The 144179-nt window shown below is 36.8% G+C and overlaps 1 protein-coding gene and 1 long non-coding RNA gene across 7 annotated transcripts; both read left to right on the forward strand.

Moving 5' to 3' along the window:
• Positions 1-281: 281 nt before the first annotated feature.
• Positions 282-68847, forward strand: ZDHHC21 (zinc finger DHHC-type palmitoyltransferase 21). Of its 6 annotated transcripts, none has more exons than XR_009051405.1 (10): positions 418-623; positions 7181-7314; positions 14147-14345; positions 15612-15710; positions 22219-22330; positions 25320-25458; positions 49327-49443; positions 57360-57483; positions 60374-60417; positions 60968-61032. XR_009051405.1 is itself a non-coding variant. In XM_057722624.1 (10 exons), the coding sequence occupies exons 4-10, from the start codon at positions 14192-14194 to the stop codon at positions 61098-61100; spliced, it is 798 nt and encodes a 265-aa protein (XP_057578607.1). In that variant the 5' UTR covers positions 419-623; positions 7181-7314; positions 10512-10538; positions 14147-14191; the 3' UTR covers positions 61101-68847. The 6 variants fall into 6 exon arrangements, 5 of the variants coding, with proteins under 5 accessions (XP_057578606.1, XP_057578607.1, XP_057578608.1 ...); XM_057722624.1 differs by lacking the exon at positions 57360-57483 and adding an exon at positions 10512-10538 and having other exon boundaries at positions 419-623; positions 60968-68847; XM_057722623.1 differs by lacking the exons at positions 418-623; positions 57360-57483 and adding an exon at positions 282-368 and having other exon boundaries at positions 60968-68847.
• A 2721-nt stretch (positions 68848-71568) lies between these two features.
• LOC130846552 (uncharacterized) lies at positions 71569-73821 on the forward strand. The gene is made up of 3 exons (XR_009051586.1): positions 71569-71800; positions 72467-72526; positions 73529-73821. It is a non-coding gene; the product is annotated as an uncharacterized LOC130846552 (long non-coding RNA).
• The last annotated feature ends 70358 nt before the right edge of the window (positions 73822-144179 follow it).

Genomic DNA, 144179 nt, shown 5'->3' on the forward strand with positions numbered 1-144179 from the left:
CGGGGAGGGCGACGGCGCCGAGGTGCGTCAGGTACGAGTGTTCGCGTGATGGCGGTCCGGCGGGGCACGGGGTCGTGGCGCGCCGTCCCCCGCTCGGAGCGCGATTTCTGGTCTTCAGGTCCTCGGCGGCTCCCATCGCGGCTCCCGGGCGCGCAGCGGGGACCGCGGCGGCGGCCGGTCCCTCCACCGCGCGGGCAGGCGTGCGCTTCACCCGCCGGCACCGGCTCCCTGGCTCCCGGAAGCGGAAGGGGAGCGCAGCCCGGCCTGGGCGGCGGCGGCGGCGGGACCAGAGGAGGCGGAGGCGGAGGCGGGAAGAGCCGCCGGCGGCCGCGAGAGCAGCGGCGGGTTGAGGCGAGCCCCCGGCGCCGGTGAGTGTGTGCAGGCGCGCGAACGCCACGGCCGCCCCCGGCCCCCGGCCGCCCGGCCGCCCCCGGCTGCGCCCCGGCCCCGCGCCCTGTCCCCTGGCCGCACCTGCCCTCGCTGCCGCGCAGAACCCCGGCTCTTCTCCGCGCCCTGCCAGCCTGGGGCCTGGCCTTCCTCCCAGCATCTTCAGCCGGGGCTTCAGCCGCCCGCCAGCTGCCCCTCCCATTACTGGTGGTGGGTGGGTTCCTGCTCTAGGCAAGGTGATTTGGGGTAGTTTTGTGTGTGTGTATGTGTGTGTGTTGTTTTTGTTTTTAATTAAAAAAATCTGTGCCCTGAGTTTCGCGCGTGTGAACTGGAGTTCCGCTCTCTACCCACGCCCGGAGACGTGCGTAGGGATCTGGGATCTCTCCTTGCCATCACAGCCTGTCATTCATTTCCAGATCTTTGGGGTGAGGCTTCAGGGGACTGGCAGGAGGAGAAATGGTTTGCACCTTTACTGACCTTCTGCCTCCCTCCCCCAGATCCAAGAGTGGGTTTGGGGGAATGGCTTATGGATGCAGCAGTTTGCACTTGTTACCGCTCGCTGTAATAGGCCGCTGGATTTTAACTGGAGAGTCCATTTAAAGTTGTGGTCCTTCTCAAGCTGTATTTGGGTCATCTTTTAAGATCCCTTGTGAGTCAGTGGAGGATGGCTGTACCTTTAGGGCTAAGAGAACCTGACTGGTTATTACTTGAAAATATTGCAATATTGCAGTCTATAAAAGTACCGGAGGAAGAAAAATCAAGGTCCTTGCGAGCGTAGTGTAAAGTTATAGTGTACAATAAAGACGACTGAGGATAATTAAGCACGCAGGTTAAAAATAGTTGTCAAATGGGTCCAAGGCCTAGTATGCTGATATGTGTACTTTAAAAATTCACTACTTTCCTTGTAGTAAAGAATAATAATAATTACTATCATTTGATGACTGCTTAGCATATGCCATTCCTGGACTAAAAGGCTTTTGGTGTAATATCTTGTTTAATCCTTCCAACTCACTTGATTTTACATATTTTAAAGATAAAATCTAGAGAGATGCTTTATTTTGCCTTAGGTGTGCTATGTTGTCATGGCAAAAAAGATTTTGAAGAGTTAAGATGAGTAATCAATTGGAGAGAAAGAACCAAATGACTTGGTGTTGTAAAAAGAAAAACTAGATTTTAGTTCCATTGCTGTCACTATCTAGCTGTGGAGTCATGGGTAGGTCAGTGCTTACTTGGCTTATGCTGAGTTTGTAAATAATTTAAGACCCTTTAACGTGTTAAAGGTACTTTGAAAACACTTACCTGAAGAAGTAATTAGCAAAGTTATATAAAAAATAATGAAAAATGTATAATTCCATACTTTTAGAATAATATTTGGTGTAGTATTATTCCAGAATTCCTCATTTTAGAGTTAAAACAATAGGATTATATTAAGTCCCTTCAAACTGTTGTGATTTCTGTTTAACATACTTTCAAAGCCATAGTTGGAATAAATGAACTAGCGCATATTTTAAATAAAATGATGATAACTGTGTCACATTGCCTATCTCTGAGGTGTTTTACTTAATAAAGGAAATTTAAGTATTTAAAAATGTAAACACGTAACCATTAGCTTAATAGGTAACTTCTAAAGAAGAAGAAATCAGTGAATCATAAATTTTTTTTAGTTCTTATTTACTCATTGCCTGATTTCTCTAATTCATAGAGACTGATTCAGAATCTGTAGAAAAGCACGTGGATAAAATAATGTCGTGTATTAGTGAAGAAATGAATTGAGAAGTCTAGTAATGTCTCCATGGAGCTTTTTTTCAGGAACTGTAATTGAGTGTGAGTCAAAATCTTTTTCAATGTAGAAGGCTACATAGTGTCATTATCAGTACTACCAGGCATCACAAGGAAGGCAGAGGAAGAACTATTTTAATTACCAGGAAGTTGTTCCCTAAGCTCAGTTTTACTTTTATGTTAAGGAATGAAGAGGTTTTGTACTACTTTAGTAAAACACTAGGGCTCAGTTTCAACTTTTCAAATGCACTAAATATAAACAGCATTTTAGAATCTAGTACAATAACCAGTGAATCAATCTCTTATTAAAATTGAAAATGTTTTGATTTGAATCAATAAAAAAATGTAGATGAATGACGTGAAAAAAATGGAAAACATCAGCCTTGCTTATTATCAGAATAGTGATTTTTTTTTTGGTTAAGAATCTTTGGTAAATTGAGTTAGCTTCGTTTAAAAAGCATATCTTAATAGACATGAAATAGCACTGCTCTCTTTGGTAGCTGCCTTCCCCAAAATATCTTAATCAGATGGTAGGTTATTTCCCTCTTTTGATGTACCCTGGGAAAAAATGTGATATTTTCCAAGATTGTCTTCTGTCTTTTAGGCCTCCTCTTTCCCTGTGCTTTTCCTCTCAGGTATATTAACTTTATCCATTTAAGAGACTGAGTAGGTTTCTGCTCTCTTGATCTATCTGTTGCTGCCACTTCCACAAAAGGGCAGGTTAGGTGAAATTAGTATTTTACTACTCACTGATTCATTCAATTTTAATTTTAACTTAATGTACTCCACTGTGATCTCAACCAGGCTTCTGATTTTAAGGCTTTTTTCTGTAGTTATGGAATGAATAACTTTTTTTACCTGCTGCAGGATTTTCAGCTTCAGCAAGCAAGGAGAGATTTTTCTTTCTTTTAGTGTTATTGTTTTTAAATCATGTCTACTTTGGTAAAGCCTGGTGTGAAGGAAATCTAATTTAGCCTTTTGGGGTTGGGTTTTTTTTTTCTTTTTTCTTTTTGTTTATTTTTTTGTTTGTTTTTTTCAAACCTCTTCTTGGTGTAACTGGATAGAGGTAAGTAGCTGGCTTGCCTTTCTTTATGGAAGAACATGCCTGATTCATGCCTAGGAAATGCCAGAGCCTCATTTCTGGCTTTTACTGTAGCTGAAGGTTTTTCCTTGTTCTGTTTTTGGAGCAAAGGTTGTCCTGTCCCTTTTCCCACACCTGTACCTTCCTAATTGAAGAGTCCCACAGAGACATTTTGTACTGACTGAAACAATACTTGGTAATCTTTAATTCAAGTTTTTTTTTTTTTTTTTTTTTTGCTTTGAAGTTATTTTTGCTTTTTGTTAGGAGATTCTGAAGAAGTGTGTCATTGTAGTGCAATACTTTTAATAAGGGTATTAATTTACATTTTTTTCACTCATGAGGCAGGTACAGAGAAGAGCAACAGCTTATGTTTGGTTCTGCCCAGAATATAGTGATTTAAAGACTTGTTCTAGGAAGTGGTACAGGTTTGCTGTGCTTTGGCACTTTGCCTGCCCACATTTTCACAGGGTCTTCCTGGAGAACTCAGCAATTGGGTCAGGATTCCCTACTTTAATTCTGCATTCTTCCTTAGCTTTTGAAATCAGGTCCTGATTTTCTGCCATGCTTCATTCCTTAACTCACCAGTCCTTCTGCTTTTACCTGAAAGAGATTTAGTTTACAGGCTTCAGCTCAGTCACTCTGTTTTAGATCAGATCTCTGTGTTTGGTTTTCTGCTTGAAGAGACCTGATGCCAGCCTTGTGGAAATACAACCCCTGGACATGCTTACAGTATGATGTGAGCAAAAAGGCTGTGTACTATCTGAGGTTTGTTATCTCTGACAAATAGTTCTCAGACTTCAGTGTGAAGTAGATAGCTTGGTATCACTGCTTTAATGATGGTGACCCAGAAGCATTGTTTCATCCTGGAATTTGTAAGACTAGATGTAAAACTCATCTTTAAGTCCCCCCTACCACCCACCCCCAAACTCCTCTTTAAAGTTACCATTATTGGAGGTGTTTCTCATCTGCCAGGCAATTTCTCTTTTACGTATGACAATCACCTTGTGTGTTGATATTTTTATCACCATTTTAGAGATGGTTAAACTGAAGCTTGAAAAGAAACTGAAGCTTGGAGAGTTATTAAGAGGCTGTGTCATAATTCGAGTGTGGCTCTCTTAATCCTGCTCTATTGAAATAAACTGAATACCTCTGTGATATTTTAAAAATTGAATTACCTCTTTGGCTAATTATCAAAAATAGCTGTATCCTGATATTTTAGGTAGAATCACTTGACTAATTTTTCAGAGTTGATAAAATCAGAAGTTTAAATAGCTATATGAATATGTTTAAAAGCATATAGTTGTAAATTTATGTTTTTAAGATTCATTTTAAGCTGCAGTTATAAGGTTTAAATTTTATATGTTTGTATAATATATTAACCATTTAATTTTGACCCTGTGGGGGGATGTTTGTTTGTTTGTTATGCCCTGTAAATTGTCGATTGCAATCTTTCAGATGTAGCATCGTTAAAAAATACTTAACATTTTGTCATTATAGAACTTTGAGATATTTTTTGTTATCACAGAATTCCTTGGGTTTTTAAGACCAGATTGCTTTTATATCACATGGGTGAGATTTGATTCCACACTGATGGCGATGCTGAACTAGATAAAATGTTTATCTTATTTTGGGCACTATGGCTGTGATGTAGTTCTAATAACTGTAAATGTAAAGTAGGATTTTTTCCTTGATTTTAAGCCAGTAAGCGGCTAGGGTTTGACTTATGGATGGTTGACTTGTGCTATTACCTAATGTTACTGACGGAAGCTACTGTTTTGCTGCAAAATTAAGAAGCCACCCTAGAGTCATAGCCTTAGTAGAATTACTGACTTTGGCTGTGTTTCAGGGCACTTCGTTGTACCACACTTAATTCTGCCTGAGATATTTTCTAGAAGATGAATTCATCCATTGCTATTAGAGTAGCAGCTCCTTTAGTAAGTCATTCTGTATTTTGTCTCTAAGAAGCAAATGTGCAGCCAAGGAGACTACTTTAAATTACTTTAGAAAGTTAGAGTAGAAACAAGTTACATCTCACAGTCTAACAGTCATGAACCATAGAAAAAGTGACCCTGAGAGAAAATATAGTTTAAAAAAATGGTCTGTAAGGGCAATGGAAATGTAATGCTAATGCTTTAGATGCTTTCCCCACATCTTCAGTATGTAATAGGTTCCTACTGCTGTGGTAAGCAGTATGTATAACAAACTCGCAACTTGTCCTTTATTTCCTTTCTTGGAGAAGGGTACCACCATTCTCCTAGACCCTAAGCCAAAACCTAGGGAGTCATCCTAGAATCTGCCCTTTGCGTGATCGATTACTTCACCCCATCAGTTTTACTCATTAAGTTCTTATTCCGCCCCCCTTTCCAGCGTACCTCCTACCTTAAGTGTTCCTTCCTCACCGCCTCCCCTTCCCACTTACTTTAGAAGTTACCGCTTTTGGGGTATTTACCATGTGCCCTGATTTCTCACCTGAGTGACCAGTAAGCCTAGCTTATTTCATATAGTCAGTCTTAGAGCTTTACCCATCCACCCAAGTTCATTTTTCAAAGTGTTGCTGTTTACAAAATACACATTTTATCATGGCATTCTTCTGCCTATAATCCTTCATTGCTTTCCAAACCACTGTGTTCAGGTTGAAGTCCAAACGCATTGGCATGGTTTAACAGTGTTTTTTATTCTTAGATCACTTTCTGTTTGTAGGTCATGAAATCAGTCTAGTAGGCTGTGACCAGCATTATATATTTTTATTGAAGTGAAATATAATAAAATAGTACAGTATCAGAATACGTCACATATAGTCAGGGTAAATATCACTTCATTCAACTTTTTCAGTTCTGTATTTTATGTATGTGAAATACATACTCATATATCTCATATTTCTGTATATATGTTACCAGATGTTCTGAACTGTATTTCTTAAAGATGCTTGTGGTCGGAAGGTAAAAAATGTTTTATCCCATTCTTCCATATGCAGTGACTCTAGTCATTTCAGTTTACCTAGATTTTCTTTGCCTGCCCTTATACCTTTGCATACTCTGCCCTCTTGTTCAGAAGAGCCTCCATTCTTCATCTAGCTAACTCACAGGTTTTGCTGTCTCCAGAAATCTTTTCCTGATGGTAACTTACCAAAATAAATAAATTTTTTACTGCAGCCTAATTCACATATAAATATTCACATAACTGAAAAAAGTTCCAGGAACCAATATGCTTCCTATATGAGATGCATTATTGCTCTATCTTACTTTGTCATACTTGGTATTGATCATGACTGTTTACTAGTCTGTCTCTATTGAGACTAGGGCTGGTCTCTTTTTTATCTATACCCAGTGCCAAGATGTAGTAATATAATTAATAGATAGTGATTGAATTAGTGAAATACCGAATCAGTATATGTTTTTTAGAACTCTTTATAGTATTATTGTTTAAGCCTGAACTTGTAGAAACTAACTTTAATGTTTGATTCTCTTAATGGTTTCATTATAGGAGAGTAACCTTTTTCCTTAAAACGTTTAAACTAACATGTGCTTTTATTTTAAACTCTTTATTTTATGTTTATCAATTGTGATTAGATAGTCCTGGCCTAACATCTTGATAGATATTACATGGCATTTTGTCACATCAGTGACCTCAGAATTTATTGACATTTTGTGATTTGTGGTCAGGAAGTTTGGTGAAGCCCAAATGTTGGACACGTAATACTAATTTGATTTTATGGGATGTTTCAAAAGAGAGAACTTTCATGTATAAAGGTAATCAAATAAAGATTTTGGGGGGCTGGCTGGATTAGCTATGAAAGCACAGAATTAAGTGGAGTTGAATCATTTTATTTCTAAATTTAAAGTTTTTTGTAGTTGACAGTTTTATGGTTAGAGTATTTAGTTGCTTACAGTTTTTGTCTTTGTTGTGAGTTCTTATTTCTTAAACCATTACTAGATTCTCATGGAAAGCTGCTGTTGAGGAGAGATCCATTGGTTGAGATGTAATAAAAAAAAAAGAATGAATCAAGATAGAACCTCTAAATGCAAGTACCAGAAAAATTACAACACATCTCAGTGAATTTGCAAGTGGTAAGTGCATTTAATTTTATGTAGCATAGTATCCTTAAAGTGTTATGTTTAGATGAATTTAACAGTCTTTAACTTACAAAAAAAATGATAGTTACTTTATGTTTATGTAAAAGTTTTCATATTAAATTTTAACTACACATTTTCTTAAATAAGGTTTTTTTCCATAGGAAAAAAAATTCTGTAAATAATATGTTTCAGAAACATCTTCCTGAATTATAAGTCTTATAAGGCTTTACAGCTGATGCTTCTGTGCTGCATTTTGAAGATACTAATTTTAAAAGCATTTCATATAAGGATAATACATAGTGATAAAGAGAGGCTAAAATTAAAAATTTTGTTTGTAAGATTGTAACGTCACATCACACCTCATTGGCTATCTTTATTTTTCAATTGGTTGAGAAGAATTTAGAAGTACATATGTTTATTAATAAACTTAGATGAACACATAAATATATATATATAAAATGTGACAGCATTTCTTCTCACTACTCTTTCCTTCCTCAGCCCAGTCATACCACTGTTAACAGTTTGGTAGATGTGTTTTCTTCCACACATACAGAAATTACTTATACGTATTTTTTTCTAACAAAAAAAGTCATGTTATACAACTTTTTCTATAACTTATTTTCCCCTCCAGCATTTAATTATGAATAATTTTAAACAGAAGAGTTGTAAGAATTTTATAGTATAACATCTGAATACCCATCACCTAGATTCTACAGCTAATATTTTACTGAACTACATCACATACCCATCCGTCTGTCCACCATCAGTCCCCCCCCCCCCCTTTTTTTGGATCCATTTGAAAATAAATTGCAGACATCAGTACACTTCCTTCCCCTTCTGTCCAATACTTCAGCATCCATATCATTAACTAGAGTTCAAAATTGGTTTAAAGGACTTTTTAAAGGTGAATTTACGTACCTTGAAATGCACTAATCTTACATGTATTGCTGAGTTTCAGCAAATGTATAACCTGTGTAACTCAAACTCCTGTTAAGATAGAGATCTTTATCAGCACCCCAAAAAGTTCCCTTACACCTCTTTCTAGTTTATCTTCCCCTCCCTCCAGGAAGCTACTGTGAAGATATTTCCCACTGCCAACACAGATTTTGTTGTATAACTTGCCTCTTTTCACTCAGCACTGTGCATGGGTAGCCATATGCAAATCTATATCTATTTCCTTTTTTTCTTCCTTTTTTCTTTAAAAATTTCAATAGCTACAAATAGTCTATACCATGAATGTATTATAATTTACTGTACGACCATTCCTTCCCTCTACATGGGCATTTAGGTTGTGGCATATTTTTGTGATTGCCAAAAGTGTTGTATAGAACATCCTTGTATGTATATATACCGTACACTCTAATGAATACTTTTGTGGATATTACTAGAAATAAAACTTCTGGGTCAAAGAGTTTGACAGCGTAATAGATACTGCCAGATTGCCCTGCAAAGATGATTATATCAGTTTACATGCATGTCAGCAGTGGGTGAGAGTGTCCTTTTCTCTATGCCCTTTCAACATTGGGTGTCATCTGTCTTTCTAAAGTTTTGTCAGTACAAAGGATGAAAAATATACCTAGAGATTTCACATTTTCCTAATAAGTAATAAGTAATGACTAACCATTGGATTTTTTTTTCATTTGTGAATTGCCTCTCTATGTATTTACTTTGTATGACTCTTACTAGCCAAATGATATATTCTGTTTTCTAGGGATGCTTTGTCTTTTAATTTTGTTTCTGGTGTGTTTTGAACTTCAGAAATTTTACTCTTTATGTGGTCAAATGTGGCTTATGGGTCTTGTTGAAGATATTCCTCATTCTTATAAAGCCACTTGTTATATTCTTCTACTAGTTTTGCTTTCTATTTGGAATTTTGAAGAGAAGGAGAAATCACTGTGAACTAAGGTGCCAGGAAAAATTTCACATGGAGAGTGAGATTCAAGTTGACTTTGAAGTATGAGCTGAATTTAAATAGAGCAGACACAGTGGTAGAGACATTTCGGACAGAAGGAGTGAGGGAGGGAATATATTTTTCATGTTCATGGAGCAACAGTAAGATCACTGGCTGAGGTGACGAGCCACATAAAACATGTGCAAGTTGAGAGAGATGCACTTGGCTCGATTTCTTATAAATTATTTTGGCTCACTTTTATCATTTTCTAAAATCTGCATTCTGGTATTATAGTTTTCTGTCATATAATAGTTTTCTGTCACTTTCTTTTCATAGTGACTTCCATATTTTCCCTGAGGAAAATACATGGTGAAATTTAGTTGCCTGAAAAGGCAAAAAAGGAAAGATGGTTTCCTACCAGAGTAGTTCGAACATTGTAAATATTTACATAGTCTATTTTATTAGAGTTGAGTTATAATTCCTTCAAAAAAAGAAAAGTCGTGCTGTAGTAATTTACATTATTAATGAAGTTAGTCATAGTGCTCGTTTAGTTACCAGATATCAACCCTCAAAAATGTTGAAGTACCAGTGTGTCCACTAGTTACATCAAAGAGTTATGAGCTCATCATTTAACATACAAATTAATATGTTGGATTCTCTCGCTGATGAGAGTATTTGCAAATGCCACCCATAAGACCAGGTCGCAGCGTTCTGTTCAGTTTGGTTGCTGCTCAGGATGTGTAATAGTTTCTGTTCAGCCATGAGCCACACCTGGTAGATATTAACTGAGTGGAGCAATCCTGCAACCCTACCAGTTACACAGTTTTGGTTGTTATCTGACGTGGAGCTCTTGGAAGTTTAGTTTTCTTCTCTACAATCCAGCTGTAAGGATTATGTGGCACTAATTTTCACTAATCAGGTAGTTAAAAAATATTCAACATCTTATTCGTTAATTGTTTTGTTTTCCTATCCTTAGCTCACTTTTCCTTGGGGGTGCTTCTTCTTTTAGAGCTTGTTGTCTATGTATGTTTATATCCAGGAAAAACAGACACATTTTAAACTATACTTTTCATTTATAATTTCTGTTGTGAGAAATGTCTTGCAGTGATAAGAAAAATTTGTTATTCTCTGGTAGAGGAGAATAAAAATAGAGTTTTTTAAAAAACAATGAGTGATAATTTTGTTACTTGTTTTGCTGGCTTGTATGCTTTTCTGTTTCTAATACTAATACATTTAGAAATAAGTAATGAAATTACCCTGTTCTATATAATTATTGGAATTCATTGTCTGTTTTTTTCAGTCCTGAATGGAACTGAAACGAAAGAAGGTACATGAAATCAATGATATTGAACACGTTGAGAGACAGAGCCTTTTGTCATTCTTTTAGCACTTGATGGTTGGCAAGACTATAAAAATAAACATTCTTTTTCATGTTTCTCTTTTAGGCATGTTGATAGTTTATCATTTGTATTTGAGTTCATTTAGTTTTTTAAATAATGATACCTAAAAAATTAAATCCTCTGTGACTTTCCTCACGTTAATGATACTGATAGATCTTTTATTTTTTTAATTAAAACGTAATGAAGTTCACCTTTACTTTTTTAAGGGTCTAGGCATTATTTCTATTTCAAAATTCGTACATAAGTACTGTTTGAGACCATATGTGATTTAAAGAGTTGGGTGGTGTTACATTTGAGTTCTTGTCTTTTTTTCTGCTGTCCCAGTGTTTCCAGGTTCTAGGGATAATAGAATAGGGGTATCCTTTTAATATTAATCCTGATCTTTTTTTCTTTGTCCTGATAGTTTTGTAACTTTAAAGAACATTGGCAAGACCATTGAAGGATAGTACCCTGAGGCTCTTCAACTGATAAGTTATTCCTAGAATGAAGTAGTCTGGGATATAAGCTGGATATCTAGGAGTCATCCTCCAGAAGCCTCTGGTTTGATTCTATTTCTTCAGTTGATCTCTCCAAAACTAATTTTGGCTTTTGCCTTCTCTTAGCCTATATGATCTTTGTCTTTCATTTCATCTTCTACATCAGAGCTTTAATACTGTATTTAAAGTATAAACCTCATTATGTTAACTGTCTGCTTTAGTAGCTTTCCAGTGCCTAAGAATGGCATCTTTGTATCCATCATTATTTCTGCCACTTGCTCTCCAGTGAAAGCTTTATGATTTATCATGGCAGTTTGTGATACCTCCTACAATGTTTACTCTTGTATACCTCCTGCTCTTCCTTCTGTTTTCAGTATTGTCACTTTTCTTTGCTTGAATAACTTTTACTCTTCTTTTTTTTTTAATTTAAATTTTAATTTATTTATTGGCTGCAATGGGTCTTCCTTGCTGCGCATGGGCTTTCTCTGGTTGCGGTGAGGCAGGGCTGCTCTTTGTTGCAGCACACGGGCTTCTCAGTGCGGTGGCTTCTCTTTTTTCGTGGAGTACAGGCTCTAGGCAAGCAGGCTTCAGTAGCTGTAGCATGCAGGCTCGGTAGCTGTGGCTCACGGGCTCTAGAGCGCAGGCTCAGTAGTTGTGGCATACAGGCTTAGTTGCTTCATGACATGTGGGATCTGCCCGGACCTGTGTCCGGGCTCAAACCTGTGTCCCCTGCATTGGCAGGTGGAAGTCCCACTCTTCTTTTAAGATTGCACTCAGCTCACTCCCCTACAAGGAGTCTTGTCCTGATTTAATTAGTCCCCATCTTTCTGTGCCTATTATAAGATCTTGTCCACATTCCTGGAATGTATTATATTAAACACATTTTATGACTCTTTTCCCAATTAGACTGTTAGTTCCTTTAAGCAAAGACCATATCTTATACATCATTGTATCTACAGTGTCTAGCAAGTGACTAGTATATAGTGGAGGCTCAGTTAATATTTGTTGAACCAAGTTCAACTCATTGCTGTACATTGGAGCCTTAGTGAAGCTCTTGGATCAGTGGTTCTTGGATACCAGTCAGATGTATTGAGACACCGGGATAGCATTTTAGAAGGTTTTTGAGCATTACTCTGTAAAGAATTATGATTCAGTAGATCTGGAATGAGGCCTGGAAATAAGTATTTTTAAAAAACTCCTCAGCTGATTCCAGTTTGCTTACAATTTGAAAAACATTGTCCTAGTTTATTATTGTATTATTCCGTTGTATTTTATGTAAAAGAGTTGCCCCCTAGACCTTATATAGTAATTTATTATTTAAGGTTTATAAGTTATATCTACTAAAGAAAGGATATATTTTAAATCACTTTTTTCATACCATATGTAAAAGTATCTTTTTTTTTTTAGCTCTTTATTGGAATGTAATTGCTTTACACTATTGTGCCAGTTTTTGCTGTACAACAAACTGAATCAGCTGTATTTATACATATATCCCCATATCCCCTCCCTCCCGCAACTCCCTCCCAACTTCCCTATCCCAGCCCTCTAAGTCATCACTCATCATCGAGTTGATCTCCCTGTGTTATGCAGCAGCTTCCCACTAGCAATTTTACATTTGTTAGTGTATATATGGCGTTGTCACTCTCTCACTTCGTCCCAGCCTCCCCTTTGCCCCCCACCCCCGCCATGTTCTCAAGTTCATTCTCTACATCTGCATCTTTATTCTTGCCCTGTCACTAGGTTCATCAATACCATTTTTTTAGATTCCATATGTATGAGTTAGCATACAGTATTTGTTTTTCTCTTTCTGGCTTACTTCACTCTGTATGATAGACTCTAGGTCCATCCATCTCACTACAAATATTTCAGTTTCATTCCTTTTTGTAGCTGAGTAATATTCCATTGTATATATGTGCCACATCTGCTTTATCCATTCATCTGTTTATGGGCATTTAGGTTGCTTCCATGTCCTGGCTATTGTACATGCTTAACTTTAAGCATCTCATTGTGAGTCCTATTAGCATTTTGTTAACACTGAACTGAAAAAAGCCCCATTTAAGCTGGAGTCTTTTCGAATTGATAGTGATATTAATTGGGCCTCCTTCCATTAATTTAAGTATTTTTGGCAATTTTTAATTACTTTTCACTTTTTATTATAATTTTCCAAAATGACTTTTAAATATTTTATTGTGGTTTAAAATTAAATTAAATTGAACAAATCTTAAGTGTATAGCTCAGTGAGTTTTTACATGTGTATGTATCCGTAAGGCAACAGGTCAACATATAGAACATTTCTAGCTCCTCAGAGTTTCCCCCATTTCCCTTTCCAGTTAATAAACACCCCTTCCACCGCAAGATGAGCATTCTTTTGGCTTGTATGACCATCAGTTACTCTTTTATTTTTTTAAAATACTTATTTATTTATTTGTTTGTTTGTTTATTGAGGTAAGGAATACGACTTTATTCAGAAAGCCGGCAGACCAAAAAGGTGGCAGACTAGTGTCTCCTAAAAACCATCTTATCGGGGTCTGGATGCCAGTTTGTTTTATAGAATCAGAGAGGGAGAGGCTGTGAGGAAGTAAAGTTAAAGGGCCATCAGTCTTGCAAAAGATCTCGGGGAATGACCAGCCTCGGTGAGGGGATATGTTAATTTCTTCTTTTCTGTAGCCATTCACAGGTGGGCAGGGAGTTACTCTTATGTACAAAAGTTTTTAGTAGTTTTAATCATATCTTTTGGTGAATATGTGCCCTCATTTCTCTTGAGTTTATACATGGAATTGCTGAGTTAAGGGCAGACTTGTGTTTAACTTCAGAAGGTAATCCAGTTTATACTCTATGATTGCAGTTCATAATGAAAATTGAAATTAAATTATTTGAAGCTTATGGTGAAATTTGAATAGCCTGAAACTTCCCTTTGTTTTCCAAAGTGTTTTATTTTGTCAAAAATACATGTACCAAGAAAACTTATGTCATTTTTATCATTGCCAAAAAGGTAGTTTTGTTTTATTCAAATAATTTTTCCTATATAGGTAATTTTTTTCCTTTTTCCCTTTCCTTAGGTTCATCTTTCCTTGTGAGTTGGTAGGCAGTCATAGGACTGCAAAATGGGTCTCCGGATTCACTTTGTTGTTGACCCACATGGTTGGTGCTGCATGAGTTTGATTGTCTTTGTTTGGTTATACAACTTTGTTTTAATTCCCAAAATTGTCCTCTTTCCTCACTATGAAGAAGGACATATTCCAGGCATATTAATAATAAGTAAGTTTCTAACTCTTTATTTCTTCAGATAATTAAAGATTTTTTTCCCATTGTGAATGTTTTTGGAGTATAATACCACTATAATAACCTTCCTTTTAATATTATTCAGTGCTGTTAATATGAAGTTATTTACTAAATGATGGACATTTTTTAAAAGAATGGCCTTTATGTATTTTACAAGGTTAGATAAATGTGATATCTTCATATCTAACTCTATAAAAGATAAGACCATTTTGTTTAAAAACAGACTGGCACAATAGTGCTATTCCTGTAGGTCTGTGTGTATTTTTAATGTTTCTGTTATATACTTATTGCAAGTGTGGAAGGAGTTTTAAGAATGATTATAAATACATTACTGAGAAAAAGTTTCATGATATAAAATTATTGATTATGATTTTGATTGTGATAATACTTTGAATTTCTGGATAATTATTTTCTCCTGTAATTCACTGGTAATGACTTGCTTTTGATTAAAAGAATAAGACTGAAGTGATATGTTTTACATGTACATGGCTTTTATAGTTTCCGTGTACATTATGTCATTTTGACCTCATAAGGGCTTTGGGAAGTATAATCTGTTTTACAAATGATAAAACTGACCAATACCGTGCAGGCAGCCGTGGAGTTAGCACTTGAACAAAGTTTCCTGTTACAGGTGCAGTCCCTTTATTTCCCCCAACAAAATGCCTATTTCTTTTTCATCTAGAAGATAGAATTATGTTGAATGGATGTATTTTCCCTTACTGTTATTTTTTTCTTGTTATGCATTTTAAAACACAAAAGTTTCTAGATTCTCTATTTTCAAATTAAGCATCTTAAGATCTGTTGAAAAGAGCAATTGAACATCACTAACCCAATGTAATTTTGAAGCTAGCCAGTTAGAGTTAATGAAAAAGTTTAATTGTAGAATAGGATAAAATGCTGCTTTGATTCTGTCAAATATAGTACATGCAGTAATTAAAAGGGGTTCATTTATACCATAGTTGATAGAGAATTTCTGTTAATAAAGAATCTGGTTTATAACAAGTTTATTGGGTATTATTATGCAAAATAACTATTTAAAATTAGTACATTTTAGATAGTCCTCTTGGCAGTATTATTTGATGAATGAAATGAATTAATCATCTTTTCATCTTATCTTTGAAAATTATTTATCCTGATGGTATTAATTAAAATATACATTTAACCTTTAGATATGCTTGTTGAAAAAATGTTTTGAAGGGTAAATACTAATCTTACTTATTTATTTGTTTGTTTATTTCCAAGTATTCTATGGCATTGCCATATTTTGTCTGGTTGCCTTAGTGAGGGCCTCAATAACTGATCCAGGAAGACTCCCTGAGAACCCAAAGATCCCACATGGAGGTATGGTATGGTACTCTTCAGATTCATCAGTTTTACAATACCAGAATTATCATCTTTTTTAATGTATTATTTGCCTTTAGTATATTAATTATATATGTCATCTAACGCCACTTTCAAGTCTTTCCTCAAACGTTTTCTTTCCAGACGTCTCAATTTAAAACCACAAATCCCAGCGGATTCCTCCTATCTCCCACTCTCTGGCTCTCCTTTGCAGTTTACTTGTTTATTTATTTGTATCTCCCTCCTCCCACTCTAGATCTATATAACCTCTGTGAAGGGTGTAGTTTTTTGTTTTGTTTCCTTCATTTGTTTGGTACTGTATATCCTTAGTGCCTAAACAGTCTCTGTCACTTAGTAATAGGTAAACATTTGTTGAGTGATATATAATTATCTGAGAAATTATATTTTTATTTAGCAAAGGAATTTTTTGATGGTGCCACTTAAACCTCATGATATTATTGATATAGTATTGCTTAGAGTAAATATTTGTAGTATTATAATACTATTGCCTATACTTCTTCAAGTTCAAACGATTCAGTGAAAAATTTGAAAGCTTTTTCATTCTGGTGTCAATGAAGGTAATTTTTGGTTACTTTATTGCATAGTAACCATTCAGGCAACACACAAAAAAATACAAATGTATTGCATGTTTTATTACATGCCAGATATCGTAAACCTCCTTTACCTTCTTTCCCGAGTTTCTCTTTTTGATCATTTGCTATGTAAGCTTTGAGAACTCTCTCTATTTTCTTTTAGGAAGAAATTTATGACTTTGTTATACATATAAACCAGGAAATTTTTTATAGTAATTCAGTAGTTTCCAAACTTGCTGTACGTAAGAACCCCCAGGGAGCTTTAAAAAATCTCAATGTCCAGATCACATCCCATATTAATTAAATCAGAATGTCTGGGGGTGAGAGCCAGGTATGTATATTTTTGAAAGATCCCAGGTGATTCTAATGTGTAGCAAAGTTTGAGAAGCAATGTACTAATTCTTTCCAAAATTAGATTAAGTGGCAAATCACTTAGTGAGCCTCCCTTGAGGTTTGTTTTTTTTTTTAAATTTATTTATTTTATTGGCTGTGTTGGGTCTTTTTTTCGCAGGCTTTCTTTTAGTTGCCGTGAATGGGGGCTGCTCTTCATTGTGGTGCACGGGCTCCTCATTGCCATGGCTTCTCTTGTTGTGGAGCATGGGCTCTAGGCGCGTGGGCTTCAGTAGTTGTAGCACATGGGCCCAATAGTTGTGGCTCACGGGCTCTAAAGCGCAGGCTCAATAGTTGTGGCGCACGGGCTTAGTTGCTCTGAGGCATGTGGGATCTTCCTGGAGCAGGGATCAAACCCGTGTCCCCTGCATTTGCAGGCGGATTCTTAACCACTGCACCATCTAGGAAGCCCCTCCCTTGAGTTTTTGATTGTTTTTTGAGATCCATCATTTGGGGCTTACTTGGCCTTACAAGTTTAATGATTAAATGGGAATGATATGACACTGATATTTATGTAGCTGTAGAAGTTTCTGAAAATTATCTTGAATATTTAGTTTTTATTAATTTTTAGAAACAGTATCACTGTCACTTAGTGGTTATTGTATGTGTGTGTGCGTGCACCTGTGTTTGGGCAGGGAGGATGGCACTCTGTAATTTGTATAGAATCCCTCTTCTCAACGAGCCTAAACCAAAGGCTCTCTAAAATATCAATACATATATTTTCTACTTCAACTCTAAAACCCAATGTTCTCAGAAAATCAGTGAAGCAAGCTTTTCCTAACTTGGGTCTCATTTCTGATGAGATCTTTAGTTTGCTGTGATCAAACATTCAAACACTTGTTAGATACTGCCAATCAGTGACAGGGGCCAGGGAGGAACTATTTTTTCTTGAAAATCTCATACCTTGTCTAAAGGTAGTGGCACTAGTCAGCTACAGTGAAATTGTCATGCAGGCCTGGTATTCTTAGACCTTGCACTTTTTGAAGAGAAAACATGGAATCTCAATTTTTATGAGATTTCATGATTTTAAAAAATATTGGCAACTAATTCAAAATTTTAAAAGCAGTGTTTTAAAATAAATACCAGATTGAATCCACCTGAAACTGCTGTGTTACCTTTAGCTTATACGCTCCAGTGATGGAGGACACCAGGGCATCCTGCCAGCTATTTGGATATCTGCATTATATCTGGTCTCATTGACATTTGGCCTGTTTTTCTTCAGTGAAGAGTTCCCATTTGCCCAACTGAAAAAACATGCATTCATTTATCACATTTTAATGGTTCCAGAGTCTTTTGGTATCTTGTAATATGATCCTCATGGTAATTGTATGAGGTGGGTAGAAGGGGTAATGAGAAGCATAGATTGTCTTTCATAGGTCACACAGCAGGTTGTTACAGAGCTGCTGTGAGGCCCAGATCCTTGTCTCCATCATCTGTTTTACCGTGGATCTTTATACAGATTAATTATCTTACCTCTTTATTCACCTTTGCTTTGGTTTGAAGCAAACTAATTGAAGTTATCCTGTGCTTTTTGGTGCTGGTTACCTGATTATTGTGTAGATATAGTTTTAACTTAGTAAAAAAAAGTTAACGTTGGAAACTAATATAGCATGACTAAAGAGCTGGGGCTACAAAATAGTGACATTTATTCAGCATTGTTTTAAGGTTGAGCAGCTTTATATTTTTATATATTTTTATTGAACTCTTTAGAAAAGGAAACTTAAATCCTAATACTTTTATTATTTTAACTATTTTTTAAAATTGAATTACTCTGAAATATTTTACATGCCTTTCTGTTTTTTAAACAGAATAACTTTAGTCTCTATGTGACCCTCCAAACATGAGGCATTTTGAATCTAAGAGAATGTTCCAATGTGTAGATCCCCAGAATTCAATTTTATAAACTTTGGGACATGTAGATGAAATAGTCAAGTGAAATCATTAAATGTCTATTTAAATTACTCACATGCATGTTTAAACTATAGAAATAGTACTTTTTATCATCTTTGAATTTTATGAAATGATATTATTCAATCTCTTAACTTTTTAAAAACAACTTTGAGTATAATTCACGTCATGTAATTCACTCATTTAAAGTGTACAATTTGATGGCTTTTGTATATACACAGAGTCATACAACCATCCCCACAATCAGTCTTAGAACGTTTTCATCATCAAGCTCTTAACTTGCATGTTAAGACTTCCATGTTTTTGTCATCACTAGTGCCACTTTCTTCTTATTTTTATTTTTTTATTGATGTATATTCCCCTTGCTGTACATTGCATCCTTATGACTTGTTTATTTTATAGCTGGAAGTTTGTACTTCTTACTCCTCTTCGCTTACTTTGCCCCACTCCCTCTCCTCTCCCTTCTGGCAACCACCAGTTTGTTCTTTGTTTCTTGAGTTTTGTTTGTTTCTGTTTTGTTTTGTTTGTTCATTTATTTCCTACATCGGCAACCAATTCTGTCAGAAAACCCCTATTAAGATCCAATCTTTGTATTGATTTTTGTAGTTTCAAGCTGTATTATTGTCCCCAAAATATTACTTTGAGATTTGAATTATAGTAATTGAGTAAAGGCCCCCAATATGCGAGTCTTTTAAAAGACTCAAATCTCAAATAGAACGTGATTCCTTTTTTTGAGGGATAAACCAAACCAAATCAAATCTTGCTTTGTAGTCATTCATGCATTTATAGCATTAATAAAGTTCCCTGTTAAACAATGCGATGCTGTTTACCTTACATTAAGGAGCATCTATCATTTATAGAGTTTACCTTTTTTTTTCTTTTATTTGTTTTATGTTTTGATTTTTCTTTCCTTTAAAAACTGTATCTGTTAATTTTTAATCTTCTATAGCTACCGTAAATTAGCAGTTGGATTCTGTCTCCCCTAGGCTTTCTTTTTTAAGAACTTTTATTGAGATACAATTGACATACAATAAACTGCATATATTTAAAGTGTACAAATTGGTATTTCCCATAGGCTTTTATTTTATTTTGTTAGATGGGTAGTACAAAAGTCTTATAGGTAATCATCAGACACCAGAATGTATCAGTCACCAAGATCCTATCTGGACATGAATAAACCCTGAAGAAGAAAAAAGGGAGAAAACTAAGAAATGGTTTATAGATACATAGGGTAGGTTAAAATGGATGGCTTTTCTTCTTGCTCTGCAAAGCAATAACAGATGATACTTTAATTAAATTTCTGGATTTTAAAAATAGTGATTTTTTTCTTTGTTTTCTAAAAACATAAATGTGTGTGCTTGTGTGTGAAAATGTACATTTTCATTGGTATTTTTCATTTTAGATTTTTATATCTTAAATTGAGCCTTCAATGGCTCAGATTCTTTCTTTGAACAAATTTATGTTCCAGACCATAGGTCAGCACAATCTTCTATACTGTTAAGGGCCAGATAGCAAGTATTTTTAGCTTTATGGACCATATGGTTTCTCTCACAACTCCTCAGCTCTGTCATTGTTGCCCAAAAGCAGCCATAGACAGTATGTAAATGAATGGGCATGGCTATGTTCAGATAAAGCTTTGTTTACGGGCACTGAAATTTAAATTCCAAGATTTTTACATGCCACAAATTATTGTTAATATCATTATTATTTTCAATCATTTAAATTTGTAAAAAACATTCTTAGCTCATGGGTCATACAAAATCAGATGGTGGCCTGGATTTACCTGTGGACTGTAGTTTGCCAACCACAGTCTACACTACAGAATGAATTACAGTCTTTCTCTGACTATAGCCAAACATTTCTTTTCTGAGGACACAAGATTTTGAGTATGAAACAATAATATATTCTTTGGAATATTATATGCTGAAAATGCCGGTAGAGAATACCCAGTATTTATCCTTTAAGGGGCTGGTTTAAGAACATAAAGTTTTCATGTTGTCTTTTAATGAAAATTGGCTCATTGAAGAGAGTCTTCTTCCTGACCATAATCCTTGTAGTATGTGAATTCAGAGTTTTAACATTGGGATGTTTGGGAACATCTAGCTAAGTGGAAAAAAAAAAAGCATATGCTTGTGACACTGCATTATGCTACATATGACATGTCTATTTCACTAACAGTTAAATTATAATAGTTTAATTGTACCTAAATTAAGCTGTAATATTGTTGCTCTCTCATGTAATATGTTTTCATTAAAATAAGAACTGTAAGTAAGAAATGGAAGAGAATTTTATTTTAAAATGAAGTATTTTAAATGTAAAAGATAATTTCTCAACTTTTGTATTATTGGAACAAATGATTAATTTGGTATAGCTTTTATTCATGCTTTATTGATTTCTTCAGAGACATTTGTAGCAGAATGTTTTTCTAACACTTTACTATAAAATTCCAGTATATTGATTTTACTTCTGGCTATTAAACTAGAAATAATTTAATTAAAGTAGGTTATCTTTTTAGAAAATTGAAAACTACCCACTATTCTCTTCTGTTACTTATGTTTAGTATCTTTCATTTAAAAAATTTTAAAATTTTTATGCTTTATTTAGCAAGGATTTAGTGACTACCTACTGTGTGCTAGGTCATACTTTGCATATACTAATATTCACTCTGAGTATTGGAGTTAGGTTAATATACTGTGCTCATACTTTTAGTGAGGTTAGGCTGTAGTTTTCCATAAGTGATACAAGGTTTAAGAATTTTTATGAAAGTAAAATTCCATTTCAAGAAATATTAAAGTGATATGTTCTGTATAACAGTTATCTTGTCTTCATAGATGACTGTCCCATAGAGTTTTTATGTATCTAATTAGAGCAATTCTTAATGAAAACAAATGACTTTTCCCTTTATTCCTGTAAACTTCATGTTTTTAGCACAAAGCTTAATTGTGTGCTATTTCACAACAGACTAGAGGAAATTGCTACTTGGTGGTAGGATAGAGTTTTGTAAAGAACTCCTTTATTTCCGTTAAATAGTAATTTTCTTGTAATCGTCTTCACTTCTGAAACTATTCTAGTACCTCTTAAACCCATCTGAAATCTTTTTTCAACCCTCTTTCGTAAATTTTCCCAAATGAATCCATTACTATTTTTAAAAAAATGGTTTCATTTGGGGAGTTTGGGAGGATGCCATCTCTGTTTTTATGATATTATACAACTGATTTTGGCTTATTAATGTATGAAACCAGTACTCAGCATTATTTCTTCTTTAGAAAAGCCTTTAGATAATACATTTCTAGAAATTAATTTGTTTACATAAAATTCTGTTTTAATATAGTAATTTGGTTGTACTTCAGGGTTTTGTCATTAAATTTTACTTATAGCAATATGCTTAAACCCAAATATGTTGTTTTCTATCTCTTAATTTGACTGTTAATAGTGTATTATCTTTATAGTGTTTAAAATTAGAAATGTACAAAATAAAACATGCATGGAATAGAGCAGCAGTGTTTATGGCAAACATTTACACTGCAGAATTCCTATAAACTCTTCTAAACACTTGTTGCTGAATTTCAGCATTACTCATGTACCTTTATTAAATGGATTTTAATCTCCTTCTCTAGAAAGGGAGTTCTGGGAATTGTGTAACAAGTGTAATTTGATGAGACCGAAGCGTTCCCATCACTGCAGCCGCTGCGGCCACTGTGTTAGGAGAATGGATCATCACTGTCCATGGTAAGAAATGAATAATTCACTTTTTGGAAAAAAAAAAAAACTAGTAAAAAATAAATCTTAGTACTTAACAGATTTAAACAAAGGTTATATTAGAGTTACATAGTTTAAGAAGACCTGTTATTAAGGATATCTTTGTTTGATCATATGGTTCTGTCAACTCCCAAAGTCATTTTTCCAGAGATCCTGTATTTTCTCACAGGGAGATGTTTGAGCAGAAAACTAAGAATTAACATGCACCCAAATATACAAAAGAAATAAGATGGTTTTATTAAATGAGGCAATATATGTAAAGCATTCAGTATAGTATCTGACATATAGAAAATACTTAAATATAAATATAGTAGCTGTTTGTTTCTAATTGTAATAAACTGTATACATCTCATTGTTTGTATTTCCCTTCCAATTTGTTGAATTAAAGAGTAACACATTTCAGATACCCTTATACCTCATTTTCACCCCCTTTCAGCCTTTTTCAGTGTTATGTATTGGATATAGGTATTAACATTACATGCTGGCTAGGTGTGTAAAAAGTGGTAGTTAGCTGACTCTGCTGAACTGCCAACATTTTTGGTCAATAGGGGGCTCTCTTGTAATATTTAAAGAAAATGTTCAGTCGAGAAATAGAATTTTTGAAAACAAATGCTGTGAGAGTTCTGCATTGTATCTCATTTCAAAGCTGTCACAAAAATCTGTGAAAAGATATTGTATTTAATTCTGTTTTCCTAGCCTGGGATCTCTGTATAAATATTTAAACTGGTATGGTATAGCACTTTATAAATATATCTATATACATGTATTTATGTTTGTACACACATACATGCATATATACAAAGTTAGCTACATAATAATCTTCTTAAATTTATAATTGTATTTATCTAAAGTTGACTCAGGGTAGAGTTTAGCTTTGCCTAATAATGCTAATCAATTTAGGGTTTTCCTTATTTTTGATAGCACAAGTTATTATTAGTAAGTATTTGGTTTTCACTATAAAATTTAAATAGAAGGTAATTTCCTGAGATTAAGAAAAAATAAAAGCACTTTGTTACTATGTAAAAAAAAATTAAAATTCCATCAACAGGACAGTTTAGTGCATAACATACAGTTGGTGTTTAAAAAATGTACCTTGAATTTAAACATTAACTCTCAAGTGATTTTACAAACCTCAGTGCTTTGTTTACAATTATAATAGTAATAGATTTTTTTAAAGCGGTGTGAAACATGTATTATCGGGTAAGTGATAATCACACTGAAACACTCAATTTTACATACTTTTTTGAGTAATATTTCTGTTTAAAATGTAATTAATGTTCATGATGGTTGGATATTGGAACTTCCTTTTAAGTGAATGCAATAGCTTAAGCTTAAAAAAAAAATCAACTAGGAACATTTTTGGTACCATGTAGATTAGTGATTTTATTTATTTTCAAGGAATAAAGACTGGCTTGGTGACAAAATAAAGTGCTGTTTAACCAAAATTCTAAGATTGGAGTGAGCTCTCTGTTCCTAGGCCTTGTGCTTCCACAGTTTTAGTCATCTTCTCAGAGCACCAGTGGGAAGAAGAGTGGAAGTAGAAAGAGTTGAAGAATAGGAAAGGAGGGTAGACCAAAGGCCTGAATAGATCTAGGGATTTATGTGATTGAATTCCCTAATAGAGTATTGCTGAGATATTCAGAGAGTGTGGGAAATGTATAGTGTAAACTGAAAGCAAGGAGAATTTTTGATATTTTCAGAAACTGCGTTAACAGCTTTAGATTTGGAGGTCAGTTCTCTGATGACCTCAAGATTTACTCTATTTTTGGCTCTGATCACTCTTTCCAAGAAATTTGTTACCAAAAGAACTCTTACATGTAGATTATCTTAGTGTTTCTTAAAGTTCTGTGCTTAAGAAGAATGCCATGATCATAGCAGTTATTTCTCAAATTTTGGGGGCACAGGAAGGATGGGACAAGGAGAAGTCATCTTTCAAGCAACAGCTATTGAAGAGTATTTTTGAGTGCATATAGAAGCACCCTTCTGTGGTAGCCCTGCTTGCAGATAAAAAAACACAGAAAGTTTTCTTATTTATGAAGCATGAACTCTTCAGTCTAAGAAATGCCTCTTCCACGTTTTCTGTTCAGTTATATATCTGATTTTAAAAAATAGTTAGACAACACTCCTTTAAAATAACTATTTAAGTTAGGAATTTGACCCTATTTATTTTTTTTTCAAACAGTGGCAGTATAACAGTACGTTGAAATGAAAACATTAGTGAAAGGTAATTTGTAGTTTTAAACTAGAGTTTTTTACTGGCATTGTAAAATATTTTGAAAATTTAGGTACAATAAATAACTTTGGAATAATACAATATTCAGGTTGCATTACTCTTGATTATTTGGGGGTTATAACAATCTTTTTTCCTGGTTGTGGTTCACTGTTGTATTGGTGGAAATGTAGCTCTAAGAATTTATAAACACTTTTGAATATGTTTATTTTCAGCAACCAAGGTTAGATTTTTAGAAGTAAGAAAAACTGTGAATGCTTAGCAGTATGTCAGAGTGGCAGGTTTAAGTTATTTTACTTCATATTCAAATTGGTCTCCACAGCCAGCATGCCCCGATGGAAGAGCAGTATACAGAAGAGGGTTCTTGTTCTCTTGACCACTGTCTCTCCTAACTGTACATCCTCTGGCAAGTGTCCTAACTCCTTTGTTCCTTTTTTTGTATCAGTGAAGCATCTGTTCTTCCTGCCTCGCTGGGTTGTTGTTGAGTTGAAGGGGAGTCATATACGGGACTTCTTTGAAAAGTAGAATGTGCTTTACAAATGTGAGGTGGCATATTTATGTCATATCTTTTCTTATGTATTCTTTGCTTTTAGGTTTGAGTGACTTTAGCTTATCTTCATGAAGTAAAACACATATGAAGTTGTGTTTATCTCTAGTTTTACTATCCTAAAGTTAACATCTTATTAAAGTTTGAAATATTTTTTCTTTTTCCTTTTTTGTTTTCTTCAGGATTAACAATTGTGTTGGTGAAGATAATCATTGGCTTTTTCTGCAGTTGTGTTTCTACACTGAACTTCTTACTTGCTACGCACTGATGTTTTCTTTCTGCCACTATTATTACTTTCTTCCACTAAAAAAGCGTAACTTGGTAAGAAATGTTTATATCTACTAATGTTACAGCAACTATAGTATACAGTTATTAACATATGGTGCTTTTAAGTGTAGAAAATTGAAAACAAAAACAATGAACATAAACCCTCAAATTGGTGCATTTTAAAATATATTGAAATTGAGAAAGTGGACGCTATTCTGACATTGCCTTTTAACCAAATCTATTTATGATTATTTATTAGTATTGACTTCTTTAAAAAGCAACATATTAGATATTTCAATATATATATTTTGGTTTACAAATATCTACAATAATGAAAAAATAAATAAAAAAGATATCTACAATAATGAAAAGCAAAGTGAAAAATGTTAGCTTCTTGTTTCTTTTTAGGAATAAAAACAGACGTGTTTAATTCTTAAAGGTTCTCAAAGGAACATTAAGTTCTTGAGAGAAAGGATTTTTTTTCCCCTGACTTTTAACAGTAGTGATAAGATGAATTTGCAGGATGCCTTAAAAAGTTATTGTATATACCGTTTGAGGCAATGCTTTTCCTGTTTTTAGAGGAACTACAGCGGATGTCAGTAAGGTTTGCCCAGAATGGTGGTGGGGTTGGTAAGAGCATCAGGTAGGAGTTTTATGTCTTGACTATATATCAACACTGTGATGTGGGCATGTGATTTTAATTCTCACTTAAATGCTCACAACAGCCACATGAAGTGGCATGATTTCCCCCCGTTTTTATAGATGAGGAAACAGACTAATAGAAGTTAAATAAGTAGTTACTGAAGATGTGAAGCTAGGAAGTGATTATTCAACTGATTTTAGTTGTAGAGCTGGGATTCAAACCTGATTTTGTCTTTTCTGAATCGTATCTTGTGTGCTTTGTGTGTAGAACTGGTATTTGAGCCTGATCCTATGTGTCATTTAGACCTAGATTGTTTTTAAAATGCTTTCTGTGTGTGTGTGTGTGTGTGTGTGTGTGTGACAGAGAGAGAGAGAGAGAGAGGATGCGCAAGTGTGTGTGTGTGAGGAAACAAGGTAGAGAAGGGGAGAGGGAAGAAGGAATAGAATCCTTGATGGAGAAGGGTGTGTTTCTTTCCTATTTGTATCATTTTATACTGTTTAAATCTTTTTTATTAAAAACAGCAAGTTCAGTGGTGGTACATACAATTAAATTTTGTAATAAGAGAGCAATTGAGAGATGGTCTTTAAGTTCTGTGTATTTAGATCTTTTTCGTACACGATAATTTTGTATAATTAAAAGAGGATATTTACCGTTGTTGCTTGGTGACATATATTAGTGGGGCCTTGTGGTAATTCTGCTTATTAAATACGGAGTGAGCAATTAAAGTTAGATACTAATAACTGAAAAAAGTTCAAAAGAGAGAACTGTAAATATAGGTGTTTGACATTATCACACTGAGAATTTAGTGCATGCTAGTACTATAGTTTTAGAAATGTTTTATCTGATTTGTAGATTAATTTCCTTTTTTATGCTTTCTCATATTTTAATTTTACTTTCTAGTAAGACCAGGTATAAAAGAAGAGTCACCCAAAACATCCAGATCAAAAGCTCTAATGCAATAGCAGCTAGTATTTAAAGAGTCATTTAGGGTCGACAAGGCACTTTTTCTGCACGTGTCATTTCTTTTAATTCCCACAACAGCCGTGTAGGGTGGCCTAGTCATGAGTGTGACTTTAAAGCCAAACTCCTTGGGTTTGAATCTCAATTATAGATTAATTTCTGATATAATTGATATTGTAGTTAAAATATGTTATTGGTTATACATATTCTTCCAAGAGTAACTTGTTTAAATAGATTGAGCCTAATAAGAAAAGCATTAAAATAAAAATTTACCAATAAGATTAAGGCCAGAATGTTTTAAAAATTGAGAGAGAGGTGAAATTTAGTGGTGTTAATGAAAGGCTAATAGAGCTTCTCTAGGAGGGAATGCATTATAGTATAGTGGAGGGACTGGCAAACTATGGGTGTTGGGATAGATTTGACCCTCTACCTGTTTTTAATAATAAAGTTTTGCTTGAAACACAGCTACTCTCATTTGTTTACATATATTTACTATCGCTTTTGTGCTACAACAGCAGAGTTGAGTAGTTGTGACAGAGGCATATGGGCCCAAAAGCCTAAAATATTAAGTTTCTGGCTCTTTATGTTGCATTTGCCAACTTTTGGTAGTGGAAAGATCTTGATTTTATAAACAGACACACCTGGAATTAAGCCTCGCTTTTCTTATTTTGAATATAACCTTTGACACATCCTTTACCTTTTGCAATGTCCACTTCTGAAAAACATGAATAGTAATGAGATCAAATGAGATAACATGTAAAAGTACTCCATAGTTAATAGACTTTCAATTTATGTTGCATTTGATTTTAGTGAAAGCTCTCAGAAGGAGGGAACAGTTTTTCTTTTGCCTATTAATTTCTATGAAAATTTTACAGACTGTTTAACAGTATTACTGGGAGATCGGTGACAGATTAAAGAAATTGCAATACTTAAATAAGAATATAATGGTAATATTTAGCTGAAGGATTAAGACATTACAAATTACAAAGTGATTTGTCTCTCCAAATGAAAGGTAGAAACTCTGGAAAAATTACTATCATTTAGAGGGAAGATTGCTTTTTTTTTTAAATGGAAAAACTGATTACAGGTGGTACTAATATATGAATATTTAGAAATATGTACATAGACATGTATTTACGTGCATAATGAGTGTTGACAAAAGAATAACAGCATAGTAAAAGTTTATTAAGAGATTTAAAATCTAGGAAGAAAATATAAAAAGTCAGTACAAGCTGGGTTTTAAAAATTCAAACCTAATTTTCATAAGACCAATCACTTGTAGAAACAATATAGGTGATTTTTAGTTTTTAAAAAATCATAATTATTAGTCAGTAGGATTACCAAATGAAAAGAAAATAATTAGCTATATCATGTTGTTTGTAATAAAACTACTTTGATAATAGCAGTAAATTACAAATACTTCTGGGGACCTGACAGAGTTCTTTTAGCTACTAGTGCTGAGCAGGAATTGTTCAAGTCTTGTAGTATCCTTGTTGTATTAGAGATAATGAAATTGAAACCCAAAGGACATGTTACGACATTTCCAAGATCATTTGGTATCCTATTGAGGAGTGCAGTGTATTTTAATCCTGTTTATGGTATGTTTTCTGAATGAAGTGATTCGAGTATTTTTAAGTTAGGTATATGGAGAGGAGAACTTTACCAAAATGTTATCCAGTATAAGGAAGACTATTTTGTTTGACTAATACTGTTTTTATATAGTCTATTTATTATTGGTGTCTCTAACTTACTTAAACTTATTAGAGTAAAGCTAAATTCTAGGACCAGAGTTATAACTAAACCTGGAGAAAATATTTTATAATTTATATAACCCTAAGTATTCCAAGGATATGAAGCAAAACAAATGCTCAATAGTACTTAGTATTCATTGAAGTCAATTTTAATCATTTCAATAATTTAGATGTTGATAATTTAAATCTATGTTACCAGGTGCATACACTCTTAGAATTCTAATATTGTTCTAATGGATTGACTCTTGTATCATTTTAAATTATACCTTTTTATCTGTAGTAATTATTCTTGCCTTACAGTATTTTTCTTTATTATTAATTTAGCTATATCAGCTTTCTTTTGGTTAGTATTTTCATGGTATATTTTTTTCAGTCTTTTTACTTTCCATCTTTTTCAGTTATGTCTTGTCAGTGTGTCTTGTAAACACCAAATATTTCCTTTTTTTTTTGTGAGTCTAGTTTGATAATCTTTGTTTTCTAATTGAAATAGTCCATTTTTAATTACTGCGACTAATATTAATCTTGTCATCTTACTATTTATTTTCTACTTGACCCATCTGTTTTTTGTTTCCATTTTTCTCTTTTCCTTACTTGCTTTGAAATTTTCAATTAAAAAAGATTTCCAATTTATTCCTTCTGATGGTGTTTGTACCTTTACTCTTTTTAAAATGGCTTTCCCAGAGATCAAAAAATTCTTGGTTTTCTGAAGTTTAGTATAAATTGGTACTTTAAACATTGCCGAAATAATAAATATAGTGGCCTTAGAACCCCTCCTATCATCATCATTTTTGGTATTATGGGAGCATAAAATAGATGTAGAACTAAAACTCATAACAGCAAGACGTAATTGTTGTCATTTGTATATTGTGTTGTAATGCATATGTTGTATGAAGTCAGTATTTGTTTAGAGTTTTCCACATATTGATGCTTTTTCTAGTCCTTTGTGTCTTCATAAGTTTCTAAGCTTCTTTCTGGGAGTATTGTTTTCTGACTCTTGGAAATGTACTGGAACAAATTCTCCCAGTTTTGGTTCACCTGGAGATATCTTTATGTCTCTTTCATTTTTGAAGGATTTATTTGCTTGGCATAGAATTATAGGTTTGGAGTTATTTTCAGATTTTAAAAGATGTTATTTCCTTTCTCCTGGTTTCCATCATTTCTGTTGTAAAGTCAGTTGTTAGTTTTATTGTTCCTCCATTGAAGTAATGTATCTTTTCTCTGACTGCTTTTATGATTTAGTTTTTTATATTATTTGGGCTTTGTTGAGGAATAATTAACATATAAATTTATAAGATACTTGAATTGTGCATTATGATAACTTGATATATGTATACACTTTGCAAGAATTTCCCCATCTAGTTAATTAACACATCCATCACCTCACATATTAATCTTTCTTTTTTATGAGAACATTTAAGTTCATCTCTCAAATTTCAGTTGTACAATGAGGTGATAAAGCAATGGTCTCCCTGTTTTACATTAGGTCCTTGGACCTTATTCATCTTATAGCTAAAATTCGTACCCTTTTACCAACCTCTCCCTATTTCCCTCAACCCCAGCCTCTGGCAACTACTTTTCTACTCTCAGTTTCTGTGCATTGAACTTTTATCTTTTTTTTAACTCCACAGATAAGTGATAACATTTGGCTTATTTCAGTTGGTATAATGCCATCAAGGTGCATCCATGTTATCGCAAATAGCAGAGTTTCCTCCTTTCTCATGGCTGAGTAATATTCCATTGTGTATTTTCCATTCCATTGTGTACAGCATCTTTTTTACCATTCATCCATTGATAGATAATTAGGTTGCTTCCATATCTTGGCTGTTGTGAATAATACTGCAGTGAACATGAGAGTGCAGGTATCTCTTTGACATCCTGTTTTCATTTCCTTTGGATATATACCCAGAATTAAAATTGCTGGATCATATGGCAGTTCTATTTTTAAATTTTTGAGGGGCCTCCGTACTGCTTTCCATAGTGACTGCACCAATTTACATTCCCCCCAACAGTATAAAAGGGTTTCCTTTTCTTCACATCTTTGCCAACACTTACCTTTTATCTTTTTGATGATAGCCATTCTAATCTAACAGATGTGAGGTGATATCTCATTGTGGTTTTGATTTGCATTTCCCTGATGATTAGTGATGTTGAGTACCTTTTCACATACCTGTTGGCCATCAGTATATCTTCTTAGGAAAATGTCTGTTCAGGTCCTATGCCCATTTTTTAATCAAAAAAATTGTTTTTCTGTTGAGTTGTATGAGTTCTTTATATATTTTGGATATTAACCCCATGTTAGATATATGATTTGCAGATATTTTTTCCCATTACATAGGTTGTCTTTTCATTTTGTTGGTGATTTCCTGTGTTTTGCAGAAGGTTTTTAGTTTGATGTAGTCCCACTAGTTTATTTTGCTTTGGTGGCTTTGCTTTTAGTGTCAAATCCAAAAAATCATTGTCAAGACCAACCTCGAAGAGCTTACCCAATATGCTTTCTTCCACCAGTTTTATGGTTTCAGGTTCTACATTCAAGTCTTTGATTCATTTCGAGTTGATTTTTTGTATAGTATAAGATAGTAGTCCAGTTTCATTCTTTGCTTGTGGCTGTCCAGTTTTCCCAAGACCATTTATTGAAGGGACTATCCTTTCCCTACTGACTCTTCTTGGCTCCTTTGTCATAAGTTAATTGACTATATTAGAGTGGGTTTTTTTCTGGACTGTCTATTCTGTTCCATTGTTCTAAGTGTCTTTTTATGTCAGTATACTATTTTGATTACTATAGCTTTGTAATATATTTTGAAATCAGGAGATGAGATGCCTCCAGCTTGGTTCTTCTTTCTTAAGATTGCTTTGGTTATTTGAGATCTTTTGAGGTTCCATACAAATTTTAGGATTGTTTTTTCTATTTCTGTGAAAAAATGCGGTCAGAATTATGATAGGGATTGTGTTGAATCTGTGGATTGCTTGGGCAGTATGTCCATTTTAAGAATATTTATTTTTTCCCATCTATGAGCATGGAAGAGCTTTCCATTTATTGGTATTGTCTTCATTTTCTTTAATCAGTGCCTTCACTGTACAGATCTTTTACCTTGCTGGTTAAATTTATTCCTCGGTATTTTATTCTTTTTGATACAATTGTAAATGGGATTGTTTTCTTAATAACTTTCTGATAGTTTGTTATTAGTGTATAGAAATGCAACTATGCAACTGATATTTGTATATTAATTTTGTATCCTGCAACTTTATGAATTTATTTATTAGTTCTGACAGTTTTTTGGTAGAGTCTTTAGGTTTTAAATATGTAATATCATGTTACCTGAAAATAATGTCAGTTTTACTTCTTCCTTCTAATTGGATGTCTTTTGTTTCTTTTGCTTGCCCAATTGTTCTGATATCCAGTGTTGAATATTGGTGATGAGAGTGGGTGTCTTTGTCTCATTCCTGATCTTAGAGGAAAAGCTTTCAGCTTTTTACTGAGTATGATGTATCTGTGGACTTGTCGTAAATGGCCTTTATTATGTTGAAGTATGTTCCCTCCTATACCAAGTTTGTTGAGAGTTTTTATCGTGAATAGATGTTGAATTTTGTCAGGTGCTTTTCTGTGTCTATTGAAATGATCATATGATATCTGTCCTTCAGTTTGTTAATGTAGTGTATCACACTGATTGATTTGCAGATGTTGAAGCATCTTTGCATTCCTGGAATTAAATCCCACTTGATCATGGTGTATAATCCTTTTAATGTATTTTTGAATTTGGTTTGCAAATATTTTGTTGAGGATTTTTACATCTTTATTCATCAGGGATATGGGCCTATAATTTTCTTTTGTTTTAGTGTTGTCATCTGGTTTTGTATCAGGTTAAGGCTGGCCTTGTACAATATTTTTGGAAGTGTTCGCTCCTCTTCAATTTTTTTTGAAAAATTTGAGAAGGATTAGTGTTAATTCTTTGAATGTTTGGTTGAATTCATCCATGAAGCCATTTGGTCCTGGACTTTTCACTGTTGGAAGTTTTGATTACTGATTCAGTCTTCTTACAAGTAATTGGTCTGTTCATATTTTCTGTTTCTTCTTGATTTACTGTTGGTAGATTGTTTCTAGGAATTTATCAGTTTCTTCTAGGCTGTCTAGTTTGTTAGTATATAAGTTTTCGTAGTAGTCTCTTATGATCCTTTGTATTTGTGTGGTATCAGTTGCAATATCTTCTCTTTCATTTCTGATTTTATTCATTTGAGTTCTCTGTCTCTTTTTTTTTTTGTGAATATAGGTAAAGGCTTGTGTATTTTATTGTTTAAGAAAACCAGGTTTTAGTTTCCTTGATCTTTTCTATTGTCTTTTTAGTCGCTATTTCACTTATTTCTACTCTAATCTTTGTTTTTTTCCTTCCTTCTACTTTTTGGCTTATTTTGTTCCTCCTTTTCTAGATCCTTGAGATAAAAAGTTAGTTCAAGATCTTTCTTTTTTCTTAATGTAGGCATTTATAGCTATTAACTTCCCTTAGAACTGTCTTTGCCGTATCTCATAAATTATGGTATGTTGTATTTCCATTTTCATTTGCCTCAAGATATTTTTTAGTATCTGTTTTGATTTCTTCTTTGGCCCACTGTTTGTTCACTAGTATGTTGTTTAATCACATATTTTTGAATTTTCTAGTTTTCTTATAATTGATTTCCAGTTTCGTACCATTGTGGTTGGAAAAGATGCTTGATATGATTTCAGTCTTCTTAAAGTTATAAAGATTTGTTTTGCTGCCTAATATATGATTTACCCTGGAGAATGTTTCCTGTGCACTTGAGAAGAATGTGTATTCTACTGTTGCTCTTTAAATGTTAAGTCCATCCAGTCTAGCGTGTAGTTTAAGTCTGGTGATTCCTTATTGATTTTCTATCTAGATGATCTATCCATTGTTGAAACTGAGGTATTAAAGTCCCTTACTATTATTATAATGCTGTCAAGTTCTCCTTCAGGGTTGTTAATATTTGCTTTATATATTTAGGTGTTCTTGAGTTGCATGCATCATATTTACAATTATTACATCCTCTTGTTGGAGTGACCTCTTTATTGTTTTATATTTACCTTCTTTGTCTCTTATTACAGTTGTTGGCTTAAGTCTATTTTGTCTGATATAAGTATAACCACCTCTGCTTTCTTTTGGTTTTCATTTGCATGGAATATCTTTTTCCATCCCATTACTTTCAGTCTGTGTGTCCTTAAAGCTGAAGTGAATCTCTTGTAGGCCCTCTATAATTGGATCTTTTTTTTTTTTAACCCATTCAGCCATTCTTTTTGTTTTGACTGTAGAATTTAGTCCTTTTATATTTAAAGTAATTATTAATAGGTATGGACTTACTATTGCCATTTAAAAAATTGTTTTCTGGCTGTTCTGTAATTCCTGTGTTCCTTTCTTCTCCTCTTGCTTTCTTTGTTTGTTTTTTGGTGATTTTCTGTAGTGCTGTGTCTGATATATCAATATAAGATTTGCTCAGCTAGTTTCTGGATTTCATTCAAAGGGAATTGTTGCATACTTAATAGTAGATTCATTGTGTCTGTGGGAAGAGTTGAGTTCAGGAGCCTTCTCTGTTGCCATCTCGGGACTGGAACGCCTATGATTTCGTTTTTGTATTTAACAGTTACTCTATGATGTTCTTCATTGCTGTTTTCTTTGCATTTTTCCTGTTTGAGAGTTTATATACCTTCTTAAATCTGTGGCTTAATGACATTCCTAAGTTATGGGCATTTTTTGGCCTGTGTCACTTCAACTGTTACTTCTGCCCAAGTTTCTCTCTTACATTTGTGGGATTCTAATTATATGCACATGAGATCTCACTGTACTGCATAACTTTTGCAGTCTTTCCTGCATTTTTCCTTTTTTTTCCCCTCTGTCCTTCAGACTGGGTATTTTCTACTGACCCCTCTTCTGATTTACTGCTCAACTCTCCTGCTTTGTTTAATCTACTGTCAAGCCCTTCTGTTGAGTTTATTAATTCAGTTATTATATTTTTCACTGTTAGAATTTCTATTTGACTTTTTTCCCCATAGATCACTTCTCTGGTTAAACTCTTCATTTGTCATCTAAATTTTTGAATGTTTTAACGAAAGTTATTTTAATGTTTATGTCTGATAACTTCAGTGTTAAGATCTACTTGTGGGTCTGTTTCTGTTGTCTTTTTTTTTCTTCTCTCTTTTAGTTTCCAGATATTTTGTCCTTTCTTTTGATATCTCTGATAAGTTTTGTTAGATACTGGGCATTTTATGTGACAAATTGTAGAAGAGCTGATTGATACTTTCTTTTTGAAGATATGATTTACTTCTCTTTGTGGACGGTCAATAAGAGAAGGCTCATCTTGATCCAGACAAGAATTTGTATAATAAATATTTCTAAGGCTACATAACAGAACATTGGTCTTAATACAGCAGTTCTTTTGAAAATGACATTTACAGTGTTTATTGAGACTTTGTAAGGATTTATGATTTGGGGTTTTATGCCTTCTCCTTGTTGTTTCCCCAGCTCTGTAGAATTGCAGAAAGCTCCGAGCCTCCACTTCTACTTGACCTTTAATATGTACTGTTTTTGAGTTGGCAAGTACCTTTAGGTAAAAACCAGTGTGGAATGTAGGAATCACCTTAGTACATTTCTACCTTTTCTGGGATTTTGGTCCTTTAAGTCCTGGCTAGTTTGGCTACTTCCCAGTGTCTTCAGTCAGCTGTTTATTTATCAATTAATTGGATTTTATCTGGCTTTTAGTAATGTTCTTATTGATAGGGTTAGTTTCATACAATCTCTTCCCTCATAGGTGTCATTGGCAGTAATATTTTATTTAAAAATTTCTTCCTGGGCTTCCTAGGTGGCGCAGTGGTTGGGGGTCTGCCTGCCAATGCGGGGGACACGGGTTCGATCCCTGCTCTGGGAGGATCCCACATGCCGCGGAGCAACTAAGCCCATGTGCCAAAAAAACAAACAAACAAAAATAAATAAATAAAAATTTCTTCCCAAGTGATTTTAATCATTGCTTCCTAACTATACAACTCCAGGAGACAACACTCATGTCATAATCTATGTAAACAACATCCTGTGGAACTGTGCAGAACAATACTCTTATAGCCTTAAGGTTTGAGAACTGTTGTGCCGTAGAAAATGAAACTGGTGATGGACTTTATAGTATTGGTAGAGAGTAACCAGATAGAGAGATGAAGGAAGTCATTTCTGGACAAGAGAATAACAAAAGGCTTGAGGCAGTTAAGTGGAAATTGGTTTTAAGATCACATTTGTTCTAAGATACTAATAAACTCTATAGCAAATATTTTTAAAGCTAAATAATAGAAAATTGCCCTTACTTATGGCAGTTTTTTTTGTGTGTGATGACACTTATTATATATTTTTTTACAAGGTGGAAAATTGCCAGTAATTTCAGTACAAAAGTCACTATTGGCATTTTTAAAAAGTAATGTTTTGTAGTGGAATATTCTTCAAACAATCCTGCCCCATTAGTTTTTCCTGAGTCCTTGCCTGTTTCTCTTTCATTTTTCTCTAAAACAAACAGACCAGAAAACTATATCCAGCTCTTTATTTTGTGTGTAAAGTTGTTCATAAAACTTGTTATTCTTTCCATTATTGGGGCTTTGGTATAAAGATCCCCAATATCCCTAATTTTCTTTGGAGATTGTGTTACTGATTACTGTGCTTCTTTCTTATGGAGAAAAAAGTACAATTAAAGTATGCCATGGACTTTGACCCTATATTCTGTCAGCCAGAGGAAGTGAAAGATTTAGTCTGCATTTTTGTTTATACCCTTTCAGGTAGATAGATGGCAGCAAAGTATCTTTCCTTAAGTTCTAAAGCTGAGTGCTTAGTCTCTGGGTGGGAGAAGAAAGCGTTAACAACTCTTACTTAGGTTTTTGTTTCTTTTCTTTTTTAACGTGAAAGTGTTTACTCATTAAACAAAAGAAAAAATGGACTGACTTTTAAACTTTGTAGTGATGTCACTTAACCTGTATTTAGTAGAAAACTGGTACTTTAGTGGTTAAATACATGGGAAAGAAAGAGTTGAGAGAAAGCAGGCTGTTCACAAACTCTGGGAAATAAAGGGTTTGGGACCTGATTTTCTTCCCTTTCTCTCTTCTCTTGGCTTTCTCTTTTCAGGGGAGTACTTTCTCTGCTGAATCGTTTTAATTGCTTTGCAATAACCCCATCTTTTTTGAAAGTAACATAGCGCTTTTTAGATTTCTTCTTAATCTTTACTTTTAAAATAGCCACCTATCATGGACTTTAAAGAATTTATGTGTTTTTACTATGTGAAGTTTTGAGGAAATTCTTAAATGTATCTTTTAGTCAGAGAAAGAGTTAATAAGAGGTAAGGAAGATAAGGAATTTATTCATCATGAATCAATACCCAAAATAAGGATTTATTTTTATGCTGTAAATATTGATTTATATCCTAAGTCTTATAAAGAAGGCCTATAAACCTAAGAGGGATTAATATTACCATCGTCTTTGTAAATAGTAACTAAAAAAAAAAAAACCTCTAAATTCTCAGTTAATGTTGACAAAAATTCATATTTAGAAAATTGTGGAAACGTAAGTAATAGGTATCTTCCTAAATAAATAGGGATAAATAAAACATTTTTAGTTAGTCTCACAAAATCCAAAATTAATAAAGATTATAAGCTTGGAGATATTTGGAGAAGTTTTTCAAATGTTAATTGTCAAATCAGTTTGACCATCATTTGTATGCCACTATGATGTTAACTTTTATTTAAAATCCTCTTGAAACTAATGTCTTGCTTTAAGTAGTTGTTGGGATGAAAATCATTTTAAAGATTTCAAAAAGTGTAGAGTGGGGAGTGACTTGGCATTTTAAATGAATAAAGTGGATAGATACTAAAGAAAATAAATTTTCTTTTGCCAAAGTCTATATTTGACTATTTTTCACAGTTATTTTAAATGTTTATAAGCAAATGCCTGGTCATTTGGCATATTATTAAATTACAAAAATGTATTTCATCTTATTATATGCTAGTTGTTTACCAAAACCATTATTAGAAAATTATAGTATTTTAATTAAATATGAAGGAAGGTATCATTATAATTATGGAGTATACTTTCTAAAGTTTATTATTTATTGATCCATGAATATTTCATTAGTCATGTATTTCAGGATTTTTACTTTATATTCTTGATTTGTAAGGATTGGATTAATGGTAAATGTCAACTTATTTGAAATATCCTTGAGAGGATAAGTAGTATGGTTCCCATTGTACAGAAAAGGTACTGAGATTCAGAGAGGTCCAATATACTTGTCTAAGCAGAGAATTATCCCACTTTGGCAGAGGTGTGATTTGGGCCCATTTCTGTCTGTCTCTAAGTCAGTGTTCTTTCTGTAGTATCAGGCTATCATTTCACTTTTTACACTTTTCCCTGAGGAAATTTTTTAGCCGTTTAAAAAATAGTCAAGCATCACAAAATCTCCTCTTCAGGGAAGCTTAGTTAATCTCCTGATTGGTAAATTCATACTTTGCTATTTTCATTTCTCATTGAGGCAGTACATTTTTAGTAGTTAATCTCATGTAAAGACTGTCAAAATACATCTTTTAAAGGCATTTTAGTAGGTTAAAAATATTTTTAAAATTATGTACCTGCTGACAATCACATATTGTAGGCAATACTGTCTCTACTTTCTTTCTATGTGAGAAAATGAGGTGGTTTTCTTTCTTTAAAAATTTGTAGCTATTAGTGTAGAGCTTATGCAGCTAATCATTTGTGACATAGTTCTAAAGTTACATCGTTTAAATTGTTTTTAGATGAAGTAGATTCTGATAATTTCCAGTTGATTCTTTTGTATCTATTTTTATGTGAAGGGCGAAAACTAGTATACTAATTGCAGTTAAGGCTATGGGAGAGTGACAGAAGTAGGGAAGGAATGGAGGGAACCTCAGTAAAGGACATGCTGCCAATATTCAGAAAAGGAAAATAAATAATGTTTAGCAGTCCAGCCAACACTTCGGCTAGGAAGATACATTATTATTATTCCAATTAGCCCCTATCTAATAGTGTTGCTAGGGATTTGATGTCAGATAGAACCATGCCACAGAGTTATTTGCATAGCCTTTTGGCTAACAAAGAATAGAAGTAGCCAGAGGACTTGGTTGCAGGTAGCTTTGAATGTTAGTAAAGCTCTTTATAATTTAGTTTAATCTTCTTATATAGTCAATCTTAAAGTATCCTGAGTACTTCTGTTATTTATTGCTATTTGAAAAAATGATTTAGCTTTACTCAATATTTATATAGGGTCCTTTATTGCAGACACTTTAGAATGAGTAAAATTACTGGAATATGTATTTAGTTTATTTTTGGCAAGAATAGTCAAGAATAGCCAAGAGTAGTGTGGAATTAAGATAAATATGAAATGGAAATTATCTCATTAGCAAGTATAAAGGTAATTCAGTGTTTTTGTCTGTGTGTCCTGAAATGCTAGTGGAGTAGCATCCCTTGGTAAATTTTTCTTTCCCTTTTTCTTTCTTTCTTTCTTTTTTTCTTTTCTTTTCTTTTTTCTTTTTTGGCCTGGAAGATAGATATGGTGTCAGATATATAATTAGTTTATGTTTGATAAAAAAAAAAAACAACAAAAAACCCCAGTATAAGAATACCCTATTATTCTAACAGTTGTCAATTCTGTATGTCATATATCCCTGTGCTTTTTTCTGACAGATGAAACAAAGAAACCTTATGCTAAATCTTGATCTTGCCTTGCAGCACCAGGTCATTAAATTTTATATGGCTAATTATTTATAAATATTATAGCCCTTAGTGTAAAAATTTAGCAGTTTTATTTCTCTGTGAGAATGTTTCAGTCACTGTTGAGTTTAAGTGGTTAAACTCTGGCAGCAATTTTATTGTCTCACTCATCTTCTACTTTTATCAAATTCTGTAGCACTGTATTACATGGTTAATGTAGCAAGAAAATATGGTATCTTGTTTTTTTATTGAACTGCTTTAACTTTTCTAGAGTTTTTACTGCTAAAAGATGGGAAGGCGGATGAAGTGATTTTTCTGAAATATTTTATCCTCAGCCATGAACCTGGCAGTCAGGTGCCCGTGACATTTGTTCCCTAAGAAAGCATTTATATCTGTATCAAAATTTAATGCATAGTTCTGATCACTCAGCGACAGCCATGAGTCAGGTATGAATAGTGATTTTTTTCATTTACATATTAATTTCCGTTAGGATTTAATGAGACTGAAAAAAGTACTTTTTACTGGGGGTGCTGGAGGTAAGAGGGATATACAGAATAATCCTGTAACTTCTTTGCCTGCAGTTTTGAGTGTAATGATAAAACTTCAGCTTGAGGGCCCGTTTCAAAAAGTGCTGACAACCATATAGACATGGCAGGATTTTACTTTAAGCAAGAATAACTGCCATATGAACTTAACCTCAGCACGTCAAGTTGGTTATTTAGCCATTTTGAAAATTCACATCTGTATATTTTAGATATTTTAGTTGTGATCTAAGCTATTTTCATTTTTGAAAAACAAAGAAAAATCCCTTGCAGTAGCACAGCAGGGGAAGGAGGGGGGCTTTGACTGCTTTCCCCACCTCGCCCGCTGGAGACAATAGTGATGATGTCTGGAGACGTTTTTGGTTGTCACAGCTGGGAGAGTGCTGTGGGCATTTAGTGGGTAGAGGCCAGGGATGCCGCTCCATATCGTGCAATGCATAGAACCATCCTCTACAACAAAGGACGATCTGGGCCAAAGTGTAGTGATGTTGAGGTTGAGAAACCCCTTCAATTGGAGGATCACAAATACCTCACATGTTGATTTTCAGGCTAGTCTCATAAAAACACAGAAAATGACTTATAAATAATAATTTATAAATAAAATTGCTTCCTACTGATTAATATAAGACGGTTATCATTTTATATGTAAAGTTTTATTTGTAAAACAGTTGTTTATTTTCAAAAATTATGAAGAATACTCATTAAGTCATTTAACAAATATTTATTGAGTGCCTGCTATGTACACTGTGCCTTTTCTAGGCTCTGAGGATGCAGCAGTGAACAAAATGAAGTTCTTGCATTAAGGAGCTTACATTCTAATTGGGGGAGACAGGCAGTTAACAAATATATGGTATACAGGATTAGTATTATAAAGTATAATAAAGGTAAGTAAGGGATAGAAAGTAATGATTGGTGATGTAGTCGAGGAAGGCCTTTCTCATAGTGAGACTTGAGCAGAGACCTGGAACTCATGCATGTCACTGATATGGGGAGGAAGGGCATTCCAGCGAGAGGAAAGAACCAGTGCCAAGACTGTGAGGTGGCAGTGTGCTTGACATTTTTAAGGAAGAGTGAGGAAGCCAGTGTATCTTGAGTGGAATGAGTTAGGAAGAGAGTAGTAGGAGATGAATTGAGAGCAGTGAGAGCTGGGATTGGAGGTGAGACTTTGTTTCATCAGAAAGTTTAGTAGTTGGGACTTTGGAAGCTTTTGAAGGGTTTTTAGCAAAATTACACACTCATTTACATTTTAGGAAGAATAAATTTATGGACAGTGATGGCAGCAAGAAGACCAGTTACTAGACTATTAAAATATAGGCCAAACAACATGATTTGGGGAGTAGTGTGTTGAGAAGTGGTGCATTATAGTTTGAGAGCTAACAGGGTTTGGTGATGATTTGGATGTGGGGTATGAGATAGGAAGTGACAAGTCAAGGATGATTGCAAGGTTTTATGTCCTGAACAACTGGAAGGATAGAGTTATCATTCACTGAAATGAGAAGGTTGGAGGAAGAGTAAGTTTTAGGAAAAAGCTAAAGATTTTGGTTCTATTGAGGTGCCTATTCGATATCCAGGAAGAGATGTTAAGTAGACAAGTATAGGAACCTGGATTTAAGTAGAGTGGTCTGAGCTAGATATATAAATTTGGGACCCTTAGGCATAAAGATGGTATTTAAAGCCATGGGATCTGATAGATTTTCTAGGGAGTACGTATAGGTAGATAAGAAAAGAGGTTTTAAGACTAAGCTCTGAATACTCTTAAATTTTTGAAGTCAGAAAGATGAGGAGGAAACAGGTGACTAAGAAGGAGTACCCAGTGAAACCAGGAAACACTGGTGAAAGAGAGCATCAAGGAAGTTGATGGTATATATTGAGGGAGAAATTATAACAATGTACTGTGGAATGTAAACAAGTAGGCAGTCAAATGAAGGTATTGGGGGAAGACAGGGATGGACAGTGAAATGGCGGTTAGGTCAACAGATTGGAGATTCCATTGAGTTTGAGCATTTGTTGGCATTGATGGTCTGCAGGGAGTTAGACTGAAAGATACAAGGTGGTATTCAGAGGGTGATGTGTTTGAATTTGCAGTCATATCATGGGTACACTGATGAGAAATGATAAGGTAGGGGATATAATCATAGAATTTGAATTGAGATTAGATTAAGATTATTAGAAGAAATGAGTTCAAGGAATTCACAGACCAAGTATTGGAAGAATTGCTTGCTAGATCATAAATCCAAAAAGCCAGATCTGAGCCTTGGTTTATTTTCATTTAACTTGCATCAAGAGGTGATGACCCCACTGCTCCCTAGTTGTGTAACATTTTGAAATTTTAAATGATGTAATTCTGAAAGATTACCAGATAGGAATATACAAATATCATTTCATGTAAGCATCCTTCTCTGCCTCTGTTGGTTTGTGTGATGTGTGTCTGTGTACATGTTGCCTGTGTGTTTCTTTTTCTGTATTTATCTCTGCTATTTTATGTACGTAATAGTCTTTGTAGGTAGTACTCTCTGACTCTTCACGTGTTGGGTGAAACTATGCTTTTTTGGCTAGCTTTCTTACTAATTTTCATTCTTTGTATCTTTTATATTAATACACATACATAGGTGTGCATAAAAATAAAAAAGTACAACTCAGCGAATGATGGCAAAGCCTCTTTCAGCAGTATTTATAAGATTTATTCTTTTTGTTACACTAGATACAGTTTATTATCATTGCTGTGAACATTGCTACAAATATTCATAATATCTCATTTAATATAAAACAGTTTATATATCCATTCTATTGATGGACATTCACGTTGTTTCTAGTTTGGAGCTATTACAAATAATGCTGCCAGAAACAACCTTGTTCATGTCTCCTACAGTACAGGTGCATGTGTTTCGCTTGGATGTACAGCTAGAGGTGGCAGTGCTCAAAGGTTATATGTACATTCCTTTAAATACTGTTACAGTTTTCCAAAGTGGCGGTACCAATTCAAAACCCCACTAGTAGAGTGTATTAAGTTGAGGTTGCTTCATAGTCTTGCTAATACTTGTTCAGGTTTTCCTTTTTTTTTTTTTTTTTTACTGGCATAATATTAAAAGTATCTGCTTTATTTTTAATTGAAGTATAGTTCTGTACAATATTACATAAAGTTATAGGTGTACAATATAGTGATTCACAAGTTTTAAAGGTTATACTCCATGTAAAGTTATTATAAAATATTGGCTATATTCCCCCTGTTGTACAATCCTTGTAGCTTATTTTATACCTAATAGTTTGTACATCTTTTCCCCCACCTATTGCCCTTTTCTCTCCCTTCTTCCCACTGTAACCACTAGTTTGTTCTCTGTACCTGTGAGTCTGCTTCTATTTTGTTATATTCACTAGTCTGTCCTATTTTTTTAGATTCCACATATCAGTGACAGCATACAGTATTTGTCTTTCTCTGTCTGACTTATTTCACTTAGCATAATGCCCTCCAAGTCATCTTAAAGTTTGTCATTTCGGGGCGAATGAGCAGTACTTCATTGTGTTTTAGTTTGTATTTTTTGAACGACTGATGGCATTGAGCCCCTTTTCATTTGTTTGTTGACCATATGTATAGGCTGTTCGGTGCAGTGTGTCTGTTTATTTTGCATGTTTGGTAGGGGGGTTATTTGACTTTTTTTTTTTTTCCTGGTAATTATAGGATGTTTTAGATTTGTCTTTTTTTAATTATTATTATGTATGTTGTAAATATCTTCCCTGTAGCTAAATTTTTTACTCTCTTAAAGTTTTTTACTCTCTTAAAATTCCAATTTCCACCTGGAATTGATTTTTGTAATTCTTATGGGGTAGGAGTTAGGATTTCATTTTTTTCACAGATGGATATCCAATTGACTTAGTGCCATTTATTGAAAAGATAATTCCACTTTGTTCTGTAATACCATCTTTGCCATAAACCTAGAGCCATATATGTGTATATCTGTTTCAGGTTTTTTTCTAGTCCGTTAGTCTGTTTGTCTATCTTTGTGATTGTACCACGTTATTATAATTGTAGTTTTATCGTAAATCTTGTTATCCAGTGTAGGAGTGTTTCTCTGCCTTTTCTTTTTCTCTCATTATTATTGCTCTCCTCAGGAGCCTTTTAAACACTTTCTCCCCTTCTCTCTATGAAGTTAAATACTAAGGGATAAGATTTTGTCAGGTAGGATTGATTTGTGGACAGTCACAAATCACTGTAATAGCTAAGTTTTTTTTTTTTCCTCCAAGAATCAATTTTCTCCCTCCTGGGGTTGATACTGTGCCTACTGAGAGTGCATGCAGTAGAGCAGATCCTCCTCCTTGTTCTTTTTGTATAGGAGCAGTATGCTGTCCTTTGCTTCTGTTTTTTCCAGTGAAATTTAGAAGCAGCTTACTTAGCAACTTACAAATCAAAACAAAGTAAAAAACTCCTACCAGTATATACTCTACTGGTGGGGGAATTTTATTGGGATTGTATTAATTCTATACAACAGTTTGGATAGTTGACATCTGTACATTACTGACTTTCCTGATTGTAAGCATAGTACAGCAGTGAGAAGAAATTGGAAACATAGGTAGTCCTATGATAATGAGTTTGTAGTTAAAACGTTTCCTGAAAAGAATATTCACACATTTACCAGTGAGTTCTAGCTCTATCATATGTGAAAGGAAACAATAATTCCAGTCTTATGCAGACTCTTCAAAAGAATAGAAAAAAAGGAAACTCCCCAACTCATTTTATGTGTATAGCATATGTTGGATATATAACCTATTAAGGATAATAAGAGAAAGAAAGAAAATTAGACTAGTCTGATTAGGAACATAGATAAACAACCCCTAAACAAAATTTTAGCAAACTGAATCTGGTCATATATAACCAGCCGGATCAAGTTGAGTTTATGTTAGGAATGAAAGGTTGTTTTTACACTAGAAAATCAGTCAGTATACTTTATCACATTAACAGATTAGGGGAAAAAAAACCATATGTATGGAGACTGTATGTATCAGTGTATAAAGACAAAGATAAAATTCAGCTTCCATTCATGTTATATACTCTTAGCAAACTAGAACTAGAGAACATTTTTAGTGAGATAAAAGGTTCCAAAACAAACAAACAAAAATCACACACAGAACACAACACAACAACTGTAGCATGCTTAATGATGACGTGTTGACCTCTTTCCCTCCATGGTGAGGGACAAGGTATTGATGCCGGCTGTGCCCCCGTCGCCATTGTGATTAAACATAGTGCTAGGAATTCTAGTCCATGTGGTGACGCAAGAGGAAGGAAGACACGGTGTAACTGCTGAAATAAAACCGTCATTACTCTCAGATGTATGATTGTGTAAGTAATTTATCCATAGATTCTTTGGGATTTTTAAGAAAGTTTAAGAAGTGTGACTATAAAACACTATTTTTAAAAATCAGTTTTATTTCTATATGCTAGCAAACAATACTTTAGACAATGAAATTAATAGTAGAACCATTTATAATAGAATCGAGAAACAGGAAGTTCCTGAATTAACTCTGACGTTAAAAAGCACAAGATGTTTAGGGGAAAATTGTGACTCTTAGTGGAGAGAATGTGTCATTTGTGTGTGTGTGTCTGATGTGTTGTGACTTGAAATCTAATTTAAAAAATTCTGTGGGACTACAAATTACAGTTGACCTTTGAACACTACACAGTTGAACTGCGCAGGTCCACTTATATGCAGATGTTTTCAGTAGTAAACACTCCAGTACTACACGAGCGGTGGTTGGTTGAATCCGCTGATGCAGAGGAACCGTGGCTACTGAGGGCCTACTGTAAGTTACCTGCAGATTGACCTCCGCGTTGTTCAAGGGTCAGCTGTATCTAGAATAACCACTACATTCCTTTTTTTAAATTGAAGTATAGTTAATTTACAGTATTATTTTCAGGTGTAAAACATAGCGATTCAATGTTTTATAGATTATACTCCATTTAAATTTATTACAAAACAAAGGCTGAAGTTCCCTGTGCTGTACAATGTATCCTTGTTGCTTATCTGTTTTACACTTAGTAGTTTGTGTCTCTTAATTCCACACCAAGATATTCTTGAAAAGGAAGAAGTTGGGATGAGTTGGCCTACTGGGTATGGAGAGTTACTATAAAACCATAGTAACTAAGATGTGCTCACTAGTACAGAGATAAACAAATAAACCAAGAGAACAGAATAGAGAGCTCACATCAGACTCATGCGTGTATGAACACTTGACCTCTGATCACTGAGGAAAGGACAGCTTTTTAAGTAAACTGTCCCTGGACAATTGAGTATTTATATAGTAAAAGTAAATTCAGAACCTTATATTTTACTGTGTACAAACATCAATTCCAGGTGGATTAGTGACCTAAATGTGAAAGGCAAAGCTATAAAGCTTTTAAAGGCTTTAGAAGATAAAATAGGAGAATGTCATTATTACCTCAGGGTTGGGAAAGATTTCTTAAACAGGAAATAAAAAGCACTAAAAGAAAAGATTGATAAAGTGGACTACATTATAATTAAGAACTTGGGTTTATCAAAAGATGCTATAAAGAGGATGAAAAAGTAGACTCAGAGTAGGAGAAGATATTTTTAATCTGCAACTGAAATGTGGTATCAGAAATGTCTGGAGAACGAATCACTAACCTTTCCCTTTAATGCGGGGATGATGGAGAGGCTGTGATGGGGAAGAAATGCACTGAGGAGAGCCTCTGTGTTTGCATTCTTTTCTCTAAACTGAACTTATGTTTTATGCATTTATCTATATATAAGCACATTTCTTAACAAAAAAAAAATGGAAAGGTATGAAAATCATAAAGAAACACAGTTACTGTATTAGTTTTCTAGGGCGACTTGTGATTTAGATAAAATTTCCCAAGGCAACTTTTGGATTCAAAAAGTGCTATATCAAAAAAAAAAAAAAATCTAAGATAGACGTAAAGATGTTGTGCTCTGGAGAAGTATGTTAAATGACTCAAAATATGGATTTAGTACTGATGTTAATTGTGTGTAAAGTTGGAATACATTTTTTGAAAATGTGAAAGTGATAAAAAGCAATTTCTGAATTAATTTACTGTTTTACACAGGTACTGTCAAACATGAATGTATACCTATAAATGTAATTTTAAGTAGATCTTTTAGTCTCATCCTCATCCCTAACATGTATGAGTTCTAGTTGACCAAAAAAAATTTTTTTTAATCTTTTCACTGGGAGAAAAGAGGATGCATTTTATTTGCTCATGTATGGTACAGATTTTCCTTTACCTGCAATCTGGTACATCCTGATAAACCCATCCTAAATTAAAAGTATCCAAAGTTGCACCATCTTAAAAGTCAAAAAATCATAAGGGGAACCATTGTAAATTGGGGACCACGTTAATTTTTATTAGGGTAAGCTCTACTGTAATACAGTATGGGCATTCCTAAAAGTCGCCCCACTAGACAAAATCATGCAATGAAAACCATAGGGCTTATGGGAAAATGAAGACACAATGCTCAAAAACTTTGTCAGTGACACTTAAAAGAGTACCTGATAAAAACACCAGCACAGTTTTATACATGTTAGCTAGATAAGAAATACATAAATACTATAACAAACATTGCCCTTTACCTTAGGAGAGACCTGAAATTTTCTTGTGGAAGTAGGCCTCAGAAGGGTTGCATTATGTGAGTTATTACGAAGTAATGGAAGGAGAGTCATATGATATTGGAGGGAAAATTGTAATACCAGGTGCAGATGAGTATGGCTCATAACATGTATGACAAATTGAGGTAGCTGGTAGATGTTTGAGGGTGTGTGTTTTGTGTATTCCTGTATGGCTTGGTTTAGCTGGGTGAAGTTCTTATTGTTCATTTTGGGTTTCTTGCAGATAAAATCACTCATAATCAAACACAAGGGTCTTGCAATGCTCCAGTTGTTACTTAATGTATCAGTCATGTTGGAACATATTTGTGTTTTCAAACAGCATAATAGCAGAACTTACTGTACTGAATTGTTAATATCATTCATAGCTTCATCTTTTCCTCTGTACATAGTTGGTAAGGATTCTGCATTAGGCTCTTTTTACTGAAGTTTTGAAGTAGCCAAAACTAATACGTAACTGTTACATAACACCTTCCCATTCATTTGTTGCTTTTTATCCACCGTGGCTATTTTATTCCAAAGCTTAGCAGCTACAGGTTTCCAGAAGTCCTTGTTCTTCCACTTTCTCTGCCTCAACTGGACTGGTCTATCCAGACAAGGGGGAGAGAGTGAAAGAATAGTGAGGGCAAATGAAACGGCTTCTCCTTGTTTTCCTCTCCTCCCGCCATAGTTTCTTTGGATCACTTTCAAGACCCTGGGCTGGAAAATCAGTTTTCCCTCACAGCGTTTCTATTTCTCTCTCTTGTCTAGGCATTCCTTTATGTTTCTGCTGTCCTCTGTGCACACATTCCCGTTAAAGCATATATCACGTTGTTTTGGAGTTTTGCAAAGTTGGGCTCTCTCTGAATAAACTGCATACTTCTTGAGGGCATAGACCATATCTTTACTCTTTTTATTACATTTCTTCTACATAGCTCAGTGCTTCGCTGTGGTAGTTGAGTGAGCGGATGGAGGAATGAATGAGTTGGGCTTGAAGAGAGCTGTTCATGTGATCCTATTATTTGCGTTACTCCCCTCATTTTGACTAAAATACGTAACCTGTAGGTATCTTGGCGACTTGAACTTTAATATTATGAATCAGAGTTGTGCATTCAAGCTTTTTAGTGATACCATAATAAAATTTCCTTTTGTTGAACCAGAGATTGTACACTATCTGTTTTAGTTATGTTTTTTTGTTTTTTTTTTGGAGGGTTTTTTTGTTTTGTTTTTGCTCCAAATAGTAAATGAGCATGGCTGATTTGCAGCTTTAGAATTGAGGGTTTTTTTTTTTTTTTTTTTTTTTATTATTATTTTTATTTTTTGGCACACAGGCTTAGTTGCTCCGAGGCATGTGGGATCTTCCTGGAGCAGGGATCGAACCCGTGTCCCCCGCATTGGCAGGCGGATTCTTAACCACTGCACCACGTAGGAAGCCCAAGGGGGTTTTTTTGACAATAGAGCAGTAAAATCCTATTTTTCAGCTTGCTACTATGAATTAAAAACAATTATTTTTGAAATTTTCAAATATTTATATATTTATTAAGTGGAATAAACTCAAAAAAGGGGAGAGTAGCTCTTTTAAGATAATAAAGGAAAATGTTATGGCTCAATTCTTGATTATTATTGCAACTGTAAGTAATTTTTCAGTTGTTTTTCAGACTTTCTTTTTCTTCTTCGTATAGGACCTCTTTGTTGTCAGACATGAATTGGCCATAATGAGACTAGCAGCCTTTATGGGCATTACAATGTTAGTTGGAATAACTGGACTCTTTTATACTCAACTAATTGGCATCATCACAGTAAGTATCTTTTTAATGTAACATAATTATTTATGAACATATTCCCTAATTATGAACTTAATTCTAAAAAGTTACAGAAAGTTTAGAAATTAAAGAAGAAACTTACCCTAGTCATTTATATATTTCCATTTCCATATGCCTGTGTAATTTTAAAGTAGTTATAATCAGTGTACAGAGTGAACATATAATTTTGTATGCTGCTTTTAAAAATTAGCTTCAAGTATTTTTATATGGCTGCAGATTTCATGTTTATACTTTTTAATAGTTGGATATACTATTTAGTGAATATACCATATTTTGATTAATCATTTTTCTGTTGATCAGCATCTACTATGCAATCATTTTGTTTATATTACAAATAGCTCTTTGAACATCTCTTTTTCCTCTTTAAACTACTAACAAGGTAAATTATAAATAATAGAGTTGCTGGTAGAAACATTTTATTAGTAATTAAAAAAAATTTTTTTTGGCATGTATTAGTAGCCAAAGTGGATTTGTCACATCAGAAAAGATTTTAAAAATGAGAAAAATAACGTTGGTTAAGGATTTAAGTTTGAAAATACACATTGCAGAAGATACAGAGTAAATAGGCTTTTTTTGTACATAATTAGTGGGGTGTAAATTGGTATAAACTTTTTGAAGGGAAAATTGTCAATGTCTGTCAAAATTTAAAGTGTACAACCCTTTGACCAAACTCTAGATACTGTTTTTTCACATGTGTGTAAATAGGTGTATATTAAAAAAGATCCTCATTATTATATTGATATATAACATATATAGTGTATGGAAACTTAAGTGTTTACCAGAATATATTCAGTGAAAAAAATATAAGGAAAAAATGCATCAAAACTTACTATAAAGCAACAGTAATCAAGAAAGTGTTTACTGGGATAAGGATAGATGAAATAGAATTGAGAGTCCAGAAATATAACACATATACTTATGGTCAATCGATTTTCAACAAGAGTAGCAAGGCTATTTAGTAGGGGAAAAAAAGAGTCTTTTCAGCAAATGCTGCTGGGACAACTAGGTATCCACATGCAAAAGAATGAAGTTGGGCCCTTACCTCATACCATATATGTAAATTAACTCAAAGTGGATCATAGACCTAAATATAAGATCTAAAATTATAAAACTCTTGGAAGAAAGCATAGGATTAGGCAATAGTAAATCTTAGACTAGGAAATAATATCCTAGATATGACACCAAAAGTGTAAATAAACAAAGAAAAAAAAAGATAATTTGGACTTACTCAAAATATAAACTTTTGTGCTTCAAAGGCTGCTATCCAGAAAGTGAAAGGACAGCTCACAGAATGGGAGAAAATATTTGCAAATCATGTATCTGATAAGGGACTTGTATCTAGAATAGATAAAACACTCTTAATAATAAAAAGGCAACCTAATTAAAGCATGGGGAAAGGATCTGAATGGATATTTCTTCCAAGAAGATATAAATAGACAATAAATACTGCATGAAAAGATGCTTAACATCATTAGTCATCAGGGAAATGAAAATCAAAACTGTAATTAAGTACTACTTCTCACGCACTCTAGGAGGCTATAATAAAAAAAGATAATAACAAAGGTTGGTGAGGATGTAGGGGAATCAGAACCATCAAGCACTACTGGTAGGAATGTGAAATGGTGCAGATACTTTAGAAAATAGCCCAACCATTCTTTAAATAAACATGTTATCTTTTGAGTCAGCAATTCCACTCCTAGTTATATACCCAAGAGAAATGAAATGTATGTTCACACAAAAATTTGTACGTGAATGTTTATAGCAGCTTTAGTCATAATAGACCAAAACTGAAAGCAATCCAGATATCTATCAGCTGATGAATGAACATACAAAATGTGGTATATCCATAAAATGGAATATTATTTGGCCATAAAAAGAAGTGAAGTACTGATACCTGCAACAACATGGATGAACCTTGAGAGCATTATGCTAAGTGAAAGCAGCCAGTCACAAAAGGTCGCATATTTGTATGATTCCATTTGTATGATATGTCCAGAATAGGCAAGTCTACAGAGATAGAATAGATTTGTGGTTGTGTAGGGCTGGGGAGCTAGGTGGGGCTGAAGATGATGGCTAAAGGGCACAGCATTTCTTTTATGTGGTGAGGAACATGTTCTAAAATTAACTGTGGGGATGGTTGTATGACTCTGTGAACGTACTAAAAACCATTGAATTGTACACTTTCGATGGGTGAATTGTATGGTGTATGAATTTTAGGTCAATAAAGCTGTTATCAAAAAAAGAATATTTCTAGCATAAATTAAATGTTAATTTTATTCATTTGTTCATTTATTTATTCATTTTGTATGTGGTTTGTTGATGATGTCCTTTGTCTATTTTCTATTCAGGTGTCCTTTTCTCTTATGGTTTAGTAAGAAATGTTAATAAAAACATTAACTTTCAAAAAAAAATAATGCAGAGATAATTATCTCTCCATCTCTATCCCTCTATCAATATGCAAAGACTATTCTATGGAAAGATGTGAGATACTAGTAATGGTTCTGGCCTCTGAAGAAAACTTGAAGAATGCAGTCAAAAATGGAAGGAAAACATATTTATTGTGTAACCATTGTTTTAATATTTTGCGAGGTATTCATAATAAACTTTCCCCCCTAGATTTTATAGGAAGAATTTTAAACACACAGGAAATTTTAAAGAATTTTACAGTGACTACTCAACCACAATTAATATTTTAGAGTATTTGCTTTATCTCATTTCAAATTGTCCATCTATCAGTCCGTTATATGTTGTAATACATATCAAAGTAAACTGCAGCATCAGATAGTTCACCACAGAAATCAACAGCTAGAGCTCAATGCTTGTTTATGTTTTTTCCTTTGAGTTAAATTTTAAATACAATGAAAGACATAAATGCACACATATACAACCCAAATGCCTTTCAAAATAGACAATATTACTATCACCCTATAAAGTTCCCTCATGCCTCATAACAGTAAATCCATATCCTCTGCAGAGGCAGCATTGATCTTTCTTTTTTTTCCCCCATCATAGGTTAGTATTGGTTATAGAATTTCATATACAGCCATTTATATGTCTTCTTCCATTCAGTGTAATGTTTTTTGATTCATCCATGTTGTTGCATGTATAGATAGTTTCTTTTCATTGCTGAGTAGTAGTCCATTGTATGACTATACCACAATTTGTTTATCCATTCTGTTAAAAGACAACTGCTCTGGTTCCAGATTTTGGCAATTATGAATAAATGTGCTGTGAACATTCTAGTTCAAGTCTTTTTGTGGAAATGTTTTCATTTTCTTGGGTAAATATCTAGGAGAAGAATTGCTGGTCACTTAAGTTTATCTTTTATTTCATAAAACGTTCCTTTCTGATTCTATTCCATACTACCAATATGTTAACATTAATTTTCAAATTGTATGATTTTCTCTTTTACTATAATATTGAACAACATTTCACTGTCTTAAGATAGGGAGATTGGTGCTGATATTGTGATATTTCTAAAACTGAGTAGTAATCACATTTGTTAAATAATGTGCTCCCCCAAAGTCTCATCTCTTTCTGTACACATATAGTACCCTCTCAGAACACTGTGTACTAGACAGGTCTCATGTCTTTGGAAATTATGTATTTGTGAAAGATTTAAAAAAGAATGCAAGTATTAAGAGAGAGTATATATTCCATTTGTTAGTCCAGTCTTTAGTCATTGTACTTCCTCTTCCTCTAAGTACTTTAAAAAATTACAGTAAATTTCAATTCCATTTACCTGGGCTTTCATGGTGAATTTCAAGTACCACTCTTTTTGAATGAAAAAAACATTTTTTAAAGATTTCTAGAATGCACTCCTCCCCACACTGATTTAAGTTTCTTTAGGGCTTAATTATTTAAAGTTGTTATGCATTTAATTTTAAATCTAACGAATTATTAGTATTTAAAAATCATATGTAATATTAAAATTTAAATTTAAAATATAGATTTTGCTTCCTTTCTTTATAAAATATACTTGCTGCTTCATTTTTTGAAAAAAATTATTACTACCTACAGGATATTTCACATCTGGACCTGTTTTTGTCATAATCTGAATCCATGGATCTCTCTTTACAGCATGAAAGAAATGATGAATTTGTCAGGTTTCATAAGAAAGAAAAGGGGGGGCGAAGAATCACAATAAATTTAATCCTTCCATTGACGTCTTCCTCCTTCCCCTACTCCTGCACCCCAAAGACCAAGAGGCATTTTGGGAAAACACTGGTGGAAGGATCATTTCGTTATAGAAACCATGCAATTACATAGCTTGAATATAGGCCTGTTAGGACAACAAACAAGCAAAACAGGTGCTATCTCTATTTATGGGTAGATTGAGGTTTTGAGGAAGCAGTGTATTAAATTTCAGTATTTTTTTCTCATTATTCTTACTTGGAAAAATAAATCATTTCTCTGCATCTTATCGATAGTAGAAGGCAAAGGATAATCATAGTAAGGATAGTCTGATGTCACTGTAGACCTAGTAAAAGCAGATTACCTGTGACCCAGATAAAATAATTAGAAATTACTTAAATTTACAAACAGTGGATTTCTAATCCCATTTCCAAGCTTCAAAGATCTCAGCACAACCAGATGTTTCTATGGAATAAACTAATCTCAAACCCAATTTTAAAGGATTACCTTTGATTATTTTTAGATTTAATTTTAAACAAGATTTAAATATATATGCTTGTTCCTTTTTACTAAAATTAATATTGAAGTTAAAGAGTTTTCAAAGTCTGCTTTGAATCGTTCTTTAGGGAACAGATTATTCTAATTATTCCTTACTCAGACTGTTTAGCCTTTGTGTTTGTTTCTGAATGAAACTTACAGGAATGTTGTTATTATTGTAATTGATGTTGTCAGAATTTCTTATTTATTGAGCAGTCGTTCACACACAGCCGAGAACAACGTCCGTTCTGATGAGCACCAGTACTGATAGTGCTGGGTGATTGTGTTAGCCATGTTTTCAGTCACTGGGCTTGGAGAGAGTTAATCAAGAAGCGCAGTAACAGCTGGTACAGCGCCGTCTGGTGAGGGTCTGACAGTGAGCTATTGTATACCATGACACTGCTCTGACAGTTTATCTAAATTTTGTATACAAGCATTTTCATTTTCAGGGTACCATGGAGTTTGTGTAAAAGCCTAAGCTTTTGGTGGTGTCTCTGGAGCATAGTGCTTTTCTCAGTTGTGGTGAGATTGAGAGTAGGGTGGGAAAGTTATATTTAGCTGCAATTTTGTAAAAGGCTTTAAATTCTCAAAGAAAAAAAAATGAGCTTTTTGTTTTTGGTCTCACAGGTAACTATTGTTGGATGCTACTTGAATTATTAAAGATAGCTTAAAGGAAAGCTTTTCAAAATAAAAGGAGAAAATCTTTCCCCCCCTTAAATACTAGCTTATGATAACCTAAATAAATATAGATAGAATCACAGATGCAGGAGTGACTTAACTTTAACTTGATTATGTTATACAATGAAAAGAATCTTGTGTTCAAAATATTAAATTAGTTTAAATGAGATTATCTGTTAAATAGCATTCTTATTAATCAGGCAATTAGTGGACTTACCTGCCTTTTAACATGTACCTGAAATGTAGTCCTGAGATTATTAATCCTTATAATGAAATTTTGCTACGTATCCCCAGAATCAATGTGGTGAATTAACAGCATTTGGTATAGTCTGTGTACAAATTATGCTTGGTTTCCTCAACTACAAATCAGCATTGCAAATATGGAGATCATTGCTATTTGCGCTGATCCCAGCTCGCTTACATTTCTATAAAGGGAGCTCTGTACAGCATTTTGTTTTCCTTTCTGAATTATATTTTCATTTAATAAAAGCAATATATTTTAATACAGTATTTCTAATTATAATATCACAGGAAGTATCTTCTCTGTAGCTTAAAACCTAGAAAAATTATTAAAATTTAAAATGTTATTTCTTATATGCTTTTAATGTCATCTTCTAATGTTGGCTATAATATTTCTTTGAATTTTGGATACAGTAGAGAACTTTATAGAAACTAGGTTTCCCCCTCACCAAGGAATTAGTTTAAAAACATACTGTTACATTACGTAGTAGTAGAAAAACTTTCTTTGTAAAAATGCCTGCTAGCATCATCATTATTATGTGTGGAATTGGAACGCTTTTCAGCATAAACGTGTTCCTATGTGAAAATGTATTTATAGTGCATCCTTTCTCTTTACTCAATGTAATTAACTCCTTGGAATTATTTCTGATAAGATTAAAAGTAATTTAAAACAGCTTAAATCTATTTCTATACATTTTTTTCCAATAGGAACAGTGCATTTTAGTTTTATTAAAGCATGACTAATAACTTGAGTGATTAAACGGATGCTTTTTTTTTGTAAGGAAGCTAAGCATTTGAGTTTTCCTTTTACTTGCTATTTTTCCCATTTTATTGTTTCATGTTCTGAATCTACATGAATTTTTTTAAAATTTTATTTATTTATTATTTTTGGGTGGTACACCAAGTTCAATCATCTGTTTTTATACACATATGTCCGTATTCCCTCCCTCCCTCGACTCCCCCCCTACTCTCCCTTGATTTACATGAATTTTTAATCTGACTTTACAACTTGATAGGATTGGAGAAAACGGTGAATTTTATATTTATAGTTAACTTTTAGATCTTTTCCCACGGTGATTCATATGCTTCTCTCTGTTGCATTCTATAACTATAGATGTTATTGTATTAATCACTCCTTAAATCCCAGCCAAAGGGGCACATTAGCCCATTTTACTTCCACTGATAACCCAAAATCTTCTGAAAGTATAATTTTGTATTAAAAATGTAAGAGTAGTTGACCTTGATTTGGTTGTTGATTGCAAACATAAGTTTTCAGCTAATTCTAAATAGTGTATGGCTTATTTATATAGTATGTTATTGTATATAATCATCCTCTCTGACATCCTCTGCATAATTATTTCTTACATGTTTAACTACCTTCACTAGACTATAAGCTCTTTGCTGCTAAGGACTGTGTCATAATATGTATTATTAAATTTTTGATAGAGGGATAAATGAGTAAATGAATCATGTTTTATATACTTAGTACTTATTTTTTCAACTAGATTATAAGCCCCTTATGGGCATTGGATTTTATCTTTGTAGTCTCCTACAGTTCATGTCATTTTATCTTTGATTATAAAAACCGCTTTTTTGTTTAAACATAATTTTTGCTAATTACGTTCTAATGTAATTGAGATATCTCCAAGCCCTATAATGAAAACTTAGGCCTGCCATTTATTGAGGAGTTATTAAGGGCTCTAACATATGAACTCATTTAATTTCTGCAAGAACCTATGTGGTAAGTAGTAGTAGTTGAAAATTGAGATATAGTTTTAGTAACTTTCCTAAGGTTTTATACAGCCAGAAAATGGCTTGATGAAGAGGAGTATGGGAATTACGTTGGAAAGCAGTTTTTCAGTGGCTATAAATGTATACTGACTTCTCAGTTTGGTTTCAAACTGACTGACTTCAAGCAAAAGACTGTTTTAGAATTAGCAGAAATCAGTAGTAGACAAAACAGGTATATAATCTCTAGTTATGACAAACTTTCCTTAATAGTGTTTTTTACTCCAAGTTAAATAAGCAGAATCATTGAATCAGATATGTGCAGTAGAGTTAAAAGCATCAAAAGGTCACCAGTGCAGGCGATCCTTGAGGTTAGACTGAACTGTCTTCAAGGAGTCTTTCTGATAGAATGTCCTTACTTTCCTCAGCTCTTTGGTTTGATAGCTCTGGAAACTCCATTTTGAAAATGTTTCCAGGGTCAATCAGGCCCAGAAGCAGTGACTCTACCTCTAGACTCAAAAGTGATAGTCACGTAAACCAGGTTGACTCTTTATTCCCTTATGTACGGTTGTCAGGTACCAAAGGACTCTGCAGTACATTCTTTCTCCTTTACAACAACATACATGGCAAAGTGTTGCTTGAGTTAGTTGGATGGAATGTATCATCAAGCTGTCTCTTCCAAGAGGACTAGATTCTCAGGTGTGTGAACCAGGAAATGTCTGGTGATAAATTCTTGCTCTTTGCCTCCCTCCACCCCCAGTTTTTCCAATCAGCAATAAATACCTCCCTCCCTATTAGAAACTGTTTTTTCTATTCCAGAAATCTTATTAGTTGAGATACTTTCTTTTATAGTGAAACTTACTTCCCTAGACTGAACCTAAAAGATCATTTCTTAGAGTAAGATCAGCCATCAGGAGAAGATAAACAGCCATCAGATAGTTGATAAAATACACGAACCCTGTATTTCTGTAAGTCTTGCTTGTTTCTAGTTTATTCTTTTTTTTAGAAAATAAACTTCTGGTTTTTAAAATGGGAAAGCATTCTCATATATCTCAGCTATGCAGACTGATGGAAGTCAGATATTTTGATCGTTAGACTGTAATCAAGACAAATTTTTTTGGATATAAGGTATTTTGATTGTAGACAACACACAATAAAAATGTTTCTTATCATTCCTTGAAGAGTGAGTTTTTCTCGATAGCTGTTTTACATATAACTAAGAATTTATAAAATTATACTCCTTGAAGATAGCAATTATCTTTTTGCTCATTTTGTGATAGTCACTAAAGGTATTGAGTCTTTTATGTTGAATGGAATTGTCTGCACCAAAATCTGTTTTAATTATTTTTAGTTTTTGTGTGTGAAATATTCCACAATTCCCTGAATAATAAAACAAAGCAAAAATTATATTAAACCTAGTTCAGCACTTGGCGATAACTTATGGTTTTCAATATTCCTGCCAGTAGTAGCCTCTCTTCTCTTCTACTTTGCTGTTCCTATTGTGCATATGAATATGATAGCATGATAACTTGTGTTGCCCTGAGTGTGTTGTATAAATGCCAGTGCAAAAACTTTGTGACATGTTTGGCTGTTCGTTTTTCTTATAATAGTATTCTGGATCGCTGAGAGATAAGCATTTTCCATTTCTAGAGGGAAAAAAAATAGTCTTTTTTTGGCTAGCCTCTTAAATCCTGTACATAAAGTCATGGTAAACATCACATGCTTTGATCGAATATCTATTTATGATGATTTGAAAGGTAGTGTTCCTCTTATTTCTTGAACCAGATTCCAGAAAGATGTCAAAAGCACTTGAAAATAAGAGCTTTTCCCATATGAAGTCTAAATCCAAAGTTTTTAAAGTTGATTCTTTTATTGTCACAAATATATTCCTCAAAGTTATAATCAAGTTGTAAGTTTCTGCACAGTAAAACTTTCCTGTAACATTAGCTAGTTATAGTAGTCTAACCTTGTAATTGCCTTCCTTATCCTGAAATAGTTTCCAGTTTTAAATATTATTCACACCTGCAGTTGGGGGCCATTTAGAAACCTTTCCTGATAACACTTTTAAATTTCTTTCCTATCTTTTCCTCTGTATTTTTGCGCAAACTATCTTGATTGTTCTGGAATAACCTGTCACCATCAGTTCCAAGAAACCATTTAAATTACTTCATTCACTTCTTTTTCATATGTGACCCCAGAACCCCAGCTTTCCTCTAAGTCTCTAATCAATGTTTTTATGTATTTGCAGACTGTGTTTTCACAAAGTAAAACATTATTTTGAGGAAATTATGCAACAGAACTGGGAAAAGTTAATTACAAATAGAATTGTCATTGGAAACCATGAATTTCAGGAAATGCTAGGAAATTCGTATATATAAAGTAACTAATCTACAGCCTCCTAACAGATTCCTGGGAAATCTGGAAGTGAAACTGTTATTAGTTCCTAGTCATCTAAAAATGATAGATTTGTTTTCCTGTATGTGGGCCAACTGTAGTTAGATAATTGTTCATAGGTAAGAATTGAATATTATGAGCCATTTGTGTAACTTCTTTAAAGAATTTTTTGAAGTAAAGATGTTTTTTAGTAGTAGTATTGGAAGAGAGTTCTACAGCTAAAGAAGTTCTTGGGATTGGAGTTGCAGCCACAAATACTTGCATGAATAGCGCTGCTTCATAACAGTGCAGTCTCCCTGCTATATATGAGGCAGCTGATAAAGGAAAGGATAAAAGGAGGAAAACTAACTTTTTTGTATATTTAAAAGAATATGTTTTCTTTTGTACTACTTAAAAGTGTATTTAAAATGTAAATATAAATCTAAAATAAGGTTACGTAATTCATTTTTTGATCATTTGGATATTGCCTGTTATCACAGTTCCTCAGTCTAATGAGAGGTCCTCCATTAACAGGAATTAGACCAGCATGTCTAGACGCTTTCTTCTCTTGTTGAGTTGTTTTTCTTATATATTTGTGTTACAGCTTTATAGAAAACACATAATGAGAAATTGCATTATTATGAAGGAACTGATTTTTCTCTTGAAAAAAAAAAACAGCTTTTTACCAAAGAACCTTAATCAGTTAGCTTTACTTTTCACAGTAATAGATGTTATAGTATGGCAAATGCATACATTGCCTTGTTGAAGTTGCCTTTGTTTACAGAAATCCATAACCAGTAGCACTCTTGGGCTCCTGACCGTTTTCTGTTCAGTAGTGTCTTTCATTTATCATTTTGGTATTTATTTTTTAATGCATGTTTAATGACAGTTGAATTAAATATAGACTTTTAAAAGAATTATCAAGAAGGCACGTATAAAAGGTTATCTTTTAATGAAGTAAGATTTCTACAATTTGGAGGGGGGAGTTGTAATTGAATAAATTGGGTTTTTTTGGCACAACATGATGTTAATTCTGTTTTTCCAAGGGAATTTCCACAATGTACTTAGATAATGTAAAATTCTTAGTTCCCATATATAAACTGCTTATATCTTATGAATATTCTCAGAAATGATTAAAAACATCATAACACAGGTGTAGAATAAAGCCTTGATTACTTTGTCATATCTGAGTATAATTTTTTTTAATTTTTAATAGGATACAACATCTATTGAAAAGATGTCAAACTGTTGTGAAGAAATGTAAGTATAAAAGTGAAGTCTGTAGTGTTCTTATTTAAAAATGCAAACAACTGGTTACATTTGAAAAAGCATGTGTGCATGTAGTGGGAAGATAATATAATGATGGCTTTTTCTTGGTGCCTTGTCTAAGATCTGAGCTAGAAAAGCATAACCCAGCCTTACAGTAGGGGTCTCCTAGCCACGATATTTTTCAGACAAAATAAGTACTGATCATTCCTGTTCCTTGTCCTACTAAAGTAAGTGAAATTATTTGTCCTGAGAGTACATCAAAAGAGGTTTGCTACTGTGTTGTTGACACATACTCTGTTAATCCGGAGATTCTCCTCTGCTTCAGAAGTTGCGCTAGGTTGATTGACGACACAGATACAATATCTGCTCTCCAGAATGAAAACTCAGCTGCATGCCATAATGAAAGCAAAGCTGTATTTGTGATGCTGGGACACAATTCATCAGAGTCCCGTAATGGGTCCCCAGCTAACCTGTATTGTTTTAGCTGACTGAAGTGCACCATGGGAGTGCTGTCTTTCACTAATAATGCTGTCTTCTGTAGATCGAGGCCCCGAAAGCCATGGCAGCAGACCTTCTCAGAAGTTTTTGGCACTCGTTGGAAGATCCTGTGGTTTATTCCTTTCAGGCAGAGGCAACCACTGCGAGTTCCCTACCACTTTGCCAATCACGTCTAAACAGATGGATGGTGGGCACAGATGGGTCCTCCATGCTGGAAATGCGTTACAGGTTTTCTGATAATAGAACTATGACAGTCTTCAAGTCAATTAAAATCCACCCACCAATCTTAGGCATCATAATATGCCCCAGGCTTTATTTTAATAGTGATCTTGATCCTGTTGTGGGACTAATACATGATCTATATTTAAGTTTTAAAGCATGTTTACTTTCAAATTAGCTTTCCACAGGGATTTCTTTAAATGCTTTTGCTATTAAACTCAAAAGGCAGTGATTGGGATGAAATAATTGTACATAATTTCTTTTAGTACTGACAGTATTATCGATTTTAATTTATGGGAAACTTCAGATGTTTATTAAAATTTTTCACTCTTAAGCAGTACTAACCAAATCTGAATTTAATTCTTTAGGTTTTACAAATGTTGACCTTATATTATGTGTAAATTTTCTTTTTCAGATACAATTTAAAATACGTTATACTTCCTTTTATATGTGCTGCAAGATTTTTTAAAATGCAGCATATAGGACTGAACAACAACAAAAAACCAAAAACAGCAACAAAAAAGGACAGTGTTTTCTTAGAAGTAACTTTCTAATGTTTTTTTTTTCTCTCCACCAAAAACAAAATAACAATACCACTAAAGTAAAACACCAACTACGTACCTTATTTTAAAGGAAAGATTAATTTTTTCCCCATTAACTATCCCATTTCTTTCCCCTATACTGTTGTAATTATTGGTTTCTGTTAAAATATTTGCTCCAAGGAGAAATTTTTGACCACGCAGGCATGTGTTCCTATTTTACCCTAAGATTTTGATGAGCAGAAAGGGTAAAAAATTTGCAGTAATTCCACTGATACCTTTTTTAGTGTAGTTATGTTAGAATGCATATGTTTTTAAAGTGCTAGTATAACTAATGTATAATGTATAGTATAAAGAGGAATATTGTGCTTTTGAAAAAATATGTATACTTTTTACTTTTGTTTACCTACTAGTAGATCTAAAATTACACCTTGAAGGTTTTTATAAAATAGATATTGGTCAACTAATATTGAAATTTTATTTGTAGGAAGTTACTAGTAAAAGTAAGTAACTTTTGTGTACCTGTAATCACCCAAATTGAAATTAAATTTTAATCGGCCAACTGTAATCTGGATTGAGAGACGTTTTGTTAGTAACTAATGTTAGGAAATGACCTTAAAATAAGAAAATATAATTATCTATGTTCATTATTAGCCTTAAAGAAATTTAAATTGCTAATTGTGATGGTCTGTTGGAAAGCATAGAACATTTGTGTGAAAAAAATATTTAGCATGCTTTGAAAAAAATTCAGTTTAAATTTTTTTTCCATTAGAATACTGCAGAATCCATGTATCTTTTTAAAAAATTTTATGTACTCAGTCTTTCCCTTGAAGAGAAGATTGAAGGGATGTCTAGTATTCTTGGAGCGTATCAATATTTTCTTTTTAGTTAGTTTTGATAGTAAGGAGTCATACTTGAGAAATCATGAAACAGAAGGTTACCATTGTCAACTAGTTAACTATACTGTGGTTAGTTTTTAGAGATTGTAAATATCCTCTAAAATAATAGAATAAGGTCTTCTCAGAAATATAAGTATCATGTCCTTCATGTTCTGATTACAATACTTTATTGTTTAAAAACTTAGTGGCAGATGAAAATATTTATTGGTGCTGATAAGATGCATAGTAAATTTAATATAAAAATATATTTATAGAGTTTAATGAACTACAAAATTAGTACATATATGGGCAAATGGTTTGGGTTTTGTGCAAGCTAATATACTGACCAAATTTAGCCTGGTGACTGAACTGGTATAAGGAGTAATGTATAGACATTATAGATAGATGTCAGTTGAATGCCTTATGCTGTATACATTCCTTTCAAATGGGGACCTTGAGAAAATAGCAAAGCCAAGTGAAGACCCCATAAAGAGCTTTATGGATGTATATATACTTCATATGGTAGCAGTAGCTACCTTGAAAGGTAGCAGGGAGGTACTCAGTGAGAACCAGAGGTGGTGTCTTTCCCACTGATAAGGATTTCTGGGTTTCGTTTTCTTAGAATTCCCACTTCTAGGACACATTTTCTTCTCACCTTTCTTTTTACCTTCCCTAATGCTGATCCCTCTGTACCTGATTCCTCTAAGTTACTGGAATACAAACTAATATATTAGGCAAGGCATATATTTATTTTTCTTTGAATGGCAGAAATGCTGCATATCAGTATATTTATATGAGAATCTATTTAAAGTGTATCTATATATATTTATGCTGTAACTGTCAGTATTTCCAGGTTAGCATACCTGTCTGGGTTTTATGATTCTTGTTAGACAACTTGAGAGAAACCACCTGGCACTTTCCTAGGGAGTGCATAAACTGTAGTGTGCTCTCTGCGCCCTCTTTTGGCTAATTGATGTAATTATATTGGCTCTAGAGATTTATTGTCCCACAGGTGAATTGTATAGCCAAATTCTGAACATTTCAGAGGTACAAACTTGAGAAATATATGTACAAAAATGTAAGGTTTTATGAAAATATATGTGTTCCTATTTATGATTTCGATGTCTAGTTCATACAAATATGACTACTTTGCTTCATACGTACGTTCATATTATATTTTTTACTGTCCAACAAATTTATATCAGATCAGGGTAAACAAATATAAACCTTTTCATGAATTTTATTTTGAACCTTATTTTAGGAAATTAAATCCTTATAATTAAGAAAGCCGTCACCTTAAAATTACCAATTTATTACGAAACAGATTTATTGTAGTTCCAATGGCAAGCGAGCGTCTAATGTGTTTTACTGAATATCTAAAAAAATACATTTAGTTTTTTAATCCTAGTTTTGGAATGATTTATGTTTACTAATTCAATTGCATTCAAATAGTAAGAGATTAATAGTTCTTTCTACACTTTTCTTCATTCTTTTAAACTTTCCTAATGTGAGTCAGAGCTATAGCTTTAGTAGCCAGTTACATCTTCTGGATAACCATGAAAATAATTAATGGTGTTGAGCATTAGAAGACAATTATGAGCGTTGAGATTGCTGATGTAATCTATATTTTGGATGAAGTATTTCTTTATAAACATTCCATTTCAAGTGAAATGTATGTTAAAGGTTGTTTTAGGTCAGCAAAGTCATTAATTGGGCTTCTGGAAAGGAAAGATTTTTAAGTAGTTGTCATAAGTTACACCTCTTGAACAATTATGTTTGTTGCTATTTTCTGCAAACAAAAAAGTTTACGGGCTCAAGATTGTAGGCAAAAATTGACTGAGTTCAGAATTTTGAAAATATTGTTAGCTGATATTCCATTGTAAGAAAAATACTGTTTTGCTAAAGAGTTGTATTAAAAATATTTGTGGTTAACATAAGAGATAGGTATGCTTAAAATATTAATATATTAATCTCTTTGAACAGAAGAAAGCACAATTTACTTTTAAGTAGTAGAAATAGAGAACATAAGCATAAAGTTTAGTGTAATAACTAAGTTAAAACTTCTGTGAGAATGAACATCGGTGAGCGTTTGCTAATGCTTAAAGGTATTTTTCTCTAAGGATGGTGGCTAATTATTCATCAGGCTTTTTCAGGTCACTTCCCTACAGATTATTAGTTGAAGGTGTGTTTCACCCAAAAGGGTGTGTTAATGCTAACCATGAAGACTTGAGTTAGGACAACACCCCCACCCAGGAAGTAGGAAGTAATTTTCATTATAACCACATACCTTTCTGTTTGTTAGATAATGGAGTAGTCTGAATGTTCTCACATTTGTCACTGTAAAATCACAGCGTATCCAGCTCTAGTTTACAGTGGCATTAATATTAACAGAGCTGCTAGTCTTTCCCTGGACTTCTCTCTAGTGTCTGCTTCCCTTGTGCTTCATGTATGAATAGACAACTTAGCTCACGTTTACTAAACTATTGCTGCTTCATTAAATAAGTTTTTGACATGACCTCTATATATGTAGATATATCTAGAATTTATTTGGTACAGTTTACACTTACAAACATTAATAATTTATTAATAGATATGTAGTATTAGATTTGTTACCCAGTCTACTGCTGTTGCTTTCAAAAATATAAGAATTGGCAACTGTAGTAAAGTCTGTACATTTAGTATGTTCTACTTGCTAGTATTAGTAACCGTGTAATTAACAAATGAATGAGTGTCTTTTTTAATGTCCATATTTGTTACTTTCGATCCTAAGAATCCTCTGAATTTCTCTGTAAATCACAAATTTCATTATGCTCTGAATTAGCCATTCTCAGTTGAATTCTAGAATATTTGTCAGTAGAATCTGAAAAAGTAACAGAACCAACTTGCTTAAAGTATTTTGAACCAATGTGGTTCTTCTGTATATCAATCAATATTTAGCATTTCTTTTCGATTTAGGATGATGATGGTTTCACTTCAGGAGGTGTTTTCTCTGATGTCTCCTTTCATTATCATTGTGCAGTTTTTAACAACAGAATTTACTACATTTTTGTCTGTTCTTCAGATGTAATACTGCCTGCTGTGCTAATTTGAAACAGAAATAATAATGGTATTTATTCTTATGTCACTGGTATTTTCGGCATTTTCCATTATCCCTATATTTTTTTTCTATTGTTATTTCCTTTTCCCCTTGTCTACCATAGAGGACAGGTGCAAATGAGTAGTGAGTAGCCAAAACTGGATAAAGAGAGTAGGGGAACTTATTAAGATGGAGAGAAGGCTAGATGGAACATCTATAATCAGCATCTCAGCAGCAGGGTTTATAGAATCTGTGGCATCAGAGAATTCTCCTACAATCATTTTAGCCTTATCTCTTGTTGATACGGTTTTACTGTAAGAGTTGTTAATGCATGTAAGCATTTAGTTTGAGTTATTTTATCTAAGGAGTTTATATTGCTGATTCTTGTCAGCTAGTCAGATGCCTTTAAGAAATTATTTTGAATTTTAAGTATCATAATTGTATAGTGTATGCCAACATGAAGTGTCAAGAATCATGTGAAAGTACAGCTATTTAATGCCAAGTAGAAATGAATAGGTTGCCCAAAGTTTGATTGAAAAAACTGGGACCTTTTTATGTCTCCTATTGCAGAGAAAGGATATTAAGTATTGTAGTAAAATTTGTCAACAGAGGGAGAATCAACAGTTCGTACATGAAGGGTGATTTTCACTTTAAAATTTGGACTGTTTCAGAGTCTTTGATATCTTGAGGGTCTCCATAGCTGTTGGTTTTGTGAATCCCTTTAACATGTGCTGTGGTGCTTACCACAGTTGTTCAGCACTCCGAGCTTTTTTGTATTGATAGCTTTATATATAAACAGAGATGTGGACAAAACAGTAGCAACAAAAGGTGTCTCTTTTTGTGGCTTTTGCGTGTCTGTTGACTAAATACAGGGTTTAATTGCGTAGGCTGTTAACTAAAGGGAAAGCTTGTTTACCTATTGCAAGCTCTATGTTCTTGCCAGTGTGTGTTGGGTGATATTTGAACTACTGGTGCCTGAAGTTAGTGTTCTACAACCTCAACAACTAAAACATCCTGGTGCTACTCACTTTAGCATTGAGTGACATTTTTAATTCCTGTACCAAAGAGTTAATTTTCTTTTTGGTTCACTGAGAGTTTTCTTCTCACATCCTTGTGTTTATAAAGTAGAATTTAATGTTACTAAGAAGAGTTTTGATTAATAGATCTTAGTTTTTGCACACTGCTGCCTCAATTTAATTGGCTTTAAATGTCTCATTTGGACTACTTTTTTTTTAGTTAGGAATATTAGTATGGTCTTTAATTTTGTATTTTCGTATAGATTGGCTACTTTAAAAAGTAGTTTAATAGGTTGAACTTACAAAAGATAATTGAAACACTTTACACAAGATTGTTTTGTTTTATTCCACAGGAATAAATAAGAAATCTACTTTTATTTCTACAGATGAATTGTATAGCTTGTTGGACCCTTTTAATAAATGCTAAAGCAAAATGCTAAAAGGATAAGTTAAGGGCCCATTCTGATTACAGATGAAGAATTCTGCATCTGTGTGTGTGTGTGTGTGTGTGTGTGTGTGTGTAATGCTTACTGGTATTAAAGAGTGGTATTACCGTTTGTCTGTTTTGCAAATAAAGATAAAATTAAAGAACACTTTAAAAATATACACTATATAATATATGTATGTACACACACACATTCTCTCTCTTGCCCAAGAGGAAGTGCAAAACTTTGATTTAAGGAAAACTAATAGAAAATTGAACTTTACCAAAAAAAAAAAAAAGCCTGGTTGTTATTACCCACTTTACATAAGTTAGAGTTGAGTATTTTAAAAACTAATTCTGCTTAGTGATTCATTTTACAAAAAATGGGAGAAAACATCCTTTAGAAGTAACTGTAATTGTCCAAATGTAATACTATGTATACTACCCTGGTTCCCTATTTTTTCCCACAGACTTTCAAAACACTCATTTAGTGTCCTTATAAAAACTGTAGCTAAAATGATTAAAATTCTGGCAAGAAGATAACTGTGTGTATGTATTGGAAAAGTAGACAATCACATCTGAGAATGTTTTGCATAGTTTTCAATCAACTAAAATCATTCTTTGAATGTAGATACAATATATGGTTTTGCAGTGAATTCTGAATGGAAAAAAATCAAGTTTGAAACTAATGTGAAATGTGACTTAGGATCATTTGAATGATATATAGAAATACAGATGTACATATTTTTAGGGGTAAAGACAAAATTTAAAAGCAAAATGGGAGGAAACAGCATTGTCTCTCTCTAATTGTCAACAATATATCTTCTAAGTTTTGTTGCTACAATATCAGTTCTGAGTTACTCAACTTGTTTATATGTTACTTAAATTAATGTGGCTGAATGCAGCTATTGATTCAAGTTGTGTAGTAGAAGATTTCACAATCTGCCATCCTCCAGAGATGAATATTAAAAAGAAATTTTCTACTTTAGCATAGGTAGAATAAAGTGACTAGGTGATGTAATAGGAAGAATTTTCTCCACAATTGGAGAAACTCAGGCAAATGAGTTGCAAGTCTAACCTGAGGGAATGGAATCGGCTTTTGGGAGAACTGAGCGTAGATGACCTTGCTTGTATGAGCTTTATGCCCCTGGAATTAGTCTTTTTGAAATGTGACTGGTGAGTTTAATGAAAAGGCAAAATTTGTGATATTTCGAGACTCTTAAAATTTTGTGTCAACCTCAAATGGTGTCTAATATTATATCCCTAAAATAAAAGACTTTTATTTTAATAGTGGTATGTTCCAAGTGCCATACGAAGATCCTGTTTTTAAATTTGTCAGACATTTTTTCATTCAGTGCATACGTTTAAATCTGAGTGCTGTTCTGCTGCATGTCTATTTTACCTTGTCAGTTCCCCTAAGAGCATTTAAAGAAAAATCTTCACTGACATTTCTTGTGCTAAAGGTAATAAGGAAAATAGTAGTTGAGGGATATGAGAATAGACTGAGGAGAAGGAGGAAGATGACAAGTGGGAGCCATGTGTCTGAGATGCATTTGTTGAAATGAAAAGTCTACACTGGTTCATAAAATGAAAAACAAACCATGTATCTACCTTAAGAACGATGTTTTGTTTTTAATTTATTTTAATGATTTAGTTTTATTCAGGTAATATTTCTGTTTTTGCAGATTGTTTTTAAATTGTGGAGTTTTTACTTCTCTTGAAATGTATTATGTACTGTATTTTTAGAAATCTTATTTTTAAATAAATATTTTTTAAAAACATAGGACTGTTTTTCTCCTCCACCTCTGTATTTATTAAAATCAACCCAAGTTCTAGATTTCGATACTATCAGTGTGGCAGGCCACTTTGTTTAGTTTTATGCAACTTGGATAATTATTCATACTTAGTAGCCTTAGGATTTTGTTCTGCTATGAGCTCAAAATTGTTTACATATTCAAGAAAAACTAGATATACATAGAAGGATTGAAATTGACAAACATAGTATTTCTAGTTAGGCATATTTGTCTAGAGATGACCCAATTGGCTAGATTCAGTCACCCAGTTTATTTAACATTTATTGTGCCAGACAGTATTTTATGGAAATACATTTTGAGTGTGTGGAATAATTTTCATAAAATGCTGAGAATATATGTCTAGGCATTGTTTTAGATCTAAGAGTATTAAATTACTTAGAGACTTTGCTTTTATGGAGTTATATCCTAAGAGTATCTGGATAGCTTTTTACTGACAAATTTCCTAAGTCCAAGTAATTGCTTTACTTGTGTGTACAAGTAGTCAGAACAGAGACGTGTGTATTAGTGAGTATAAATTGGTCAAAATAGCACCTGAAAAGACAAATTAGTATGTCTTAGAAACATTGAAGGAGTAGGAATTGCCCTGAGATTGAAAGATAGGGGCTTGTCTTTATTTTTAAAATCCCTTCTTAAATTTTTATTACCAGAAAAGTAATGTTGATAAATACTCTGAGTTAACAGATAAATTAAATAACTTAGTAGAGTTTCAGATGAAACTATAAACTTTGCTGCATTGGTAAATGAAAGCAAATTGTTGCATGCTGACAAGCCTTAAAGGATTATAAAACTTCATTCTTGTTCCTTCTTCAATTTCCTTTGCTCTGATTCTAAGCAACATTTACAATAGTTGTGCTTTCTCAGTGAAGATAAATTATAATTCTCAAGCTTTTTGGTCTCAGAACTCTTTTATATTCATAAAAATTATTACAGGCCCCAAAGAATTTTTGCTTAGGTAGATTCTTTATCAATCTTGACTGTATTAGAAATTAAAACTGAGAAGTATTTTAAATGCTTATTTATTAATTCATTTAAACATACCAATAATCAACCTATTGCATGTTAACATAAATAACATTTTTATTTAGAGATCCATGATTTTACATTTTTTCAAAGCTCTACTCTCTGCCTTTATAAAAGAAAGTTGGATCCTGATACTCTTCTACACTCAGTCCGTTGCATTGTTATTTTGGCTGAAGTATCTAGAAAAATCTGGTCTCATGCAAATAATGGAATTGGAAAAAGGAAGAATATTTTAATAGTCTTTTTAAGTACCTGTGGATAATATAAATATCTCAATAAGTTATGGTTTCTTAAAGTTTAGTTACATTGTAGAACTGGAAACAATACCAAGGAACTTTTCCTACTCTGTTACATTAAAAGTCATTGGTCCCTTTTTCACTTTGGAAAGTTTTCTTAACCCACACATGATTTTGTGACATCATTCATTAGTCATTTGGAAACTATTGGAGTAATACAGATCTTCCAAGTATTAAACATTGCATTCTATAAAAATAAAATTAGATTAAATTAAAAAGGTAAATATTACCACTGATCTTGTCAGAAAAGTAAGTACTAGAAAACTGTTAAGCTCATAATGACACATTACATTTTGCAAAATCCTAATTTTCACATAAAAGCGTGAATTTTATTATTGGTAACCACAATGTCAGTGATTTCCCTTAATGTGACAGGTTCATTTCACTCGTTTTGAGAAAATATTTGCCAGATACCCATGTCTGAAAAACCAAAGTTTGTCAGTTATTTTTTCAAGTAAAAAATGATGTTCCATGAAAAATGTGGCTAGTGCAGCCTGCAACTCAGTCGCACCAGTGCTTTTTGCCTCAGGAATGAACAGTCGTACTTTGGAATGCAGATAAAGTGCTTCGTGTTTACTTCCCATGTTGTCAAACAGACTGTTGAAAAGGTACTCAAAGGCCAAGATTTAATAAAAATAATTATCTTTACTGATTCATCAAGGGCATGATAAGTGAAACTGGCTTGTCAGTTTCTGTTTTTAAGCTGAAGTTTGAATCTACTTAATTTGAGTCTGTTTAGGGAGGAAAGCAATGAGGGAAGGTAGGACAGAACATTATGCATTTGAGACTCCAGTTCATTTACTCTTTATGTGATAAGTGAAAAAGAACATCAGCTGCTTTAAAAGTGAATTCGTATTTCTATATCCCTGCTTTTGAAGTACTTAAAATATAGCATTCTTAAAGACTCACATCTATTTAGCCTTGTAACAGACAAAAACTAAAAATATGTGGTAGTGTTATAATACTGCAAAATCATTTGAGAAGCTGCCAGATACTATAAGTGAACAAATGCATACAAATGCTGCTCTAGGCTGACCAATTACCCATATGAGCAGCAATTATATTAGCGTGCAAGGGCAATTGGAGGGAAAATTGGACCCCATGGACATCCAGCTGAGCAAACAGGACTGAGGAAGGATACAGGATGTGTGTTGCTTTGAAAAAAAAAAATCTAAGCTTACTTAAAAAAATATTTGTATCAGTCACAGCACATTATATATATGTCCTCTGGTTGCCTAGTGTTTTTCAAATTAGCCCTTTCCTCCAAACGAAAACGTGCCTCTGCTTAAAGGTCAAACACCCAAATAGCAATGTGTTTTGGATGTGAAAAAACCAGAATAATTCAGGAAATAGAGAATTTGGAATATACAAATCCAAATATGCCAATACTACTGTACATACGTGCTTAAGTATGTTGTTAGTAGTAAATTGTGGAATGGTCTGGATGGTATTTATCCTTCTTCATACTGAAATTTACTATTTTTATAACTAGAAGTGTTCCCTTACTAACTAGCGATGGTTCTTGGCATACACTGAGTGATTGAGGATATAATACGAAGTGGAGTTGTTATGTAGTTCCACCTTGAAACTATGGGTGAGTAATCTTGATGAATAAGGAATGACCATCTAGTTAATGAAATTTGTTCTATAAACTGTATAAGCTATGTAGCTGTTGGGCCAGACACCCTCATTCCATGTAACAGGTTCATATTTTAATGGCAACTAAAAATAACCAATATCAATTTTTTGGGGTGGTCAACACATGTTGTAACTTGATGTCTGATTTAAAGAGTTCTTGAGTGTTTGAAAGCATTTCAGATGTTCTTAACATGGAAGAGTATCCACAATATAGAAAATACCAATCCATACAAAGGGCTCTAATTTCTGCCATTCATTTTCCATGTGTATTTTTTATATTTGAAAAATAATTTCAGTAATTTGGGTGATCCCTATGGTAGATAATCTCTAAGAAGACCTCGGGTGATCCCTACCTCCTGGGTTTCAAACTCTTGTAGAATTTTCCCCTTTTCCCTCCCTGGAAGTAAACACTATTCTAAATTTGGAATGTATTATTCTCAAACATGTTTTTGTATTTTCATGTGTGTAAACATGAGAAGTATGTTATTTGATGGTAATTTTTGATGGTGATGATAATTTTATTATTTGAAGTATTTATTATTTGATAATTTTTAAAATGTACATAAATCTCCTCACAGCAGTTCTTATCTTTTGTTGCTGCTATTTCTTTTTTCCTCTATAGCACTTATCACCATCTAGAACAAAATGTGGAAAATCCCCACTTCCACTGTCCTCTCCAAAGGTAGCTACTCAATAGCTTGGTATCCATCATTCCTCTTCCTTTCCTTCACATATCTCATTATCTATCTGTATATCTATCTGTGTATATCTATCTATCTATCTATCTATCTATCTATCTATCTATCTATCTATCTATCTATCTATCATCTATATCTATCTATCTATCTATCTATCTATCTATCTATCTATCTATCTATATCTATCTATCTATCTAATCTAGCATCCATCCTTCATCCATCCATCTATCCATCCATCCATCCATCCATCCATTGTCACATGCATGGTTGACTTTCAAGGGAGACGCAACTAACTTTTCTGTGATTTGCCTGTTAAACAATATACCTTGGTGATCATCCCTATGAAGACATAATAGTATGCCCCATTCTTTTTAACTTTTCTGTAGCTCTCATATCAATATCCTATAATGCAGTTAACCATGCCTCTATAATGAACATCAAATATATTCCTTTTTTTTTTGCTATTGGTAACAATGTTACAGTAAACACTTGTATAAAAATTTTTGTGTCCGTTTGCTAGTATTTCTGTAAGTAGATTTCTAGAAGTGAAATTGATAAGTCAAAGGATGTACATATTTTTAATTTTGATAGGAAATACCAAATTGTCTTCCCAAATTCTTTAATTTATACACAGCCTCACTTGGTACTATTAATCTTTAGAATTTGCATCAGCCTGATAGAGGTGAGCATCTCTTCATTTTTTTTCTTCTCCTAATTCCTTGTTTATGACATTTGACTGTACTCTTTACTTTTCCTTATTGAATGTTATTAACTCTTTGTATTTTCTGGATATTATTTTTTAATTTGTTAATTTTGTTTCTAAATTTTAGCCCAGTCTCTTGTTTTTCTTTATGGTTTTTCTTCACTGCTGTATAACAAATAACCCCAAACTTGGTAGCACAAAACAACGAACCATTTTCGTATGGTCGCAGATTCTGTGGGTTAGGAATTCAGAAAAGGCACAGCAGTTTTTCTGTATTCCATAGTGTCTGAGGCCTCAGCTAGAAAGTTTTGAAGACTGTGAAGGAATCTATTACTGAGAACTGCAATCAGCCAAAGCCTCGTTCACTCACCTGTCTGATGGTTAATGCTGGGTGTCAGCTGGGACCTCAGCTGGGGCTGTCATTGAGAACACCTACTTGGGTCTTTCCATATGTCTTTTTGGGCTTCCTCATACCATGATGGCTGGGTTCCAGAAGAGTGGCCCAAGAGAACCAGGTAAGAGCTATATCACATTTTGTGACCTAGTTTTAGAAGTCACAGCCTGCTGTAATCACAACCCTACCCAGATTCAGTGAAAGAGAAAGTGGATTACACTTCTTGGGAAGAGTCTCAAATTCACATTTAGCAAGAAAATCATCTTGGAAGGGAGATATTGTTGAGGACATATATAGAATATAAAATTTGCCACAATCATTAATGGTTTATGGAAAAATTAAATTATCTTGAAATTTAAACATTTTAAGATGTCTGGGGTTTTATCTTTTTTTAAAAAGGCCTTCCTAAATCAAGATTTTGTGGTTTTATTTTTCAAAAAATTTTGATAGTTTTGCTCTTTTGTACTATGCTGCTAAATCCATTTAGATACTTTTATAAACTCCAATGTAACTTTAATTTTTGTAAACTTCAGTGTTTTCGTGGATTTCTGTAAACTTTTATTTTTGTAATAAGTGTATAGTGGAAGACTGACTAAATTTTTTCAGATATACAAAATATCGCCAACAATTTTTTATGAAATTCATTTTTTCATATATGATTTGTAATGTCATTTGTGTTCTTGAAGGTAAGTAGCATGCATTTAATTCTTCTAATAATTATTGGTAAAAATTTCAGAAGCACTCACCTATATTTTTCCAATTGTAACCTTCATGTAAAAATAGTATTTTTTAATGCCTTCACCCATTTGAAACAAGAATTTTTTATGTTTTAATTCCCTATTTCCACCTATTTTTTAATGAATATAATTTGGAATTTTATTAGATTATTATTTTATATTATCCATTTTAGAATCAATTTTATTGAGGTATAGTTTACATACAACAAAAGATACCCATTTTAAGTGTACATTTCAGTTAGTTCTCAAGAAATATATACACCCTATGACTTCCACCACAGTGAAGATACTGAATATTCAGTCACCACTAAAAATTCCCTGGGGCACCTTAATCCCAACTCTAGGAAACACCAGTCTGCTTTTTCTCATTCTAGATTACATTTGCCTTTTCCAAAACTTGACATAGATGGAATTATATAGCATGTCCTCTTTTTCTGACAGGCTTCTGCTCAGCATTGTTTTTGAGATTCATTTGTGTTGTGAGTATCAATTTGTCTCCTTTTCTTACTGAGTAGAATTCTGTTATAGAAATAAGCCTCAGCTTTTTATCTATTCCACTTCCTGAAACAGTTATGGAGGATTGGTATTATTTATTTAAATGTTTGATAGATTTCACCAGTGAAGCTAACTGGACCTGGGCTTTTTCTTGCTTGAAAATTTTTAGTTACTTATTCAATTTGTTAACCTGTTATAGGTCTACTCAGGTTTTCTATTTCTTTTTTAATTTTTTAACCATTTTTTAATTGAAGTATAGTTATTTTATAAGGTGTTAGTTTCAGGTGTACAGCAAAGTGATTCATTTATATATATGTATTCCTTTTCAGATTGGTTCCCATTACAGGTTATTACAAGATATTGAATATTGTTCCCTGTGCTATATAGTAGGTCCTTGTTGTTTATTTTATATATAGTAGTATGTATCCGTTAATCCCAAACTTCTAATTTATTTCTCCCCCGCCCCCTGCTATCCCCTTTGGTGATTATAAGTTTATTTTCTATGTCTGTGAGTCTATTTCTGTTTTGTAAATAAGTTCATCTGTATCTTTTTTTTTTTAGATTCCATGTGTGATATCACATGATATTCGCCTTTCTCTTCCTGACTTACTTCACTTAATATGATAATTTCTAGGTCCATCCATGTTGCTGCAAATGGCATTATTTCATTGTTTTTTATGGCTGATAACATTCCATTTTGTGTGTGTGTGTGTGTGTGTGTGCATACCACATATTCTTTATCCATTTATCTGTTGATGGACATTTTGGTTGCTTCCATGTCTTGGCTATTGTAAACAGTACTTCTAGGAACATTGGAATGCATCTATCCTTTCAAATTAGTTTTCTCCAGGTATATGCCCAGGAATGGAATTGCAGGATCATACGGTAACTCTATTTATAGTTTTTTAAGGAAACTTCATACTGTTCTTCATAGTGGCTTCACCAATTTACATTCTCACCACTAGTGTAGGAGGGTTCCTTTTTCTCCACAACCTCTCCAGCATTTATTATTTGGAGACTTTTTTTTTTTGGAGACTTTTTAATGATGGCCATTTTGACTGGTGTAAGGTAACATATTGTAGTTTTGATTTGCATTTTTCTAATACTTAGTAATATTAAGCATCTTTTCATGTGACTATTGGCCATCTGTATGTCTTCTTTGGAGAGATATCTATTTATGTCTTCTTCCCATTTTTTGATTTTTTTTAAATATATTAAGCTGTTTGAACTGTTTGTATATTTGGGAAATTAATCCCTTGTTGGTAGCATCATTTGCAAATATTTTCTCCCAGTCCATAGGTTGTCTTTTCATTTTGTTTATAGTTTCCTTTGCTGTGCAAAAGCAGGAAGAAATAGAAAATATGAACAGACCAATTACCAGTATTGAAATTTAATCAGTAATTTTAAAACTGCCGACAGACAAAAGTCCAAGACCAGGTAGCTTCACAGATGAATTCTATTAAACATTTAGAGAAGAGTTAACACCTATCCTTCTGAAAGTATTCCAAAAATATTGCAGAGGAAGGAACACTTCCGAACTCATTCTATGAGGCCAGCATCACCATGATACCAAAACCAAAGATACCATTAAAAAAAAAAAGTTACAGGCCAATATCACTGATAAACATAGATACAAAAATTCTCAACAAAATACTAGCAAATGGATGTCAATAATACATTAAAAAGATCATACACCATGAGCATGTGGGCTTTATTCCAGGGATGCAAGAATTTTTCAATATCCATAAATCAGTCAGTGTGATACACCACATTAAATAATTGAAGAATAAAAACCATAGATCACTCAATAGATGCAGAAAAAGCTTTTGATAAAATTCAACATCCATTTATGATAAAAAAAACACTTCAGAAAGTGGGCATAGAGGGAACATACCTCAACATAATAAAGGCCATATACGACAAACCCACAGCTAACATCATATCTAATGGTGAAAAGCTGAAAGCATTTCCTTTAAGATCAGGAACAAGACAAGGATGTCCACTCTTACCACTTTTATTAAACATAGTTTTGGAAGTCCTGGCCTCAGCGATCAGAGAAGAAAAAGAAAGAAAAGGAATCCAAAATGGAAAAGAAGAGGTAAAATGGTCACTGTTTGCAGATGGCATGATAATATACATAGAAAACCTTAAAGATGCTTCCAGAAAACTAGAGCTCATCAATTCTGTAAAATTGCTGGATATAAAATTAACATACAGAAATCTGTTCCATTTCTATGCACTAAGCAATGAAATTTCTTAAAGAGAAATTAAGGAGACAATTTCACTTACCATCACATCAAAAAGAATAAAAGACCTAGGAATAAACCTACCTAAGGAGGCAAAAGACCTGTACTCCGAAAACTATAAGACACTGATGAAAGAAATTGGAGAAGACGTAAACAGATGGAAAGATACATTGTGTTCTTGGATTGAAAGAATTAATATTGTTAAAATGACCATACTACCCAAGGCAGTCTGTAGATTCAGTGCAATCCCTATCAAATTACCAGTGGCATTTTTCATGAACTAGAACAAAAAAGTTTAAGATTTATGTGGACACACAAAAGATCCCAAATAGCCAAAACAATTTTGGAAAGAACAGAGCTAGAGGAATCACACTGCCTGACTTCAGACTATACTACAAAGCTATAGTAATGAAAACTATGTTACTGGCACAAAAATAGAAATATAGTTCAGTGGAACAGGATAGAAAGCCCAGAAATAAACCTACATGCTTATGACCAGTTAATCTACAACAAAGGAGGCAAGAATATACAATGGAGAAAAGACAGTCTCTTCAATAAGTGATGCTTGGAAAACTGGACACATAAAAGAATGAAATTAGAACATTCTCTAACACCATATACAAAAATGAACTCAAATGGATTAAAGACCTAAATGTAAGGCTGGATACTATAAGACTCTTAGAGGAAAACATAGAACACTCTTTAGCATAAATCTCAGCAATGTTTCTTTTGATCCATCTCCTTGAGTAATGGAAATAAAAACAAAAACAAACAAATGGGATCTATTGCTTCATGAGTCTGTTTTGGGAATTTATGTTTTTCTAGGAATTTGTCTATTTCATGCAAGTTGTCTAATTTGTTGACATAAATTATTCGTAGTATTCCCTTAGATGCCTTTTAATTTCTGTAGTGTAAGTAGTGATGTCTCCTCTTTTATTCCTAATGTTGGTAACCTGCCTTCCTTTTTTGTCAATTTTGTGATCTTTATAAAAGACATATTTTGTTTTCACTGAATTTTTTTATTTTTTCTATTGCATTGATTTGTACTATAATTTCATATTTCCACTCTTATTTCTTTTCTTCTGCTTGCTTTGAGTTTAGTTTGCTTTTCTTTTTCTAGTTTCTTTTTTTTTAAATATTATTGTTTTTTGGGGGGGTACACCAAGTTCAATCATCTGTTTTTATACACATATCCCCATATTCCCTCCCACACTCAACTCCCTCCCCACCCTCCCTCGGGTCCCCCCCACCCTCCCCATCCCAGTCCTCTAAGGCATCTTCCATCCTCGAACTGGACTCCCTTTGTTATACAACGACTTCCCACTGGCTATCTATTTAACAGTTGGTACTATATATATGTCTGTGCTACTCTCTCGCTTTGTCTCAGCTTCCCCTTCACCCGCAGCCCCCCCAAACCTCGAGTTCTCCAGTCCATTCTCTGCATCTGCATCCTTGTTCTTGTCACTGAGTTCATCAGTACCATTTTTAGATTCCATATATATGAGTTAGCATACAATATTTGTCTTTCTCTTTCTGACTTACTTCACTCTGTATGACAGACTCTAGGTCTATCCACCTCATTACATATAGCTCCATCTCATCCCTTTTTATAGCTGAGTAATATTCCATTCTATATATATGCCACATCTTCTTTATCCATTCATTTGTTCATGGGCATTTAGGTTGCTTCCATGTCCTGGCTATTGTAAATAGTGCTGCAATAAACATTATGGTACAAGTTTCTTTTGGGATTATGGTTTTCTTTGGGTATATGCCCAGGAGTGGGATTACTGGATCATATGGTAGTTCTATTTGTAGTTTTTTTAAGGAACCTCCAAATTGTTTTCCATAGTGGCTGTACCAACTTACATTCCCACCAACAGTGCAGGAGAGTTCCCTTTTCTCCACACCTTCTCCAATATTTGTTGTTTCCAGATTTTGTGATGCTGGCCATTCTGATTGGTGTGAGGTGATACCTCATTGTGGCTTTGACTTGCATTTATCTGATGAGTAGTGATGTTGAGCATCTTTTCATGTGTTTGTTGGCCATCTGTATGTCTTCTTTGGAGAAATGTCTATTTCGGTCTTCCACCCATTTGTGGATTGGGTTATTTGCTTTTTTGGCATTAAGCTGCCTGAGCTGCTTGTATATTTTGGAGGTTAATCCTTTGTCCGTTGTTTCACAGGCAACTATTTTTTCCCATTCTGAGGGTTGCCTTCTTGTCTTGTTTATGGTTTCTTTCGCTGTGCAAAAGCTTTTAAGTTTCATGAGGTCCCATTTGTTTATTCTTGATTTTATTTCCATGATTCTAGGAGGTGGGTCCAAAAGGATGTTGCTTTGATGTATGTCATAGTGTGTTCTGCCTATGTTTTCCCCTAGGAGTTTGATAGTGTCTGGCCTTACATGTAGGTCTTGAATCCATTTGGAGTTTATTTTTGTGTATGGTGTTAGGAAGTGTTCTAATTTCATTCTTTGACATGTTGCTGTCCAATTTTCCCAGCACCATTTATTGAAGAGGCTGTCTTTTTTCCATTGTATATTCTTGCCTCCTTTGTCAAAGATAAGGTGCCCATATGTGTTTGGGCTTACCTCTGAGTTCTCTATTCTATTCCATTGTTCTTCCTTTCTATTTTTATGCCAGTACCATACTGTCTTGATCACTATGGCCTTGTAGTATAGTTTGAATTCAGGAAGCCTGATTCCACCAACTCCATTTTTCCTTCTCAAGATTGCTTTGGCTATTCGGGGTCTTTTGCCTTTCCATGCAAATCGTAAGATTTCTTGCTCTAGTTCTGTGAACAATGCCATTGGTGATTTGATCGGGATTGCATTGAATCTGTAAATTGCTTTGGGTAGTACAGTCATTTTCACAATGTTGATTCTTCCAATCCAGCAACATGGTATGTCCCTCCATCTGTTTGTGTCGTCTTTGATTTCTTTCAGCAATGTCTTAAAGTTTTCTGCATACAGATCTTTTGCCTCCTTAGGCAGGCTTATTCCTAGGTATTTTATTCTTTTGGTTGCAGTGGTAAATGGGAGAGTTTCCTTAATTTCTCTTTCTGCTCTTCCATTGTTAGTGTATAGGAATGCAAGAGATTTCTGTGCATTAATTTTGTATCCTGCTACTTTACTAAATTCATCAATTAGTGCTAGCAGTTTTCTGGTAGAGTCTTTAGGGTTTTCTATGTATAATATCATGTCATCTGCAAAGAGTGACAGTTTTACTTCTTCTTTTCCAATGTGGATTCCTTTTACTTCTTTTTCTTCTCTGATTGCTGTGGCTAAAACTTCCAAAAGTATGTTGAATAATAATGGTGAGAGTGGACACCCTTGTCTTGTTCCTGTTCTTAGAGGGAATGCTTTCAGTTTTTCCCCATTGAGAACGATGTTGGCTTTTGGTTTCTCACATATGGCTTTTATTATGTTGAGGTGATTTCCTTCTATGCCCATTTTCTGGAGAGCTTTAATCATAAATGGATATTGAATTTTGTCAAAAGCTTTTCCTGCATCAATTGAGATGATCATATGGTTTTTATCCTTCAATTTGTTGATATGATGTATCACGTTGATTGATTTGCATATATTGAAGAATCCTTGCATCCCAGGGATAAATCCCACTTGATCATGGTGTATGATTTTTTTAATGTGCTGTTGGATTCTGTTAGCTAGTATTTTGTTGAGGGTTTTTGCATCTATATTCATCAGTGATATTGGTCTGTAATTTTCTTTTTTTGTGACATCTTTGCCTGGTTTTGGTATCAGAGTGATGGTGGCCTCGTAGAATGAGCTTGAGAGTGTTCCTCCTTCTGCTATGTTTTGGAAGAGTTTGAGAAGGATAGGTGTTAGCTCTTCTCTAAATGTTTGATAGAATTCGCCCATGAATCCATCTGGCCCTGGGCTTTTGTGTGTTGGAAGATTTTTAATCACTGCCTCAATTTCTGTACTTGTGATTGGTCTGTTCATAGTTTCTATTTCTTCCTGGTTCAGTCTTGGAAGATTGTATTTTTCTAAGAATTTATCCATGTCTTCCAGGTTATCCAATTTATTGGCATATAGTTGCTTGTAGTAGTCTCTCATGATCTTTTGTATTTCTGTGGTGTCCGTTGTTACTTCTCCTTTTTCATTTCTAATTCTGTTGATTTGCATCTTCTCCCTTTTTTTCTTGCCGAGTCTGGCTAATGGTTTTTCAATTTTGTTTTTCTTCTCAAAGAACCAGCTTTTAGTTTCGTTTATCTTTGCTATTGTTTCCTTCCTTTCTTTTGCATTTATTTCTGCTCTGATCTTTATGATTTCCTTCCTTCTGCTCACTTTGGGGTTTCTTTGTTCTTTTTTTCTAATTGTTTTAGATGTAAGGTTAGGTTGTTTATTCGATAATTTTCTTGTTTCTTAAGGTAGGACTCTATTGTTACAAACTTCCCTCTTAGAACTGCTTTTGCTGCATCCCATAGGTTTTGGGTTGTTGTGTCTTCATTGTCATTTGTTTCTAGATATTTTTTGATTCCCTCTTTGATTTCTTTAGTGATTTCTTGGTTGTTTAATAGTGAATTGTTTAGCCTCCATGTGATTGTATTTTTTGCAGTTTTTTTCCTGTAATTGATATCTAGTCTCATGGTGTTGTGGTCAGAGAAGATGCTTGATATGATTTCAATTTTCTTGAATTTGCTGAGGTTTGATTTGTGACCCAAGATGTGATCTATCCTGGAAAATGTTCCATGTGCACTTGAGAAGAAAGTGTAGTCTGTCGTTTTTGGATGGAATGTCCCATAAATATCAATTAAGTTGAGATGGTCTAATGTGTCATTTAAAGCTTGTGTGTCTTTATTTTCTGTTTGGATGATCTGTCCATTGATGTAAATGGGGTGTTCAAGTCTCCCACTATTATTGTGTTACTGTCGATGTCCCCTTTTATAGCTGTTAGCATTTGCCTTATGTATTGAGGTGCTCCTATGTTGGGGGCATAGATATTTACCATTGTGATATGTTCTTCTTGGATGGATCCCTTGATCATTATGTAGTGTCCTTCCTTGCCTCTTGTAATAGTCTTTACTTTAAGGTCTAATTTGTCTGATATGAGTATTGCTACTTCAGCTTTCTTTTGACTTCCATTTGCATGGAATATCTTTTTCCATCCCTTTACTTTCAGTCTATATGTATCCCTTGGTCTGAAGTGGGTTTCTTGTAGGCTGCATATAGAAGGGTCTTGTTTTTGTATCCATTCAGCCAGTCTGTGTCTTTTGGTTGGAGCATTTAATCCATTTATATTTCAGATGATTATTGACATATGTGTTCCAATTACCATTTTCTTAATTGTTTTGGGTTTGTATTTGTAGGTGTTTTCCTTTTCTTGTGTTTCCTACTTAGAGAAGTTCCTTTAGCACTTGTTGTAAGGCTGCTTTGTTGGTGCTGAGTTCTCTTAACTTTTGCTTGTCTGGAAAGCTTTTGATTTCTTCGTTGAATTGGAATGAGATTTTTGCTGGGTAGAGTATTCTTGGCTGTAGGTTTCTCTCTTTCAGGACTTTCAGTATATCCTGCCATTCCCTTCTGGCCTGCAGAGTTTCTGTACAAAGGTCAGCTGTTATCCTTATGGGTTTTCCCTTATATGTTATTTGTTGCTTTTCTCTTGCTGCTTTTAATATTTTTTCTTTGTGTTTAATTGTTGTTAGTTTGATTAATATGTGCCTTGTTGTATTTCTCCTTGGGTTTATTCTGTATGGGACTCTCTGTGCTTCTTGGACTTGGTTAATTATTTCCTTTCCCATGTTGGGGAAGTTTTCCACTATAACCTCTTCAAATATTTTCTCAGACCCTTTCTTTTTTTCTTCTTCTTCTGGAATGCCTATAATTCGAATGTTGGTACGCTTAATGTTATCACTGAGGTCTCTGAGACTTTCTATTCTTTTTATTCTTTTTTCTTTCTCCTGCTCTGTGGCGTTTATTTCCCCCATTCTGTCTTCCAACTCACTTATTCGTTCTTCTGCCTCAGTCATTCTGCTGGTCATAGCATGTGGAGTATTTTTAATTTCAGTTATTTTGTTATCCATTGCTGTTTGTTTTTCTGAGTTCTTATGAACTGTTTCTTGTACTTTCTCTATTTTGTTATTGAGATTTTGTATCATTTTTACTATCATTACTCTGAATTCTTTTTCAGGCATTTTTCCTATTTCCTTCTCATTTATTTGGTCTTGTGGGGTTTTTTTCCTGCTCCTTTGCCTGCATGGTGTTTCTTTGTTTCCTCATGGTTGTCCAAACTTCTGGGGTTGCTTGTCCTGGCGATAGAGGTGTTTATAGAAGACTGTCCAAGCTTCAGACTAATGTCCAAGTATTGGATTAAACAAATACTAAGTCTAGGAAACACATACATGTATAAGACACACAATTACTGAATCCATTAGGACATAAGGCTCTGGAAAGACCTGACAGAACCCCAGTATGCTATCAGATATTCAAAGAGAAACCCAACAGAAATTGACAACTGAAACAGAACAAATCAGAGACAAAAGCAAAAGCAAACAAACAAATAAATAACACCTTACACATACAAACACTAATCCAGGGAGATTTTGTAAGTTAGGATCAAATATAGAAAAGTGCTAGAGTACCACCAGACAGAATGGAGATTCTCAGAATGAAATTAGACAATTGTACTAAGAACTAAGATAAAGACAAAAACCTAATATTAAATACCAAGGTGGTGCGTCATCTGGAGAATAGAGCAGGAGTCTGAGCTGATCAATAGTGTTGCTTATAAGTATGTTAAGGTAAAATAAACTTAAAATGACTGGAAGAAAGGGGAACAGAAGAGCATAGTGTGATTGGAAATATGCAAATAAAAAGAAAGGAATAGAAATGTACAAAAGATAGGGATGAAAGGAAAGTATGAGAGATATATTGTCCGTACTACCAAAAACTAAGCTAGATATAGAAGTATATAAAAAGGCAAAAAAATTAAAATAGAATAAAAAATATCATTAAAAAATTATGTTATAAAACTTGTAGATCCCTTAGGACTAAGATCATAATTAATAAAGGGAAAAAAAAAAAGAGAAAAAAAAATCCAGAACTGATCCCAGAATGGACCAGTTCAATAGAATTGATACTAATATTTCTGTTTCCTTAGAGTCTCAGCTGTAAGTGTCCTTCTACTTGCCTTGGGTTTTTTTGCATTATTCTGTGACCAGCAGAGGTTCCTTTATTGTTCTTCTGTAAGTGTTGGTGTGCGGGGAGGGAGAGGGTACAATAGTGGCTCCTTCCCCTGGGAGTGAGTGAGCAGTGGCGCACTGTTGTTTCAGTCGGGCTTGGAGGTGCCTGTTGCAGAGGGATGCTGGTGGCTCAGGTGTAAACAGAAAGTCTTAGAGTTGGGCCTCTCTCTGGTTTTTTATTTTGTTTTTTTTTTTTTTCTCGGCAGCCTCCCTGCTGCCGGTGTTCCAAGGGGTTTTAATCCAGCTCCGCCTGAGTGCCTGAGGGTGCTTGTTATCCCTGAGCGCCTTAGGTGGCCCACAGGGCATCTCTCCACTGCCTGTTGCAGAGGCGCCGAAAGAGAGAGAGAGGCTATGCACACGGCTCCTCCCTCCACCTGCCTGCGATCCTGCAGCCTCCAGCCGCCATCATGGCCGGGCAGCTCTCAGGGACGGGCACTCCTCGCCGTGGATCTCTTCCCTCCTGCCCTCTCAGTCCGTCACCTTACTGGCAACAATTTTCCTCACCCTGAACCAGCTCTCCGGTTCCCACGCTCCCGCTCCTGGACCCTCCGTTCAGCTGTGAATCGACGTCTTGGTCCGGGAACACTGAGCTGCGGTGTGGACCTTCCGTATGTTTCTCACTCCCTCCCGTCTGCCGTGGCTCCACCGCTTCACCCTCTTTGAGCCATCGTAGATGCCTCCCTACCGGTTATGTCGGGCTCCTTGCGGTCCTTTCTGGTGTCCGAGGCCGTCTGCTGGTGTTCAGCTGGTTCTCTGTGGGAATTATTGCGTCCTTCGGTGCATTCCCAATGCATCTGTGGAGAGGGATGCATTCCACATCCCTCTACTTCGCCGACATGTTTTTCTCCTCTAGAATTGGGTTTTCATAGTCGGTCCAAAAATCCTCTTTGCGGTTCCTTTGTGAATAAGGACATTCCCAACCTAAAAGATTATAATTTTCCGTCGGGTTCCATCTCTGTCAGATTCCGTCTCTTTTTCTAGTTTCTTAAGGTGAAAGTTTAAATTACCGATTTGAAGCCATTACTTTTTTTTTAACATAGATTTATTTCAAAGCTGTAAATTGCCCTCTTAGTACTGCTTTAGCTGTATCCCATAATTTTGATACAGTGTAGTTTTGTTTTAATTCCATTTTAAATACTTTAATTTCTCTCATGATTTATTTGTTCACCATGGATTATTTAGTAGTATGTTGTTTAATTAGCAAGAATTTAGGAATTTCTCATTTATTTCTGCTGTTGATTTCTAACTTAATTTCATTATTGTTGGAAAGTACACTTTTTTCAGTTCTTTTAGTTTTTTGAGACTTATTTTATGGCCTAGCATATCATGTGTCTTGAAGAATGTTCCAAGTATGTTTGAAAAGAATGTATATTCTTCTGATTTGGGGTATAGTGTTCTATAAATGTCATTTATGGAAAGTTGGTTAATGTTTGTTCAAGTCTCTCTCCTTGGTGTTTTTTTGTCTAGTCCTGTCAGTTATTGAGATTAGGCTATTGAAATCTTCAAATATATTGTTGAATTATATATTTCTCCTTTTAATTCTTTCAGTTTTTGTGTCATTTATTTTAAGGCTCTGTTGTTAGATGAAAATGGATTTATAATTGCTACAACTTCCTGGTTGTATACCATACTGTTTGGTTTATAACATAGATTTTTATAAAATATATATAATACAATAATACAAAGGAAGAGAGGAACTAGACCTATATTGAAACAAAGTTTCTGTATTTTACTGGAATTAAGTTCCATGCCCTCGTAGATTGTGATGAGTTACAGTGGACATTCTAATAGCTGGAGTAACATTCTAATAGCTGGAGAAAACAGTCCCCCAAAATTCAGTTTAAAATCAGTAGATGAATTTAAATGGTACACTAAAAATATATACTTAAGACAAAAGGAAGCAGTAGCAGAAGAACAGAGGGGAAAAAAGGTGTTAAGACATCGAAAACAAATAGCAAAATGGTAACTGTAAATATAACCATACCAATAATTACTTTATTATAAATTGGATAACAACTCTAATCAGAAGGCACAGGTAGATTGGATAGAAAAACCAGATCCAACTTTGCTGTCTACAAGAGACAACATTTACTTTCAAAGACATAAATAGATTAAAAATAAAAGGGTTACAAAAGATATTCCATGCAGGCAGTATGATAAGAGAGAGAGAATAGCTATAATGATGTCAGACAAAATAGATTCTATCCCAAGAAATATTATGAGACAAAGAGAGATATTTTTTTAAAGGTGTATTTAAGGGTCATAATATTACCAATAATTTTTACTGCTTCATGAAGAATTTTCTTAAGTGAGACTGACTCTTTTCTCTGCAGATTTACTGATGATGAACAATACAATGATTGCCAGTACAGTTGGATGTAATACGTTGATTTCTACTAAGGTACCATAGACCACAGTTTTAGAACTGCTCATTTAGGCCATTTACACTTATAATTATTTTTATAGTTGTGTTTAAATCTGTCATCTTGCTATTTATTTGCTCTTTGTCCTATCTGTTCTTGGTTCTGTTTTCTTACCTTTTGGGGATTAATTTAGTATTTCTTTAATACTTCATTTTCCCCCGCTATTGGTTTATTAGCTCTACTTCTTTTAATTTTTAATGGTTTCCCTCAAAATTGTAATATGCCTCTTTAATTTGTCTGCTTTTAAATATTATTCTACTTCATGTATAATATAAAAATTATATAATATTTTGCTTCCATTTCCCTTTTTTCCCTTTTGGATATTGTTGTCATATATTTTGCTGGTCCATGTGTTATAAACCTCACAGTACATTGTTATTACTTTTCTTTTACCAGTCAATGATCTTTTAAAGAAATTTTAAAGTAGGAAAAATATTTCAAAGTTTTGCCCATCTCTTTACTATTTCTGGTGCTTTTCATTTCTTTTGTAGATCTTGGTTTCCATGGAAATCTTTTCCCTTCTACCTGAGAATTTCCTTTTACATTTCTTATGATGCAGGCCTGTTGGTAATGAATTCATTGAACATTTGTTTGTCTAGAAAAGTTTTATTTCACTAATTTTTGAAGGATATTTTTGTTGAATGTAGAATTCTAAGTCAGTGGGGTTTCTGTGCCCCACCCCCACCTCCACAACCCAAACATTCAGCCCCTTCCATTTCATTGTTTTCTGGCATGCATATTTTCTGGTGAGAATTGTGTTATAATTTCCCCCCTTTATCTATAGTTTTCAGCAGTTTAATTATAATGTATCTTGGTGTGGTTTTCTTTGTGTTTTTGCTGCTTGGGTTTATTAAATACCTTAAATCTATGGGTTTATTATTTTCATCAAATTTTGAAAACTTTGGCCATTATGTCTTCAAATATTTTGTGCACCTCATCACTTTTAAACATATGCTGTAACACTTTGTATTGTCCCAGAAGTGATTGAGACTGTTTTTTTTTTCCAGTCTTTTTTTATCTGCCTCTGTCCTTCTATTTGAATAGTTTCTCTTTCGATGTCTCAAGTTCACTGTCTTTTCTTCTGTAGTGTCTAATCTACTGTTAATCCCATATAGTGAATTTTTCATTTTAGATATATTTTTTACTTATAGAAGTTATATTCTGTTCTTTATGTCATTCATTTCTCTTTTTATTTTGTACATGTTTTCCTTTAAATACCTAAACATGATTATAACAGTTGTGTTTTAGGCCCCTGGTCTGTTAATTCCATCATGTCTGTCATTTTTGCATCTGTTTTGATTGACTAACTTTTCTCCTCGTTGTGAGTTATATGTCCTTTCTCTGTCTAGTGATGCTTAGTTAGATGCTGGACTTTTTGAATTGGGTATTTTTGAGCAACGAATATTGTCTTTCTTTAAGAGTGTTCAACTTTTATGACAAGCAATTAAGTTACTTTTTTGATCAGCTTGATCCTTTGGAGGCTTTGTTTAAAGAGGCTAGTTTGATCCTAGTACTAAGGCATGAGGGTTCAACTTGAACTTCTCCAATCCTGTATGAGCTCTGAAAATTGTTCAGCTCACAACTCAGTCGTCTTTTGCTCAGCCTTGTGGAGTCTCACCCTACACAAGTATGGTTAAGTATTCAGCAACAGTCTCAGAGATCCTCATGAAGACTTCTGGAGTTCTTGTTTTGTGTGGTACCTTTCCTTGTGGTATTCTGCCCTGCAAATTCCAGCCTCCCCTGCCTTTCTGAATTCAGTGAGAGTACCATGCTCTGTGTAGGAGTCCATTCCTCATCTAGCAGCCTACAAAGTGACTACAAGCAGAAATCCAAGGGGATTTTAGGATTTACCTCATTTGTTTTCCCCTTCTTTAGGGGTCATAGTCTTGTACTGCCTGTCAACCAATGTCTTAGAATGGTTGATTCATATATTTTTGTCCACTTTTTTAGTTTTATGGGGGGATTACATTACTTTTAACATTAAAAACATTTGAAGTCTTCACCACCAAGGCCATAAACCTACCCATCACTTCCCCAAGTTTCCTGCAACTCACTTTATTTTGTATGTGTGTGGTAAAAACAGCGTGAAATCTACCCTCTTAGCAAATTTTAAGTATACAATGCAGTATTGTTAGCTGTAGGCACTAAGCTGTATAGTGTATCTCCATAAGTTATTTATCTTGCATATCTGAATCTTTGTGCCATTTAATCATCACTTCCCCATTTTCTCATCCGCACAATTCCTGACAACCACCATTTTACTCTACTTTTATGAATTTGACGATCTTAGATTCCATGTTTGAGATCATATAATATTTGTCTTTCTATATGTGGGTTATTTACCTAGTATAATAACCTCCAGGTCCATCCATATTGTTACAAATGGTAACATTTCTTTCTTCTTTATGGCCTTGATGGTGGTGATAGTTTCACAGATGTATACTTATCCTCAAACTCATTGAGTTGTATACATTAAATATGTTCTGCTTTTTAACCTGCCAATCACGCCTCAATAAAGAGGTTTTAAAAAAACATTAGAAATCTTTTAAGAGTGCTTTGGACTTTTGAATGCATTCCATAGGTATATCTGTTTCAACTGGTCACAGGTTTCACTTGACTCACTGACTTGATCTTTCTCCAGATAAAAGACAAATTAGTGTATATTCTTTCCCTTAATTCTTTGTTCCCAGGAGACTTTGACCTGTGAGCCTCTGCTCTTAGCAGATGCTTCCTCCTTACTGTGTGATTCTCTGGTGTTCTAAGCCAAGAAAAGCCATGGAGAATTACAATGATCAGGGTGAACTTCTGCTGAGGCTCTCTCCATTAACCACCGCCAGTGCCTTGAGACATGGGATGTAGATTTCAGACAACACCACCATTTGCCCTTTAATTTCTGAGCCGGGTCTTGTGTGTGTGTGTGTGTGTGTGTGTGTGTGTGTGTGTGTGTGTTACCTGCTTGGTTGCAAGAAGATGCTGATGAGGACTACTTCAGGAAAAATTGTTTTCATAGAGCATTCCTAATGGATAAAAAGGAATAGTAGCCCAGTTTCCTGGTTTGTACAGTCAGTGGGCTCATAGTGGAAAGATGTGGAATCTTTTATGCCATTCCTCAGGCTATTTCTGTTTCATGATTTAAAGCCAGAGTTGGTTATGAATTCAAGCCCTTATATATGGTTCTGTTTTTAAATCTTGCCCCATCAGCCTTATGACTAGTAATGACAACTTATACTTTATTGAGGGATCTCAACATAACGAAGCAAAAACACGCAACATTTTTTTCTAAACAATTATGCTCTGTTAACTGCCATGTCCACCAGTGCGTGGTGGTTCCTTTGATGATATTTTGCCCAGATTCTGCAGCATTTTCAGTCACTTTTGGTTATTAAAACAGATTAATAAGCCTTGCTCATAGTCAGTTTAAAATGTCAGTCTTACACTCAATTCAAAGCTCTTTCTATCCCCTTCCCTACCACAAATGGGGCGAGAGATGGGACTTCAGAGCTGCCTCCTCTCCAGGGATTTGAGTGGGAAAGAAGGATAGGCCAGGGACAAGAGGCAGGTCCTTTCACTGTTGGTTGTTCCTGCTTCTCTGACTGCCACTAGCGGGCTGCTAACACTTCTGTGTGGCCAGTTTCCCCTTGCTGGTTGTCTGATGGTCTCTTTGGAGGACACTGGGAGAGACGAAGGACACTATCCTCTGCAGAGCCCTTGATTTGAGGGATCAGATGTCAGCTTGGCCTTTTCCCTCTCTTGATTCCAGTGAAAGACAGTCCCAGCAGCCTCTGTAGCTGTCCTACTTTTGCATGGTAGGTAGGGCTCCTCGTTGAGATATAGGTGAAGTGAAAAAAGTCCAGCAACTTCTAGGTGGTGTCCGCCCAACCATGGAGCATTGTTGTATCCTTGCTGTGAATGCAATGGAAGTGTAAGCAGCTTCTCAGCCACTTCTCCCCTCAGCTCCACCAGCTCTTGCCCCCTCATTTCTCTAGGCCTAAGGAACACATCAGATCCTCAGCTGACCTGTTGCCTCACCAACCTTCAGGGTAAGGATGATCGTTAAATCTCTTGGTTAATGAAAAATGGGGGTGTTAGAAACCCCCAAACTTAGTTAGAATTTTTCTTAAGATCTCCCTCCCTTAGGCTCTTGTAGAAGAAATATCAGGTATCCTCTCCCATGGAGAAGGGGAGGTTATTGTATTCTCTTTTTCTAAATATTCACCCAGAGGCCACACTTCTCTGCCAGTTCTTCCTTTATATTAGTTGCAGGGGCAGGTGGGGGTGGGGTTGGGACTAGGGATGGGAAAGACTAAAATGAGCACCTCTCAGTAAACCTAGAACATTTTGTGCCATTACTTCTGCATTTGCTACAATTCCAGGACAATGGAGGAAATCTTGTTTTATGATTATAGTATTAATAACCATGAAACTGCTACTCATGCTAATATTTGCCAACTATTTACTTGGTACCAGTGCCTGGTACTGAGGGCTTTGCAGGCATAGCTTCTCCAGTCCTCAGAACAAGCCTGAGAAATTGTCCCCATTGCTAATATTTGCCAGCTATTTACTTGGTGCCAGTGCATGGTGCTGAGGGCTTTACAGGCATATCTTCTCCAATCCTCAGAACAAGCCTAAGAAGTTGTCCCCATTATCGCTACTCTGCAGGTGAGAAAAATAAGGTTACTCAACTATTAAATATTAGATCCAAAATTCAGAACTCGAGTCTGCATTCTTAACCATTTTCCCCGTGTTGTGCGTTGGGCTGGCAGTCTTTGTGATGCTATTGAGAGTTTCTATCTTTGGGTTTATCTTTCTAGGTTTTGATTGGAGAAATTGCAGGGGAAGCACTGGTACTGTTAGAAGCCATTCTCAACCAAAAGTCTCATTTTCTCCTTTTTAACTTTAGGATTCTGTGATTCAGATATAAATATAAATATGGTTTAGCAGAGGTTAATAAAACACTCATTGACTTACTGCCAACTTCACTCTAGGTCCCAGGTCTTTTTTGTTTTCTTTTGTTTTTGTTTTTTAGGGAATAACTACCTCTTTGGGAATTAATTTTCCCACATGGATTTGAATGAATTCCCTCAGGCCACAGAACTATAATCTGGAAGAGTTCATTTAGCAAATGGCACCCAGCTTTTCTCACCCTGGTTTGCCAAAGACACTGCGAGGCTTTGTTTGAACACAGGCAATGGTACTGGACGGCAGATGTTTGCAAATACCATTTGTTTAATTGCTCAGGCACTTTATAATATATTTTTCTCCTAAGCTGTGGGAAACACATCCTTTATCAGCTTGAAAACAGAATGCAACTTTGCAGAGCCACTCTGTCTGCCTTTTTTCCTTGTGCATTGGTCCAGAGAGATCGAATGAACAAAAAGAAGAGAAAGGGGAAGCTGTTGGCAGTTACCCTCCACTTTGCCTCTTAGTAGCAGCAACAGCTATATAGAAATGAGTACCTTTTCCCATCCTGCTCCTTACCACCTAAGAAAAAAAACAGTAGAAAACACTCATGACTATCAAGTTGATAAGATGAAAAGACCATCAAGGAGAAGGAGGTTCACATGGCAGTAGCCCTTCCTGGTAGCACATCTTACAGCATCTACAGTTAGTGTCTGAATTCTGGGAATTTCACAAGGAACCGGCATTGCCTTGGGACTGGCGCAGGCACTAATGGGAGGTTCCTGTGGGTGCAGTGCGTGTCCAGCATGGCCTTTCAGTCTGTGCGCTGTCACTTCAGCTTCTTACGCATGCTACAGAGCCCCTGACAGTTGCATTCTAGAGGACATGGTTGTGTGGTACGTTGCCCTAGGTTTCAGGAGATTTGGAGAAAAAATGTTTTTAAGTGTTAGGAATCAACATGAAGGAGATTTCTAAGGCGATTATTCTAAAGAAGATGGATGAAAAATACAATACCGCAGGATGGCAATGAACTTGCAGCTTAATAAAAGATCACAACTTTGGATTTTATAGCACATTCTACTAATATTAGAGGAGAGAAAGCTACAGCCTCTGGGGGAAAAGAATACTCAAGACATTTCCAACCCAGACGCCAAGTTTCTGGAAACAGTTCCTAATGCACCTGGCTTACACATGGCCCTTATCTTGTAGGTAAACAAGACAGCTTCCTCATAGCAACACAGTATTCAGTATTCTCATATTAAATGCTTCATTTCAAAGCATTCATCTCGTCTCTTCCAAGAGAGTACAACGAAAGGACAACATTATTTTGTTTTCCTTTATTATTTTTTTGCAAGCTGCTGTCTCTGTAACATGTTACAGTGATGGTCAGATTAAAACAGGCCCTTCCAAAAAAAAACACCCAGTTGACATTGGAGTATTTGAAGAAGACACACAAACTTCCAGTTTATAAGCTGTGTGGATGTGGTAACTCTATCATATGCTCTGGAATAAAACCAGGTTATGCAAAGAAGAGACTGAGTCCAGATGGTCCAGACTTACCTCTGGCCTCGCAGGACACACACACACACACACACACACACACACGCTAAAACAGCACAGTTAGTGAATCAATCCTCAGCTGTCTCATTGAGGTATCAAGACCTGTCCTTCTTGGGGCATGTGGAAGTCTCAGTTTTCTATGATTTTGGCATATGGCTGCCTTTAGATGGGTTTGTATTCTCTCTTCCTGTACATAACCAAGAATCAGGAAACCAACAAAGTGCTCATTGCCAACTTACCCAACCTCCCTACTTCAGGCCCTTACAACTTAAGGTTTGCCTTATTCTTAAGTGTTCTTCTGTTTAGGAAATTGTAGAATGTGAAACAGTTACTTCATTTTCAGTGTTATTTTTAATAAAACTACATTATACAAGATACAAAAGCAAAAAATTATCCATAACTATATTCTAAGAGAAACTACAATCTTTAAGTTGATATATTCGCATCCAGTCTTTTTTGCTATGCATTTTTATTACATAATTGTACTCACAGTCTAATACAGTTTTATACTATTTTTCATTTAATTTTACATCTGAAGCACCCATTCACTCTCCATGCCTCATCCTAAGGACTCACACAAAGATTTTCTACCTTGTCAAGTAAAGTTACTGGGAGACTGGTATTTACCAGCTCTTCTCTCTTGAGGGAAATGCATCGGTTGGTTAGGTCTTCACCCAGCTGTAGCCTGTTGACATTTCTTTTGGTGCGTTAAATCAGAGACTACATAACCATCCAGAAGGCCTACTTGCCTCTCCTTCAGTAGGGTGGTAGTTCTTGTATCTTCTCACGTTTCTATACCACCTAATGCCTGCTGTCTAGACTCTCATTATCCTACACTTGCTAAAAACAAGGTTGGAACTGGGGTCATCACTCGCTTCAGCATTAGCCTAGAATCATGCCGTGGGTTGCATGATATGTACCAAGGGTGGAAATTAGGTGTGTGTTTCCATTTCTCATCGGCTGGCAGTGGTTGAATAAGAACCTGGGGTCTATTTTACATCAGCAGTAAAGTGTGATTGTTTAGCAATGTTTGCCTCAGATATGGGGGAAGAAGTTACATGCCTAAATATGCTATGTATAGTACTACCATATGCGTAGATTATATGCTATATTCCTCATAGAGATACTAGGAAATGGTTTCATTTTCCCACATGGGCAGTGCAGGAGAGCAAAAGTGAGGTGTTCATTTGAACTCAAAAATTAGGAAAATTACCTCAGAGGGTTAAGCTGTGAAATCAACACAACATGAAATACAGAGAAAGTATTTACAACTTTATGCTAAAGAAACTTGTCAGAATGGCTTCCAGGATAGCAATATGATTATTTGCCAATAACTGTATCTAATGATTAAGCATATTTTAAAGAAAGAGTGTCAGTCAGAAGATGATTTGATTAATAATGGACACTTAGCTAAGCAGGTGTCACTGAATTCCATGTTGGCTATGTATTCCGAAGTGAGACCATTCAGCTTCTTACATTCAGCAAACATATATTAAACGTCTGCTGTGGGCCATGTCCTCGGTGCTGGCATGCAAAGATAACTAAGGTATAGTGATATAGTACTCACCCTCAAGAAGCTCACAGTTTATTGGAGGAAACAGCTACAAACAGATCATTAAAACAACTGCGCAAGGTCAGAGACTTGCTTGGCTATGCGGAAGTACAGAGAAAAAGCGCCCACCTGACCTGGGAGAAAATAGTGAGGTTTCCTGGAGGAAGTGATATTTGAAAGGAGTCTTAATGTAGCTTTTCAAACTATCTGTACTAAAGGGCTAAACTAATCCTTTTCTCTTTTTAATTTTCAGTCTGTCATGCAAATACAATAAAAATGATTGACCAGGAAAGTAAAATTAAAAAAAAAATCAAGCCCAACTTTGTGGTTAGAGTACAAAGATACGAAATTACTGTAATATATTACTATAGAACATTTCTAAATGCTGTCTTTCAACTTGCAGTCTTATCTCAATTCACTGAGTTAAAAAACAGAAAACAGTTCACAGGTTGGCACACATCCACGGACTACATCTTGAGTGACCTGGTCTTATAGGATGAGTTGGCATCAGCTGTTGGCTAAGGGAAGTGACTGGTTAGCGGGGAGGGCAGACTGAGTGAAGAGCTGGCTGCGTGGTTTTTGGAGTGGAGGCGGGGCTGGGGATGAAGTGCAAGCATGTGGCAAATTCTCCTGGCCATTTGAGTGACTTAAATGTCCTTCCTTCCTTCTGTCCTGCTTGTGTTTCTCGTCCCTCCCTCTCCCACCCTTCTTTTGTTTTAAATAATATGTTGGTGTGACTTTTTTTTTACTTTATTTTTTAATTAATTTATTTATTGGCTGCGTTGGGTCTTCATCGCTGCACACAGGCTTTCTTTAGTTGCGGAGAGCGGGGGCTATTCTTCATTGTGGTGCAAGGGCTCCTCATCGAGGTGGCTTCTCTTGTTGCGGAGCAAGCACGGGCTCTAGGCGCATGGGCTTCAGTAGTTGTGGCACACAGGCTCAATTGTTGTGGCACATGGGCTTAGTTGCTCCGCAGCATGTGGGATCTTCCTGGAGTAGGGATTGAATCCGTGTCCCCTGCATTGGCAGGCAGATTCTTAGCCACTGCACCACCTAGGAAGTCCTTGGTGTGACTTTTTAAAAACAGGCTTCCCATCTGCCCTGATTTCTTTACTTAACTTCTTTTATGACTGGAGATGTTTTTACAAGTCCACTTAGATTCTTTTTAGGAAAAAGACTAATTACAAATTGATAAATTAAAAATAATTTATCTATTATTATTATCTATTTTAATAATAAAATAGAAAATGAACAAAAGGAGAAAGTTTTTGCCTTATGAAATGGCTGTAATTTAATCTCCACTCCCCACCCCTCTGTATGTAGGGAATGTCTTCTGAATGCCCAGCATTAAATTAAGATTTAGCTCTGACCTCAAAAAGCATAAAGCCTAGTAGAAAGGTAGGCAATCAAACAGATAAAACATGGTTAAATGTGTGACTGTGTTCTCATCAATGTATTCATTCATGAAGGTTTCAATAAACTAGTCCTATGAACGTAGTCACGGGAAAACACATAAAGTAGAGCCATGGACTTGCTTGGGAGATAGAGAAGTCTTTCAAGAAGAGAGGACATTTAAGTAGGTTTTGTTTATTTTAAAAAATAATAAATTTTTATTCTGACAAAGTAATGCATGTACACAGTTTAGTCCATCTAATAGTTTTATAAGGCTTTTCATGAAATTAGCCAAGCCATCTCTTTTCTCCTCAGAGACAATGATTTCCAGCACTCTTCAGTTTGGGTTCTGCTACCAATATATTTCTAACTAATATGCTTATGATGCTATTGCTTAATAGTTTCAGAGGTAAGTATTGTGTGTTGACTTTTGTTTATGGAAATGTGGACTTGGCTTTCTTATTACCCTACTTCTGCCGCCCACCTCCCCATCTCTTTGGTTGATGTTGGTTTTGTTGCTGTCTGTCATAGTAGAGGCTTTGTTCAAATGTCTCTTGACCTTGGCAGGTTGTTCCTGCTTGAAGCTTACTGGAACAATCTGTATGGAAGAGCTAAGCTTGTGGCTGGAGACTTCCTTATGGGGCAATCAGGCAGGTATCTTGACATTTTACTGAGCAGCTCACAAATGTCAATATTTTTACGTCTTTTTTTTTTTTTTTTTTTGAGTTGGTCCCTTTCCCTAAAGAGGAATCTCTTGTTTGGGGTGTATAAATCTGGTTGCCAGCTTTCTCAGAGCCAGGTTGGGCATGCAGCTGGAAGTTTTACCTTCTAGTTTATAGACATCCCCTTAATCCCTCTTTTCAGAATGGCGCCCCTGCCATGAGCTATGCTTGCTCTTTCCAACTCCAGAGTTCCTCAGGCTAAGCCTCTTCAGGATTGAACCTCTGGGCCTCTGGGTGAAGAAGAGTATTCACCTGGCTGTGTGGGGAGGGTGGGGAGATCCAGGGATTGACGGCTTCCTTTACATTTGACAAAGCCAGTGTTCAGCCCCTCCCACTCCACCTTCCAAGGCAACCAGCCCCTGGTTCCTAAGTCCTCTGGGTTCTGCGGGAGATTCACTTTATTGCTTGGCTGTCACACATCCCTTTCTGGTCTGCTAAGTTGGGCACTGTGCATCTGCTTTCCACACCCCAATGTTCTGTTTAAATACTTTATCACCTGTCATTTTCTCTTCTCTTTGCCTCTGTGGGTTTATGCATCTTTACTAAAAGTCCCCTTTATATCCTTTTACTGGGTTTTCATGAGGGAGCAAAGCAAATGCATCTTCAGTTGGCCTCTTTTAACTTTGGAGTCTTAAGTCACCCTTTCAAGGACAATTTAAGTAAGGATGAGGGGATGAAAGAAGCATTTTAGGTCAAGGAAATAGCAAGTCCAGAAACATATATGTCTGAAAGTATCTGGCATCGTGTTTGGGAAGTGAGGATTACGATTTGGCTGAAGTATAGGGTATAATGGACTGGGGATAACTAAGGGAAGTCAATGGGCCCCATGATAGATTGGTTGTAAAAATGGACCAAATTATTTCCCTCCCTTGATGCAGTTCTTGCAGTGTGACTTTGAAGCTTCCTCCATCAAGCAGGAGACTCTCTTCCTCCACCCCTGGAATCTGGGCTGGCCTGGTGATGGCTCTGGTCAACAGAAAGTGGCAGAAGGGACAATGTACAGCGCTGACTAGGCCCAAGGGGTCTTGCATCTTCTACTCGCCATGCTGGAATGTGCCCATGTGCCGTGAGCTCAGCCAGCCTTCCGGAGAATGAGAGACATGCCACCCAGTCTTCTCTGTCCTGCCAGCCTGATAGCCAGTCCGACCCCAGAAGCAGCCGCCTGGCTGACTTACAGCTGACCACACACACAAGGAGCTTAATTGAGACCAGAAAAAACACCCTTCCTAGGACAAACCCGAGGATCTCTCCATGCCAGACTGGGTGCCAGGACCATAATGTGAATCCGACACATGGGGCACAGCAGCAAAGAGGGAGAGAGGGTGCACTGGTGGTGTAGGAACGAGCTACCTCAAATCAGGAGCTACAGGACGAAGGATCATAAATACATTCTTCACTGGTATTTGTTTCTCCCTCTTGGTCTCTCCTTTACCCAATACCGATAATTAGTTGAGAATGTCAGAGCCATTCTGGCTACATTCTCCAAGGTAGCATAGTCCAAAGGAAATATAATGTGAGCCATATTATAATATAAAATTTTCTAGTGGTCACATGATTAAAAAGGAAAAAGAAGCAGGTAAAATCAATCACATGTTTTATTTAACCCAGTATTTCCTTTCATAACAATTCAAAAATTCAGAACCAATTCAAAAATTACTGAGACATTTCCCTGTCCTTTCTCTTGAACACACATTTCTTGGAATCACTTTAAAATGTTCAGCACACCTCGTTTCAGATCAGCCACTTTTTCTGTCCTCAGGAGCCGCCTCTGGCCAGTGGCTGCGTGGTGGACGGCACACCCCACTGCATGCCAAGCAGTAGGGCCTTTCTCATTGCCTGCACCTCCCTGCTGGGCGCCCCAACCTGAGAAATGCTGCACGGGGGCCTCCTGGATTCCTGCCCCGATTGTGTTTGCAGGTAGGGCCTGCGTTGTCCCTCCTATCGATGGTCAGCGGGCCCCAGGGAGACCTTAGCCTCCCCCGGGCTCCGGCTCCAGGCGAACCTCCTCTCCTTACGGTGAAACACGACCGCTGGCCCAGGCAGGCCTGCAGGCGCAGCCCAGAGCCAGCCCCTGTTGGTAGCTCTCCTGAATCGCTCTTTCTTTTCCAGGGCACACAGAAACATTCCCTGCCTCCTTTACTCCCCTTGCAGCGTCAGAACCACCTGTGGAGGGAGCTGCACAAGGCTCGCTTTGTCTCTCAGCTCGGAGTTGTACAGTGTACCTGCTTTTGATGAAAGTCTTACCCCGAAAAGCCACATTTTTGTCCCTTTCTTCCTTTCCCATTTTTACGGAGCCAACGATCAAATCCATGTTCAACATTTAACCTTACAAAATAGGAGCAGGTCTCGCCTTTGGAAATGGATTTGAGAGTTACCCCCACTCCCTGCCCGGCTTTGGCTTTCTGAGAGGAAGGCTAAGTCCTGGGCATTGGTTCTGAAGGCTCCAGAAATCCCTTATGATGCCCCTTGATCCTGTGGTGATTCTGTGTCATTTCCATTTCTCAGTAAAATCTTTTCCAAACTTCAGAGGAGGTGTCCTTTAAAGAAATGGGTTTGATAAAACTCCTGTGCAGTTGGGTGGTTCAGAGAAAATGGGAAAGCGTGGGCAGAAGTGGATGGACATCAGTGCTGTCCCTGAGGGTGACAGCTACCAGGGTTTGTGCGTTAGAAAACCGAGACACCCCCTCGCCTCACCCACCTCCTCTCAGGTAACATGGCCCCAAGAGAATGCACATGATGTATGTCTTCATGTCTACTGATGGTAACTTTGTTCTCTTATTTTAAACCTAGACACTTTACATTCACAGTACAGCAGGACCCTTGGAAACCCTCTCAAAAGATTTTCTGACATGGCCTTAAGTACACCTTAAAAGCAATCAACACTGAAAACAAAGCGGGTCTGTGGGGGAGGCAGACACGAGGCTTATTACACAGTCCTTGGACATAGGATACTTTTAATGTAGGTGACTGGAAACTTTACGGTGGGGGGAGAGCCTTGGTGTTCCTGAACCTGGTTTTCCTCCGATAGAAATGATGTTTGTCGCTCCTTTCCTTCTTTCCCTCCCTATTTGATTCACTCCAGACGTGACCCTCTCTAGGAGTTTGCCGCAGAGGAACTGCAGTTCCATTCGGCGGGTGTGTGCTGAGCATCTGTGATTTACCGCCCGCAAGACTGAGTCTCAGAGAGGCAGAGAGGCCCCAGAAATGCCCTGCTTCCACACCACTCACCAGCTCTTAAGGCAAAAACTTTCTGTATACTCTTTGGTTACTGTTCCCCCGCATCTCAGACCAGAGGCTGGCAAACTACGGCCCGAGGGACAAGTTTGGCCATTGACCTGTTTGTTTAAAAAACATTTGTTAAATTGTGATAAAAATATACCTAACATAAAAGCTATCATCTTACCCATTTTTAAGTATACAGTTCAGTAGTGGTACGTGCATTCACATCATTGTACAATCTCCTAAACTCTTTATCTTGCAAAACTGAAACTCTAGACTCTGAACAACTCCCCCCCCCACCCCGTTCCTCTCCCTTCCCCCTGTTCCCAGTAACCGCCATTCTGCTTTCTGTTTCTATGAGTTTGAGTACCCCAAGCACCTCACATAAGTGGAATTATACAGTATTTGTCTTTTTTGTGACTAGCTTATTTCACTTAGCATAATGTCCCCAAAAGTTCAACCATGTGGTAGCATGTGTCAGACAGTCCTTCCTTTTTAAAGCTGAATACTGTTACATTGTATGAATATACCACAGTTTGTTTATCCATTCACCTGTCGATGGACACTTGAATTGCTTCCGCCTTTTAGCTGTTGTGAATAATAGTGCCGTAAACGTGGATGTACAAATGCCTCTTTAAGACTCTGATTTCGATCCTTTTGGGTGTATACCCAGAAGTGGGATTGCTGTATCATATATTAATTCTATGTTTAATTTTTTGAGGAACTGCCATGCTGTTTTCCACAGGCCTATACCATCTTGCATCCCCACCAGCAGTGCACAGGGTTTCCAGTTTTCCCACCTCCTTGCCAAGACGTGTTATTTTTCTTTATTTTTGATGGAGGCATCCTGATGGGTGGGAGGTGGTATTTCATTGTGGGTTTGATTTACATTTGCCTAATGATTGGTGATAGTGACCTTTTCATGTGCTTCATTTGTATATGTCATTTTCAACTGTTAGCTGTTTCATATGTTTACCTCCATATTTCTAAATAACACGATCAAGTGCCCTGCTTTGATTTTTCAGATTTAACACTCTTACCTTTATTTTACCCTCTCCTGCATTCCCAATTCATGCACATAAACTTTCCCTTCCACATCCTCTCACTATAATTATAAGTTTTATAGATACATATTCAGTCTTTACATTAATATAACTAGGTGAATATTCTCTCACAAATAAGCTGCGTTATATATTATGACTACATTTCTTTTATAGAACAACTTTTTATTTTCCCTGGAGTTAATAATTGCCATGATTTTTTAAATTGCTTACTTTTCTATACACCATCAGTGATTTAGCCCTAAGCTCATTGCCAGAAATTCAAATAGTCTCTCAATATATTCACACATCAAATAATCCATCTATTTTATTTATATTCTTCAACTTCTACTTCCTGAACCCCTCTGTCTCCTGATCTGACTTTCCAATTTTGGGGGAACAGAGATGAAATTCGGGGGAGACACTCAGAAGCAAAATATATATATCACTCTGGCACTGGGGGCAGGAGAAAACACTTTTTATTTCTTATTACTAGTAAATCCCCACTTACTTTATTTTTGAAAGTCATCAGTTAATTTCCTATGTCAAGGTATTGCATGTCTCTTTGGGCTGCAGTTTACTGTCTTACTGGTTTGTGTCCACTTACACACAGCTGGAAAGCACTTGTAAACCATCACTTTCTCCATCAGCATGTAATGGGATGACGACAATGGCTCTACAGAAGGTAATGAACAAACACCTCCAAATTATGTACATTTTCATCCTGCAAGTACAGAGAGCAGTCCCAGAACGGGAACAGTGGGCAGTGGTGGTTTCTTCCCTGTGGAGCTGCACAGGGTGCTCTGAGGAACCACACAGGTCTTCCGTGGAGCAGAGATGCACATCTGACGTGCCTGTGATAACAGCTCCCATTTCTCCCGCGCTTACAACTTGCCGGGTGCTGACTGAGTGCTGTGTCTGCTTTGTCTCACTTAATCTACACAACAGCCCTGTGAGATGAAACCGTCAGGGCTCCCATTTTGCAGAGGAGGAAACCTGTTAGCTTGCCCAGAGTCATGCTACTAGTACTTATGGGACTCGGGAGTTGAGCCCTGGAAGTCCAACGCTAGAGCCCCACACCTCCCTCGCTGCTGTACTGCTCTTGATCTTAGAAGTAATGCACAGAGTATGGGACCAACGGACAGAGTAACGAATGATTGAAGTGAATACCAAAGGCCTGTGGAAGAACAGTGTGCCAACCACACTGCGAACGTTGGATCTTGGGAATCTTTATGCTCATCTCCGTGTCCTCAGGATTGCCCTGGGCATATGTGCTGAATTTATTTGAGTAGAGCACACCATGTCCACAAATGTATCAGCATATGCCTTCTCTCTGAAGAAGAGAGAAAGGGCACACGCATTTAGTAATACCTACAAGGTGGGGCAAAATCAGAGCTAGCGTTTCGCTCTGGTCTCACTTCTGGATGTGTCACGATGTGTTCCAGGTCCTTAAACCTTGTCATTCCTTCACCCTTCCTTGTGTTCCGCACCTCTGTGCTTCTGTTATTGCTGTTCCACCACCACCAAATCCCCTCCTCTCCATCTCCCCCTAGAAAATACTTATTCACCCTTGTGATGCTTTAGATGTCACCTGCTCCAGGGACATTTTCTTTCTTTTTCTAAAAATTTATTTATTTATTTATTTATTTATTTATTTATTTATTGACTGCATTGGGTCTTTGTTGCTGCACATGGGCTTTCTCTAGTTGTGGAACGTGGGGGCTACTCTTCATCACAGTGCATGGGCTTCTCATTGTGGTGGCTTCTCTTGTTGTGGAGCACAGGCTGTAGGTGCACACGCTTCAGTAGTTGCAGCACATGCGCTCAGTAGTTGTGAATCGTGGGCTCTAGAGCACAGGCTCAGTAGTTGTGGCACACGGGCTTAGTTGCTCTGCAGCATGTGGGATCTTCCCGGACCAGGGACTGAACCTGTGTCCCCTGCATTGGCAGGCAGATTCTTAGCCACTCTACCACCAGGGAAGGCCCAGGGACACTTTCTTTGAACCTCCCAGAGGATTCCCTTCTCTGTGTTCTGCAGAGACACACTTTATCTGGCCTTCAGGAGAGCATGCCTTCTACACCAGTATCTAGCCCAGCACTTGGTTCTCTGAAGGTATGTGGTAAAATTGACTTAATTAATGAGAAAATGAATGTATGGGTGAATATTCTTAAGTAAACGTTCTCCATGGACAAAGAACCTTTCAAATTCTCCAGAACCACTTTCCCTAAATAAGAAAAATTTCCAAAGCTGTTCCCCCTCCATGATTTACCTTCTCCTATCTTTAGTTTTTATTTACTAAAAGTGTTACATAATGGAAAGTGACTGATCCTTAATTTCTAACTATTTTTTATTATGCCCAACTGAGTGCAAATAATCCATTTCACCGCTTTGTTATTTTGTTCACTATTCAACACATATATTACACATATATTACTCATAAAAATGTGCCTTCCTGTTTTATTTCCAGTGTAACACATGAGGGTTCCATAAAATCGACCAGAGAAAATGAAATGGAGTGCAGACAGGAGATTTTGTCTATTCACTGTGGCTCCCAACTGGCGACTTGTATCGTGTAATTCTACTTAGCACTTCTGGGCCCATTTCCTTCAAAGTACTTTCCAAGTATTACCTAAGTGATGTGGTGTCTGTGAGCGGATGGGACGCCAGGAACTCGAGCTGTAAATGTAGGACTGTTAAACACAGTTCTGAGGAAATTAGATTTTAGAGTTGGAAAAGAAATATGGTCCTGACACTAACACCCTGTCTCAGTTTAAATGACCAAAGCTCCACCTTCCTCCAACATCTCCTCTGTGAAGACAAGGGGATATTATAGTAAATGCAAGGGCAACTGAGAAGTGGTGTTTCAAAGATTATAGAAAGCTACAATCCCCGATGGGCAGCCACATGAAAGGACACTTTTTTTCCCAGGATCATCGGAAAAAGAACTGCCATCACTTCATAATTAAGACACAGAACACTACACTTGGAAGAGCCAGTACATTTTAAGAACAACCAATATTTTAAATTGTAATCATAGCAATCACTATTTATTAAGTGCCTACTGTATGCCACGTGTTTTTGCATACAGTATTTTTAATCCTTTTCACAAACTTAGAACAAGGTAATGATTCTACAAAATTCAAGAGTTTTGCCCAGTCTCTGTGATTCCTTGTAAGTTTAATCTAGGAAGATTCCCTTACAAAAGAAGCATACCTTTTAGAAAATGCCATTGAGGGGAGAAGGCAAGAGACTAAATAAGGAATTCTGCTCACAGAATGAACTTGTTCAGAGCTTTCCAATCTCATGGGAAAGTCTGGAAGATTCAAGTCAGCGCAGTTGTGACTCCTGAGGAGTGGGACTAGAGGGTATTGAGAAGGGGTGGCTTTCAGTTATTAGTTTGTAGACTACTGTATCACTTGCAATTTTTTAAACAATAAACATGTAGTTGATTTAGGAATTTTACACTATTATGATGAGAAAAAAAAAGATTCTTTATGATCCAGGTCCTATTTTCACACGTTGTCAATCCGGTGTCACCTGCAAATCCTAGTATCGCTTGTTCAGTTCATCCTGCAGGCAGGGGCGTGCTCTGTGTAGTTCATCACTGTACTTACAGCATCCAGCAACTGCCTGCTGCCTAGTCAGTGCTCAGCCATTCCTGGTTGAATGAGTTCTCCACAGGAATCTTAAATTTTCTCTTTCCTTTCAATGACCATATAAAACATGGAAAGCCCTAGTTGTCTTGAGATCAACATGGTATTTTGGTGCACAGGTTTGCATTAGTATTTAAGACTACACTTATAAAAAGTGGTCCAGGCTGATGAGAAAAGAAAACTAGGCAACTGGACGTGTAAATGATGTGCGTGTGCTGGGCTGAGGTCAACGACACTCTATCAGGCTGCGGAAGAATGACTCATGGTCATCACCAGGCCCTTCCAGGATTGCCATGTGGAGCGCGAAAGCACCTGCCTGTCACCATCAGGACCACGTGAGGTAAACCAGTGATTCCAGTGATTTCATGTCAGCCAGAGAACATCACCTGTCACACTTATGCCGTTCATGGGACTTTCACGGGGTTTATGTTTTATTTTTAACTTTTAGCTTTGGAGTTACATAAAAGCCATCAGCAACATTGAAACTTTTTTGTGCCTATATTTAAGTAATATTATAATAAAATAATTTTAGTCAAATACTGGGGGTCTTTCAAAAAAATTTTTTAAAAGGAATTACTTTGGTGAAATACAATTTCAAATTTTTTGTGAAAATATTAAACCACAAAAAACCAAAGACAGAGCCCTATGACATGTATCTTGAACTATTAATCCACAGTTTGTTTATATTTGGTCAATCAGGTAAAAATACACAATGGAACTATCACCCACACTGTGCAGTGCCCTCATCTACAGGATATACTCACAGACCTCATCGACTGTTTATCAAAATCAAGACACACAGTATCTTGGGCCGCCTTCTCACCTGTCTGTTTCATCTATTAGATGTTCATGTGATGGCTATTTACCGAGGGCTCACTGGGCCCCAGATCCTGTTCTGGGACCTTGTAATCCCAGCTGTTTGGGCTTCTAGCACAGCCCTTGCAGACTCTTCCTCAGACCTCCACCTCGTAAGGCCCCACCACGTATATGGTTTACTCAACTGCACACAGTTTTTATCATTATATGTTAACTCCCACACTAGGCAACTGGAAATGGGATCTATGCAGTTTCAGCCTTCCCTCAGATTTGAACTCCACTCAACTAAGCTCCCATTGTGTTCTGACCTCAGTCCTGAGGCCAAGCACTGCCCACCTGGCTGGGCTTTCTCTTGCTACTCAGCTGCTTTCTCCACTGGGCCCAGGAGACCTGTGTGGTTTTGCCTGAACTTACACATGTGAAGAAGCCCAGGCTATCCAACTAAAGGATGAGAAGCTGTGTGGAGAGAGGGCCCAGTCATGTCAGCTGTGCCAACTTTTGTGGCTTCCTCAAAGAATTGTCAGCTTAAAAAAAGGGTCGTTATTTAATTTTTTCATATTTTTAAAAAATTTTATTTTATATTGGAGCATACTAATTAATAATGTGTTAGTTTCAGGTGTACAGCAAAGTGATTCAGTTATACATGTGTATGTATCTATTCTTTTTTCAGATTCTTTCCCCATTTAGGTTATTACAGAATATTGAACAGAGTTCCCTGTGCTCTACAGTAGGTCCTTGTTAGTTATCTATTTTAAATATAGTAGTGTGCACATGTCAATCCCAAACTCCCAATTTCTCTCTCCCCCTCCACCCTTCCCCCTGGTAACCAGAAATTCATTCTCTAAGTCTGTGAGTCTGTTTCTGTTTTGTAAATAAGTTCATTTGTATTACTTCTTTTAAGATTCCAAATATAAGTGATATCATATATTTGTCTTTCTCTGTCTGACTTATTTCACTTAGTATTATAATCTCCAGGTCCATGCATTTCACTGCAAGTGGCGTTATTTCATTCTGTTTAATAGCTGAGTAATATTCCATTGTATATATGCACCTCATCTTCTTTATCCATTCCTCTGTCAATGGACACTTAGGTTGCTTCCATGTCTTGGCTATTATAAACAGCGCTGCAATGAACATTGGGGTGCATGTATCCTTTCAAACCATGTTTTTCTCTGTATATATGCCCAGCAGTAGGATTATTGGATCATATGGTAACTGTATTTTTAATTTTTTAAGGAACCTCCATTCTCTTCTCCATAGTGGCTGCACCAATTTACATTCCCACCGACAGTGTAGGAGGGTTCCCTTTTCTCTACACCCTCGCCAGCATTTATTGTTTGTAAAGTTTTTGATGATGGCCATTCTGCCTGGTGTGAGGTGATATCTCATTGTAGTTTTGATTTGCATTTCTTTAATAATTAGCAATGTTGAGCATCTTTTCATGCGCCTCTTGGCCATCTGTATGTGTTCTTTGGAGAAATATTTGTTTAGGTCGTCTGCCCATTTTTTGATTGGGTTGTTTGTTTTTTGATATTGAGCTGCATGAGCTGTTCGTAAATTTTGGAGACTAATCCCTTGTCAGTTGCATCGTTGGCAAATATTTTCTCCCATTCTGTGGGTTGTCTTTTCAGTTTGTCTGGTTTCCTTTGCTGTGCAAAAGCTTTTGAGTTTAATTAGGTCCCAAAAATGTTGTTATTTTAAGCTGTGAAGTTTTGGGGTGGTTTTACCCAGTGAAAGCTAATTGATGAGGCACTATTGTGGGAAGACATTCGGGAACCTTTTTGATGTGGGCCGAGCGATGGGATTCTTGTGCAGTGGAGGAGCTGAGGGTGCAGGGCGTGGAGACTAATATCACCCTGTTTGGTCCTGAGGGATGGCTGGTTAGCCAAAGACGGGTAAGATTCCTCAGAGGAGGAACAACCTAAGACAGGCACAGCCGCAGAGGGGCCAACAGGGGTGGTGCATAGAACCTTCCTTATATCACCGTGTTTGGCCCTGGAGGATGACTGGTTAGCCAGAGACGGGTAAGATTCCTCAAGGGAGGAACAACCTAAGACAGGCACAGTCGCAGAGGGGCCAACACGGGTGGGGCACAGACCCCCAATATCTGAGAGAGGTCTCCTGCCCCCAGGGCTGTTTTGCTCTCCACCCCCAGCTCAAATCCACACCTGCTCAACTCAGACCCAGGAAGTAAACAAAGATAATTGCCTCAATCATGTGAGGCCTTTGACTGTTTATGAGTGTAACCTGAGAATGTTAGCCCACGAACTCAATAAAAGCAGCCTGGGATGAGTCAGCGGGGCTCTTGATCCGAGAGGTCTTGAGCCCCCCGGTCCCACTTTTCTCTTCAGTCTGTGTCTGTGTCTTCTTCAAGCTTGCGGCACCCGTCACTCACCTCGAGTCGCCGAGCTGGTCTCGGCACACTATTGATAACTGCCAAAAACCAGTCCACTTGCATGTCCAGCAGGAGACTGGTTAAATGAAATCTCAATCATTCATGCATTGAAAAATGAGATGACTGTCAAAAATAATGACATAGATATATGTTGACTGATATGAGAAGCTATTCTTGATGTGCTGTTACGTTGAAAAAGAATATTGTAAAACATTATGTAAAATATCTACTTTTGTGTAAAAAATCAAAACGTAAATAAACAAGCTATGAATATGTCTGGTAGGTTATACTCTAATGTGAACATTAGATTATTTCTAATGTTTTGTTTCTGATGATTTTTAAAAGGTTTTAATGTTAATTCTTTGGGTATCTCTATTGTCTCATTTGTCTACTTGGATTAAAAGAAATAATGAGGGTTTTGTTTTATGTAGAAGAGATAGTGAATGCAGTTTGATATCTATCAGTAATATTTTAATTAACCAGCTTTTTAAAAAGCTGTTGTCTGTATCTACGCACTGGTCCCCAATAGCGTGTTCATTCCTTTTCTTGCCTCAGCTCTGCTTTGTGTCTTTTGCATCCCTGCTCTTGGGCTCCCCTGTTGTGTCTCTCCTTTTCTGCTTTCCTCCCTATGGTTGTTGGCCTCCATGAAACATTCATTATAATTTTATTCTTTGCTTCTGTCACAGCGCTTTTCTATCTTGGCTTCCCATGCCAGATCTGTGTTTGTAGATGAAACCTGAGCGCACTTGGCTACAAACAGACTTTTGTCTTCTCAGTAAGCAAAGTAATGTGAGAAGGCTGGGGACAGCACTAATGCTGCCAAGTGCATAGGGGTGGCACTGATGGGGAGGTGGGAGATGGCAGAGTTAGTGGATAGGGAAAATGCGTTCAGGCTCAACATCAAAAAGGAATGCAACGATAACACGTTGCACCACACACTCTCCCCAATACCTGCTTAGTATTTACACTGTGGCTTTGACTAAGAAGCTGAATTTCCTTTTTTAAATCCTGACTAATCTTGAGGTAGGCGGACAGCCCCTTTTACTGATGGAAATATTGAGTATCAAAAATGACTAAGTGATATATCTTAAGTCAAAGGAAAATCTAGTGTCAAACTTCATCATCTGATCAGTACCGGTGGTCTGTGTACTTTCACTACAAATAGACACTCTGAAAGGAAAAGTGTGGCAATACTGCTGGGTATTTCTACAAGTGAAATGATAATTTGTTATTAAAAATTTAAAACACCAATGAATGCAAAAAAAATCATTAATGGACTTAGGTTGGGAAAATAGCAACAGTATTTGTCTCTACATTTCTACGTATCTCCCTCTCTCTGCATCCATCTTTGACTAGAGTTTACATAAGTAAAGTCATCATGTTTATGATGCATTTTGGGGCAGTTTTTGAGTATTTGTATCAGGTTTTTCAAACACTCAATCAAAATGCTAAGTGAGCCAGTGTAATTATGTGGTTTTGTAAGCTTCAGGATAGTTTTTATTTTTTAAATTGGTTCAGCCTCACATTTTCCCTAATGGTTACAAATGATTTGAGGCTTGGAGCTATGAAGTCTGCTTAGTGGAAGGTAATCCTGCATTGGGAGCCATTCACTGTGCCTGGGGGGTAGAAAAGGAGTATTTCATATATTATCAGCGTAAATGGCTACACTGGTGCTAAACTGTCACAACTATTAAATGTGGGTGTGTGTTAATCCATAATTATAGTTGAACCACTTTCCTGGAGTAACCGAAGATTTATCTATATTGGGTACTTTAATACCATGCGGTAAGTATGGAAATAATTTCCTCAAGCTATATAAAATCGGACTAAAGCCACATTTCCCTTAAATGTGTTTTCTAGAATCTGTGCCTAACTTTCTATTTTTTATTGGAAGTCCATATCTTATTGAGTTATGCATTTTTCTGGCTGTTTTTCTTTGTAACTTCTTACCTTTAAGTCCAAATATATTGAAGGAGCAGATAGCAGTGATACTAAAATAATATTGTTTAAAGCAAAGAGTTTTTTTTTAATCACATAGAAGTGGTCTCGTAGCTCTGGTGAACTCCACTTATTGACCTCCATCAGGCCTCCCCATGAGTGAAGGTTGGAGGCTAAAGTACCACTCTGGGAGGGATGGTGGGTGGCAGTACTTGGATTCAAAGGGAGAATGGTGTGCCAGTTTACCACGTCAAATTAGTGCTTTCAAATATGATGTGCAGGAACTATTGGCTTATTTATTATGTCCTCATTACCTATTACGTACCAAGACTGTGCTAGGACAGAGTCTCAGGAAGATGTAACTCAAGCCTAATTGGAGATACAGGCCAGCAAACATATCTGCCTTGCAGTGTGATAAGTGAAAATCATGGAGGAAAGTATGCATTACAATTACTTGGTCAACTTTGATTGGAGAAGGTCAAAGAAGTCTTCAGAGAAGAAGTAATGATTGTACACACAAAGGTCTCCAACAGGGTCATTGAAACAGACAGCCCTGGAGGTAAATCACACTTCTACAGAGAAACTCACTCCATGACCTTGGGCAGACTTACTCATCTGCACTCATCTTTAGTTTCCTCATCAGTAGAAATGTGGTAAATAATACTGGTGCGGAAATTCATGTGAAAAGCTCAGCACAATCCCTGGTACAGAGTAAATTCTCATTAGATGATAGCTATCATCATTACTCACCAGCCTCACTTTATAGATGAGGAGATTAGACTAAGGCCTATGGAGAAGTCAGTTATCTCAGTTCACTCAGCTGGTAGTAGAAATTCTAGGAGCAGAAGCAATTTCGGACTCTCAGTTCGTGTTTCTTCCATTACACAATGGCACCTGGGAAGCTAAGACCACTGAGAAGTCAGCCTTCTTCTAGCATCTTTCAGGCTTGGTCCAGGCTGTGCCCCGCTGTTTAACAACGAACTGATGACCACCTTCCCTTTGTCTTTATGGAAATGACATTTCCCTGGTAAGGTAGGAAGTTGCTATTCTTTCTCTGTGAATGTGGGGAAACTAGAGGAGCAGATAGAGGAGAAAGAAGGATGGGATGCATAGGGCAGCAGTACCAGAGAAAAGGCTCTTTATCTCAAGTGATAGACATTAAAAACCCAGTGCAAAATTGGCCTGTTTTCTCCGAAGCGCTTAAAACACAGCAGTATTGAGTCATCTTTCTCCTCCATCATGTCTTTCCATTGGGGGGAGAATAGGCAGAGGAAATGGGTCCCTTCTGAAACACTGACCTTAAATGTTAACGGGGGAGGGATTCTGTCTAGTGTCAGGGGGACCAGATGAGATTTATGAATGGATTTGGCCTTGGGGGGAACAGTATGGAGAGGGAGGGAAGGGGATTTTTTTCCCAACTGTTTCTTTATTTGTGGAAAGCATGGTAAGATGCATAAATCAGAAGCAGAATGGGCCTCTGTTGGCTCAAAGATCTGTGGAGTTCTTTGATAAGAGACCCTTGCACCTGTCCAATTCTCCAGAGTCCCCTGGGAGGCAGCAAGAATTGGGGGGTGGGGTGGGGGGGGGTTGAGTTTCTTTGTGGCATAAGGAGAAGGGAGCAAGAAAGACACTAGGGCCTCCTAAATCATCTTGGAACTCTGGGAGCTGAACTGCAGCTGGTAACACCCATGTCTCCCTGTCACAGATGGCCAAACTGACCTCATTCAAACGCCATCCTCCCAGGAAATTCATATTTATGCAGCGCTCCACAGCTTCTTATCCAAACTTCCGAAGAATGCACACAGCTAGCAGGCATGGAGCACTATCCTTCTCCTAACGGCAAGGGCCTTGCCATTCAGCGACGTTGAATGGTACATGCAGTTGACAAAGCTTATGAGGGTTGAGCCGGGACTTGACTTTAGGTTCTTGGGCTTCTTTGCCCAGTTCCTTTCCCTGCTGTGGTCTCCTCTGCTATAACTCATGTTTCCGTAAATGTGGATTAGCCCATGCACAGTTGGCCAAAGAGAAATGATGTTGGTGTAAGGAGGAAGTAATGTTGGTTCATACACCATTTATCTTTAGCAAAGGGACCTGGGATAGTGAGAGTAGAATTATAATCTTCAGTGGGAGAGAGAAAGAACCCACGGCTTGCTGCTTTACTGGTAGCAGGAGTCCCTGTCAGCTGTAGTTTTAAATATTCAAGATAGAGACTTACCCCCGGGCTCCTACCCAGGCTTTCATGGCCTCTAGTTCATGGCAGGTTGTACTCCTCGCGTGCCCACCTTCATGGCAGCCCACCTCCACTTCTGATTGCATTGTTTCGTCTCTTTTCAGCCTTGCTCTAATTTCTACTCTATTATTTTTGTTTATTTTTTTATATCTAAGATGACAGCCCCCAGCCATACCGACCTGCCTACAAGGCAGTCCAATTTATCTCCCCAGCTACCACGGATCATCTTTTTTGTTGGTGCTCTGGTTTCAAAATTGCATAAGCTTTGCATGGACTGTCCCTAACTTTGTTTCCCATTAGTCCTGCTACTTGATCTCTCAGCTTCTGATCAGGAATATGTATTTACATTTATTAAACACTTTATTCACATTATCACATGAGGTCGTAACAAGAACAGGTAAAGTGAGTTCTGTTATTGAGTTCTATTGTTACTCCCATTTTACAGAGGGAAAAACAGAGCCTCTGAGAGGTTAAGTAAATTCCAAGTGGCAGAATTGGAGTTAAAGCCAAGGTCTGCCTGACTCTACTCAGATGTGTGGCATGTGGCTGCCGTATTGAATGGCACAGCTCTAAACCACTGTGCTCTGCTCCCTGGTGTCAGTTCTCTGAGTTTAATAGCACTGTGGACTTTTAATTTGTGAAATTTTAAAATAATGCGAAATGACCTGCCAATTGAGAATGTAGAATCAACGCTCAGAATCATACGATGGTAGTTTTATAAGGGACCCTTTGTTTTGTTCACATTATTATGAAGTAGGGTGTTAGGACTTAGAAGAGTATTTGATTTCCTGTTTTTTTCTCCCAAGACCACAGAGATGTGATTGGCCTGAAAAAGAGAAACCTGGGAGATATTGTAACGCAAAGTACAGCTATCTGAAAGTCAATTTTGTGAGAAAAGACTAGATTTCTATATAACCAAAGGGGCATGACTGGGAACAGTGGACATGACCACAAGGATAATAATAGATGAAGGACAGTCAGCTCTATGGGAAGAGAGAGAAGGCCAGCTAGGAAGGCAGTGGACTCCTAGCACTGGAGGTATTCGTGCAGAGTCTAGGCAGCCACTTGGCGGGCACGTTATAAAGCCAAGCCATGCACTGGGACATAATTGGCTTACATTCTCACATTCCCAAGAGTCTGTGAGTTCAGAATGACAAAGTATGGTTTTAAACATTGCATGATTCCCTTCTAAATCTAAATTTAGACCTCAGTATACAGATTTTGTCACCGTAGTGAAGATACCTCTCTGGTCTAAATATCCAACATTCAATCAATAAATTCCCTTGTGTGGTGCGTACCATTGAATAGAACTTGGATTTATGCAAAAATGTTTCATTTTGGAAATATCCAATAAGGATCCTTTATCCTTTGAACTGATGTTGTGATGTCAAGACCATACTACCAAAACGAAATCTGCATTTCAGAAGATGTATCATTGTTTTGTTAGCAGCCCTTGGAGGCAGAATATGGTGGCAATCTGAGGATTACTTCTTCCAAAAACAGTGATGGGAAGGTGAGTCTAAATAATGATAAAACACCCAAAGTCAGAAGGAGCCTTAGAGTTATCTTCATGTTAAGTACAGATCAGACCACAGTAAGCATTTTATAGACTCAGGGTGACTTGCTATACATTTTGGATAGATTAGGTCAGTGCTCCTAATACATATGAATTGTTAAGGACTGAGTTGTGTCCCCCCAAATTCATATGTTGACACTCGGAATCCCCAGACACCTCAGAATGTGACTGTATTTGGAGATAGAGCCTTTAAAGAGGTAATTAAGTTAAAATGAGTCCATTAGGGCAGACCCTAATCCAATCTGGCTAGTGGCCTTATAAGGAGAGGAGATTAGGATAACACCATGAATGCATGCACCCAGAGAAAAGGCCATGTGAGGACACACCAAGAAGCCACCATGCAAGCCAAGAAGAGAAGCCTCAAGAGAAATCAATCATTCTAACATCTTGATCTTGCACTTCCAGCCTCCAGAACTGTGAGAAATGAATTTCTGTTGTTGGGCCACCTTTTCTGACATATTTTGGTGTGGCAGTCCCAGAAAACTAATACGTGAATTATCTGGGGATCTTCTTAAAGTGCACATTTTGATTCAGGAGGTCTGGGGTGGAGCCTGAGACTACACTTCTAACAAGCTTCCAGGTGATGCTGCTGCTCGTCCAGGGGGGACACTTTGAGTAGCAAGGAGCTAGGTTGGGTTTCAGCAACAATTTTACCCTGAAATCACAATGGCCTAACAAAATACAGTTTACTTCTTGTTGTATATCTAAAGAGAGTGGGTGTGAATGAAGCCATTCACATAGCCATTCAGCAGCCATTCAGGAACTTAAACTGACAAAGGGTTTTCACTATCTGGAATATCATTTGTTGTCAAGTCAGGGAAAGAAGGTGTTGAAAGGCTGCTCACACACATCACTCCTGCTTACATCCCATTGGCCAGAACTAGTCATGTGGTCTTGCCTAGCTGCAAGAAGCCTGGGAAATGTAGTCTTCCTTGTGCCCAGACATAAGAGGCTGCCTGAATACCAATGACAGTAATTCCACTACACTGGTAATTTCCATCACACTTCTATTCTGATCTTACCCTTTCAGACATTTCAGTGCTATCTAGCAATAGTGCTGAGTGGGGACAGGAACATACTTGCGTTTCCATTTGAGAGACGGAACGGTATTATCTTCCCCCTTACAATCCACTAAACTAGATTGTAAACAGATATTTGGGGTGGTGAATACAACCTCTGCCCTCAAGATATTAATATTAGGCTCTCTTTCCCTTGTGATGATCTCTTTCAGAAACCATTCAAGTTGCAAATCACTGGGAAAAATGTTAAAGAGTTTAACACTTTATTATTATATTTTATTACTATTATTATTATCAGTCCATGTATTCTTCTATAATATTTTATAAACATAAACTTGTGCCCAGATTTCTATTTCCATAGAGGTCTGGAATATATTCCTAGGAACTATCTTTCAGAGAATCAGTCTGATTGCAAGTCTTTAAAAAACTCTAAAGTCTAGCTTATGTAAAAGAAAGAGAAGCTTGTAAGGAAGACAAGGTTGTGAGTTTGGCCTTTGACAGGTGTCTCAGTAAGAAGAGAAGCTTAGCAATCAGAATGTGGAAAAGGGTGGGAACATGAAGGCATGAGCAAGAGGTTCAGAGGACCACTTTTTAAAGGCTCCTCTCTAGAAGCAAGGAATAAGTGTATCCTAGTCTAGGCCATAAAAGAAGTCTCAATAAATTTAAAGGAATGAAAATATATAATAGATGTTCTCTGGCCACACAGTATTAAATTAGGAATCAGCATAAGTCTACTACCTGTAAAATATCCAAATATTTGCAAAGTTAAAAATACATTAGAACATAATCTATGAACCAAAATAAAATCAAAAGAGACATTAGAAAGTATTTTGAAACAAATGATAATAAAGGACAATATATCAAATTTGCTGGATGAAACTAAAGAAGTGGACAGAGGGAAATTTGTAAGTTTGAGTGATTAAATAAGAAAAGAATAAATGTATAAAATCAGTGATCTATGGTCAACCTTAAGGAATTAGGAAGAGAGAAAATTAAACCCAAAGTTAATTTTTAAAAAGGAAATTCTAAAAACAAAAGTGGAAATAAATGAAATAGAAAGCATATGAGCCATAGAGGAAACAAAGTCAAAGCTGGGCCTTTGAAAAGATCAATAAGATTAACTTAACCTTAGCTACACTGATCAAGGAAAAAAGGGAGAAAAAGAGTTACCAATTTTAGGAATGAAAGAAGAATTATTATGATATATTTCACCGATATGAAAACAATAGTAAGAGAATATTATAAATAATTTTATACCAATTAATTTGGAAACAGATAAAATGAATACATTTCTTTAGAACATTTTATCAAAATTGACACAATAAGAAATAGGAAGTCTTAATAGCCTATAGCTGCTAAAGACCTTGAATTAAATTTAAAACTTTTCCAGAAAGAAAACTCCAAGCTCAGATGGCTTCACTGGTGAATTCTATCAAATATTTAAAGAAGAAATAACATCACTCTCTTTCAGAAAATAGAGAAGAAGAGAAGAGTTCTCAGTTCATTTAACGAATCTAGCGTTACACTGATATCAAAAACAGACAGGGTGATTACAAGAAAATTACGGAAAGTACACTTTATGAATACAGACACAAAAATCTTTAACAAAATATTATCAAATTAAGTTTAGCAATGTATAAAAAGAATACTCTTTCACCAAATGAAATGTATCACAAGAATGCAAGATTGGCTTAACATTCCAAAATTAAATATTAATCCACAATGTTAGGAGATTAAAGAAGAATTCTATGATCCTCTCAATAGATGCAGAAAAAGCATTTGACTAGGTTCAACTCACATTCATGATTTAAAAAAAACTCTCACCCAAGTAGGAATAGAAGGGAATTTCCTCAGTCTAAGTCACTATGAAAAACCTAGAGCTAACATCATACTAGTGATGAAAGATGGCAGTCTTTCCTTCCAAGAATGGGGATAAGACAAGAATGTGTTTTCTCACCACTGTTATTCAACCTTGTAATGGAGGCTGTTGTTTGTTGAAATAATGGAAGAAAAAGAAGTAAAAAATATACAGTTTGGAAAGAAGGAAGCATAACCCTCTTCACAGCTGACATGATTGTGTACAAAGAAAACCCTAAGGAATGTACCAAAACAGAGGTGCACACACCACCTCCCCTACGCACACCACCAACTGCATAAATATGAGCAAAATGAGCAAGGTTGCTAGACATTAAAAGTCAATATATAAAAATCAGTTGTGTGATACAGTCTAGCAATGAACCGTTGGAAAGTAAAATACAAACTTTCATTGGCAATGGCATCCAAAAACATAAGACACCTGGAGATAAATTTAAAGATGTGCAAGACCTCTACACAGGAAACTATGCAACATTGCTGAGAAGAATTAAAGAAAGTGTAAATAAAGGGAAATATATAACATATTCATGGAAAGGAAGACTCAAAATTGTTAAGATGTCAAGTCTTCCTGATGTGATCTAAAAAGTCATTGCTGTCCCAGTGAAAATCTAAGTAGAAATTAGCCAGCCAGGTATAAAGTTCATATGGAAATGCAAAGGACCTACATTGGCCAAAACATTTTTGAAAAAGAAAAAGTTGATAGGCTTACACGTCTCAAAAGTGATAGTTATCGAGACAATGTGTATATTTGTTAAAGAATAGACAAATCTAGCAATGGCACAAATAAATAGAAAGTCCAGCCCTGATCCACGTATGTAAGATCAAATGCTGTTTGTCAAAAGTACAAAAGCAATGCAACCATGTTCAACAATAGGGTATTCATATGAAAAACAAAAAACACAGCTCTCTACCTCACCCCAGACACAAAAGTTACCTTCAGATGGATCATAAACCTAAACATAAAAACTAACATTACAACGCTTCTAGAAGAAAGCAGAAGGATATCTTTGTGATCTTTGGGTAAGTAAAAATTTCTTCCATAGGAACTAGAAAGCACTAACCATAAAATGAAAAAAATTAATAAGTTGGACTTCATCAAAATTAAAAACATTATGAAAATAAAGAAGCTCTGGACTGTGAGAAATATCCACAATTACAAATATTTAACAAAGGACTTGTACCCAGAATTTACAGAGGACTTCTACATCTCAATAATAAAAATAAAAATCAAGTTGAAAATAGACATTAGACTTCAGCATACACTTCACAAAGGAAGAGATACAAATGTCCATGTGAAAAAGGCCTCAAAATTATTCATCATTAGGTAAATGCTAGTTAAACCATAATGAGATACCTTTACACACTTATCAAGACGGCTAAAGTTAGAGTCTGACAACACTAAGAACTGATGAAGATATGGAACAATAAGAACTTTCATATATCACTTGAATGTGTATAAAATGGTACAACTCTTCTCGAAAGCCGTATGGCAGTTTGTTATTAAGTTAATTAGACACCTATCTTATGCCAAGCAATTTCATTGCTTATTTACCCAGGAAAAATAAAAACATGCCCAGAAAAAGATTTGTCCATGAATGTTCATAACTTTTCTCATAATAGCCAAAACCTGGAAGCAACCCAAATGTCCATCAACAGGAGACTGGATAAGCAAATGGTGGTTTAGTCATACAATAGAATAAGATTCAGTAGTAAAAAGTAACAAGCCAGTAATGTACAATAATGTTGATAAATCTCAAAAACATTGTGTTGAGTGGAAGAAGCCAGACACGGAAGAATCGATACCGTATGATTCCATGCATACAAATTTCTAGAAAAGGTGTACATGTATGGTGATAGAAATTAGAAAAGTGCCTGTGTGTGGCCTGGGGGGAGTTGGCTTACCTTGGAGGGGGCAATAGGGAGTTTTTCAGGGTATTGGAAATGTTCTGTATCTTAATAGGAATGTGGATTATCCAGGTGGATACTTTCACAAAAACACATCACTTACAGAACGCATCACTTGTACAGAGCGCTGTATGTAAATTACACTCAGAGGAACTTTATTGAGATGATAAATGGCAGCAGGCTTCTTATCTTTATGGCTTATAGTCCTCCTGGGTACACTGTAAAAGGAGTAGCTTGGGAGAACCCTCAGCAGAGCTTTTCAGTTCTAATCTTCATTTTCTCAGGACGGAACTGTCCACAGAACATTGGTGAATTGAAGGTGCTTTCATCCAGCTTCTAGTCCCAGAACGTGATCACCCTGTCAGCTGGTTCTAAGGAAAACCAGAACCTGAGACACACTATCAGCTTCTGAGATAAAAGCAGTACAAACTTCAGGAACAATGATTGCTTTTAGAGTACAACAGACCTGCTTTGGATTCTAAGCTCCATCACTTACTCTGGGACACATGATGTAATCAGTCCTGAGCCTCCAGTTTTGTAGAGTGAAGAAAATTATCCTTGCCTTGAACGTTATTGCCCTGCTCTCTCCTTTGGTCACTTCTGGGAAGCCTTTACCCGCTTCCCTGACTCTTGCAAACCAGCCGCCTTCCCAATTACACGTGTTCAGGGTACTTCTCCGTCAGAGCACCCACCATAGATGACATTTTGTGTTTACTTGTGTGAACGTGTGGTTAATGCCACCCTCTGACCCCTGCCCCAAGCCCCAGACTGTAAGTGGCTCCAGGGAAAGGGGCATGTGTAGTTTTGCTCTCCAGCACCTAGCATAGTGCCTGGCACATGGCAGGTAAACAATAAATCCTTGCTGGAGAAATGACGACCGGCAAAAGTAAGCTAAACAGTGAAACTCTGCCGTCCACCCTTCCCTCCCTCCTCTAATTCCAAACACATACCTCCCTCCCCCAGACTGCCTTCGGGGGGCTTTCTTTCCCCCTTTGCCCTTTCCCTGAGTTGGTTAGTACCAGCATTTACTTGTGTACAGTGTGTAGAGGAGGGGAGTGGAGGGGGCAGGTGTTGGAGCAGCAGGGAGATTTGTCTCTTAATGGCAGCCTCAGAGCAATAACCCTGCCCTTAAAGGAACCCTGTAGTAGGAGGCTTTGACACAGTGATTAAGAAACCAGTAGCCGTCTTTATTCCCTCCTAAGAACTTCTGCACTGGAGAGCACTCCAGGCTGCCTATCACTGCTTTCCATCAAGGCTTGGGCGTTTCATGTTTATCTGTGTTATTCATATGTTGAACTTGCACCTCTTCCCTGAGTGTTCTTAGGAGCCTTAGTTGTGAAACTCTCCTATCTCTTGGCAAGATTTGCCTTGTTAAAAGGGGGCAACACAGCAATATATTGTTACTCTGCCTTCACTGCAGCTTTATCTTATTCTCTGCCTTCAAAAGCACGCAGGGAAAGTACTGTTACAATCCCACGGACTGGGGATGTTTGTGGCACCAGACAGTTCTCTATAGAGTATCGATCTCTGGCTTTAGGGTTTTGAAGTTCAAACATTTAGCTGGAAGTATATTTACTTACTTTCTTTTCCCAAATTTTTATTTTGAAATAATTGTACATTCACAAGAAGTTGCAAAAAAAGTACACCCTTCACCTTTGTTTTTATTTATAAATGTAATGTATGAGCATTATAAAGTTTCAGAGTGCAATTACATAAAGTGCAAGTTCCTCCCCAATAATAATTGTCAATAGCCTAGCATTTTTATACGCATAAATGAAAAGACATCAGAATTGTTTATCAGAAAATAGGATCATGCTATCCAACAGCCTTCTTTTCTTACCAGAATCTAAGTCAAAAATCTTCCTTTGTCAGTGTCCATAGCTGCTGCAAATTCTGGTAAACAGGTATGTAAAAGAGAAAATATTTCAAATGCTTATATTCAGAAAATGTGGCATTTTGGGGGAAACTTACTCAGGAAGAGTTAGTACTCATGACCACATTTAAGTTCCAGAGTCACGCAGGCACGTTCTAAGGGAAGCTCAGCCAGTTCCTGGTTTCAGTCAAATTATCCTTCTCTAGAAACAAACACCTATCTTCAGGAAAAGCTGCAGGTGGGTCACCACCAGTGTGTCTCCAACTTTAACAACGCGTTGTTTCCGTTCAAACCTCAGTCCCCTTGTTTGGACAGGTAAGAAGTCTGCTACTTATTTCAAAAATGGCCTTTGGTCCAGCTTGCTGAACAGGGCTCAGGGCCTTCCTTTGGGAGTGATTAGGGATGGGTGAGGCCCGTTCAGATGAGGGCAGGACGACACAGTGGGAAGGCGACCGGAAGCCACAGCAGCAGGGGGTGGGGAGTGGGGTCCCCCCGCGTGGGTGGGCACACGATGGGCTTCATCTGGGCTTCTCGCCAGAGGCGATGCCCAGGGGCCACCGACCCCCTCCTGACAGCAACACCAGGAGGGGAGAATGGTGGATGACCGCCACCGTGTTGATGGGCTCAGGTCCTGGAGAGGTGGCCCCTGGGGCAGGAAACCCTCTCAGTTCACATTTTGGATTCATCTCTTCTCCCCCAGCTCAGATCGGAGGGCTCTGATGTGAGGGGTTGCAATGTATGTTGACGGCACCCGAGGGTGAGGGGAAATAACGTGTAAAAAAGGCCAATGTCTCTCCCTGAATCCTCGCAGAGGCTGGAAAGGGGGACTGCTTCCCTCAGAGGAAAATCAGAGTGATTTAAACTCCTTTGCCTCATTCCGCCTCGGATGCCTCACATTCCCTTCTTGGTTCCCCTCCGCTGACCGCGGTCCCAGTGGAAGGCACACTGAACTTTCCTGACCCGAGCCTGGCTTTTTCTGCCAGGTCTAGGCAAATGATCAGAGAATGTGTCTGACTCTTCCAAACAGGTTCTTAATGGAAAATATTCACTTCCTACTGTTAGCTGGACTTACCATTCTCCCATGTTTTTCCATTTTGGGTCCATGAGGCCTCCCAAGCCTGGACCCCAGGAGGCATTGTAGACCCCCCCCCCCTTTCCATCAGCCCACACACCCCAACCTGCCCTTCTCCTCTCCAGAATGATAACTCTCCACCCCCATCACCACTGTCTGAGTTCAGTCATTCATTTGACAAGTAATTGAGTGCTTGTAGATGAAGTCAGAGAGCAAAGGCTGAATTTTAGTTCTTCTATTATCTGTGTGACTTCTGGGAAGTATTAGTTCCCTAATCTTGAAAATGGAGTTGGAGCAGATAACCCAACACTGTAATTTGTACTGCTTTTAAAAATAACTACAGCTTGTGATGGAGCTTGACATGGTCTTATTCAATCCTCATTATGACCCTATAAAGGATACTATTTATTGAGCACAGGGCTCACATACTCAGCATTAGATTAGATTAGAATTGAACATCAGGGCGAAAAACCTAAAAATAAAAGAAACCACATTAGTTTAAGAACATGATTCTTCAAATAGCATCTGAACTTGTGGTCTTCCATGGGCCAAGAGCCCCCAGTAGTGACCACTCCCATCCATGGATCCCAGCGGGAGTTAGGTGACCTCACAGCCTAGGGGCCGTGCAGGAACTGGACCGGAAGCCAGCAGGGGCCCTGGGGAGGGTCCGTGCAAGCAGAGTGGGCTTAGGAGGCTCAACCAGGGGCTAAGGGGACACCAGAATGGCTTCATTTTTGCGCCCCAGTCTCTGTCCCTCTCTCTTTTTACCTCTGTATCTCTTTATCTCTATTTCTCTCTTTTTTTTCTGATTATCTTTATAGCTTTTTTTTTTTGTATATGTTGTGAAAAAAAAATCTTGCTTTCTTAGGGAGGAAGGGAATTGTTTCTCCCTTTCCCATCCCCCCTTAATTAGGAACTATATGCTTTGGGTCAAATTATGGGCCTCTGTTTCCTTATCTGTAAATAAAGCGTAGTGGCAACAACCACACACAGAGATCTGGCCCCCCAGGCACAGCACTGTACTTAGAGTAACTGATGGAATTCTCATGTCCGTGTTAAGGTGTTTTGTTATTACAAATTCCATTCTCCAGATGAGAACACTGAGGCAAACAGGTTAACTGACTTGCCTCAGGTTACACAACTCGTAGGTAACAACACTGTAATTTGAATGCTGGCCACGTGGCTTTAGAGCGCTGGACCTCACTCCAGGCTGCTTCTCAGACAGGAAAAACTGTGAATCCCCCAGCTCAGGGGCAAGCACAGGAGCCTGTCTGCACGCGTCCGTGTCCTCCACCTCCGCTCTGGGCTGAGCCCTAGGTTATTTGCCTGTGAGAAAGACATCAAAGCACCCCCAGGACACAACTGGTGGTTGCTCTGGGCTAAAGATCTGGTCTTTTCCAAGCTTTTGTTCTACCGAGTGAGGTGTGGAAACTGGGGGAGGTGGCTACAGGCAGCGTGGCCGGAAACAGAGGAGGCGAGCTGTGGGGGTCAAGGAGAGACGTGGGCAGGGGGACAGGTGCTATGAAAAGAGGAATTTGAGGGGGGAAAAAAGCCTGAGATTTGAGGCATGTCAGGGATTCAAACCAGGTGAGATGGAACATTCTACTTATTTTCCTCATTAGTCATTCGTGCTTTGGGAGCTTGATTCGTAATTTTTAGCATCTCGTTAACCTTTGACCTGAGTCAGGGGAGATTAGCTCAGCTAACGCATCCAGTCACCCTGGCTTCTGCGTGTGAGCCCGTTTGCCTGATCTCTCCGGAGGTGGACTGCACAGCACACTCTGACGTGTCCCTGTCTGTGAAAGACACCCTCCAGGACCCCACCTGGTGCGTGGTCAGCCCCTGGGCGTGCGTTTTGGGACGATGACCCCCAATTCTGCGTTTATTCCCTTTCTAGTTCCGCCAGGGATCCCCAGTCTCCCGCTCGCTGGCCTTCCCCCACGAGCAAGTGAAGAGCACGGATATGTTATTTCTACCCCGCCGCTCGGTTCCCCAGGGCTCACACGTTTGTAGAGAAACGCCGCAGCCTCTGCCCCGCTGGCTTCTCCATCATCTCTCATCATTTCCTGCTTGCGTTAAGTCTTCAAAGGCGATATCCCCACAGGGACAATGACAGCGGACACTCTCAGCAGGTAGACCTGTGCACCAGCCGTGCCACGTGCGAAGCTGCTCAAAGGATTCGGAGGCAGGCAGCAAAGTGTTGTTGGCTGAGGAGTGTTCTCAAACCAGCACCCCAAAGTCAGGCTCTGCCCTGAAAGAGCCCCTCAAAGGCAGCGCAGCAGAAAAAAATAGATGGGGGTCCTCTTTCCACTCAGGGCGACTGAGCCAGGTGGGCCACGGCAGGGGCTGATTGCAGGGGAGAGGGAGGAAGCATGGAGGCCATGCCGGCCTCCCTTCCGGCCCCACCAGCTGGCCCCAGGGAAGGCTCTGGAAATGCAGGTGGAGTGAGGTCCTGGATTCCAGGGAGCTGCTGGCCCTGAGCAGCCCGAGGAAATACCTGCCTGGGCCTATCCCTTCCCCTCGGCCCTGCCTGTCACGACACTGGCTGAAGACAGCTGTGAGAGGAACGGGACCCACACTGTATCTCATAAACCTCTCTAGCCCCAGAGTCCACCACCGGCTGCCTGACAACGTAGGAGGCGTTCAGCAGAGGTGCTGTTGGCTGAGACAATTAAAACAGGAAACCATGACTGCCATTCCTGGGCTTACTATACCATCATTGCTCCAAATTAAAAATAAAAAATAAGTAAGATGTGAAGAAATGGGTGGGGAAAGAGAAAGGAGAAAAGGAGGCTTTGGGGTCATGGGATACTTCAAAGGCAGAGGCCTGGGGGGGGGGGGGCATGCCTGTCCCCCGCCCCCACCCACCCGTCTGAGAATAAAGGCATCCGACGTGAGGAGGGAGCACCCGGAGTCTGGGGCCGGAGAGGATCAGCCGGGTCCGTGAGGGGCAGGATATTTCGCTGCCAGCTCAGAGGCCGGCCTCTGTAAACTCCTGTCCCGTCTGAGACTCTGGCTGACAGGCCTCCCCAGCGCATAGAAAAATACCCGAAGGACTGGGCTCTTCACAGCAGTCGCTTTTCCTCTTTGAAGTTCACAGGCCGAAACAAGTTGCCTTTGCAGCCTCACACAAACCGCGTGCAGAGAAAAGAAAACGCCGGTAATACGACCATTTTTTTCCCCTTCACTAGTCTGAGTCAAGTAGGAGTTTGTCCTTTTAAATTATCTGCAGCAAATGTAAATTCTAAGCCTAAAAGTCATTCGGAGAATACTAGCCGTTCACACTGAAGAAAAAGATGTCTTGAGAGGTGGTTTGGAGGGGTCGTGTGCTGCAGGGGCCCTGAACATCAGTACCGCCTGCCACTCATAGAGGTATCTTTGCCTTTTTGTGTTTTAGCAAAGGAAAGGGCAGGAATCCATCTGCTTGGCCTGGATTTCTAATTGTGTGACTCCTTAAGATTCTCCCTAAAGTATTCAGATTTTTTACACTTTAGAAAAGAAGAAAAGCTATTCAGAGCAAGTGGTTTTATTAGTAAATGTTGGTTTCTGCTTTCTGTGTGTGCTGATTGGAAGAACTAATTCTAAGTCCAGGATGAAGCAAAAATGATCGGTGCTGAAGGGAAAATAAATGAATCCCTTTCCAAGAGTGGGACAGAGAAGGACTAAGTGAGGAATTAAGTCTAGAGTTGGGATTACAGGCAAACTCTGCCTTGCCCTTCCCTTCTCATGTTTATCAGATTTCCCTAGATGAAGGAAATAATGTTTCTAGGCTATCTTCAGAAGGGAGAGAGCCCTGGGCCCAATGCCTCTTGATTGAGAAACTGTTCTCAGGGCTGATTTATCTCTGCAGACTGCAGGGCTCTTCTTGAACAGAGATTTCAAAGAGTTAAACTGCTTCCATATGTCCAGCACGAGAATGGAGTTTGTAGCCTTTGGCAACCTCGGCTGAATCCAGCTGCAGCTGCTACCTGTGTGTTCCACTCTGTGTGTGTGTGTGTTCGCGCACACATACCCGCACGCCCGTGTGTGCAGTGACATCTGAACCATGTTCAGACTGTGTCAACGAAACTGTTATGTCTTTGTTGGGGGAGATATTAATTCTGAGCAATTACGGCTCCTTCTCCCCTCCATCCCTCCCACCTCCTTCCCCTCCCTTCATCTGCTCAGCAAGGACCATGGACCATGTCAAACAATATACAACAGAGAAGAATGCAAATAAACTTTAGTCTGCATAGCCCAGCAGAGCAGTTAGCCGCCCACTTGCAAGATACTTAACTCTTGTACACATGATACACAAAGAACGCTAGCTACTTTCACCAATCCCTTTAGACCAAAAAAAAAAAAAAAAAAAGGCAAAAGAACTGATCCTTGTCTTTCTATCTGTGAGGTTGCAGTAGTTCCTCCTGCTAATAAAGGAGCTTTTCCCATGATGCAGTGTGATAAGGATTGGCCTACATGCCGTCCAGAAAGCCACCGCCGATGTTTCCTTGATTAGGTGTCTTATCTTCCATTGAGCGGCATCTGATGAAGATTGCTGACAGCATAATGGCTGGGAAAACATCGGACAGCTCCATAAAATGGCAGCTATGTTATGACATGTCAGCCAGGACCTGGTGGATGGTAAGTTTGATGTGATTCCATTTTTTTCACCCACCCCCCCCAAACTTTCTGCCCCCCTGCTTTATCGCTCCATGCACGCACGTGTTATAACGTTCCCTGCCTGCAGAAAGTTTAAGCTGAAGTTGTGGGAGCCTGGGGTGGCTCCGCACACCAGTGTGTGAGATAGGATTTCCCCGCTATTGTGGCCAGGGACATAGGCCTGCTTTTTTTTTTTTTTTAAAGGCACTGCGAGTTTTTGTTCACTTTTTGGAAAAAAAAAAAAGAAAAGAAAAATGCAAATGGTACAGTCGGCCCCAGGCTGGCTGGTGTGAAATGTATGGAGGTGGGATAGTCAGTGGGGGACTGGAGCCTTCTTGGCTAATTGTTCTTGCGTTAGTCTTAGAACAGGGTAATGTACTTCTTTCTGCAGCTTCTCTGAATAATGATTTCGATAGTGTATTGTATCATGTTGTGTGCGGTTCCCTCATCAGTATGCGACTGTCCCCCTGCGCTTCTCCTTAATTTGGAATCCACCTCCCTTTCAATGAATACTGTAACTGGAGCAACCACTGATTACTATGCCACTCAGTGTAATTAAATTTAGTTAATGAGGATATGCATATTCAGTTCATTATTTTTCTTTGCTCGGGCAAATGTGTGTGGGTTTGTTGTTGCTGGTTGTTTTTTTTTAATCCCCATATTTGTCCAGCTGCAAATTTGGGGAAGAGGAAAAACAGCATAAAAATTCAGGACATTGGTGAATCCAGGGATTCAACTTAAAAATAATATTGGGAGGAGAGAAGTTGCAACGTTCTTTAATCAGGATGCTGGAATTCAAGACTATGGTTTTGGGAAAGGAAACCTTTCAGATCAAAAAACTGCTACAAGAAAAATTTCAATCTCCTGATTTCTGTTGTGTGGACAATGGTCTCTTGTATGCAATAGTCGTGACATGAATGGGCAAACCTTCTGCAGGGAAGCATTTTAGTACGCATATTAAATTCATCCTTGGGTTAATTCATCTGAGCATTTACTGTCTTTTTTCCTTTTCTTTCTTTCCTTCCTTTCTTCCATTTCTTTTTTTTCCTACCTTTCATTTTTTTTCTTTCTTTCTTTCTTTCTCTCTTTTCTTTTTCTTTCTTTCTTTCTCTCTCTCTCTTTCTTTCTTTCTTTCTTTCTTTCTTTCTTTCTTTCTTTCTTTCTTTCTTTCTTTCTTCTCTCTCTCCTTCTGCCCCTTTCATTTACATCTTGACTGGTTTTGCTTGCTGGCTTTGATAACTATTATGCTTATTGCAAGGGCTGTTTTCCCTCAATTAGTACAGTGTGAGACAATGGGCACTTTATTCTAGGTGGGGGGCGGGGGGTATGGCCAACCCAGCCCTGGTGGTCAGCCCATCCCCAGTGCCCAGTTGGAAGAGTGGGCCTTCCGATTAGTCCAGGCTTCTGGCACTGCTGGGCAAGAGTGTTTCTTATTAATGTGTTTGAATTTCCCCAAAGGTGGATGCTATGCTAATGCTTCTGGGCTCTTCCTGAGAGCTCGTTGTGCAGAAGCTTCCCTGTACACTGCAGCTCTTCCCTGCACTTTCTCACCAAAGTGAGACATGGGAGCCTGCAGGGAAACTTTTCTGCCGCTGCTACTTGTTGCTGTTTTGAGTTTCAGAAAGAAAGGGCAGTTCCTCAAGGAGAAACAGAAGCCTCTCTCTCTCTCATTCTCTCTCTCTCTCTCCATTTCTCTCTCTCTCCCTCTCCCTCAACAGTTGTACTCCAGTTGGAGAACATTTTACAAGTGATAGAGGCTCTACGGCAGCAAATGTTCATTGATGGTTGTATCTCTCAGACTTTAGCACTGGCATGTGTGTGGGTCATTGAACTCTTAAAATAACAGGCAGATATTTGGAGAAAGATGTTGCAAAAGGGTACTTAGAAGATTTGCTGGATGTGACTGTACCAAGAATTGGAAGTGATGTTTAAATAGTCACTGTGCTTCTTCACTGTCGTTTTAGAATGTTCCCAGAAGCGAGTTTTAAAATCAATATTTTCACTAAATGAAACATTTTTTTCTGTAGGGAAAAAAGTAAAAGGTTTTACTCTTTTTTTTTTTTTTTAAACTTAAAAACTGAGGTTCATGCAGGTATACTGAGATAATCACTGTAAATATTTCACTGTTAGGTTTCATCATTCTGGTTCTGTACAGAGCTATCTTAGCTTCCCAAGAGAAGTATGTTGTGAATACTATTGTTATAGGTTTGTGTAAGCTGATTGTTCATTTTTTTTAAATTATGTTCTTTTATTGCCTGAGAAGATGCAAAACATGTATAGGGACAGGTTCAGAGGTAAAATATTAAGTGAAAAATATTTGCATAAATTATTTTCATATTTAATCTTCGTTAGTTACATGAAAAGTATGTAAGTTTCTTACTAAGGACAATTCAGTTTTAATAAGCTTGGTCAATTTGGGGGAAATGTCGAAGCAATTAATATATTATGTGTTATTGAAAACTTGGAATGACAGCTGCTTCATGGAAAACCTAATTAATTAAACTAAATTATTGCTTATTGTTAGTAATATATCAGAAGAGGGAGGAAAGTGCATGCGAGTTACTTTATACCATGATTCCCTTGTTTTGGATTTAAGGAATAATTTTAAAAGGTGTTTTAAGATTACTACAAACCAGTTTATTGTGATTCTTCTCTCACCATGACACTGCTTCTTTTATTTTTACAATTACTCTGGGGCTTTTGTGTAAGAAAAGATATTGTATCCTTATTTGGCTTAATCAAATGAAGTTTTAGTAACCAAATCCTGAATTCCAAAGCTACAGTGTTCAAGTATCCCAGCAATTGCTTCCTGACTTATTGTCCGTTTCACTTAGATTCTCTTATTGTGTGACAAAGATCATAAATTCTACTTGACAGGGAAAAAACCCAAACAAGACGTAGTTGTCCAATTCTACATCTGTTTTCCTTCCCAGATAGGCATGTTTTAGTAAAACAGAGGGAGGAAAAACATTTTATTGAGACAGCTAAAAATAAACAAGCACAAGAAGAGCGAACTCGTGTGTGTGTGTGTGTGTGTGTGTGTTGAATATCTACATACATGGAGTTTTTTTTTAATAAGACATATATGTATGTTTTACTTCTTTAGATTGTTTTGCATGTAAGTTCTTTCAAGGAGAAAAATCAAGTAAGCAGTTTAAATTACAGTTGGTTGGCTATATTTAGAGTTCTGTTGATGACCTTTCACATGACTTAAAAAGAAATACCACTTGGAATGTATTAAAGATGTGTCTCATAAGTAGCATGATTTTATTAATGGTTATTGATGATGCTCTGTGTTTCCTTTTGAACTATTGAAAAATGAAACTCACAAAAAACAATTTTTGGACTTTCCATTCTATTTTGTACTGCTTATTTAAAGCTCTCCATGAGACTTATTAGAACTTCTTTGTTAGCTTTTTAGAAATTCAGGGTTAACGGGTATGCACCAGACATTATTTTTTTTTCTAAATTTCTTAAGTCTAATCCTTTGATCCCACAGAACTAGGCCAGGACATTTGTAAATTTACCTTAATCATGAAAGACAATTATATAAATATTAATCCATAAAATTAATTCAGAAAACTGATTGCTGGTCTATGAGACTTGAAATTCTCATGGTCTTATTAACCAAAGAAAACAGGCAGGTAAATATAAAAATTTAACCTGTCCTCACATTATCAAAGGCACAAAGGTGATTCTTGGTTGAACACTATTGAATCTACTCAGATGTAATATACTTTCAATTTTTCTTAAAATAAACCAATTTACTTTTTGAAAAGTTGATGTGTTAAAATATGATTCTTTTATATAATTTATCATTTGGTTTGACAGTATTATTAAGGTGATAAATTCTTTCCTTTGTTGTTTTAAAAATCAAATTCTGTTCTCAATATGAATTTTAATTAAATGACATTAAATGTCAGTATAGGTACAACAACATTGAAGAGACTGTTTTCACAGCAAATATTTCTCTAAAGTCTTTGAGAAGTGAGGTGAACTTAGGTTTACCATTAATTATTTTTAACTGAAAATCCTAAAATTAATGTATCCTCTTACAAATGCTAGAACTGGTATATGTTACACTCTGTATTTTATTTCACTATAAGCAAGAGAGTTTCTAAACAGTCTAATTAATATGCTAAAATTATATATGAGAAAATTCTTGCCTAGACTACTAACTACATTCATGCTCATTTGTAACCTACCAGCCAAGCAAAGGTATATCTAAAAATCAAAATTTAATATTTATTTAATTTTGAATTTTATTTTATTTCCTTTAGAAATGGAATGAAAACTAATACATACCATACAGATAATAACCATGTCAACTAGTTGCCTCAAGATATTATGTCTACACATTGAATCTATTTCCAGAATTAGAAGCTATGAAACTTACGTTTCATTCAACAAATATTTGTTAAGAACTTACTGTATGCCAGAGAGTGTTCTAGGTGCAGAGACAAGCAAGGCTCTCTCCATATTGGAATCAAATCCATGTCCCAATGTTATAAGCAGGGGATACTTGTGATATTAGTGAAGGCTTCTGAGTGACTTCTATTTCCTCTGCAGTGTTGGTAACCATGTAGATATTACATCTGCAGGTTTGTCATTCATTATCGAAGGTAGTTAGTGCGTCTTTCCAATACTCTCTCTTAGTCTTGTAGGTTAGTGTTAACATTACATTACCTAAGCCATCTCCTGTGCAATTAATCTCCTGTGGATAAAGGCTGTGTATTAAATATCAATTCCTGAATTAAAAAACAACAATAATGATAATGACGATGGTGATGTCTGAGTGAAAAAAGTGATTTAAACATCCGTAAATAACGTTCAGACTTTGCTAATATTTCAAATTTTATTGTAGATAGATTGTATATTTTTTCATCACACAGCTTCCATACTTATATTTTTGGTGATATATTTTCATTTGTAATACCATTTTAGCATATTTAAATAAAAATAAACTGCGGAAGATGTAGTTAGGTAAATACAAATACATTAATGTTCTTCCAAGACACTTTTTGTTTTTATCTCAAAATGATTTTTATTTCATTTTCCATGATTTCTTTTCACTTACGTGCTTGCATAACAAATGCAACATATAAACTTTGGATAAGAAAATATCCTTTGCATCCTATCTTAATAAACAATGATTAAATGGTTATTAATTTAATAAGAGAGTAAGGAAACACTCTGTCTATCCTTTTTTCCAGTTCTTTTTTGGAAGAAAAGGGTCATGTTCTCAAGGAGTGTTATCTCTTCGATCTGTGGGAAAGCTGGTGTTGATTTTCCAGTTTAGAGACTAGTCAACAAAGAGAGATATCTGATGCTCATAACGTCATTGAAACTACAGTGTATTTAAGGAACATGGCTGAATGATGTCAGTCACTACCTTTTAGGCATTTTTTAATTCCCTGAGAGTATTTTGTGATATTTTCTATACTGTGGTTTAAAATATATATTCCTAGGGGCTGAGAAATGAACTTGGATATAGGAAGATACGCCAGTGAAAATATACCAGGCCAGTGAAAGAGAATTACCTTCCTCTGTTGCATCTCAATGGGCAAAACAGGGTAATGCACTTCAGTGCAAAAGTTCCTTTCACAAGAAGTTTATTAAGGCATATGTGTCGCTGTACTATGTATTTCACCGCGCATTTAAAATCTCATTGCATCTTAAGTGCTTAGCAAAGAGCTAGGAGAAAACGCAGTAAATGTTAGCCATGATCATTATTGTTATTTCAACTTAGCTTGCTTTATAATGGGACAGATTTAGCGTATCATGTAATGGATGCTTTAATAACAATCTTCATTTCTTACTGTTCTATCACAGTTTCAACCTCTCTAAAAATGACTTTATTCAGAAAACAGTTATTTTTTTAACTTCTCATTATTGTGTTCATTTTCTGAGGTTATAACATAATGGATATGTTTATGAGCACAGGGCTGAATCCTGGGAAATGTAGATTTGGTGACCTCTGGCAAATGAATTTGCTCCTCTCACGGCTGGTAGAGCCAGCTGTAAAGTGCAGATAATCATACTCATTATTTGTCGTTCCAACCTGTCGTGAGGATGAATGAGATGGAGTCCGTGAGGCACCTGGTGAATTCAATGTGACTACCAAGTTCACGGCATAAGGGGCTACAACAAGCTGTATATAGGCTCTTAATCTTAGCACTTAGTAGGTGCTCCAAAAATACATAGGGTGGATTAAATAAATGTAACTAGTGTTCTCTATGGGGCTTTCATAACCGTATTGACTTTTTAAATTCGTCTAAACTTTTTAGTGGGCATTGTGTACATTAAATGAATCCTAAACATTCAGTATTTTTCATTGCAGCCTGTAGCAGATTTCTTAAAAGCAGAGCCTCCTGAAGTTTTTCCTTGGGCTTAGGAAGATTCAGTGGTCAATGTTACATATTAACTTAATTGTAAACATTAAATACTATGATTTTAAAGGACAAAGACTTAATCAATGACTGTTGACGACTTTCTGTTTGCCAGGCATGCTGGGTACTTGGGGAGGTAATTTACATCCGTCCTCTAGTTCCGTCCTCAGCACAGCACAATGATATAGGAATTATCAGCCCCACTTTACAGAAGGGGCCACTGGACTCTGAGGTGAAGCAACTTGCTGAAGTGTATGCCATTAATTGGGGGGCGGGGTGGCGGGCAGAAGAACACGGAAATCCACAAACTCTGAGGTTTGTCGGCTCCTCCTTCCCCAGAACCCAACAGTCAACAGTCTCATCCAATGACCTGGAATATGACTCATGATTTGTGACCACAGTCAGGTGTTCTGCCTTCTCTGCACCTGCCTGCCCCTCCAGTTTCGAGCCCGACCTCTTTCCAAAGCTGAGCTCTCCATGTGTGTCCAGTGGGCCAGCTCGCTTCCCCTCGAGCTGAGTCTGAGAATTGCACAGCTCTGGGAGTGGAGGTGGCTGAATTCTTGGGAAATGTGATTCCATTCATCTTTCCTCGAGACAATTAGACTCGCTGTAGTCATAGGCCATCTGGGGGAAATTTTTCGGAAAGAAATTGGCAAGCAAAGTGTTTCCATGTTCAAGTTTTGATGATATCTGTTTACCTCATGGGGCTTTTGTGAGGCTCCAATGAGATAATACATAATAAACGACTTGAAAACTGTAAAATGCAAAACCAATGGAAGGTACACATATTATTAGCTAGTGGTGGTAAACATGGGTAGGTGAAAAAACCTTCCCAGTATTTTGCTAGTGTTCTGGAGCGTGAGATAATGGTAAATCTCCACCAGGTGCAGAAAAAATGGTGGCTGTCTAAAACATTATATGATGCTCTTTACAAATTCTACTGCTGAACTCAAAGGGCTTAATCCTTCACATAACAATTCACTACTAGTTCACCAACATCCCATGAAATAGCAGTGATAATAATACCCACCACCTCCTTCTGTATATGTAATGGGAAGATATGACATAAGGAAAATTTCCCAGGGGTCATCTGTACCATCTTACAGTTCATCTCTTAGATTTTTCATTGATATAAGCGTGCTCTGTGCTCTTTGTACCACAGAAACTCAGATTATAATAATTGTTTGATGAAGTTGTTATTTTAACTGACACTTAGCATGTATTATAATGGGAATGATTTAGCTTGTCCTGTAATGGACAGCAGAGTATACCATAACTGGGATTTTTTTTCTTATTTTCACAATTGTTAGACGTAACGATATCATCAGCAACCATTTGAAATGAGACACTCTAGCGTATTTGATATGTTTTTATGCTGTGTGTAACCTGTGTGACTATTCCAATACAAGTCAACCTACTTTTTTTATATGACATTTATTATGTATGGATATGATTTATCTTATATTGTTTAGTTGCTCAGATGTGGAACCAAAATGATAAGCTCCAAGAAGATGGGCACCGGGTCTTATTTACCAAATCTAAACAGTATTTTGCACATAAAAGGCCCTTAATAAATAATTGTTAAATTGCATCAAGACTGCTGCTAATCTGTTTGACTAAGAGACGCAGTAAGTTCTGAGTTGATCAATGGGCTCTTAATCTGTGGCTCAGGTGATGAACACCACAGTGCCCTTTTCAAGATGAAACTTAAGTGTGCTAGAAGCATGTAGGCATTATGGTGAAATTAGCAGCAAAGTTTTAACGCTGAGGGTGAGAGTTGGAAAAAGGCCCAGCAGCTAAAGCAGCAAAATCGTATTTCCCTTCCCGCAGACAGTCTCATGGTTGTCATCAAGTGGTAAAGCAGCAGAGCAATAAACCATCGCTGTCAGCATCCATGATCTCCTATTTTTTCTTTTTTTTAAAAATAATTTTTAAAAAATTTATTGGCTGTGTTGGGTCTTCGTAGCTGTGCACTGGCTTTCTGTAGTTGTGGAGAGCGGGGGCTACGCTTTGCTGCGGTGCACAGGCTTCTCATTGCAGTGGCTTCTCTTGTGGAGCACAGGCTCTAGGTGCGTGGGCTTCAGTAGTGGCAGCACATGGGCTCAGTAGTTGCTGCTCGAGGGCTCTAGAGCGCAGGATCAGTAGTTGTGGTGCACAGGCTTAATTCCTCCAAGGCATGTAGGATCTTCCCAGACCAGGGCTCGAACCTGCGTGCCCTGCATTAGCAGGTGAATTCTTAACTTCTGTGCTACCAGGGAAGCCCAATGATCTCCTATTTTTTCAACTCTATCTTTATCATAGTGACTAAGACCGTTCAGGGGTCTACAAAGTTAGAGATTTTGGGAAAGGCTAATAATGTATTTTGAGGGGTAAATGACCAAAGCAAGGAGACTTTGGAATAAGTGAACTTTTTAATTTCTTATTTTGGATGAAATAAATTTCACTTAAGAGTATTGATTATTTTTCCAACTCTAAGGTTTCAATCACCTTTCCATGTGTGTTACCTTTATTGTAATGTTGGGAAAGGCCTCGGTTGTGGATTGGCATTTTAACATCTGGTGTTTGGGTGGGGACTCAGGGAAGCATGCTGAAAATAACAAAAACCTAAAACAGAGTGAGTAGGTTAGGGGGGACATGGGCCTTTGGGAAAGTGAGAAAGAAGGTACCCAAGCACTTGTTAAGAAGTACCAGCTACTATTTTGAGAACTGGGTAAAATGAAAAAAATCTGTTTGAACCGGGCTCTTTTCAAACCCTGTAAGACTGTGTCTAAACGAAAACTGAGAACATGGCTTCCTTCAGTATTAGAAACTCTACAGCCCAATCTTCAGAGCCTGGAAGGTTACCGTCCCCTCCTCCAAAGACCCCCTTTCCTTGTGCTGTCATAAGGGAACCTGGGAGAGTAGTGTGGAGTCTACTAGGAAATATGAGAGCCCTCTTAGCCAGGTACTACCCCTGTATATGAGTCATTTCCACATCTAGTGGAAACTCGTGGTATAACAACCGCTTTTGTTTACTTCCCCCTCCCATGCTTCTTTCTGAATGTTTCAATGTGAAACAATGGTAGTGAGACACGGGAGACGAAATTGTGAATCATACTTTTGCTCCCAAGCACTCCCATCACTGCTACAACCAGGAACACCGTTCTCCCTTTCAAAGCAAATCCTCTGGCTTGAAAGGGCAGAGAAAGAGCTGTGACTGCAAGATGAGTAGCCTTCACTTTACCCTCCAGGTAAAGTGTCTTCAACTGTTCTGACCAAGTGTCAAGGTTTAATGCTGATGCTGACAGCTAATCTGGTGGAGGTTACGCAGAGGAAAGTAAACTTGGATTTCTCAAATGTGGACTTTGGGTAGATATAGATGGGAGAATATGAGACTAAAAATAACATCATATATGTTACAGTATGCATTGCAGAGGATAACAATTCTTGTAACTTTCTAGAGTCACAGGTTGTTTGCTATTATTGATAAATCTGAACAACCTCATACAAACTTCTTTCGTCTTGTCTGTAAAATTTCCTCAGATTTGCTCTTAGGAGGAATTGTAGAATACGACATACAATAATGACCAAGAGTTTTGAAGAAGCAGCAATGCTTTTTTTTTTTCATCCATAAGTAGAAGGAATAACATTAAATTGCCATTTTATTTTTCCAATAAGATATTAATTATCTTATGTGAGGCTATTCATTATTTTGGCACCAAAGATGTTTATAAATGGTACCCCACATAATACAAACCGCATGTTTATGTAGCATGAATGTTCAATCAATTAGTTTACACACACACAAATGCTGGAATATTGATGACACATGTTAGCTTTTAGTGGGAAAAAAGCCAACCAAGCTAATTTGATGCATTGATCTTGGGACATGCACACAGATGTGAACCTTTGACTTCATCACAAGTGATTTGGCTGACAAACAGTAGCTTGTAATTATTGTTGTGCCATCATAAATTAATTCACAAATCAATCAATCAGTTCAGAACCAGCCACATTGGTCGGTTTGGGATGCTTCACTTTATCTCCCTCACAAGTGCTTTTCTTATCAGGTGTTTTGAAAACATTTGCTTGTGCAGTTTGGCTTTTTTCTAAGCTTTAATTGGGAATTTCAAACAACAGCATGGGTATAGGTAAATGTTGCCATTGTATCAATTAATATTCTCTACACTGTTAGCCATAGGAATATCAATGGGTAAAGTGAATAATTTTTGAGCATCCAAAAGGTTTTGGCCAAACCCATCTCCCCAGACAAGGAATAAGAAAATAGCATATCAGTCGCTCAGCAGATAGGAAACATTTAGGGGCTAAGTGATTTGTAAGGTATCAGTTTTCAACATTGCCCCCAAAGGTACTTATTTCATTATGTTTCTACCTCTATCTTGTATTTTGAAAGAGTCCATTAACTGAGCAAGTTGCATTTACTGAACTGTGAGTTACTGCATTTTTTAGACATGACCATCTGTTAAGCACCCCTAAATACCAGCTTCTCTGCTGGGCACTTCGTATATATGATCTTATTTAATTCTTGCAACAATGCTGAAGAGTACATGTAACTCCCGCTTTATAGCAGAAGAAACTGAGATTCTGAGCATTTAAATAGTTTGTCCAAATTTACATAGCTGATAGTGGGCAGTGGTCAGGATGAGGAGTCAGGCCTCGGTCCCTCTCACTACACTGGGGTGAACCAGAGACACCAAAGAACATCTGAGCGGCATATTACAACCCATGTTACCACACGAAGTTAATGTAATTCTAACCAAAGCAAAGGAACTCGACATTTTAGTTAGAAGCTTTATTCCATTTCTGAAAGGCTTTGTGAAATATTAAAAAAAATAGTTCTTTACTATTTTTCCAGCTTTACTGAGATATATTTGACATTATATACGTTGAAGGTGTGCAATGTGATCATTTGATTGATGCACTATGTATTATGAAATGATTACCACAATAATGTTTCTTAACACCTCCACCCATCACCTCATAGTTATGTGTGTGTGTGTGCGCGGTGAGAACTTTTATGATCTACTTTCTTAGCAAATTTCAATTGCATAGCACAGTATTGTTAAGCACAGTCACCATGCCGTATATTAGATCCCAGAACTTACTCATTGTTTAATTGGAAGTTCTTGGATACCTTCCTTTGAATCTACTGTTGAGAATTTCAAAAAGGCTGAGAGACTTCTGAATCCTTTGTCCTGCTCTGCTGTGACCTTAGAAGCACCATCCACTTCTGGGTTAACAGAGTCTCATTGCTTTCTTTAGTTTGGCTTCGTTTTCTTGTCCTGAATCAATGGGGACAGTGGAATGACAGTGACACTGAAAATCGAAAGAATTAGATGGATGTTCCTGAACTGGTCTGTAAGCATAAGGAAGCCTTTTAACCTCTGAGTCCTGCCTGCTTCTCTGAGCCACTGTAGGAAGCAAATGAAATGCAGTCGTTTCCAACTTTTATGCGTTTCCCATCACAACCTAGCACACCCGTACACAAATACATAGAATGAAAATTAAACATTCATAAAACATTCTTTACTCCTAATGCCTGAAATGCGCTTTTACTAGTATTTATTTTATTCTACTTCATCTTTTTAAATGAAGGTGTTGTTTAACTAAATTGATATCTTGACACACTGGTGGGTCATGATACACAGTTTGAAAAATACTGAGTGAAGGTGAAAGTTCTCTGTTGAGGTTGAATTCATTATCTGCATAGAGGTGCTTCACATACTTGTATTTAGAGGTCTTTTGTTATCTGAGCCCCACTTTTTAAAGGAATTTCATACTCATTAGAGGAGAGTGATTATTTGGGGAACTGTGGTCTTGGTCTGTGGCCCTGCTGTAGAACATCCCACTGGGGTGTTTCTCCTTTGAGCTGCTCTAAGGATAAAAGAATCAGTCCGGTCAGCCCTTGGAAGAAGAACAGGAAGGGCTCAAAGGAGGTGATGACTACTGAGTGGGTCCATATTTATAATGCATGTTAAATTCTTATCTTCGTCAGAGAATTAGCACCTAATATTGGATTGGCCAAAAAGTTCGTTCGGGTGTTGATAAGCTGTTATGGAAAAACCCGAAAGAACTTTTGGCCAACCAATAGCATGGGCCCTCATTTTGTAAATAAGGTGATGGAATGAGATGTAAGAATTTGAAGGGGAATAATAATGTGTACAAACTGTAATGTTTAATTTCCCACTGAAAACATAAAGAAATGGCCTTTTGGTAAAAATCAAAGAAGGTGGAGAACAGGTGTTTTCCTAAAGAATTTTCTTCCTCCCGAAATTTTTAGTAGAAGGAAATCTGAGGTACTATGTAAAGTAATATCTATTGCACTTTACATAACCTCATGCAGAATGGATGAAAGTTAGAAAGTATAAATATTTTCTTTAGAATATGGAAAGTTCATATTCTCACCAATCTGCATTTTATAATATAAAGTAGAGAACTGAGGGGCAGATAAAATTAAAATGGAAGAGAGTATAGGATATAAAAATAGCTTTTGGAGTGCGTTTCAGATTATGTTGGGAGTCAGAATAGCGTGTATTTGCAAAAGCCATTAAGAGTCCGGGCTTCTAAGGCCAGACTACCTGGGATCAAATCCCAAATATGCTATCGGCATACACTTAGGTGATACACTTAACGTATCTGTGCCTCAGTTTTCTTGACTATTACATATGGGGTTGGTAGGAGGATCTGCTCTGAAGGCTTGTTGTGAGGATTCAGTGAGTTGATAGTCATAACCTGCCCAGTACACAGAAAGCCATCATGTTGATGTTGATTATTAACTGCATATAAAATATAACTGCAAAGCTTTACAATAAATAAATTCTACACATAAGGAAAAACAAAACATAAGGCTAAAAAATAAAATCAACCCCTCCTTCCCACCAAACAAGCCACAGAAACTACATGTTGGGGAAGTGATCCTTAGCAGTCAAGTCAGTGACTTCAGATTCAGAAAGACTCCATTTATCACTTGGTCTGACCAAGTGGTTTCTCCTAGATTCTGAGCTCCTGTCCGTTTTAGTCTGTGTACGACCAGTGTCACTGATTTCATTTTTCCCCTGACCTCAGTGCTAAATTTCTGAACAGATCATGTCTTACGTGGCCTCATGTTTCTTCTCTTGACTTCTCCCCAACCCCTGTACCCTTGTTCAGAGGGTCATCTACAAGACACTTCCTGAATTAACTTGAGCTTGCCTGAAGTGCCAGTTTCTTAGCCAATCATTAGTGCTTTGGACGCACAATTTATAAATTATGTAAATATCTAATAATAATGTATTCAATGATAATAATTACATAAATGTGTTTAAAAAAAGCCAGTTCTGCTTTCCATAGAGACGCCCCTAAACACATATACCGCTTACAAACGAGTTGTGCTCTAAAGTACACTGTAAGTCAGTCATTAGAAATTCTGTAACATGCACAGTAGGTCCTCAAAGGACCCATCAAAGACAGTTTCACCCACCGTGTACCAGGTTCAACAGTGGCTCCAGGCAACCAGGGCCAGGAGCACAACACCTTTTCATTTAGGGCAAGGGAACTTCCTCTTTCACCAGCCCCTTTCTCATCATGGGAGAAGGAATCCCCCATAACTAAGGGACTGAAAGTAGATTCCACTACTTGAGTCCAGAAAGGGGAGCTGAGAACCAGCAAGATGGCCTGGGGCCCTTGGAAAGTGCTAAGGGGGTGGAGGCAGAACAGCTGGTAACCTTTACTCCTCCCTCTTCCTTGTCCCTTTCCTCTTTCATTTTCCTGTAATTGACAAGGAAGGGAAGGAAGAAGCTTTCCTTCCTCTGTGACTTGGTTTCCCTTTCTCACCATCTTTCTCTCTCTAGGTTTCTTCCCGTGCTCCTCTTGAGCCCAGAAACTATGGGACGGAAGTAGTGGGGGTTGAAGGTTAGAACTGAAGGCGGACCTAGCAGACGTCTTCTTCCTACTCCACTTTCTTGTTTATACTCTGTTCTTTCTATCCCATCAGTCCATCCCGGATCCCACCACTGGATACTGGATCATGATGACAGCTGGAGAATCTAGGTGATCCAGTTGAATAGTAGGTGGTGTTGATAAAAAAAAAAAAAGAGAGAGAGAGAGACTCTCACCAGCAATGGGCCTCTCACTGGATGGGAAATGATCACAGAGGTGGGGCCAGGAGGCAGGAAAAGAAGTTCCATTCTCAAGGCAGCTGTGCTCAGCGAACTAGAGCAAGTCAAGAGCTGCCTGTGCCCATAAACACAGACACCTGTTCTTCATTAGTTATCTTGCTCCAAAACATAAGGCCATGGGTTGACAGGCTCTTAGCCTCTATACAAAATATAAATATCTTTGTGGTGACCTTGTTGCCAATGTTTTATCATTTCAAACATCCATTTTACAATGGTTTATAGACCCAAACCTTTGCCTTCCTATTAACACTGCATTTGCGACTACATAAATCTACTCACTCTGTCAGCAAATTTGCACGGAGCACACACACACACACACACACACACACACACACACACACACAAAATGCTGTATGAACCGGGCAAACTTCCTTCCCTTCTTCATGGAGCTTACATCAAGTGTAGAATGCAGTGGGGCAAGTCCTTTGTTGGTGAGGTATTGGCTGTTGTGAAACTTTATAAGAGAGGCACCTAATTCATCTTGGAGGTGGTGTAGTTTCTCCAGAGGCAAAGGAGAGAGGGGAGAAGATTCACTTCTACAGAGGGACCAGCATGTATAAAAACCCAGTGGCAAGAAGAAGTGTGGCTCTTGACCTGAAAATAGCACGTAGAAGAAAGCATCATGCTGTAAGTGAGGGCACTTAAATTGAGCAGAAAAATCCACACCAACAGCCCTATTTTGCGGATCGATTTAGCAGAAAAAATGTCCAGGAACAGGGCCATGGGCTATGAAAACAGCCCCACCTACACACCATCGGCACCACCACCATGCCACACACCACACATCTACTGCAGGACAAGGATTTCATTATAGTGCAACTTCACAGACATAGATCAGATAACACAGGATGAGGGTCTAAGCTCAGATGGCTGCTGTTTTCTGCAAGTTTCTGGCTTACCCAGCCTATTAGACTGTAGCCAGATGTACTGTGTTACCTACATAATCCTTATCAGCAGCATTCCATCTGTGTCACCCAAGTAGCAGGAATTAGGCAGGCACCCTTTTGGAAAGTGGCCCAAAGGGTACAGAAAGCAGGTACGGCTTGGAGGCATGTAACCCACGTCCCTCCAAGCCGGGAGAGGAGAAAAACACATTGAGTTTCTGCCCTAGATACTCACTTGAATTGCTCCTGCATTCCAGAGAGAGGTTGGTGGGGGGAAATTTGGAGGTTAGCTGTGGGCCTCGGAGTGATGATTACTTTGTAATGGAACAAATTAAATTATGTGAAATTTTAGATGCTTTCCCCCTGCCCCAGCAGCTCCCAATCTATTTAGGGGTAGTCAGGAAAAGGGGACCTTCACAACAGCTGCGTAGCTGCTTGAGCTCAGAGAGGAAAACCATAATTTGTCTGTAATCCCTAATGCCAACAGTTGTTCATTAAGAAACAAAACTAATGTAATCTTGATTATTTGCTCAGATTTCTACTCTATCATGTTTTGTACATCTGGCAGGCTAATGTAATTTTCCTCAGAAACCCAAAGCAATCTGGTGCTCAGACAACACCATGCAGATTTAGGTAAATTCCAGGCTCAGATTAGCATAATACTAACTAATCACGAATATCATTTGCATTCATTAGAGTGTTGGGGGAAAAATTGTTTCTAAATGGCAGAAAATTGAAAGAAAGATTAAGGACAAGGGCTTGAAAATCCTGTTTGGCTTGATGTGACTATATTACAGCTGATTTTTCTCTTACAAGGCCTAATATTCAATGTGGAAGTATTAATTAGAGTATTGGAAAAAGATTGCATCTAATTGGAAGAAAACTAAGAGAGATTAAGGACGAGGCGTATGGAGTTGCTTTTGCTTGATTCAAGTGTGGAACAGAGAATTTACCGTGCAATGCCAAGGAGCTTAAATGTGTAAAAGATAGGGTGATTGATTTTTCAGAAAGAGCCAAGCCTTTTTTGAGAAATAATGGAGAAATATAATTTCTTTCCTTCACAAAGTAACAAGGTCTTGGTCAGTGCCTTTGTTTTTGTGATAAAGGAAAGAAGATAACAGAATTAAACTCCTAAGTCTGAAATACTCCCCAATGAAGGTGAAATCCCATAAAGCCCACACACTGGGAAAACTTACAAGTCATGGTAATAGATCCCAAGTGCTGTACTGATTAAGCAAAAATAATACTAAAAAGACCCCACCCCCCACATCCTGGTGGTTAAGCTCTTTTCCTTGCAATTTCCCAGGTCCAGCCATTTGGCAGAAACAGAATCGGTTACAGGCCGTGTGCTGGGGCCAGTGCCGGACTGTGGTTGCAGGCAATCGCCTGTAAATCCTGTCTCTCCGCAGCTCGGCTGCCATGGGGCTAAATTCAGCGCTGGCTTCCTGAGGGCTCGGAGCAGGTGCTTGCCAATGGCTTTGGCTTCTCCCTCTGACAGATGAACAAGGCGAGCCCTCACCCCTGGTGAGAAGCCAGCTGAGCAGTCATCGGCAGACAGGCCTCTGAATGTCCAGGCTGGCCTCGCTGCTCGCAGAAACCTGACTGTTGGGGTTTCAGCCTTTGGGCTCGGGAGGGATGAGGTTTCGGGCAGCTGGGTATAGAAACCGTTACTCAAAGTGTGGTCTGGGATCAGCAGCGTTAGCATCGCCCAAAAGCTTGTTGGAGATGCAGAATCTCAGGCCCCATCCTGGTCCCAGTGGGTCACAATCTGCATTTTCACATGATCCCTGAGAGTCATTAAGGTTTATGGAGAGCTGGTGTGTGAGATACCAGGCTTCAAACATTTAGGGGCATAACTAGCATGCCCGAGAACTTGTTACAATTCCGGACTCAAGACTGAGTTTCATTTGGTCTGGGGAAGGTAGGGTCCCTGGCGCCACGTTAGAGAAACTTCTGGGTAGAGGACCGAGCACGGACTCAAAGCCACCTTGCCAAGTGCATTAGTGGAAAGTTGCTTAATAACTCTGTTTCAATTTCCTCATTCTTAACTTGGGGGAAATAACTCCTGTTTTAGAGGGTGGCTGTGAGAAGTGAGTGAGCTCACAAAGCAAAATATTTTAGTGCCGCGTCCTGTGCACTTTCAGCCCTTCAGAGGTACTGGCTCCCTTTCTCCTTTCCTCTGCTTTGCAACCCATTTCCTCCACCTGATCCCTTTACATTTCCCAGCCCCCATGTCCTTCCCCATGTCCCCCAAGTTCCTACCTTAGCGATAACTGCGCAATATCTCTTACACATTCACCTCTCCAGTTATATCCTTCTAAGTCTCCAAACTCCAGGTTTTTCTAAATCCTTCTGAAATGTGTCCATCCCATAGCCTATTTTGTTCTCTACTAAATTGGAAGATGACTCAGAGCTAATTGTTAAGATTGAAATATGCCATTTTTGTTTTGGACTTGGGAGGGAATGGGTTTATCCAGTGGTTCTCAACCATGGCTACACACTAGAATCATCGGCAGACCATTTAAAAAAATGCCCAAGGGCCCTGCTCTACTGAGGATCTGATTCATCTCCCTGGGGTGAGACCCAGGCGCCATATATTTTTTAAAGTTTTCCCAGGTGGTTAAAAATGAGCCGC

The sequence above is a fragment of the Hippopotamus amphibius genome, chromosome 2, assembly GCF_030028045.1.
Source record: "Hippopotamus amphibius kiboko isolate mHipAmp2 chromosome 2, mHipAmp2.hap2, whole genome shotgun sequence".
Lineage (NCBI taxonomy): Eukaryota > Metazoa > Chordata > Mammalia > Artiodactyla > Hippopotamidae > Hippopotamus > Hippopotamus amphibius.

Coding starts and splice junctions, on each gene's coding strand:
- ZDHHC21 (XM_057722623.1), top strand. CDS start 14,192: ATGGGTCTCCGGATTCACTTTGTTGTTGACCCACATGGTTGGTGCTGC. Junction 22,331..25,319: donor ATGGATCATCACTGTCCATG/GTAAGAAATGAA, acceptor TGTTTTCTTCAG/GATTAACAATTGTGTTGGTG. Junction 60,418..60,967: donor TCAAACTGTTGTGAAGAAAT/GTAAGTATAAAA, acceptor TGTCTTCTGTAG/ATCGAGGCCCCGAAAGCCAT.